Source organism: Procambarus clarkii, chromosome 46 (genome assembly GCF_040958095.1).
Source record: "Procambarus clarkii isolate CNS0578487 chromosome 46, FALCON_Pclarkii_2.0, whole genome shotgun sequence".
In the NCBI taxonomy this organism is placed as follows: Eukaryota; Metazoa; Arthropoda; class Malacostraca; order Decapoda; family Cambaridae; genus Procambarus; species Procambarus clarkii.
Genome location: NC_091195.1, coordinates 5,684,346 through 5,828,524, shown reverse-complemented (window position 1 = coordinate 5,828,524; position 144,179 = coordinate 5,684,346). Strand labels below are relative to the sequence as shown.

At 46.3% G+C, this 144,179-nt stretch overlaps 3 protein-coding genes across 3 annotated transcripts; all 3 read right to left on the bottom strand.

Annotated features, from left to right (window-relative positions):
• Window positions 1–30,887: 30,887 nt before the first annotated feature.
• LOC138350625 (uncharacterized) lies at window positions 30,888–109,006 on the bottom strand. Its single transcript, XM_069301667.1, has 4 exons — window positions 108,901–109,006; window positions 87,119–90,264; window positions 84,987–85,424; window positions 30,888–32,835 (listed from the first exon to the last, which is right to left on the bottom strand). The coding sequence occupies exons 2-4, from the start codon at window positions 89,769–89,771 to the stop codon at window positions 32,681–32,683; spliced, it is 3,246 nt and encodes a 1,081-aa protein (XP_069157768.1). The 5' UTR covers window positions 89,772–90,264; window positions 108,901–109,006; the 3' UTR covers window positions 30,888–32,680.
• On the bottom strand, window positions 105,048–105,452 carry LOC138350502 (uncharacterized). Its single transcript, XM_069301522.1, has one exon. It carries the CDS (start codon window positions 105,450–105,452, stop codon window positions 105,048–105,050), a length of 405 nt encoding a protein of 134 aa, XP_069157623.1.
• An 8,492-nt stretch (window positions 109,007–117,498) lies between the features above and the next one.
• LOC138350501 (fibrous sheath CABYR-binding protein-like) lies at window positions 117,499–118,131 on the bottom strand. The gene has a single exon (XM_069301521.1). It carries the CDS (start codon window positions 118,129–118,131, stop codon window positions 117,499–117,501), a length of 633 nt encoding a protein of 210 aa, XP_069157622.1.
• Between the last annotated feature and the right edge of the window lie 26,048 nt (window positions 118,132–144,179).

Genomic DNA, 144,179 nt, shown 5'->3' with positions numbered 1-144,179 from the left:
GGAGTATATAACAGTTGTATGGTGACCATATAAAAGTGGAGTATATAACAGTTGTATGGTGACCATATAAAAGTGGAGTATATAACAGTTGTATGGTGACCATATAAAAGTGGAGTATATAACAGTTGTATGGTGACCATATAAAAGTGGAGTATATAACAGTTGTATGGTGTCCATATAAAAGTGGTGTATATAACAGTTGTATGGTGACCATATAAAAGTGGAGTATATAACAGTTGTATGGTGACCATATAAAAGTGGAGTATATAACAGTTGTATGGTGACCATATAAAAGTGGAGTATATAACAGTTGTATGGTGTCCATGTAAAAGTGGAGTATATAACAGTTGTATGGTGACCATATAAAAGTGGAGTATATAACAGTTGTATGGTGACCATATAAAAGCACAACAACAGAAAAGATGCCAAAACACGCTACTAAATGGCTTTCAAACCTAAACAAACAAATATGAGCGGTGAGGAAAAACTTGAGGTGTTAAAAGTGCCAACGCTAATACAAAGAAAAGAGGAGATATGATCACCATTGTCAAAATCTCGATAGGAATGAACACGTTCACGAGAAGAAATTTTAAAAACTTGTAAAGTCTTGATCACGAAGCTACAAACTCCAGCTTAGAAAGCATCGTTACCGGAAAATTTCCGAAATTCTCTTTTACGAACACAGTTGTAGAATGTAAACGGAAAAAATTAGAGACGTGCGGTTGCTAAATCATCAGCAGTTTCAAAATCAAATGAGAAAGATAGTAGGTGAGACAGGACACCAGTATTGAAGCTCTTATCCTCTAACTACATATGGGTAATTACACAAATAAACATACAAACAAACATATACCAATCATGGCCTTACAGAAGACATGAAATTTCTTGATTGAAAGTGAAATCTGGCAAGTTGTGCACATGCAGCCTCCGGCAGGTACTTAACAGACAAGCGCGAGTTACAGACAGGAATCAAAGTTCTGAACACCAGCATCTGTTCCTCTTCCCTCAAGCCAACTAAATAACTCACCCTCATTCAGTGCTTTAAGTGCTATCACAACGCACATGAAACACGTGCGTTGTGTACTACATATGGACCACCACTTACCACATATGTCAGACCAGTCCTGGAGTATGCGGCTCCAGCATGGAGTCCATATCTAATAAAGCATAAGACTAAACTGGAAAAGGTTCAAAGGTTTGCCACCAGACTAGTACCCGAACTGAGGGGCATGAGCTAAGAGGAGAGACTACGGGAATTAAACCTCACGTCACTGGGAGACAGAAGAGATAGAGGGGACATGATCACCACATATAAGATTCTCAGAGGAATTGATAGGGTAGATAAAGACAGACTATTCACCACAAGGGGCACACGCACTAAGGGAAACACGCGGAAATTGAGTGCCCAAATGAGCCATAGAGACGTTAGAAAGAATATTTTCAGTGTCAGAGTAATAGACCAATGGAATGCATTAGACAGTGATGTGGTGGAGGCTGACTCTGTACACAGTTTGAAGTGTAGATATGAAAGAGCCCAATAGGTTCGGCAACCTGTACATTAGTTGATTGACAGTTGAGAAGCGGAACCAAAGAGTCAGAGCTCAACCCCCGCAAGCACAATTAGGTAAGTACAAATAGGTAAGTACGTAATGTAAAGCACTACAATAAATCTGCTCAAAATGCTCTGCTCCTAGACACTTGTGGTGAAAATGTCCCCCTGCAGATCCCTCAACTGCGCCAATTGTCAAGGCCCTCACAGTACTGTAGACAAACAATGCCCACGTAGGAAACAAGCCCTGAAAGCACTTGGATCTAACCAGCATCAACATCCATCTCCCACTAACAACACAAATGCTGCACATCAACTTCCTTTCAATCAGCACACCCATCATACCTCTGTGTCCTACTCCAGTGCAGCTCAAAATCATCCTAATATTCCTTACCTACATCCCATCACTACTTTTCCCCTCTCTTCACCACCCCATACACCAACATCCCATCACTACTTTTCCCCTCTCTTCACCACCCCATACACCAACATCCATCACTCTTTACCCTAACCCTCCACCACCCCATACACCAACATCCCATCACTGCTTACCCTCACTCTCCTCCACCCCATACACCAACATCCCATCACTGCTTACCCTCACTCTACACCACCCCATACACCAACATCCCATCACTGCTTACCCTCACTCTCCTCCACCCCATACACCAACATCCCATCACTGCTTACCCTTTCCCTCCACCACCCCATACACCAACATCCCATCACTGCTTACCCTCTCCCTCCACCACCCCATACACCAACATCCCATCACTGCTTACCCTCACTCTCCTCCACCCCATACACCAACATCCCATCACTGCTTACCCTCTCCCTCCACCACCCCATACACCAACATCCCATCACTGCTTACCCTCTCCCTCCTCCACCCCATACAACCTCCCATGAGCACCTGCATCCCTCTCACGAGCACCTGAATCCCTCTCACGAGCACCTGCATCCCTCTCATGAGCACCAGCATCACCCTCATGAGCACCTGCATCCCTCCCATGAGCACCTGCATCCCTCCCATGAGCACCTGCATCCCTCCCATGAGCACCAGCATCCCTCTCATGAGCACCTGCATCCCTCTCATGAGCACCAGCATCACCCTCATGAGCACCTGCATCCCTCTCATGAGGACCAGCATCACCCTCATGAGCACCTGCATCCCTCTCATGAGCACCAGCATCCCTCCCATGAGCACCTGCATCCCTCCCATGAGCACCAGCATCCCTCTCATGAGCACCTGCATCCCTCTCATGAGCACCTGCATCCCTCCCATGAGCACCAGCATCCCTCTCATGAGCACCAGCATCCCTCTCATGAGCACCTGCATCCCTCCCATGAGCACCTGCATCCCTCCCATGAGCACATGCATCCCTCTCATGAGCACCAGCATCCCTCTCATGAGCACCTGCATCCCTCCCATGAGCACCTGCATCCCTCTCATGAGCACCAGCATCCCTCTCATGAGCACCTGCATCCCTCCCATGAGCACCTGCATCCCTCTCATGAGCACCAGCATCCCTCTCATGAGCACCTGCATCCCTCTCATGAGCACCTGCATCCCTCACATGAGCACCTGCATCCCTCTCATGAGCACCTGCATCCCTCCCATGAGCACCTGCATCCCTCTCATGAGCACGAGCATCCCTCTCATGAGCACCAGCATCCCTCTCATGAGCACCTGCATACCTCTCATGAGCACCTGCATCACTCTCATGAGCACCTGCATCACTCTCATGAGCACCTGCATCCCTCTCATGAGCACGAGCATCCCTCCCATGAGCACCTGCATCCCTCTCATGAGCACCTACATCACTCTCATGAGCACCTGCATCACTCTCATGAGCACCTGCATCCCTCCCATGAGCACCTGCATCCCTCTCATGAGCACGAGCATCCCTCCCATGAGCACCTGCATCCCTCTCATGAGCACCTATATCACTCTCACGAGCACCTGCTTCCCTCTCATGAGCACCTGCATCCCTCTCATGAGCACCTGCATCCGTTTCATGAGCACCTGCATCCCTCTCATGAGCATCTGCATCCCTCTCATGAGCACCTGCATCCCTCTCATGAGCACCTCATCCCTCTCATGAGCACCTGCATCACTCTCATGTGCATCTGCATCCCTTTCGTGAGCACCTGCATCCCTCTAATGAGCACCTGCATCCTTCTCATGAGCACCTGCATCCCTCTCATGAGCACCTGCATCACCCTCTTGAGCACTCTCATCCCTCTCAGGTGTACCTGCATTCATCTCATGAGCACCTGCATCCCTCTCATGAGCATCTGCATCCCTCTCATGAGCACCTGCATCCCTCTCATGAGCACCTGCATCCCTCAAATGAGCACCTGCATCACTCTCATGAGCACCTGCATCCATCTCGTGAGCACCTGCATCCCTCTCATGAGCACCTGCATCCCTCTCATGTGCATCTGCATACCTCTCGTGAGCACCTGCATCCCTCTCATGAACACCTGCATCCCTCTCATGAGCACTTGCATCACTCTCATGAGCACCAGCATCTCTCTCGTGAGGACCTGCATCCCTCACATGAGCACTGGCATCCCTCTCATGAACACCAGCATCCCTCATATGAGCACCTGCATCCGTCACATGAGCACCTGCATCCCTCTCATGAGCACCTGCATCCCTCACATGAGCACCTGCACTCCTCACATGAGCACCAGCATCCCTCACATGAGCACCTGCATCCCTCTCATGAGCACCTGCATCCCTCTCATGAGCACCTGCATCCCTCTCATGAGCACTTGCATCACTCTCATGGGCACCTGCATCCCTCTCATGAGCACCTGCATCCCTCTCATGAGCACCTGCATCCCTCACATGAGCACCTGCATCCCTCTCATGAGCACCAGCATCCCTCACATGAGCACCTGCATCCCTCACATGAGCACCTGCATCCCTCTCATGAGCACCTGCATCCCTCACATGAGCACCTGCATCCCTCACATGAGCACCAGCATCCCTCACATGAGCACCTGCATCCCTCTCATGAGCACCTGCATCCCTTACGTGAGCACCTGCATCTCTCTCATGAGCACCTGCATCCCTGTCATGAGCACCTGCATCCCTCTCATGAGCACTTGCATCACTCTCATGAGCACCTGCATCCCTCTCATAAGCACTAGCATTCCTCCCATGAGCACCTGCATCCCTCTCATGAGCACCTGCATCCCTCTCATGAGCACCAGCATCCCTCACATGAGCACCTGCATCACTCTCATGAGCACCTGCATCCCTCACATGGGCACCTGCATCCCTCTCGTGAGCACCTGCATCCCTCTCATGAGCACCTGCATCCCTCGCATGAGCACCTGCATCACTCTCATGAGCACCTGCATCCCTCACATGAGCACCTGCATCACTCTCATGAGCACCTGCATCACTCTCATGAGCACCTGTATCACTTTCATGAGCACCTGCATCCCTCTCATGAGCACCTGCATCACTCTCATGAGCACCTGCATCCCTCACATGAGCACCTGCATCCCTCTCATGAGCACCTGCATCCCTCTCATGAGCACCTGCATCCCTCACGTGAGCACCTGCATCTCTCTCATGAGCACCTGCATCCCTCTCATGAGCACCTGCATCCCTCTCATGAGCACCTGTCGGAAAATCCGACACCATTTAATAATCATACAGATAATAGCTGTGTTGTATAAACAAGTTACCCATAGAAAACGTAACTTGTAGTGGAATTACCATTTAAAGAAAACGGGATATCATCACCACATACTATTATAATTCACCACCTATTATTGTGGGAATTATTCTTAAATACATTAGTCTTTGGACTTTACCATCATTAAAACATCTTATATAAATTAACTTAATTATCAATATTAAAGTAGAGTAAATGTGACCCTTCTATCACTTTCTGACAAGTGGACAATGTAAGCCAGGCGTCAGAGGGAGGAAGGAGGGCAGCCATTGTGTTTATACGAGACCAGAGGCTCACACGGGAGCAAATTCAGCTCCTGTTAAATTTACTTGGACGTAGTGTTATGGAAACCAAAGGTGTACCATTGTCAACACGCTGTCTACAAATTCAAGTTAAGTGTCTATCCGAAACCCGTTTATCATTCATTTATGGCCATTAATGTCAGGATATAGGGTGACCCGGTTAGATCACGTGGAAGCCTCAAACTAAAGGTAATTAAGCCAGGTCTTCAATGTTCCATGTACTGTATAGTGTTTTCTCTGATATACTTGTCATATATAGGATTCTGGCTTCACAGTTAGCGCCCTTTTGACAGGTCAAGACGAGGAAGGATTTGTGCACCAGTTACTGGGTGATATGGAAGCTACCTCAAAGAGGATAATTTGGTGTCTACACCCTAGTTATACCTGGTGGACTAGCCTGCTGTACTATAAGATAAGGAACCTCTTCAATGTATGTAGTTAATTCTGTAGTTTGATTGGCTGCATATATATTAATTTAATAAACCCCCCTAATGTGTAGAGGATCGATTTGTGAGATTATGAGATTGCAGAAATACAGTCCACTTAACATTATACAAATTGCTATCGAAGTATATAAATTAACGTAAATATAAATTCATATAAATTAAATAAATATAAATCTCACAGGTCGGTTCCCACAGCACCTGCATCCCTCCCATGAGCACCTGCATCCCTCACATGAGCACCTGTATCCCTCTCATGAGCACCTGCATCCCTCTCATGAGCACCTGCATCCCTCACATGAGCACCTGAATCACTCTCATGAGCACCTGCATCCCTCACATGAGCACCTGCATCACTCTCATGAGCACCTGCATCCCTCACATGAGCACCTGCATCCCTCTCATGAGCACCTGCATCCCTCTCATGAGCACCTGCATCCCTCTCATGAGCACCTGCATGAGCACCTGCGGGGAGCCTGTACGTGTATTTTATAATGTTTGTTTAAGATTTACAAATTGCTATATCAAAACCTTCTGTTCCTCCTGCAACTCTTCCTATGCCTTGTGGCCGTCAGTCTGTACCTTAATTATTGCGTCACTATTCACACTGAGTATTTCCTCAACAATCTCTTCAATAGATTCTTCTTTATTCACAGAACTTGCCGCCTCATTATTTTCATCAGCTGTTTCATTATCTTTCTTATCAATCGCTTCAGCATTATTATGGAAGTTACTTCTAAGTATCGGGAGTTTATCGTTGTCAGTGTTGCAGTAAAAGTGAAGGAGGCACTTTCCCTCGGTGTCCTCGTTGGTGTATGTCTCACACAAGGTGACCGTTGGTGTATGTCTCACACAAGGTGACCGTTGGTGTATGTCTCACACAAGGTGACTGTTGGTGTATGTCTCACACAAGATGACCGTTGGTGTATGTCTCACACAAGGTGACCGTTGGTGTATGCCTCACACAAGGTGACCGTTGGTGTATGTCTCACACAAGGTGACCGTTGGTGTATGTCTTACACAAGGTGACCGTTGGTGTATGTCTCACACAAGGGGACCGTTGGTGTATGTCTCACACAAGGTGACCGTTGGTGTATGTCTCACACAAGGTGACTGTTGGTGTATGTCTCACACAAGATGACCGTTGGTGTATGTCTCACACAAGGTGACCGTTGGTGTATGTCTTACACAAGGTGACCGTTGGTGTATGTCTCACACAAGGGGACCGTTGGTGTATGTCTCACACAAGGTGACCGTTGGTGTATGTCTCACACCAGGTGACCGTTGGTGTATGTCTCACACAAGGTGACCGTTGGTGTATGTCTCACACAAGGTGACCGTTGGTGTATGTCTCACACAAGGTGACCGTTGGTGTATGTCTCACACAAGGTGACCGTTGGTGTATGTCTCACACAAGGTGACCGTTGGTGTATGTCTCACACCAGGTGACCGTTGGTGTATGTCTCACACAAGGTGACCGTTGGTGTATGTCTCACACAAGGTGACCGTTGGTGTATGTCTCACACAAGGTGACCGTTGGGGTATGTCTCACACAAGGTGACCGTTGGTGTATGTCTCACACAAGGCGAGTAGTAGGGAGTACGACTCACAGACGATATTTTGTTTCTGGGAAATATCGTGTCTGTGAGCCAGGTTTTTGAGGTCCAATATCCCGCGTGAGAGTGAGGGTTTTCAGGTAAATTTTGTGTCACAGATTTTAGAAGTTGTTAAAGTTCTTATGATGAAAATAATTTCCGAGTCTTAGAAGTTTGTTAAAGGTCTTATGGGAGAAATTCAAATTCGTGTTTATGAGCCAGGGTTTTCAGATAATTTTGTCAGTCACAGATTTTAGAAGTTGTAAAAGTTCTTATAATGAAAAATAATGTCATACGAGTTTGTTAAAGATCTTATGATGAAAAATAATTTCCGAGACTTAGAAGTTTTGTTAAAGGTCTTATCATGAAATAATGTCATACGAGTTTTGTTAAAAGTTCTTATTTGTTTCTTACTTAGAAACTTGTATATTACTATATATATCTAATTCATTTCCCTCCCCCTGCATCTCCCACTCATATACCTCAAACCCCCCTCCCTCCCCCCTTACCTCGCAATCTCTCGCGTCACCTGTGTTTGCCTTATGCCAGCCAGCCAGACGCCTCGTGTAGGTCACCTCTTATCATATCTTATCTTATCTTCTCCATAATATCTGGACCGTCCCTCTCTCTCTCTCTCTCTCTCTCTTCCTATTTCCTTACAGTTATTTTCAGAGTTTCAAATATTCATAGAAGTTTATTTATATGTTTATGACCGAATTTGTAAAAAAGACCATTTTCAGAGAATATTGTCTTAGATGTTTTGTTAAGGAAAACAGACAACTTAGCCATAACATTTAGTTTTATATCCATTTACGGCTATTTCGCCTGTAAAGACCAAAATTGAACAGAGCCCAGTTATAGACAGAATTTCGTTGGAGACCATTTTATACCTAAAAATGAACAGTGTCCACTTTGTGAGCAAAAATAGTCAGAGACAGTTTTAAGCTCATATTTCATCGGAGTCTAATTATCAACAGAAATTCGCCAGAGTCTACTTTGAGAGCAAAATTAGTCAGAGACAGTTTTAAGCTCAAATTTCATTACAAATTAGCCAAGCTCCATTTCCTCTGTCTTAGATCATCGAACATAAATATATCCGATCAAGTCCCTCTCCAGCCTATCTGTTTATCAGAGTAACCACCTTACAATTCTCATCCCCAATGTATCCAAACCTTCAATAATCATACTGTATTTGCATATTTTCTCTATATTCGGCTGTGTTCTTCACATTGTTTTCCATGTTCATTCCATGTTGTACAAATGTTCACAGCATACTCAGTTCAATTTTTTTCACCTGTTTTTCTCATTTTTCTGTTTTCTACCATTTTCCCCGTATGTTCTCTATGTTCTTTGTCATGTTTTTCATGTACATCATATGTTCTCTGTATAACTTTTATACTCAATATTCATGTTCTCAATGTTCTTAGCTTGTTCTTCACATGTTCAGTGTTCATTCTTTGTATTCATTATGTTCCTTATCATGTCTTCTTATTCTCTGTAAGTTCATATTCCCTGCATGTTCACTCTATTCATCAACTTTTTCTTACATGTTTTCTGTGTTCACCGTATGTTCACTGTGTTCATTCCCCTACATAACCGCAATTTTTTTATGTTCTTTCGTTTCTTTAAACCAATTTGTTTCTTCCATTCACTAACTAGTTCTTTGTCAAATAATATTATACTGCAATGCAGTTCCCTCAACAATTTTAGTCTCCCAGTTTTTATTTGTAAAACTATGTCAAAGTAATTCTAGTAGTCAACTTAATAGTTCTACCAACCCCGTTCTTAAACAAATCTACACTTTATTCAGTTCCAAATTTACAAAGACAAACTTTTCTTGTAACTTCTTAACTAAAAATCTTTCGCCAATCAACTAAAACATAGTCACTTTCGTCATTTTTCAACTAAACTTATTATCAAATCAACTAAAAATAATAACTTTCATCATTTCTTAACTAAAAGTGCTCATCAGTCAACTAAAAATAGTTACTTCATCATGTTTCCCTGTCGTTTCTTAACTGAAATATCACATCTCTCATCTGAAAAATAGTCATGCTTAGCCTCTTTCCAACACTGTTCTTAACTAAAGTAACCTTTCACTTCGCTAAAATAGTCATATTCATCATTGTTCCTAACTAAATTATATGTCGTTAAGTAAGAAAAATAGTCAAAGGTGCTCTCCGTGACACCAAAGTTACTCTTCGAGAAATCAAAGACACTCTTCAATACATCAAGGACTTACTCAAAGACACCAAAGTTACACTCTAAGACATCCTTCGAGACATCAAAGACATCCTTTAAGACTTCAAGGGCACTCTTCGAGATATCAAAAGACACTCTCAAACACTTAAAAATTTACTCGCATCCTCAAAGTTATTCTCAGAGTCATCAAAAAGTTAATCTCAGTCATCAAAATGTTATTCTCTAAGTAACCTTTCGTTCATCAGAGAAACTTTCTAAGACATCTTCATTCATTAAAGTTAATCACAGAGGCATAAAAGTTATTCTCGGAGCTATCAAAATTAATCTCTAAAACAACAAAAGTTAATCTCCGTCATCAAAGTTGATCTGCAAGATATCTTCGAGACATCAAAGTTACTCTTCATTACATCAAAGACGCATTCAAATACTACTCGTGTTCTCAAAAGACATTCTCAAAGTCATCAAAGTTATTCAAATAGCTAACAAAAGTTATTCTCAGAGTCACCTTCGTTCTACAGAGAAACTTTCCAAAACATCTTTGTTCATGAAAGTTATTCTCGGAGTCAACAAAAAGGTATTCTCTAACTCACTTTTGGTCATTAAAGTTAATTTCTATGTTATAAAAGTTTGTCTCAGAGACATCTAAAGTTAATCTTAGAGTTATCAAATGTAATCTCTAACTCACTTTTGTTCATCAAAGTTGATCTCAGAGTTAACAAAGGTAATCTCTAACTCACTCTCGTTCATCAAAGTTGTTTCAAAGACATCAAAGTTAATCTCAGAGTTATCCAAAGATATTCTCATGTCCACAAAAGTTATTCCAAGAGACGTCAAAGTTAATCTCAGACATCTTCGTTCATAAAAGTTATTCTCAGAGACATCTAAAGTTATTCTCTAAGACATCAAAGTTATTCTAAGAGCTATCAAAAGTTATTCTCAGTCATGATATGTTATTCTCTAAGTAACCTTCCGTTCATCAAAGACATTCTCTCTAAGCCCTCAAAGTTATTCTCTAAGACAACAAAGTCATTCCCAGAGTCATCAAAAAGTTATTCTCAGAGTCACCTTCGTTATTCAAAGAAGCCTTCTGAGACATCCTCGTTCAACAAAACTGTCCTCAGAGCCATCAAAAAAGTTAAATACAGTCATCAAAGTTATTCTCTAAGTATCTTTTTCGTTCATCAGAGAAGCTTTCTAAGACATCTTTGTTCATCAAAGTTGTTCTCTAAGACATCAATGTTGTTTCTCTAAGGCATCAAAGATGTTCTCTAAATCATAAAAGTTAATCTCTAAGTCTCCTTCGTTCATTAGAGAAACTTTCCAATCCATCTTCGTTGATCAAAGTTATTCTCAGAGTCATCAAAGTGATCTCTAATTCACCTTCGTTCTCTAAAAGTTGTTCTCTAAGACACCTTCGTTCATCAAAGAAACTCTCCTTCTTCCATCATGTTATTCTTTAAGACATCTTCAGTCACAAAATTTCTCTCCAAAATGTAACTAGTTCAGCTTTTCATGTGAAACTTACACTTCTGTTAAAACATATTTTCTTAGTTGCTTTACCCTAAAACTGTTCTCTGAACTACACTGTTCAAACCTACGTAACCTATCCTCTCCACCCAATGTTACTTAGTTAACGTAACGTTCCTAAACCTAACTTTACCTATCCTAACATAACTTACCTTACCTTACCTATCTTACATAACTTTACCTCTCCTAACATAACTTACCTTACCTTACCTATCTTACCTAACTTTACCTATCTTACCTAACTTAACCTGCATAACCTATCTTTACCTATCCTAACATAACTTACCTTACCTTACCTATCTTACCTAACTTTACCTATCCTAACATAACTTACCTTACCTTACCTATCATACCTAACTTACCTAACCTTGCCTAACTTATCCTGCTTAACCTAACTTACATAACATAACCTAACCTAACCTGCATAACCTAACTTTACCTATCCTAACTTAACTTACCTTACCTTACCTAACTTACCTAACTTAATCTGCATAACCTAACCTGCTTAACTTAACTTACCTTACCTTACCTATCTTACCTAACTTACCTAACTTAATCTGCATAACCTAACCTGCTTAACTTAACTTACCTTACCTTACCTATCTTACCTACATTACCTAACTTAACCTGCATAACCTAACTTTACCTATCCTAACATAACTTACCTTACCTTACCTATCTTACCTAACTTTACCTATCCTAACATAACTTACCTTACCTTACCTATCATACCTAACTTACCTAACCTTAACTAACTTATCCTGCTTAACCTAACTTACCTACATTTACGTAACTTATCCTGCTTAACCTAACTTACATAACTTAACCTAACCTAACCTGCATAACCTAACTTTACCTATCCTAACTTAACTTACCTTACCTTACCTAACTTACCTAACTTATCCTGCATAACCTAACCTGTTTAACTTAACTTACCTTACCTTACCTATCTTACCTACATTACCTAACTTAACCTGCTTAACCTAACTTTACCTATCCTAACTTAACCTGCATAACCTAACCTGCGTAACTTAACTTACCTTACCTATCTTACCTACATTACCTAACTTAACCAGCTTAACCTAACTTTACCTATCCTAACTTAACTTACCTTACCTATCTTACCTAACTTAACCTAACTTATCCTGCTTAACCTAACTTACCTACCTTACCTAACTTAATCTATCCTAACTTACCTACCCTACCTAATTTAACCTGCTTAACCTAACTTACCTTACCTAACTTATCCTGCTTAACCTAACTTACCTACATTACCTAACTTAACCTGCTTAACCTAACTTACATAACTTATCTTACCTATCCTAACCTAACCTAATTTGCTCTACCTAACTTAATCTTACATTCCCAAACTGATGTATCCTAACTTATCTAGTCCAACCAGACATGATCTAACTTACATAATTATTCCTGCTTGTCTTTTGTGTTTCGTCAATCATTGTCTCATATTCATTTACTCATTTCAAGGGTTAATTTCTCAAATGGACATTTTTGTATTTTAAGTGTTATTTGTTTAAGATTGGGTGTTTAACCATTTCAAAGGATTTTTGTTATATATGGGAATTTACTCATTTTCAAGGGTTAATTTCTCAAATGGTCATTTTTTGCAGATCAAGGGTTATTTGTTAAAGTTCATCAAGTTGCTCATAAGTTGTATTTAGTAGGTTCTATAATTTATTCTTATTCCCCAACCCATTAACCTAACCTCTTGTAATCTTAGTGTATTTAGTAGGTTCTATCATATGTTCTTATTCCCCAACCCTTTAACCTAACCTTTCAGATGTAGTTTATTGTGTTTTTTGACGTATTTGTTGAATATATTATTCTTTTCCTAACCTTTCAGATGTAGTTTTGTTTCTCCTTTTTGTATATTTTTACCCAAACCCACCATCCCACTTAACCTTCTTTCCTTCTTTTACTTTGTAAAAGAATGAAATATATATATTTCACATATAAGTTCTTTCTTTATCATAGTAATAATAAAAATTACAATAGTAAAGAATCAGATCTACTAAGACTTGAAATTGAAAAAAAGAAAAACTAAGTGAATGAGAGTGAGGGTGAGAGAATGGGAGCATTAAGACTTGAATTTGAGAAACAAGAGAGCATTTGAGCAAATGAGTGAGAGAGAGGGGGAGGAAGAGAGAGAATAAGGAAGAGAGATGGAAAGGAGGGTTAGAAGGAGTAGGAGAAACAAAGGTTAAGTGGGATGGTGGGTTTGGGTAAAAATATACAAAAAGGAGAAACAAAACTACATCTGAAAGGTTAGGAAAAGGATAATATATTCAACAAATACGTCAAAAAACACAATAAACTACATCTGAAAGGTTAGGTTAAAGGGTTGGGGAATAAGAACATATGATAGAACCTACTAAATACACTAAGATTACAAGAGGTTAGGTTAATGGGTTGGGGAATAAGAATAAATGATAGAACCTACTAAATACAACTTATGAGCAACTTGATGAACTTTAACAAATAACCCTTGATCTGCAAAAAATGACCATTTGAGAAATTAACCCTTGAAAATGAGTAAATTCCCATATATAACAAAAATCCTTTGAAATGGTTAAACACCCAATCTTAAACAAATAACACTTAAAATGCAAAAATGTCCATTTGAGAAATTAACCCTTGAAATGAGTAAATGAATATGAGACAATGATTGACGAAACACAAAAGACAATCAGGAATAATTATGTAAGTTAGATCATGTCTGGTTGGACTAGATAAGTTAGGATACATCAGTTTGGGAATGTAAGATTAAGTTAGGTAGAGCAAGTTAGGTTAGGTTAGGATAGGTAAGATAAGTTATGTAAGTTAGGTTAAGCAGGTTAAGTTAGGTAATGTAGGTAAGTTAGGTTAAGCAGGATAAGTTAGGTAAGGTAAGTTAGGTTAAGCAGGTTAAATTAGGTAGGGTAGGTAAGTTAGGATAGATTAAGTTAGGTAAGGTAGGTAAGTTAGGTTAAGCAGGATAAGTTAGGTAAGTTAGGTAAGATAGGTAAGGTAAGTTAAGTTAGGATAGGTAAAGTTAGGTTAAGCTGGTTAAGTTAGGTAATGTAGGTAAGATAGGTAAGGTAAGTTAAGTTAAGCAGGTTAGGTTATGCAGGTTAAGTTAGGATAGGTAAAGTTAGGTTAAGCAGGTTAAGTTAGGTAATGTAGGTAAGATAGGTAAGGTAAGGTAAGTTAAGTTAAACAGGTTAGGTTATGCAGGATAAGTTAGGTAAGTTAGGTAAGGTAAGGTAAGTTAAGTTAGGATAGGTAAAGTTAGGTTATGCAGGTTAGGTTAGGTTAAGTTATGTAAGTTAGGTTAAGCAGGATAAGTTACGTAAATGTAGGTAAGTTAGGTTAAGCAGGATAAGTTAGGTAAGGTTAGGTAAGTTAGGTATGATAGGTAAGGTAAGGTAAGTTATGTTAGGATAGGTAAAGTTAGGTAAGATAGGTAAGGTAAGGTAAGTTATGTTAGGATAGGTAAAGTTAGGTTATGCAGGTTAAGTTAGGTAATGTAGGTAAGATAGGTAAGGTAAGGTAAGTTAAGTTAAGCAGGTTAGGTTATGCAGATTAAGTTAGGTAAGTTAGGTAAGATAGGTAAGGTAAGGTAAGTTAAGTTAAGCAGGTTAGGTTATGCAGATTAAGTTAGGTAAGTTAGGTAAGGTAAGGTAAGTTAAGTTAGGATAGGTAAAGTTAGGTTATGCAGGTTAGGTTAGGTTATGTTATGTAAGTTAGGTTAAGCAGGATAAGTTAGGCAAGGTTAGGTAAGTTAGGTATGATAGGTAAGGTAAGGTAAGTTATGTTAGGATGGGTAAAGTTAGGTAAGATAGGTAAGGTAAGGTAAGTTATGTTAGGATAGGTAAAGATAGGTTATGCAGGTTAAGTTAGGTAAGATAGGTAAAGTTAGGTAAGATAGGTAAGGTAAGGTAAGTTATGTTAGGAGAGGTAAAGTTAGGTAAGGTAAGGTAAGTTATGTTAGGATAGGTAAAGTTAGGTTTAGGAACGTTACGTTAACTAAGTAACATTGGGTGGAGAGGATAGGTTACGTAGGTTTGAACAGTGTAGTTCAGAGAACAGTTTTAGGGTAAAGCAACTAAGAAAATATGTTTTAACAGAAGTGTAAGTTTCACATGAAAAGCTGAACTAGTTACATTTTGGAGAGAAATTTTGTGACTGAAGATGTCTTAAAGAATAACATGATGGAAGAAGGAGAGTTTCTTTGATGAACGAAGGTGTCTTAGAGAACAACTTTTGGAGAACGAAGGTGAATTAGAGATCACTTTGATGACTCTGAGAATAACTTTGATCAACGAAGATGGATTGGAAAGTTTCTCTAATGAACGAAGGAGACTTAGAGATTAACTTTTATGATTTAGAGAACATCTTTGATGCCTTAGAGAAACAACATTGATGTCTTAGAGAACAACTTTGATGAACAAAGATGTCTTAGAAAGCTTCTCTGATGAACGAAAAAGATACTTAGAGAATAACTTTGATGACTGTATTTAACTTTTTTGATGGCTCTGAGGACAGTTTTGTTGAACGAGGATGTCTCAGAAGGCTTCTTTGAATAACGAAGGTGACTCTGAGAATAACTTTTTGATGACTCTGGGAATGACTTTGTTGTCTTAGAGAATAACTTTGAGGGCTTAGAGAGAATGTCTTTGATGAACGGAAGGTTACTTAGAGAATAACATATCATGACTGAGAATAACTTTTGATAGCTCTTAGAATAACTTTGATGTCTTAGAGAATAACTTTAGATGTCTCTGAGAATAACTTTTATGAACGAAGATGTCTGAGATTAACTTTGACGTCTCTTGGAATAACTTTTGTGGACATGAGAATATCTTTGGATAACTCTGAGATTAACTTTGATGTCTTTGAAACAACTTTGATGAACGAGAGTGAGTTAGAGATTACCTTCGTTAACTCTGAGATCAACTTTGATGAACAAAAGTGAGTTAGAGATTACATTTGATAACTCTAAGATTAACTTTAGATGTCTCTGAGACAAACTTTAATAACATAGAAATTAACTTTAATGACCAAAAGTGAGTTAGAGAATACCTTTTTGTTGACTCCGAGAATAACTTTGATGAACAAAGATGTTTTGGAAAGTTTCTCTGAAGAACGAAGGTGACTCTGAGAATAACTTTTGTTAGCTATTTGAATAACTTTGATGACTTTGAGAATGTCTTTTGAGAACACGAGTAGTATTTGAATGCGTCTTTGATGTAATGAAGAGTAACTTTGATGTCTCGAAGATATCTTGCAGATCAACTTTGATGACCGAGATTAACTTTTGTTGTTTTAGAGATTAATTTTGATAGCTCCGAGAATAACTTTTATGCCTCTGTGATTAACTTTAATGAACGAAGATGTCTTAGAAAGTTTCTCTGATGAACGAAAGGTTACTTAGAGAATAACATTTTGATGACTGAGATTAACTTTTTGATGACTCTGAGAATAACTTTGAGGATGCGAGTAAATTTTTAAGTGTTTGAGAGTGTCTTTTGATATCTCGAAGAGTGCCCTTGAAGTCTTAAAGGATGTCTTTGATGTCTCGAAGGATGTCTTAGAGTGTAACTTTGGTGTCTTTGAGTAAGTCCTTGATGTATTGAAGAGTGTCTTTGATTTCTCGAAGAGTAACTTTGGTGTCACGGAGAGTACCTTTGACTATTTTTCTTACTTAACGACATATAATTTAGTTAGGAACAATGATGAATATGACTATTTTAGCGAAGTGAAAGGTTACTTTAGTTAAGAACAGTGTTGGAAAGAGGCTAAACATGACTATTTTTCAGATGAGAGATGTGATATTTCAGTTAAGAAACGACAGGGAAACATGATGAAGTAACTATTTTTAGTTGACTGATGAGCACTTTTAGTTAAGAAATGATGAAAGTTATTATTTTTAGTTGATTGGATAATAAGTTTAGTTGAAAAATGACGAAAGTGACTATGTTTTAGTTGATTGGCGAAAGATTTTTAGTTAAGAAGTTACAAGAAAAGTTTGTCTTTGTAAATTTGGAATTGAATAAAGTGTAGATTTGTTTAAGAACGGGGTTAGTAGAACTATTAAGTTGACTACTAGAATTACTTTGACATAGTTTTACAAATAAAACCTGGGAGACTAAAATTGTTGAGGGAACTGCATTGCAGTATAATATTATTTGACAAAGAACTAGTTAGTGAATGGAAGAAACAAATTGGTTTAAAGAAACAAAAGAACATAAAAAAATTGAGGTTATGTAGGGGAATGAACACAGTGAACATACGGTGAACACAGAAAACATGTAAGAAAAAGTTGATGAATAGAGTGAACATGCAGGGAATATGAACTTACAGAGAATAAGAAGACATGATAAGGAACATAATGAATACAAAGAATGAACACTGAACATGTGAAGAACAAGCTAAGAACATTGAGAACATGAATATTGATTATAAAAGTTATACAGAGAACATATGATGTACATGAAAAACATGACAAAGAACATAGAGAACATACGGGGAAAATGGTAGAAAACAGAAAAATGAGAAAAACAGGTGAAAAAAATTGAACTGAGTATGCTGTGAACATTTGTAGAACATGGAATGAACATGGAAAAAAATGTGAAGAACACAGCCGAATATAGAGAAAATATGCAAATACAGTATGATTATTGAAGGTTTGGATACGTTGGGGATGAGAATTGTAAGGTGGTTACTCTGATAAACAGATAGGCTGGAGAGGGACTTGATCGGATATATTTATGTTCGATGATCTAAGACAGAGGAAATGGAGCTTGGCTAATGCCCTGATTAATTTTACTACGTTAGAAATAAGACGATCTTAAATCTCAGGTGATTTAGTTGGAAATAAAGAACTTGTACAAAATGAACTAAGCTGGGGGACAAGAGTTGAAACTTGATAACTGAACTGGTTTTTATTTACTAAGTCTGAAAATGTAGTTGGGTGTTTAAATCTCAGGGGGATTTGGACTGATAGTAATGAATTTACAGGAGTGAACTTGGACAGAGGACAAGAGCTAGAGTTTTATAATTGTTTACATCATATTTACTATGTCTGAAATACAGAGGGTAAAAATTTCAGGGGGATTGGACTGCTAGTAGCGAAAATGTGGTCTCTGTCAAATATGGGTCTTCAATTGGACTCTGATTAATTTCGATCAAGAACTGGACTCTGATGAAATTTGAGCTTAAAACTGTCTCTGACTAATTTTGCTCTCAAAGTAGACTCTGGCAAATTTCTGTTGATAATTGGACTGATGAAATTTGAGCTTAAAACTGGACTCTGATGAATTTTGCTCTCAAAGTAGACTCTGGCGAATTTCTGCTGATAATTGGACTCTGATGAAATTTGAGCTTAAAACTGGACTCTGATGAATTTTGCTCTCAAAGTAGACTCTGGCGAATTTGAGCATAAACTGGACTCTGACGAAAATTGGGTATAAAATGGACTCTGTCAAATTTTCAGAGATTACAGGACTCTGATGAAATTTGAGCTTAAAACTGTCTCTGACTAATTTTGCTCTCAAAGTAGACTCTGGCTAATTTCTGTTGATAATTGGACTCTGATGAAATATGAGCTTAAAACTGTCTCTGACTAATTTTTCTCACAAAGTGGACACTGGCGAATTTGAGCATAAACTGGACTCTGACGAAAATTGGGTATAAAATGGACTCTGTCAAATTTTCACAGATTACAGGACTCTGATGAAATTTGAGCTTAAAACTGTCTCTGACTATTTTTGCTGACAAAGTGGACACTGTTCATTTTTAGGTATAAAATGGTCTCCAACGAAATTCTGTCTATAACTGGGCTCTGTTCAATTTTGGTCTTTACAGGCGAAATAGCCGTAAATGGATATAAAACTAAATGTTATGGCTAAGTTGTCTGTTTTCCTTAACAAAACATCTAAGACAATATTCTCTGAAAATGGTCTTTTTTACAAATTCGGTCATAAACATATAAATAAACTTCTATGAATATTTGAAACTCTGAAAATAACTGTAAGGAAATAGGAAGAGAGAGAGAGAGAGAGAAAGAGAGAGAGGGACGGTCCAGATATTATGGAGAAGATAAGATAAGATATGATAAGAGGTGACCTACACGAGGCGTCTGGCTGGCTGGCATAAGGCAAACACAGGTGACGCGAGAGATTGTGAGGTAAGGGGGGAGGGAGGGGGGTGTGAGGTATATGAGTGGGAGATGCAGGGGGAGGGAAATGAATTAGATATATATAGTAATATACAAGTTTCTAAGTAAGAAACAAATAAGAACTTTTAACAAAACTCGTATGACATTATTTCATGATAAGACCATTAACAAAACTTCTAAGTCTCGGAAATTATTTTTCATCATAAGATCTTTAACAAACTCGTATGACATTATTTTTCATTATAAGAACTTTTACAACTTCTAAAATCTTTGACTGACAAAATTACCTGAAAACCCTGGCTCATAAACACGAATTTGAATTTCTCCCATAAGACCTTTAACAAACTTCTAAGACTCGGAAATTATTTTCATCATAAGAAATCCTTACTTCCAAATCTGTGACAGAAAAAATTTACCTGAAAACCCTCACTCTCACGCGGGATATTGGACCTCAAAACCCTGGCTCACAGACACGATATTTCCCAGAAACAAAATATCGTCTGTGAGTCGTACGACTCACAGGCGATATCTGGCCGGAAAAAAATATCGTCTGTGAGTCGTACTCCCTACTACTAAGGCGACCGTTGGTGTATGTCTCACACAAGGCCACCGTTGGTGTATGTCTCACACAAGGCCACCGTTGGTGTATGTCTCACACAAGGCCACCGTTGGTGTATGTCTCACACAAGGTGACCGTTGGTGAATGTCTAACACAAAGTGACCGTTCGTGTATGTCTCACACAAGGTGACCGTTGGTGTATGTCTCACACAAGGTGACCGTTGGTGTATGTCTCACACAAGGCCACCGTTGGTGTATGTCTCACACAGGGTGACCGTTGGTGTATGTCTCACACAAGGCCACTGTTGGTGTATGTCTCACACAAGGTGACCGTTGGTGTATGTCTCACACAAGGCCACCGTTGGTGTATGTCTCACACAAGGGGACCGTTGGTGTATGTCTCACACAAGGCCACCGTTGGTGTATGTCTCACACAAGGCCACCGTTGGTGTATGTCTCACACAAGGCCACCGTTGGTGTATGTCTCACACAAGGCCACCGTTGGTGTATGTCTCACACAAGGTGACCGTTGGTGTATGTCTCACACAAGGTGACCGTTGGTGTATGTCTCACACAAGGCCACCGTTGGTGTATGTCTCACACAAGGCCACCGTTGGTGTATGTCTCACACAAGGGGACCGTTGGTGTATGTCTCACACAAGGCCACCGTTGGTGTATGTCTCACACAAGGCCACCGTTGGTGTATGTCTCACACAAGGGGACCGTTGGTGTATATCTCACACAAGGGGACCGTTGGTGTATGTCTCACACAAGGCCACCGTTGGTGTATGTCTCACACAAAGGGACCGTTGGTGTATGTCTCACACAAGGGGACCGTTGGTGTATGTCTCACACAAGGCCACCGTTGGTGTATGTCTCACACAAGGCCACCGTTGGTGTATGTCTCACACAAGGCCGCCGTTGGTGTATGTCTTCCACAAGGCCACCGTTGGTGTATGTCTCACACAAGGTGACCGTTGGTGTATGTCTCACACAAGGCCACCGTTGGTGTATGTCTCACACAAGGTGACCGTTGGTGTATGTCTCACACAAGGTGACCGTTGGTGTATGTCTCACACAAGGTGACCGTTGGTGTATGCCTCACACAAGGTGACCGTTGGTGTATGTCTCACACAAGGCCACCGTTGGTGTATGTCTCACACAAGGCCACCGTTGGTGTATGTCTTCCACAAGGCCACCGTTGGTGTATGTCTCACACAAGGTGACCGTTGGTATATGTCTCACACAAGGGGACCGTTGGTGTATGACTCATAAAAGGTGACCGTTGGTGTATGTCTCACACAAGGTGACCGTTGGTGTATGTCTCACACAAGGTGACCGAATATATGAGTTTACCTTGAAAAGCTGAATAGAAAACCACAACCTAACCTAACCTTCTTAGTATGTTAAGATATACAATTAGTAATGAATCTATACCTATACTGATATTACAGTTTTATAAAAATAATAAAACAAAACTAAAATATTTAAATAAATTGTAAAGTAACCTAGGATTTTGTCAATTTTTTTTTATAAAATCTCTATTGTTTAATAAAACTGAGAAAAAGTTAGTGCCTTGAAAAAAAAAAAAATATGGCTTGGAATATATCACATATGTATAAATTTACAAATAAATAGTGACTATAAGCAATAAGTCATATATGTGCTGTCTTGTGCGAGAGCAGGTTGATTTCGGATGATATTTTATTGCAGTGTCGCAGGTTCGTTAGTTGTGCTTTAGTCTGCCACTTAACACTTGTGTCGTGCCCTTAACACCCGGGAAATCGGACCTCTAACTAGGAGCTCTAGCACCCACCACCTAACATCATCTCATCAGTATGATGCTAACATCAGTAGCATCATAATATGCTACTTAAGATGCACACTCACGTAAACCAAACTGCTACACTAAGGTGTGGAGGCAACCAGACTGGGACATGCCGACCAACTGATGTCCTTAGTTACTCTGTTGATGTACCATCGGCTTCCATTGGATCGCCGTGCAGTCTGACGTGCAGGACAGAACTACCTTCTGTCACTTGCTCCAGCCAAATGTTAACTCCCAAATCCACATCTGTCACATATGTCCTCTGGCCCTCCACACAACCAGCCCTTGTGTGTTTCCAGCCACACTGTGTCCTTGAAGTACCGCCTTCCTTATTGCAGCCATAACTGGCGGATGATTCTTAGATGGTACCGACATTCTGGCGTCCCAGATGTCTCCAATAGCTTGCTTCCACACACACACACACCTATTCATACACACTTCCCTTGCCCCATACTCTGAGAGAGATTTTCGAATTTATTCACTCCTTCACTTTGGGACACAACAATGGCCTTCTCAAAAATAAATCATGCCTTACAAACTGCTCCAGGTTTTGGAAATGGCAACCAACTATTTAGACAAGGACTTCCAGTACATGAAGTATACTTAAACGTTGCAAAAGCTTTTGATAATGTACCACATGAAAGACTGACATGGAAAGTACAAACACATGGAATATATGGTAGAATACTAGAATGGATCAAACAATGATTAAAAAAAGAAAGCAAAGTGTCGTCCTAAACGGAAATATCTCTGACTGGAGAAATGTGGTGAGTGGAGTACTGCAAGGTTCCATTTTGGGGCTAACCCTTTTTGTCATATACATCAATGCCATAGAATAGAAAATCACAAACCATATCATCAAAATTGAAGATGACGCTAAGATTTATGGTAAAGTATGGAGTGAACATAATATTGAGGCCTTACAAAGCGATCTACATGAACTCCACAAGTGTCGGACGTTTTGCAGATGCTCTTTAACTTCGAAAAATACAAAGACCTTGCATGTGGGGCATAACATTGCACATCACAACTATCAAATAAAAAATATTACCTTGCAGGAGGTTGATGAAGAAGGACCTTGGAGTCAGGATCCACAAATCAAATCAAAAGTTGCTCAACAAGTGGAAGCTGCAGTAAAAGAAGCCAACCATATCCGAGGAATAGTCAGACGTAACTTTGATTTAATTGAAAATAGAGTAGCTATTTTTTTTTCAGCAGTATAAATCTCTTGTCCTTGTATTATTGTATCGAAGCATGGAGACCTCAGCTTCAGAAAGGTACATCTGCTTAAGGAAAAGTTCAACACCGGGCAAGAAAAATCATTCCTGAACTAAGTGGGCTCTTTTCTTTCTTTTCTTTGATGTCCAAAAGGTTTGGAAAGGTTGGGGAAGGTAGAGGGTATGGGCAGGTGAAATTCCGGAAGAGGATGCGGGTGTTGAGAGAGAGGAGGTTAGAAAGTTCGGTCGCCTGTCCACCATGGGTTGACATGTGAGTGTCGTTTGTTTGAGTTTGTGGTATGTTGGGTTGCCAGGACTTTGGCTGGGTGGCTAGTGTTTGTGTCCTAGCTGGTGTCTGGAAGTCCTAGGTGGAGTTGGCTGCAAGAGTTTAATCTTAGCAACATCAGGGTAGTTACTCTTCTGGTAGCACAAAAAAGTTTTTTTTTTTTTAATTTTATTTATTTCATTTTTTTTAATTCTTTATTAAGTATAGATCGGGTCCGGGATGGGCTACTCATCGGGGTCGTCTGGTAGGGCACTTAGTATTTGAGGTCTTGGGAAGGCCTGATCATGGACGTGTCTGATCACTTTTTGTTAGAAAGTTATTCTTCTGGTCCTGTGTGGTGGTTCATGGATCTCGTAGTCACTGGTGGTGTTTACTGCTTCGTAGGGATCTTCGGGGTCTGGGACGTACATGTGCTTCATGCGGTACAGCTGCCTTCTGGCCAGGTAGCTGAGTCTGATGTTCATTGGCATCATGTTGAGTGTCTCATGGAGTTGGTCAGTTCTTACCATATTCATCAGTGACAGGCCCTCTGCAAACCGAAGTGCTTTATTTTGTACCCGTTGGATCTTCAGCATGTTGGATTTGTTGGTAAGGTTCAGGTGGACGTAAGGGTACTCCAGGCTAGGCCTTATTATCATTCAGTACAGGTGGAGCTAGATGTGGGATGGAGCTTGCCCAAAGCAGAAGAGCCTCAACAGGGAACCCCTAGCCATCGCTGTCTTCTGGGAGACGTACTGGGTGGAGTTGAGTAGCCTGTTGAAGTTGTATCCGAGCACTGTGTTGAAGTTTGAGATGGCTATAGGTTCACCCCTGATCCTTATTTCCCCCCTCGTTTTCAATTGAGAAGGCCATACATCCGACAGTGCTTATTTGGATCTTTTCTGGGTTAGTAGTGATCCTCCATTTTCTTTCCCAGTTAGCAGTCCTGGCTAGTTCTACATTCGCCTTACGGGTTACAGTTGCATGTTTGGCTGCTTGGCTACTTGGGTTAGATGTTATTACTTGTGTTTCGTCGTCCGCAAATTGGACGATAATGGTGTCCCTGTACTCCGGTTGGGGCAGGTCATTTACAAAAATGTTGAAGAGGACAGGGCTCAGGCACGACCCATGGGGACTCCAGCTGTTGGGGTGAAAACTGATGCAGCTTTCACCTTGAAGCTGGGAGTAACTTGTCTGTTTTTTTGGAAGTTTCTGATCCTAATTTGTACACCAGACCATCGTGCCATAGGCTGTCGAAGGCCTTGTGGACGTCCCTCGTCGCAATCAGGGCTACCTGTTTTTGCTGGCGAATTGATCTCACAGCATCGTAGATGATGTTTATTGCGTGCTGGATTGACCTTTGTGCTCGAAAGCCAAACTGTTTTTCTGTGAAGAGGTTGTTGTACTCCATATAGAAGTTGAGACGGTTGGACATGATTTTTTCAAAGCACTTTCCTATTGTGTCTAAGAGGGAGATTGCACGGTAGTTGCCAGGCTGGTGGGGGTCTTTCTTGGGTTTGGGAATGACTATCATCTTGGCCGATTTGAAAGCTAAGGGAATGTGACCAGAAGCCAGCATGGCATTGACATAGGTTGACTAGGGATTGCAGAAAATTGCCTGGTAGGAATTTGATCTGCTTTGCTTTGATCCCCCGATGGTCCTGGGGCCTTATCTTGGATGTTTTTAATGACTCCTCTCATCTCTACCATAGTTATGGGTCTTGTTAGTGGGTGGTCGTCTTGGAGGGTTGTCAGGTCTATCAAGGGGATACTGAGAAGGAAGGCGGCGTTTTCTGTTGTCCATTGGTTGACACGGATGAAGTGAATGTTGTTGAAGGCTCTGCTGTTTGAAGCCGTGAGTGTCTTTTTTTCCATACTGCAGTGATGAGGTCAGCCTGTTCTTGTGCGTCTTCTAATTTTTCCTGTTGTTCCCCGTAATCTTCATCCAGGAATGTGTGTATGAGGCAGGTGAGGCTGGGGTTAGCCGATCCCAGGAGCTGTCTGATCTTACGCCAAAAGGCTTCTGGCTCCTTTTTGTACTGGTTGGCCTGTCTCACAAGGGTTCCCCATATGTGGCTCTTAGGAGTTAGCATTAGGTATATGGTTTCCCTTCTGAGTGTTTGTAGGGACAACACTGGTGGCTGGCCAGTTTGGTAGTGGCTTTGACAGGCTCGTTGGTACTCCTTCATTTTACCTCTGATTTCTTGGGTCGGTTTATATTGGTGGTGGATCTTTCACAGGTGGCCTCAGTTGCAAGCTAGATGTGGTTGTGGATGGTGATTACTGCTTGGTCTATTGTTTGGGTGGGTAGATTGTCAAACTCAATTATAGGGTCGTCAGTGAGGAAGGTGTCATAGTCCCAGGCTCGCATGGTTTCCAGTCTGGGCCTGGGAGGTGTCACAAACTGGAAGGGAGTAGCTTAGAGGATGGTGACCACAGGGATGTGATCAGACACCACGTTCTTGCCTCGGGTCACTCTGCAGTGGAACAGGTCACAGTCTCTGTTGGTCAGTAATATGTCAGGGGTGCCACTCACATTGCCAGCAAAGAATGTCTTGAAGTGGGGGCCTTCGATGGAGAGGTCTCTGTTTTGCATTAAACTGAGGAGCTGTCTGCCATTTAGGTCTGCTCTGGTAGGAGCGTTGAATAGGGCCTGGTGGTGGTGGGCATTCAGGTCTCCTGCAATTATAGTTGGGAGTGTCCTGTCGAGCAGCCTGTTGAGTGGGATAGAGGAGAAGTAAGTGAGTCCTGGGGGTAGGTATGCGGTGCAGACGATTAGGGGGCCGTGTGAGGTGGTGAATTCTATTGCAAGGAAGTGGTCATCTTCTATGAGGATGGGCGGTAGGAAAGCCTTCTCTTTATTAGGATTGCCACCCCGCTGTGCATCCCCCTGTTGACCTCCATAGTAGAATATCCCCAAAGAGAGATGTGCTGGTCCTGTCTAGCCGCTGTTTCATTGAGTAAGATAATATCTGGGCTAAGTCTGGCTACCTCCAGGTTGAGGAAGTATCTGTTGTTGAAGTAGAGTCTGATATTCACTTGAAGAATGGTGATCCCCATTGTTGGTTGTGAGTCGTATGTGTTTGTTCGGCTCGAGTGTCAGTGTTGTTAACTTCGGTTTGGCTTCTGATGTGTGTGTAGGTGGAGGATAGGTCTTTTGGACCAGGGATCATGTTCCTGGTTCCGGCAGGGGGATGGATGAGGTTTTCCACACGTTGCTGTACAATTGAGGGGTCTTTGTTGACGCTACTGTTCTCGATGTCCACGTTTGTAGTGCTAGAGTCACTCACAGATGGAGTATTAGGGGGGTTGCTTGCCCTTATCCTGTCCTCAGAGGATGAGCTTCGGCTGCTAGAGTTGGCCCTGAGCCTTTTAGAACAGTGGTGTGTGGAACTGCGGTGTGTGAAACTGTGGTGTGTGAGACGCTGATTGCGTCTAGGGTTTCTTTTCGCAAGGGTGCTTGTGAAGGATTTGAGTACAATCCTGTCTGGGACTACTGTAGGAAGGGTGGACCTGGGTGTTTGCTACTTTGTCGGGGTGGAGGGGCCGGGTTGATTCTGGGAGTTTGGTGTCTCTTGAGCGTTGGATGAGGCCTGGGGGTGGAGAGTACTTGGGTTGGGGTTGTTGGGTTGTGCTTGGGCCTGGCCGGTAGCTGTTGTGTTGTTAGGAGATAGGTAGGCCTGCGAGTCCTTGGACATGTGGACAGGGGACAGGCCATTGTGCCTCTTGTTGGTTGGGGTTACCCCAGGCGTTTACTGGTGGAGGAGGGGCAGGAATGGTGATTGCTGCTTGTTGACGGGCTGTTGTCACCGTTTCTTGTGCTTGATTGATTGCATCCTGTTTATGGGGACACAAATGAGAGATTGCAATGTGTGCACCATTGCATAGTGCACACTTGGGTGTTGGGCTTGTGCATTCCCTGTAGTTGTGTTCCCCTGCACACCTGCTGCACTTGGGGATTTCAATGTTGCATGCACTGGAATAGTGGTCATACTGGAAGTATTTGAAGCATTGTTTGAGATTGTGAAACCTCTGTAGGGTGATTTGGTCAGGGCCAGACTTGATGCCAAATGCAGAAAAGCCAAGGTTGCAGACTTGTGCTGCTTGCTTCGGTGAAGCCAGAGTTAGCTTCAGTACTTGGTTGTCGTGGGACTGAGTTGTGAACCAGTGGGCCTGAATTATTTTAATATCCCTGTTTTTTCTCCAGATTTCTGCAGATATCTCATAAACTGAGTGATCCATGATGATGTCATGGATCCTATGTACAAAGATAGTGCGTTTGGCTTGGAATTCGGCCGGGGGATAGACTGTGATCCACCTTCTCCAATAGTTTGTTCAGACTGTCGGTCGAAAGGAGTTCTGGAAGGTCTGCATTGTGTACCAACAAGATGGCTCCAGTTGTTATTTTGAACACATTTTTTGTAGGTAATCTGGGTGATCTCATGAATTACTTCAAGTAGTTGGGCTGGAGAACGAATCTGGCCAGATTCGTCAGTGAAGCTGACTTTGGTCGCCATGACCTTGTTGGGCCAGGAAGCCTAGTCTAATCTATACTAAGGTGGATGTTTGTGTTGTGTCTTGGTAGACTAAGTGGCTGATGGGTGTTAGTTCGGCCGAGGCTGCTAACTTCTGGTTGTTAGGCAACTAGAGCTACTTGAACAGTTGGTAATTGAACCTATCGACAGCCTAAGCCTGCTACAAGGTTTTTAATTGCCCGATCAAACCATCGCGAGAATTTCAAGATCCCAGTTTTGGCTACCGCTCGGGAATGATCGTTTGGAATGGCGAAAAACAAGAGGGAGAAAGAGTTTAGACAGACAGCCTTATTCACATCTTAATTCTATGATCAGTAGGTTGGGCATTGTATATTGTGTGAGTGTGTGTGTAGAGTGTCGTTGTACAGGCAGGGAGAGAATGAGGAGGAGGTGGAGGGGGGAAGGATGAGGATGGGTTTATTTGGACATCATTTTGCTGTAAGGTCAGGTTAAGTCTCGTGTCCTGTATACAGCGCTGCTGTATAGTGTAGAATACTTATCTCTGAAAGTATTACATGTAATACAGGCCCAGAGGAATCTTCAACGACGTTCCTTACTCACATAATTTTATAATTTCATCACGAAATTCATAAACCGTTTTGTCTTTTAACGCAATCAGAAATCCTTTGATTGTAAAACATTTGCTTTGTCTTAAATCCTGTTGATAATATGATGGTTAGAGCACTAGTTCTTGGTCTGGTCTGGGACAGGCAGCCATCTCTGGGACACCCAGCATCTTGCCACAGTGTATACCAGCCATCTCTGGGGCACCCAGCATCTTGCCACAGGGTATCCCAGCCATCTCTGGGACACCCAGCATCTTGCCACAGAGTATCCAAGCCATTTCTGGGGCACCCAGCATCTTGCCACAGAGTATCCCAGCCATTTCTGGGGCACCAGCATCTTGCCACAGAGTAACCCAGCCATCTCTGGGGCACCCAGGATCTTGTCACAGAGTATCCAAGCCATTTCTGGGGCACCCAGCATCTTGCCACAGAGTATCCCAGCCATCTCTGGGACACCCAGCATCTTGCCACAGAGTATCCAAGCCATTTCTGGGACACCCAGCATCTTGCCACAGAGTACCCCAGCCATCTCTGGGACACCCAGCATCTTGCCACAGAGTATCCCAGCCATTTCTGGGGCACCAGCATCTTGCCACAGAGTATCCCAGCCATCTCTGGGGCACCCAGCATCTTGCCACAGGGTATCCCAGCCATCTCTGGGGCACCCAGCATCTTGCCACAGGGTATCCCAGCCATCTCTGGGGCACCCAGCATCTTGCCACAGAGTATCCCAGCCATCTCTGGGACACCCAGCATCTTGCCATAGGGTATCCCAGCCATCTCTGTGACACCCAGCATCTTGCCACAGAGTATCCCAGCCATCTCTGGGACACCCAGCATCTTGCCATAGGGTATCCCAGCCATCTCTGGGACACCCAGCATCTTGCCATAGGGTATTCCAGCCATCTCTGGGACACCCAGCATCTTGCCACAGAGTATCCCAGCCATCTTTGGGGCACCCAGCATCTTGCGACAGAGTATCCCAGCCATCTCTGGGACCTACCTTGAGGTTACCTTGAGGTGCTTCCGGGGCTTAGTGTCCCCGTGGCCCGGTCGTCGACCAGGCCTCCTGGTTGCTGGACTAATCAACCAGGCTGTTAGACGCGGCTGCTCGCAGCATCTTGCCACAGAGTATCCCAGCCATCTCTGGGGCACCCAGCCTCTTGCCACAGAGTATCCCAGCCATCTCTGGGACACCCAGCATCTTGCCACAGAGTATCCCAGCCATCTCTGGGGCACCCAGCCTCTTGCCACAGAGTATCCCAGCCATCTCTGGGACACCCAGCATCTTGCCACAGAGTATCCCAATAATAGATGTAATTTGGAATTATTTAACGTGACAATTCCCACCTGGCATACTTTTTTTTATATTTTTTTTAGAAGGATTCTCTCTCCCCTTCCTTAACCAGCACTGAGATGATAAATGCAAAACAGAGTAATTGAAACTGTTTTAATAGACATTACACTGAAGATTTTTGTTGACAGTTGCAATAATTGATATATGAATATTATCAAGTTTTCTGTTAAACAGACACTCAAAGTTTCTCCAGGTCAGCAATAGTGACTTTCTCCCAGTTTAAATGTTTTAAGGTTGGTTACGGTTCTCACTGTCAGTAGCAACAGTTGCCAACACTGTCAACAACAACACTATACCTCACAGTACAGTGAGGTATAGTGAAAGTGACTATGATAGGAAAATGTCAGGATAGGTGTCACAATCACTGAGTCTTATACCCTCAGATGTAACCGGTTAGATCATCATCAATGAGAAAATTATCAAAATGAGACTTTGGTCTCCAGTCATTCAAAGGAAAGTCAAAATAATATTAAACTTAGCATAGACAGTATTGACCAGCATATGCAAATCTTTTGTTAAATTTTAAAATCCTAAGTCTTCTTGTAAAGATTTTAAGTTTTCTTAATTTATTAGGAAATTTAATTATTTTTTATGTGCATGATTTATATACGGTAAACAAGACAGGTCTCAGGCCAGAGTCCTGAGGACCATTGACAACTATGGTAATGTTGCACTTGAGTGTTGTATCTACATGGTTTATATATACGGTAAACAAGACAGGTCTCAGGCCAGAGTCCTGAGGACCATTGACAACTATGGTAATGTTGCACTTGAGTGTTGTATCAACATGGTTTATATATACGGTAAACAAGACAGGTCTCAGGCCAGAGTCCTGAGGACCATTTACAACTATGGTAATGTTGCACTTGAGTGTTGTATCTACATGGTTTATATATACGGTAAACAAGACAGGTCTCAGGCCAGAGTCCTAAGGACCATTGGCAACGTTTACCACTCGGATTTGGCTTACTCTGTTTCTGTTGAAAAAGTCATATCATAGCCACTAGCAAGTTAATACCTCCAAACAATAGGCCTCAGAGAATGAGTGAAAATAAAAGTGTTTAAATTGTTTAAACTAATATGTAGCTTTATTTCAGATAATGCATGTATTTAATTTAAGTACTTTAAGTACTTGCAGTACTCTACTATAAAAAATATACAATAAGCTACTTAAAATTAAGAAAAAGTGTACAATAGGTTACTTACTGTATTACAGGGAACGGATATAGGCTATGTACAGTATCAAAGGAGGTGTATATATGGTAGTCTCTTTACTAAAGAAATTGTACATATAAGTGTACAGACGGGTATTTACTGTATTGAACTATTTGAACAGTAAACTGCTTACTGTATTAAAGTACTTGTAGAGGAAGGTACTTACTGTAATAAAGTAAGCGCACAGAAGGCTAGCAACTGTATTAGAGGAAGTATACGATAGGATACAGATAATATTAACGTTCATATACAGTAAGCTGCTTAATGCATTATAGTAAGTTACAGTAGGAAACTTATTGTATTTAGTTGTACATTAAGCAACTTACAATAACAAAGGTGTATATATGCTTCTGCTTGATCTTGAGGATAATAAGGTTAAGACAGACTAAAAGTCAGACAACAATTCTTATTAATGCCTAAAATACTAATATTGTTACAATAGCAAAGATTCCTAAAGAAATAAGCAGCCAAAAATAATAATAGTAATGCAATAAACAATTAAGAGAAAGTCAGATTGATAATAAATTGCAGAAAATGCTAATATATAAATTATATACCAAAAGTTACTCATGCAATGTGCATTCCAAAATTCATTCATACCACCAAAATACTAAAACTCATTCATACCACCAGGATATCAAAACTTATTCATACCTTCAGCATACAATAAAACCTCCATACCGTCAGCATGCGTATGATAACTTCAAAACAAAAACAAAATAAACAAATAAAACAAGGCCGCCCGTGGTAACAGTTCCTGCGAGGTACTCCTAGATGTGTCCTTGTACATTATTGGTCTCGTGAGGCAGGTCTCAACAACCAGCTCCTCGTAGATGTGTCCTTGTACATTATTGGTCTCGTGAGGCAGGTCTCAACAACCAGCTCCTCCTAGATGTGTCCTTGTACATTATTGGTCTCGTGAGGCAGGTCTCAACAACCAGCTCCTCGTAGATGTGTCCTTGTACATTATTGGTCTCGTGAGGCAGGTCTCAACAACCAGCTCCTCGTAGATGTGTCCTTGTACATTATTGGTCTCGTGAGGCAGGTCTCAACAACCAGCTCCTCGTAGATGTGTCCTTGTACATTATTGGTCTCGTGAGGCAGGTCTCAACAACCAGCTCCTCGTAGATGTGTCCTTGTACATTATTGGTCTCGTGAGGCAGGTCTCAACAACCATCTCCTCGTAGATGTGTCCTTGTACATTATTGGTCTCGTGAGGCTGGTCTCAACAATCAGCTCCTCGTAGATGTGTCCTTGTACATTATGGGTCTCGTGAGGCAGGTCTCAACAACCAGCTCCTCGTAGATGTGTCCTTGTACATTATTGGTCTCGTGAGGCAGGTCTCAACAACCATCTCCTCGTAGATGTGTCCTTGTACATTATTGGTCTCGTGAGGCAGGTCTCAACAACCAGCTCCTCGTAGATGTGTCCTTGTACATTATTGGTCTCGTGAGGTTGGTCTGAACAACCAGCTCCTCGTAGATGTGTCCTTGTACATTATTGGTCTCGTGAGGCAGGTCTCAACAACCAGCTCCTCGTAGATGTGTCCTTGTACATTATTGGTCTCGTGAGGCTGGTCTCAACAACCAGTTCCTCGTAGATGTGTCCTTGTACATCATTGGTCTCGTGAGGCAGGTCTCAACAATCTACGATATATAAACATTATTAAAATTGTTAAGCGACGCACTGAGCTCTTGGAGGTACTTCTTGTTCTCCTCACTGTCCCGGATCCCAATCGCAAGGTCACGGCCAGTGACGTCCCTCCGGTGAAGTCCTCGCAGGAGTCTCTCCCCTCCCACACCTGTAGATGAGAGGGAACATTGAAGCCCACACCTGGCTATTCTCCCCACCTACACCTGCAAATGATATGGAACATTGAAGCCCACACCTGGCAACTCTCCACACCAACACCTGCAGATCAGAGGGAACACTGAAGCCCACACCTGGCAACTCTCCCCTCCCACATCTGTAGATGAGAGAGAACACTGAAGCCCACACCTGGCAACTCTCCACACCAACACCTGCAGATGAAAGGGAACACTGAAGCTCACACCTGACAACTCTCCCCACCTACAGCTGCAGATGAAAGGGAACACTGAAGCCCACACCTGGCTACTACTCACACCCATCTCTTAAGGAGGAGGAGGAGGAGGGTAGTGCTGCAGAGGAGGAGGAAGGTAGTTGTCCAGAGGAGGGGGAGGAGGAGGGTAGTGTTGCAGAGGAGGAGAAGGGTAGTGGTGCAGAGGAGGAGGAGGGTAGTGATGCAGAGGAGGAGGAGGGTAGTGCTGCAGAGGAGGAGGGTAGTGATGCAGAGGAGGAGGGTAGTGATGCAGAGGAGGAGGGTAGTGATGCAGAGGAGGAAGGTAGTGTTGCAGAGGAGGAAGGTAGTGGTGCAGAGGAGGAGGAAAGTAGTGGTGCAGAGGAGGATAAGGGTAGTGGGGCAGAGGAGGAGGAAGAGGGTAGTGGTGCAGAGGAGGAGGGTAGAGGTGCAGAGAAGGATGAGGGTAGTGGTGCAGAAGAAGAGGGTAGTGGTGCAGAGGAGGAGGGTAGTGATGCAGAGGAGGAGGGTAGTGGTGCAGAGGAGGAGGAGAGTAGTGGTGCTTAGGAAGAGGAGGGTAGTGGTGCAGAGGAGGTGGGTAGTGATGCAGAGGAGGAGGGTAGTGGTGTAGAGGAGGAGAGTAGTGATGCAGAGGAGGAGGGTAGTGGTGCAGAGGAGGAGGAGAGTAGTGGTGCAGAGGAGGAGGAGGGTAGTGGTGCAGAGGAGGAGGAGGGTAGTGGTGCAAAGGAAGAGGAGGAGGGTAGTAGTGCAAAGGAGGTGGGTAGTGATGCAGAGAAGGAGGGTAGTGGTACAGAGGAGGATGGTAGTGGTGCAGAGGAGGAGGAGGGTAGTGGCGCAGAGGAGGAGGAGGGTAGTGGTGCAGAGGAGGTGGAGGGTAGTGCTGCAGAGGAGGAGGGTAGTGATGCAGAGGAGAAGGGTAGTGTTGCAGAGGAGGAGGGTAGTGGTACAGAGGAGGAGGAGGGTAGTGGTGTGGAGGAGGAGGAGGGTAGTGATGCAGAAGAGGAGGGTAGTGGTACAGAGGAGGAGGGTAGTGGTGCAGAAGAGGAGGAGGGTAGGAGTGCGGAGGAGGAGGGTAGTGGTGTAAGTAATGCTGTTGGAAATTTCCAACACTAATAAACTACTATTGTATTATAATAAATCATTATCAATATATACTAACTGCAGTAGTTACTAATTTTACTTACGGTAGTGTCAACATAAACTAACCATTGCATCAGCGTATTAATGCTAGAATTCTCATGAAATCGAGTAGCAACATTGCGTCAGATAATGTCTAGTTAGACACATTTATTATCAGTGGGTTAGAGAATTGAATGTGGTTCTCTAAAATCATCAGTATTCCGTGTAATAATTACTTACGGATAATATCACTCCCAATAATCTTAAAGCGAGAGTTATTAACTAAATTGTTCTGTAGTAACAGTTCTTTCTGTTACCTACGAAGGTCATGGAGAAAAATAAAATCTTCTCCATTTCTCGTTTAACACCATAAAACGAGAATATGATAATATTTAAATCCCTATAATTGCAACCCTGTTCTCATTAACGTATTACATCCATAATAGCGCGGAAAAGAATTATTCGTGATTAATAATTTCTATGGTGAATGTGAGAGACGGGTTGGGGGAGGCGGCGACGCCATTGTGCGAGAGAAGGGATCCCTGGCGTGAAGAGTGGCGAGACACGTGGTAGTGACTGGGGAGTTTATTGGCAAGAATTACGCTGATACTCGGTCAACAGTTAATAATTACTCATCCACGTGTTCTATAGTGCCCAGCCAGTTAATAACGTGTCAACAATTGAAGCCAAGACCCGTAATTACACGTACACAGCAGTGAGCGTCAGGGACTGGCTGATGCGATACCGGCAGACCTCAGTATTCAATACGCTCATGATAAGTATAGGTTTCTCGTTTGATGCATCATCCAAGATTGTATATTTGTGAGTAGGCTGTCGTTATATAGTGAGGAGACCCAATATACCACGTTAGTACAAGTTCGGCAATTTCCTCCGTTTTCATGAATATTGAAATTAAAACGTAGCCTATTCAAATGCTACTTAATTTTCTCTGATTTCAGCGTGTATGCGAGGAGTCATCAAGTTGTTTCTCTTCATTCGTGTTATTCACCTCTAGTTCTTTCCTTGTAGAGATCCTGTGAACACGAGGACGAATGATGAAACGATGTTATAGAAATCGTCTTAAAGCTAAGACCTTTTTCGTACAAATTTAATTTACATGATTTGATTCTTATATAATTCTTGTAGAATCTTTGCCTTGAATAGATTATTACCAGAAATGATGATTGGTAATTCATGTGTTTGCTCTGACTGTTGCTCAGTAATTTATAATCATTATTATTTACAATTTGAGTTCTCATAGTTGAATCTATAGTAGTTTAGATTTATAATATAATTTACTCAGCAATGAACTGGTGGCGAACCACACTGGTTCCTAGATGTATATGAATTTCTAGAAATACCCCCCCTCCCAATGTAGGTCTTTGAGGCTCTGACTTTAATTAATTAATCATACAGTCCATTCATTATTTCAAGTGATTATCCTTTTAATAATTATCCATAGACACTGGTTCTCTAGTGTTATTTTAATGATCACTTGTATTAGTTTTCCCTCTTTTCTCAAAAGTGGGTGGTCCTTCGATTTATTAAATCAAATAAGTAAATAATTGAATATATGAATCAAGCCCCAGATATCCCACAGGTGCAAAGGAGGAGGAGGGTATTGGTGCAGAGGAGGAGGAGGGTAGTGGTGCAAGTGGTGCAGAGGAGGAGGAGGGTAGTGGTGCAGAGGAGGAGGAGGGTAGTGATGCAGAGGAGGAGGGTAGTGATGCAGAGGAGGAGGAGGGTAGTGATGCAGAGGAGGAGGGTAGTGATGCAGAGGAGGAGGAGGGTATTGGTGCAGAGGAGGAAGGTAGTGATGCAGAGGAGGAGGAGGGTAGTGGTGCAGAGGTGGAGGAGGAGGGTATTGGTGCAGAGGAGGAGGGTAGTGGTGCAGAGAAGGAGGAGGTAGTGATGCAGAGGAGAAGGGTAGTGGTGCAGAGGAGGAGGAGGGTAGTGGTGCAGAGGAGGAGGAGGGTAGTGATGCAGAGGAGGAGGGTAGTGATGCAGAGGAGAAGGGTAGTGGTGCAGAGGAGGAGAGTAGTGGGGAAGAGGAAAAGGATGGTATTGGTGCAGAGGAGGAGGAAAGTGATGCAGAGGAGGAGGAGAGTAGTGGTGCAGAGGAAGAGGGTAGTGGTGCACAGGAGGAGGATAGTGGTGCGCAGGAGGAGGAGGGTAGTTATGCAGAGGAGGAGGGTAGTGATGCAGAGGAGGAGGGTAGTGGTGCAGAGGAGGAGGAGGAGGGTAGTGGTGCAGAGGAGGAACAACAAAGTACAGTTCATAAATGGTATCCTCACGGAGTCAAAAGCAGTATTTGGAGCTTTCACAAAAACCCATGCAGGGGAATTGTTGGACAGTGAGATCTGGAGTCCAGGATATTACCTATACAGGTGTGATAGGAAAATTAGGTCACATGGAGGAGTGGGTCTGTATATTAGAGAAGACCTTGTATGCTCGGAGCTCCTAAACGTTACAAATGAGGTGGTAGAGGTACTGGGATTAAAAATAGAGAAAATAAATTTAGTAATTATTCTAATATACAAACCGCCAGATGCAACGGCTGAGGAATTCACAGAAAAGATAAACAAAATAGAGAATAGCCTTCATAATTTGGAGAACCCGATACCTGATATTTTCTTCCTAGGTGACTTCAACTTGCCTAGTCGCAGGTGGAAAATAGCAAACAATAATATTATACCAGGAAATCTATCGGGACCTAACTAACCACAGATTAGAGATCTACTTAGATTCTGTGACAAATTTTCACTCGATCAGCAGATATCAGAGCCAACGAGAAATGAAAATATTCTAGATCTGGTCTTTACGAACAATGAAGACATTATCAGAGACATTACGATATCAGATACCACATACTCAGATCACAAGCTCATTGAAGTGCAAACGACCATCAATATTCAGAATAGACCTAAAACGTTGATAAAGCGAGAGGGGCTATTCAGTAAATTCAATTTTAATAATAAAAGGATAGACTGGGAGATAATAAACAGGGAACTTACAAACATTCCATGGGAAACTGTTCTAAGTAATACAAGTCCTACAAAAGGAATAGAAAAACTAACTTCGGAAGCGTATCAAGTCTGTCTAAAACATGTTCCTTTGAGGAAAGCCAGAAAGAGATCCAACGTAGAAAGAGAACGCAGACGACACTATAAACGCAGGAAAAAAATAACGGAACTGCTTATGCACACGAATTTCCCGTCAAAGAAGGAATAATTTAAATAGGGAGATTGAAGAAATTGAGCGGAAATTGAAACACTCATATGAAACTGAAGAAAGACAGTTAGAACAGAAAGAAATTCAGGAAATAAAGAAAAATCCAAAATATTTCTTCTCATATGCGAAATCAAAAGCAAAAACCACTGCCAGTATTGGACCTATTCGTGCAAGTGAAGGTTCATACACGGAGGATGACAAAGAAATTAGTGAAATCCTAAAAAAGCAGTATGAGGACATGTTTAGCACTCCAATAAACAACATGAAAGTGGAAGATCCAGACAATTTCTTTATGCGGGATATTCAAACCCCTGTAAATATAACTGATATTAACACGAGCGCACTAAATTTTGAAAGAGAAATTGAAAACATGCCCATGCACTCGGCCCCAGGTCCAGACTCATGGAATTCAATATGTATTAAGAAATGCAAAGTGCCGGTAGCACAGGCACTCAGTATAGTGTGGAGGAAGAGCTTGGACACGGGGGAGATACAAAATGCACTTAAAGTAGCAGACATAGATCCTCTACACAAGGGAGGGAGCAAAGCATTATAGACCAGTTGCACTAACATCGCACATCATAAAAGTATTTGAGAGAGAGATTAGGAGTCAGGTCACCAATTTCATGGAGACCAATGACCTTCACAACCCAGGCCAACATGGATTTCGAGCGGGAAGATTGTGCCTCTCACAGCTACTTGAGCACTACGACAAAGTTACTGAGGCATTAGAAGAAAAACAGAATGCTGATGTGATATACACGAACTTCGCAAAGGCTTTCGATAAATGTGACCATGGCGTGTTAGCACACAAAATGAAGTCAATGGGAATAACCGGTAAAGTAGGGCGCTGGATACTCAGTTTTCTGTCAAACAGGACTCAGCGAGTAACGGTCAACCATATAAAATCTAGTCCATGTGCAGTTAAAAGCTGTGTACCTCAGGGTACAGTCCTTGCACCGCTGCTTTTCCTTATTCTCATATCAGATATAGAAAAAGTCACAGCTTCATCATCCTTTGCAGACGACACAAAAATCAGTATGAAAATTACCTCGTCTGAAGACATTGAAAAACTTCAAGCTGATATTAATAAAGTTTTCGAGTGGACATCAGAAAATAACATGATGTTTAACAGTGATAAATTCCAGGTACTCAAGTACGGTAAAAATGAGGACCTTAAACATAATACAGAGTACAAAACACAATCAAATGTACCCATAGTAGGAAAACAGCATGTAAAGGATTTGGGAATAATAATGACTAACGACCTAACGTTTAAGGAGCATAACCAAGCAAATATTGCGACAGCCAGAAAAATGATAGGATGGATTACGAGAACTTTCAAATCCAGGGATCCTATCACAATGGTTATACTCTTCAAGTCACTTGTGTTGTCCCGTCTTGAGTACTGCTCAGTACTCACTTCCCCCTTCAGAGCAGGAGAGATTGCTGAAATAGAGGGAATACAGAGAACATATACGGCACGCATAGACGCAATAAAGCACCTAAATTATTGGGATCGTCTCAAAGCCCTCCAAATGTACTCACTAGAAAGAAGACGAGAGAGATATCAAATAATATTCACCTGGAAGATACTGGAGGGCCAAGTACCAAATCTACACAGTAAAATAACATCGTACTGGAGTGAACGATATGGAAGAAAATGCAGAATAGAACCAGTGAAGAGCAGAGGTGCCATAGGCACAATCAGAGAACACTGTATAAACATCAGGGGTACGCGGTTGTTCAACGTCCTCCCAACAAGCATAAGAAATATTGCCGGAACAACCGTGGACTTCTTCAAGAGGAAACTAGATTTATTCCTCCAAGGAGTGCCGGACCAACCGGGCTGTGGTGGGTATGTGGGCCTGAGGGCCGCTCCAAGCAACAGCCTAGTGGACCAAACTCTCAAAAGTCAAGCCTGGCCTCGAGCCGGGCTTGGGGAGTAGAAGAACTCCCAGAACCCCATCAACCAGGAATCAACCAGGAGGAGGGTAGTGGTGCAGAGGAGAAGGAGGGTAGTGGTGCAGAGGAGGAGGAGGGTAGTGGTGCAGAGGAGGAGGAGGAGGAGGGTAGTGGTGCAGAGGAGGTGGGAAGTGATGCAGAGGAGGAGGGAAGTGGTGCAGAGGAGGAGGGTAGTGATGCAGAGGAGGAGGGTAGTGGTGCAGAGAAGGAGGAGGTGGAGGGTAGTGATGCAGAGGAGGAGGAGGGTAGTGGTGCAAAGGAGGAGGAGGGTAGTGGTGCAGAAGAAGAGGAGGGTAGTGGTGCAGAGGAGGAGGTGGAGGGTAGTGGTGGAAAGGAGGAGGGTAGTGATGCGGAGGAGGAAGAGGGTTGTGGTGCAGAGGGTGAGGAGAGTAGTAGGGTAGAGGAGGAGGGTTGTGGTGCTAAAGAGGAGGAGGGTAGTGCTGCAGAGGAGGAGGGTAGTGGTGCAGAGAAGAAGGAGGGTAGTGGTGCAGAGGAGGAGGAGGGTAGTGATGCAGATGAGGAGGGTTGTGGTGCAGAGGAGGAGGAGGGTAGTGGGGCAGAGGAGGAGGAGGGTAGTGGAGCAGAGGAGAAGAAGGAGAGTAGTGGTGCAGAGGAGGAGGAGGGTAGTGGTGCAGAGGAGGAGGGTAGTGGTGCAGAGGAGGAGGAGGGTAGTGATGCAGAGGAGGAGGTAGTGATACAGAGGAGGGTATTGGTGCAGTGGAGGAGGGTAGTGATGCAGAGGAGGAGGAGGGTAGTGGTGCAGAGGTGGAGGAGGGTAGTGATGCAGTGGAGGAGGAGGGTAGTGGTGCAGAGAAGGAGGAGGGTAGTGATGCAGAGGAGAAGGGTAGTGGTGCAGAGGAGGAGGAGGGTAGTGGTGCAGAGGAGGAGGGTAGTGATGCAGAGGAGGAGGGTAGTGGTGCTGAGGAGGAGGGTAGTGATGCAGAGGAGGAGGGTAATGGTGCAGAGGAGGAGGGTAGTGATGCAGAGGAGGAGAGTAGTGGTGCAGAGGAGGAGGGTAGTGATGCAGAGGAGGAGGGTAGTGGTGCAGAGGAGGAAGAGAGTAGTGGGGAAGAGGAAGAGGAGGGTAGTGGTGCAGAGGAGGAGGAGGGAAGTGAAGCAGAGGAGGAGGAGGGTAGTGATGCACAGGAGGAGGGTAGTTGTGCAGAGGTGAAGGAGGGTAGTGGTGCAGAGGAGGAGGAGGGTAGTGGTGCAGATGAGGAGGAGGGCAGTGATGCAGAGGAGGAGAGTAGTGGTGCAGAGGAGGAGGGTAGTGGTGCAGAGGAGGAGGAGGATAGTGGTGCAGAGGAGGAGGAGGGTAGTGGTGCAGAGGAGGAGGGTAGTGGTGCAGAGGAGGAGGAGGGTAGTGGTGCAGAGGAGGTGGGTAGTGACGCAGAGTAGGAGGTAGTGGTGCAGAGGAGGAGGGTAGTGATGCAGAGTAAGAGGGTAGTGGTGCACAGGAGGAGGGTAGTTGTGCAGAGGTGAAGGAGGGTAGTGGTGCAGAGGAGGAGGAGGGTAGTGGTGCAGATGAGGAGGAGGGCAGTGATGCAGAGGAGGAGAGTAGTTAGTGCAGAGGAGGAGGGTAGTGGTGCAGAGGAGGAGGAGGATAGTGGTGCAAAGGAGGAGGAGGGGTAGAGGTGCAGAGGAGGAGGGTAGTGATGCAGAGGAGGAGGGTAGTGGTGCAGAGGAGGAGGGGTAGTGGTGCAGAGGAGGAGAGGGTAGTGGTGCAGAGGAGGAGGGTAGTGGTGCAGAGGAGGAGGAGGGTAGTGTTGCAGAGGAGGTGGGTAGTGACGCAGAGGAGGAGGTAGTGGTGCAGAGGAGGAGGGTAGTGATGCAGAGTAAGAGGGTAGTGGTGCACAGGAGGAGGGTAGTTGTGCAGAGGTGAAGGAGGGTAGTGGTGCAGAGGAGGAGGAGGGTAGTGGTGCAGATGAGGAGGAGGGCAGTGATGCAGAGGAGGAGAGTAGTGGTGCAGAGGAGGAGGGTAGTGGTGCAGAGAAGGAGGAGGATAGTGGTGCAGAGGAGGAGGAGGGTAGTGATGCAGAGGAGGAGGGTAGTGATGCAGAGGAGGAGGACGTTAGTGGTGCAGAAGAGGAGGAGGGTAGTGATGCAGAGGAGGGTTGTGGTGCAGAGGAGGAGGAGGAGGAGGGTAGTGGTGCTGAGGAGGAGGAGGGTAGTGGTGCAGATGAGGAGGAGGGCAGTGATGCAGAGGAGGAGAGTAGTGGTGCAGAGGAGGAGGGTAGTGGTGTAGAGGAGGAGGACGTTAGTGGTGCAGAAGAGGAGGAGGGTAGTGATGCAGAGGAGGAGGGTTGTGGTGCAGAGGAGGAGGAGGAGGAGGGTAGTGGTGCTGAGGAGGAGGGTAGTGGTGCAGAGGAGGAGGAGGGTAGTGAGGCAGAGAAGGAGGAGGGTAGTGATGCAGAGGAGGAGGAGGGTAGTGATGCAGAGGAGGAGGACGGTGGTGGTGCAGAGGAGGAGGATAGTGGTGCAGAGTGGGAGAAAGAGAGTAGTGGTGCAGAGGAGGAGGGTAGTGATGTAGAGGAGGAGGAGAGTAGTGGTGCAGAGGAGGAGGGTAGTGATGCAGAGGAGGAGCGTAGTGGTGCAGAGGAGGAGGTGGAGGGTAGTGGTGCAGAGGAGGAGGAGGGTAGTGCTGCAGAGGAGGAGGAGGGTAGTGATGCAGAGGAGGAGGGTAGTGGTGCAAAGGAGGAGAAGGAGGGAAGTGGTGCAGAGGAGGAGGGAAGTGATGCGTAGGAGGAGGGTAGTGGTGCAGAGGGGGAGGAGAGTAGTGGTGCAGAGGAGAATAACGGTAGTTGTGCAGAGGAGGAGGAGTGTAGTGGAGCAGAGGAGGAGGAGGGTAGTGGTGCAGAGGAGTCGGAGGGAAGTGATGCAGAGGAGGAGGAGGGTAGTGATGCAGAGCAGGAGGGTAGTGATGCAGAGGAGGAGGGTAGTGGTGCAGAGGAGGAGGAGGGTAGTGATGCAGAGGAGGAGGAGAGTAGTGGTGCAGAGGAGGAGGAGGAGGGTAGTGGTGCAGAGGAGGAGGGAAGAGGTGCAGAGTGTAATAACCGCTTTATCCTCGTCGTAATAACCGCGGCCTCTATTGTAATAACCCAATGTTCCCCAGTGTTAATCCTGTTATCTTGTGATCTCTCATAATCGTACTATACGCTCTCTGTTGTAATTCTCTGTCTCTTTTCACTCAATACCCCAGCTTAACACTGTTACAGTCCAGTATGACCCCTCACTGGACTGCCACGTATATAAGAGGAATATTAAATGAGGAAGATACACCAAGGACAAGGGTTATTAGTAAACAAATCAATAACAACACTCATTAACTGCCACCACCTTCCCGACTTCCAGGGGAGTGGTTCAGAGGAGGAGGGTAGTGATGCAGAAGAGGAGGAGGGTAGTGATGCAGAGGAGGAGGGTAGTGCTCCAGAGGAGGAGGGTCGTGATGCAGAATAGGAGGGTAGTGGTGCAGAGGAGGAGGGTAGTGATGCAGAGAAGGAGGGTAGTGATGCAAAGGAGGAGGGTAGTGGTGCAGAGGAGGAGGAGAGTAGTGGTGCAGAGGAGGAGGAGGGTAGTGGTGCAGAGGAGGAGGGTAGTAGTGCAAAGGAGGTGGGTAGTGAGGCAGAGGTGGAGGGTAGTAGTGCAGAGGAGGAGAGTAGTGGTGCAGAGGAGGAGGAGGAGGGTAGTGGCGCAGAGGAGGAGGGAAGTGGTGCAGAGGAGGAGGAGGCTAGTGCTGCAGAGGAGGAGGAGGGTAGTGATGCAGAGGAGAAGGGTAGTGGTGCAGAGGAGGAGGGTAGTGGTGCAGAGGAGGAAGAGGGTAGAGATGCAGAGGAAGAGGGTAGTTGTGCAGAGGAGGAGGAGGGTAGTGATGCAGAGGAGGAGGAGGGTAGTGATGCAGAGGAGGAGGGTAGTGATGCAGAGGAGTAGGGTAGTGATGCAGGGGAGGAGGGTAATGGTGCATAAAAGGAGGGTAGTGATGCAGAGGAGGAGGGAAGGGTAGTGATGCAGGGGAGGAGGGTAATGGTGCAGAGGAGGAGGGTAGTGATGCAGAGGAGGAGGGTAGTGATGCAGAGGAGGAGGGTAATGGTGCAGAGGAGGAGGGTAGTGATGCAGAGGAGTAGGGTAGTGGTGCAGAAGAGGAGGGTAGTGATGCACAGGAGGAAGGTAGTGGTGCAGAGGAGGAGAGTAGTGGGGCAGAGGAATAGGAGGGTAGGGGTGCAGAAGAGGAGGAGGGTAGTGGTGCAGAGGAGGTGGAGGGAAGTGATGCAGAGGAGGAGGAGGGTAGTGATGCAGAGGAAGAGGGTTGTGGTGCAGAGGAGGAGGAGGGAAGTGGTGCAGAGGAGGAGGAGGGTGGTGGTGCAGATGAGGAGAAGGAGGGGAGTGGTGCAGACGAGGAGGAGGGTAGTGGTGCAGAGGAGGAGGAGGGTAGTGGTGCAGAGGAGGAGGTTAGTGGTGCAGAGGAGGAGGAGGATAGTGATAGGGAGGAGGAGGACGTTAGTGGTGTAGAGGAGGAGGGTAGTGGTGCAGAGGAGGAGGGTAAGGGTGCAGAGAAGGAGGGTAGTGATGCAGAGGAGTTGGGTAGTGGTGCAGAGGAGGAGGGTAGTGATGCAGAAGAGGAGGACGGTGGTGGTGCAGAGGAGGAGGATAGTGGTGCAGAGTAGGAGGAAGAGAGTATTGGTGCAGAGGAGGAGGAGGGTAGTGATGCAGAGGAGGAGGGTTGTGGTGCAGAGGAGGAGGGTAGTGATGCAGAGGAGGAGGGTAGTGGTGCAGAGGAGGAGGTGGAGGGTAGTGGTACAGAGGAGGAGAGGGTAGTGGTGCAGAGGAGGAGGGTAGTGGTGCAGAGGATGAGGAGGGTAGTGGTGCAGAGGAGGTGGGTAGTGATGCAGAGGAGGAAGGAAGTGGTGCAGAGGAGGAGGAGGGTAGTGGTGCAGAGGAGGAGGGTAATGATGCAGAGAAAGAGGGTAGTAGTGCAAAGGAGGAGGTGGAGGGTAGTGATGCAGAGGAGGAGGAGGGTTGTGGTGCAGAGGTGGAGAAGGGTAGTGATGCAGAGGAGGAGGACGGTAGTAATGCAGAGGAGGAGGATGAGGGTAGTGGTGCAAAGGAGGAGGAGGAGGAGGAGGGTAGTTGTGCAGAATAAGAGGAGGGTAGTGGTGCAGAGGAGGATGAGGAGGGTAGTGGTGGAAAAGAGGAGGAGGGTAGTGGTGCACAGGAGGAGGAGGGTAGTGATGCAGAGGACTAGGACGTTAGTGGTGCAGAGGAGGAGAGTAGTGGTGCAGAGGAGGAGGAGGGTAGTGATGCAGAGGAGGAGGGTTGTGGTGCAGAGGAGGAGGAGGAGGAGGAGGGTAGTGTTGCTGAGGAGGAGGATGGTAGTGGTGCAGAGTAGGAGGAAGAGAGTATTGGTGCAGAGAAGGATGATGAGGGTAGTGGTGCAGAGGAGGAGGAGGGTAGTGGTGCAGAGGAGGAGGAGGGTAGTGGTGCAGAGGAGGAGGAGGGTAGTGGTGCAGAGGAGGAGGAGGAGGGTAATAGAGCAAAGGAGGTGGGTAGTGAGGCAGAGGAGGAGGGAAATGGTGCAGAGGAGGAGAGTAGTGGTGCAGAGGAGGAGGAGGAGGGTAGTTGCGCAGAGGAGGAGGGTAGTGGTGCAGAGGAAGAGGAGGCTAGTGCTGCAGAGGAGGAGGAGGGTAGTGATGCAGAGGAGGAGGGTTGTGGTGCAGAGGAGGAGGAGGGTAGTGGTACAGTGGAGGAGGAGGGTAGTGGTGCGGAGGAGGAGGAGGGTAGTGGTACAGAAGAGGAGGGTAGTGGTGCAGAGGAGGAGGAGGGTAGTGGTGCAAGTGGTGCAGAGGAGGAGGAGGGTAGTGGTGTAAGTGGTGCAAAGGAGGAGGATGGTATATGTGCAGAGGAGGAGGAGGGTAGTGGTGCAAGTGGTGCAAAGGAGGAGGAGGGTAGTGGTGCAGAGAAGGAGGAGGGTTGTGATGCAGAGGAGAAGGGTAGTGGTGCAGAGGAGGAGGGTAGTGTTGCAGAGGAGGAGGGAAGTGGCGTAAGTGGTGCAAAGGAGGAGGAGGGTATTGGTGCAGAGGAGGAGGAGGGTAGTGGTGCAAGTGGTGCAAAGGAGGAGGAGGGTAGTGGTGCAGAGAAGGAGGATGGTTGTGATGCAGAGGAGAAGGGGTAGTGGTGCAGAGGAGGAGGGTAGTGGTGCACAGGAGGAGGAGGATAGTGGTGCAGAGGAGAAGGAGGGTAGTGGTGCTGAGGAGGAGGGTAGTGATGCAGAGGAGGGTAGTGGTGCAGAGGAAGAGGAGGAGGATAGTGGTGCAGAGGAGGAGAGGGTAGTGGTGCAGAGGAGGAGGGTAGTGGTGCAGAGGTGGAGGAGGGTAGTGGTGCAGAGGAGGTGGGTAGCGATGCAGAGGAGGAGGGTAGTGGTGAAGAGGAGGAGGGTAGTGATGCAGAGGAAGAGGGTAGTGGTGCAGAGGAGGAGGTGGAAGGTAGGGATGCAGAGGAGGAGGAGGGTAGTGGTGCAGAGGTGGAGGAGGGTAGTGATGCAGAGGAGGAGGACGGTAGTGATGCAGAGGAGGAGGATGAGGGTAGTGGTGCAAAGGAGGAGGAGGAGGAGGGTAGTGGTGCAGAAGAAGAGGAGGGTAGTGGTGCAGAGGAGGAGGAGGGTAGTGATGCAGAGGAGGAGGGTTGTGGTGCAGAGGAGGAGGAGGAGGAGGGTAGTGGTGCAGAGGAGGAGGAGGGTAGTGGTGCAGAGGAGGAGGAGGGTAGTGGTGCAGAGGAGGAGGAGGAGGAGGGTAGTGGTTCAGAGGAGGAGGAGGGTAGTGGTGCAGAGGAGGAGGAGGGTAGTGATGCAGAGGAGGAGGACGTTAGTGGTGCAGAGGAGGAGGAGGGTAGTGGTGCAGAGGAGGAGGGTAGTGGTGCAGAGGAGGAGAGTAGTGGTGCAGAGGAGGAGGGTAGTGATGCAGAGGAGGAGGGTAGTGGTGCAGAGGTGGAGGGTAGTGGTGCAGAGGAGGAGGAGGGTAGTGGTGCAGAGGAGGAGGAGGGTAGTGGAGCGGAGGAAGAGAAGGAGGGAAGTGGTGCAGAAGAGGAGGGAAGTGATGCAGAGGAGGAGGGTAGTGTTGCAGAAGAGGAGGAGAGTAGTGGTGCAGAGGAGGGTAAGGGTAGTTGTGCAGAGGAGGAGGAGGGTAGTGGAGCAGAGGAGGAGGAGGGTAGTGGTGCAGAGGAGGAGGAGAGAAGTGGTGCAGAGGAGGAGGAGGGTAGTGATGCAGAGGAGGAGTGTAGTGATGCAGAAGAGGAGTGTAGTGATGCAGATGAGGAGGGTAGTGGTGCAGAGGAGGAGGATGGTAGTGGTGAAGAGGAGGAGGAGGGTAGTGGTGCAGAGGAGGAGGAGAATAGTGATGCAGAGGAGGAGGTTTGTGGGGCAGAGGAGGAGGAGGGTAGTGGTGCAGAGGAGGAGGAGGGTAGTGGAGCAGAGGAGGAGAAGGAGGGTAGTGGTGCAGAGGAGGAGGAGGATAGTGGTGCAGAGGAGGTGGAGAAGGGTAGTGGTGCAGAGGAGGAGTAGGGTAGTGGAGGAGAGGAGGAGGAGGGTAGTGGTGCAGAGGAGGAGGTGGGAAGTGATGCAGAGGAGGAGGAGGGTAGTGATGCAGAGGAGGAGGACGGTGGTGGTGCAGATGAGGAGGAGGATAGTGGTGCAGAGTAGGAGGAAGAGAGTAGTGGTACAGAGGAGGAGGGTAGTGATGCAGAGGAGAGTAGTGGTGCAGAGGTGGAGGGTAGTGGTGCAGTGGACGAGGAGGGTAGTGCTGCAGAGGAGGAAGAGAGTAGTGATGCAGAGGAGGAGGGTAGTGGTGCAGAGGAGGAGGAGGGTAGTGGAGCAGAGGAGGAGGAGGGTAGTGGTGCAGAGGAGGAGGAGAGAAGTGGTGCAGAGGAGGAGGAGGGTAGTGATGCAGAGGTTGAGTGTAGTGATGCAGAGAAGGAGGGTAGTGGTGTAGAGGAGGAGGATGGTAGTGGTGAAGAGGAGGAGGAGGGAAGTGGTGCAGAGGAGGAGGAGGGAAGTGATGCAGAGGAGGAGGAGGGTAGTGATGCAGAGGAGGAGGGTAGTGATGAAGAGGAGGAGGGTAGTGGTGCAGATGAGGAGGATGGTAGTGGTGAAGAGGAGGAGGATGGTAGTAGTGCAGAGGAGGAGGAGGGTAATGATGCAGAGGAGGAGGAGAGTAGTGGTGCAGAGGAGGAGGAGGAGGGTAGTGGTGCAGAGGAGGAGGGAATAGGTGCAGAGGAGGAGGAGGGTAGTGGTGCAGACGAGGAGGGTTGTGGTGTAGAGGAGGAAGAGGGGAGTGGTTCAGAGGAGGAGGGTAGTGATGCAGAAGAGGAGGAGGGTAGTGATGCAGAGGAGGAGGGTAGTGGTTCAGAGGAGGAGGGTCGTGATGCAGAATAGGAGGGTAGGGGTGCAGAGGAGGAGGGTAGTGATGCAGAGGAGGAGGGTAGTGGTGCAGAGGAGGAGGAGAGTAGTGGTGCTTAGGAAGAGGAGGGTAGTGGTGCACAGGAGTTGGGAAGTGATGCAGAGGAGGAGGGTAGTGGTTCAGAGGAGGAGAGTAGTGGTGCAGAGGAGGAGTAGGGTAGTGGTGCAGAGGAAGAGGAGGGTAATGTGAGGGAATCTAGATTCCCTCAGCTAGTTTTCCTAGTTTCTAGATTAGGCTAGTCGCTCTAGAAACTGAAGCTTTTAAACTAACATATACTTGTTGGGTGTTGAATGAAAGCTTATGTTATGGTCTATCATTTGTGAGTAGTCAGAAGTCTGTGATTGCTCTGTAGAGAGAATTACAGAGAATTTTACTGTTTCTGTGAAATAGGATGAGGAGGATACTTGACTAAAACCGTTAGAGGTGGGGGGGAGAGTGGGGTGAACGTTGCCCCCCCCCCGACATGTGAGACATCACGTTATTGTCTTTAGGCCTCCCCCTCCTTGTGACGTCACGGGACGCTCGAGGGGTGAGTGAGGTTGTGATTGGAGTAGGCATGTGTGCTCCAAGCCGAGTTTTGGCGCGAAGAGCTGTGATTGGGAGCGGCACGAGGGAGCCGTGCCTGCTTTGGGCTGATTGGTCAAGACAAAGTAAGGGGGGAGATATGGGCATTTGAGCTTCCCTGCCCGCCATAGAGCAGTTTGAATTGGGCGGCAAGCAGAAGAAGAAGTGACTGGTGGAGGTGGCAGGCCCGCCACCTCCAACCCCCCGTTAATCGCTTCTGTCGTCCAAATTACTCATTGAGCATGGCACTCCTGCCATTAGGGGTTGTGTCAAGGCCCAATTGGCGTGAATTGTGGCCATAAACATAATACAGAGTTCAAAACACAATCAAATGTACCCATAGTAGGAACACAGCATGTAAAGGATTTGGGAATAATAATGACTAACGACCTAACGTTTAAGGAGCATAACCAAGCAAATATTGCGACAGCCAGAAAAAATATAGGATGGATTACGAGAACTTTCAAATCCAGGGATCCTATCACAATGGTTATACTCTTCAAGTCACTTGTGTTGTCCCGTCTTGAGTACTGCTCAGTCCTCACTTCCCCCTTCAGAGCAGGAGAGATTGCTGAAATAGAGGGAATACAGAGAACATATACGTCATGCATAGACGCAATAAAGCACCTAAATTATTGGGATCGTCTCAAAGCCCTCCAAATGTACTCACTTGAAAGAAGACGAGAGAGATATCAAATAATATACACCTGGAAGATACTGGAGGGCCAAGTACCAAATCTACACAGTAAAATAACAACGTACTGGAGTGAACGATATGGAAGAAAATGCAGAATAGAACCAGTGAAGAGCAGAGGTGCCATAGGCACAATCAGAGAACACTGTATAAACATCAGGGGTACGCGGTTGTTCAACGTCCTCCCAACAAGCATAAGAAATATTGCCGGAACAACCGTGGACATCTTCAAGAGGAAACTAGATTTATTCCTCCAACGAGTGCCGGACCAACCGGGCTGTGGTGGGTATGAGGGCCTGCGGGCCGCTCCAAGCAACAGCCTAGTGGACCAAACTCTCACAAGTCAAGCCTGGCCTCGGGCCGGGCTTGGGGAGTAGCAGAACTCCCAGAACCCCATCAACCAGGAATCAACCAGGAGGAGGGTAGTGGTGCAGAGGAGGAGGGTAGTGGTGCAGAGAAGGAGGAGGTGGAGGGTAGTGATGCAGAGGAGGAGGAGGGTAGTGGTGCAAAGGAGGAGGAGGAGGAGGAGGGTAGTGGTGCAGAGGAGGAGGTGGAGGGTAGTGATACGGAGGAGGAGGAGGGTTGTGGTGCAGAGGGTGAGGAGAGTAGTGGGGTAGAGGAGGAGGGTTGTAGTGCTAAAGAGGAGGAGGGTAGTGCTGCAGAGGAGGAGGGTAGTGGTGCAGAGAAGAAGGAGGGTAGTGGTGCAGAGGAGGAGGAGGGTAGTGATGCAGAGGAGGAGGGTTGTGGTGCAGAGGAGGAAGAGGTTAGTGGTGCAGAGGAGGAGGAGGGTAGTGGAGCAGAGGAGGAGAAGGAGAGTAGTGGTGCAGAGGAGGAGGAGGGTAGTGGTGCAGAGGAGGAGGGTAGTGGTGCAGAGGAGGAGGAGGGTAGTGATGCAGAGGAGGAGGGTAGTGATGCAGAGGAGGGTATTGGTGCAGTGGAGGAGGGTAGTGATGCAGAGGAGGAGGAGGGTAGTGATGCAGAGGAGGAGGGTAGTGGTGCAGAGAAGAAGGAGGGTAGTGGTGCAGAGGAGGAGGAGGGTAGTGATGCAGAGGAGGAGGGTTGTGGTGCAGAGGAGGAAGAGGTTAGTGGTGCAGAGGAGGAGGAGGGTAGTGGAGCAGAGGAGGAGAAGGAGAGTAGTGGTGCAGAGGAGGAGGAGGGTAGTGGTGCAGAGGAGGAGGGTAGTGGTGCAGAGGAGGAGGAGGGTAGTGATGCAGAGGAGGAGGGTAGTGATGCAGAGGAGGGTATTGGTGCAGTGGAGGAGGGTAGTGATGCAGAGGAGGAGGAGGGTAGTGGTGCAGAGGTGGAGGAGGGTAGTGATGCAGTGGAGGAGGAGGGTAGTGGTGCAGAGAAGGAGGAGGGTAGTGATGCAGAGGAGAAGGGTAGTGGTGCAGAGGAGGAGGAGGGTAGTGGTGCAGAGGAGGAGGATAGTGGTGCAGAGGAGGAGGGTAGTGATGCAGAGGAGGAGGGTAATGGTGCAGAGGAGGAGGGTAGTGATGCAGAGGAGGAGAGTAGTGGTGCAGAGGAGGAGGGTAGTGATGCAGAGGAGGAGGGTAGTGGTGCAGAGGAAGAGAGTAGTGGGGAAGAGGAAGAGGAGGGTAGAGGTGCAGAGGAGGAGGAGGGAAGTGAAGCAGAGGAGGAGGTGGGTAGTGATGCACAGGAGGAGGGTAGTTGTGCAGAGGTGAAGGAGGGTAGTGGTGCAGAGGAGGAGGAGGGTAGTGGTGCAGATGAGGAGGAGGGTAGTGATGCAGAGGAGGAGAGTAGTGGTGCAGAGGAGGAGGGTAGTGGTGCAGAGGAGGAGGAGGATAGTGGTGCAGAGGAGGAGGAGGGTAGTGGTGCAGAGGAGGAGGGTAGTGATGCAGAGGAGGAGGGTAGTGGTGCAGAGGAGGAGGGGTAGTGTTGCAGAGGAGGAGAGGGTAGTGGTGCAGAGGAGGAGGAGGGTAGTGGTGCAGAGGAGGTGGGTAGTGACGCAGAGGAGGAGGTAGTGGTGCAGAGGAGGAGGGTAGTGATGCAGAGTAAGAGGGTAGTGGTGTAGAGGTGGAGGAGGGTAGTGGTGTAGAGGTGGAGGAGGGTAGTGATGCAGAGGAGGAGGACGGTAGTGATGCAGAGGAGGAGAAAGAGGGTAGTGGTGCAAAGGAGGAGGAGGAGGAGGGTAGTGGTGCAGAAGAAGAGGAGGGTAGTGGTGCAGAGGAGGATGAGGAGGGTAGTGGTGGAAAGGAGGAGGAGGGAAGTGGTGCTGAGGAGGAGGAGGGTAGAGATGCAGAGGAGGAGGACGTTAGTGGTGCAGAGGAGGAGGAGGAGGAGGGTAGTGGTGCAGAGGAGGAGGAGGGTAGTGGTGCAGAGGAGGAGGGTTGGGGTGCAGAGGAGGAGGAGGAGGAGGGTAGTGGTGCTGAGGAGGAGGAGGGTAGTGGTGCAGAGGAGGATGAGGAGGGTAGTGGTGCAGAGAAGGAGGAGGGTAGTGGTGCAGAGGAGGAGGAGGGTAGTGGTGCAGAGGAGGAGGAGGAGGGTAGTGATGCAGAGGAGGAGGAGGGTAGTGATGCAGAGGAGGAGGACGGTAGTGGTGCAGAGGAGGAGGAGGAGGGTAGTGGTGCAGAGGAGGAGGAGGGTTGTGGTGCAGAGGAGGAGGAGGAGGAGGAGGGTAGTGGTGCAGAGGAGGAGGAGGGTAGTTGTGCAGAGGAGGAGGAGGGTAGTGATGCAGAGGAGGAGGGTAGTGGTGCAGAGGAGGAGGAGGGTAGTGGTGCAGAGGAGGAGGGTAGTGATGCAGAGGAGGAGGAGGATGGTAGTGGGGCAGAGGAGGAGGACGTTAGTGGTGCAGAAGAGGAGGAGGGTAGTGATGCAGAGGAGGAGGGTTGTGGTGCAGAGGATGAGGACGAGGAGGGTAGTGGTGCTGAGGAGGAGGAGGGTAGTGGTGCAGAGGAGGAGGAGGGTAGTGAGGCAGAGGAGGAGGACGTTGGTGGTGCAGAGGAGGAGGATAGTGGTGCAGAGTGGGAGGAAGAGAGTAGTGGTGCAGAGGAGGAGGGTAGTGATGCAGAGGAGGAGGGTAGTGGTGCAGAGGAGGAGGTGGAGGGTAGTGGTGCAGAGGAGGAGGAAGGTAGTGCTGCAGAGGAGGAGGAGGGTAGTGATGCAGAGGAGGAGGGTAGTGGTGCAAAGGAGGAGAAGGAGGGAAGTGGTGCAGAGGAGGAGGGAAGTGATGCGTAGGAGGAGGGTAGTGGTGCAGAGGAGGAGGAGAGTAGTGGTGCAGAGAAGGATAAGGGTAGTTGTGCAGAGGAGGAGGAGTGTAGTGGAGCAGAGGAGGAGGAGGGTAGTGGTGCAGAGGAGTCGGAGGGAAGTGATGCAGAGGAGGAGGAGCGAAGTGATGCAGAGCAGGAGTGTAGTGATGCAGAGGAGGAGGGTAGTGGTGCAGAGATGGAGGATGGTAGTGGTGAAGAGGAGGAGGATGGTAGTAGTGCAGATGAGGAGGAGGGTAGTGATGCAGAGGAGGAGGAGAGTAGTGGTGCAGAGGAGGAGGAGGAGTGTAGTGGTGCAGAGGAGGAGGGAAGAGGTGCAGAGTGTAATAACCGCTTTACCCTCGTCGTAATAACCGCGGCCTCTATTGTAATAACCCAATGTTCCCCAGTATTAATCCTGTTATCTTGTGATCTCTCATAATCGTACTATACGCTCTCTGTTGTAATTCTCTGTCTCTTTTCACTCAATACCCCAGCTTAACACTGTTCCAGTCCAGTATGACCCCTCACTGGAGTGCCACGTATATAAGAGGAATATTAAATGAGGAAGATACACCAAGGACAAAGGTTATTAGTAAACAAATCAATAACAACACTCATTAACTGCCACCACCTTCCCGACTTCCAGGGGAGTGGTTCAGAGGAGGAGGGTAGTGATGCAGAGGAGGAGAAGGGTAGTGATGCAGAGGAGGTGGGTAGTGCTCCAGAGGAGGAGGGTCGTGATGCAGAATAGGAGGGTACTGGTGCAGAGGAGGAGGGTAGTGATGCAGAGAAGGAGGGTAGTGATGCAAAGGAGGAGGGTAGTGGTGCAGAGGAGGAGGAGAGTAGTGGTGCAGAGGAGGAGGAGGAGGGTAGTGGTGCAGAGGAGAAGGAGGGTAGTGGTGCAGAGGAGGAGGAGGGTAGTAGTGCAAAGGAGGTGGGTAGTGAGGCAGAGGAGGAGGGTAGTAGTGCAGAGGAGGAGAGTAGTGGTGCAGAGGAGGAGGAGGAGGGTAGTGGCGCAGAGGAGGAGGGTAGTGGTGCAGATGAGGAGGAGGCTAGTGCTGGAGAGGAGGAGGAGGGTAGTGATGCAGAGGAGGGTTGTGGGGCAGAGGAGGAGGAGGGTAGTGGTACAGAGGAGGAGGAGGATAGTGGTGCGGAGGAGGAGGAGGGTAGTGATGCAGAGGAGGAGGGTAGTGGTGCAGAGAAGGACGAGGGTAGTGGTGCAGAGGAGGTGGAGGGTAGTGGTGTAAGTGGTGCAAAGGAGGAGGAGGGTAGTTGTGCAAGTGGTGCAGAGGAGGAGGAGGGTAGTGGTGCAGAGGAGGAGGAGGGTAGTGGTGCAAGTGGTGCAGAGGGTGAGGAGTCTAGTGGTGCAGAGGATGAGGAGGGTAGTAGTGCGGAGGAGGAAGGTAGTAGTGTAAATGGTGCAAAGGAGGAGGAGGGTATTGGTGCAGAGGAGGAGGAGGGTAGTGGTGCAAGTGGTGCAGAGGAGGAGGAGGGTAGTGGTGCAAGTGGTGCAGAGGAGGAGGAGGGTAGTGGTGCAGAGGAGGAGGGTAGTGGTGTTAGTGGTGCAAAGGAGGAGGAGGGTAGTGGTGCAGAGGAGGAGGAGGGTAGTGGTGCAGAGGAGGAGGAGGGTAGTGGTGCAGAGGAGGAGGAGGGCAGTAGTGCAGAAGAGGAGGGTAGTGATGCAGAGGAGGGGGAGGAGGGTATTGGGGCAGAGGAGGAGGGTAGTGATGCAGAGAAGGAGTGTAGTGGTGCAGAGGTGGAGGAGGGTAGTGATGCAGTGGAGGAGGAAGGTAGTGATGCAAAGGAGGAGGAGGGTAGTGGTGCAGAGGTGGTGGAGGGTAGTGGTGCAGAGGTGGAGGAGGGTAGTGATGCAGTGGAGGAGGAGGGTATTGGTGCAGAGGAGGGTAGTGGTGCAGGGAAGGAGGAGGGTAGTGATGCAGAGGAGAAGGGTAGTGGTGCAGAGGAGGAGGGTAGTGGTGCAGAGGAGGAGGGTAGTGATGCAGAGGAGGAGGGTAGTTGTGCAGAGGAGGAAGAGGGTAGAGATGCAGAGGAAGAGGGTAGTGGTGCAGAGGAGGAGGAGGGTAGTGATGCAGAGGAGGAGGAGGGTAGTGATGCAGAGGAGTAGTGTAGTGATGCAGAGGAGGAGGGTAGTGGTGCAGAGGGGGAGGGTAGTGATGCAGAGGAGTAGGGAAGTGATGCAGGGGAGGAGGGTAATGGTGCAGAGTAGGAGGGTAGTGATGCAGAGGAGGAGGGTAGTGATGCAGAGGAGGAGGGTAATGGTGCAGAGGAGGAGGGTAGTGATGCAGAGGAGTAGGGTAGTGGTGCAGAAGAGAGGAGGGTAGTGATGCAGAGGAGGAAGGTAGTGGTGCAGAGGAGGAGAGTAGTGGGGCAGAGAAATAGGAGGGTAGGGGTGCAGAAGAGGAGGAGGGTAGTGGTGCAGAGGAGGCGGAGGGAAGTGATGCAGAGGAGGAGGAGGGTAGTGATGCAGAGGAAGAGGGTTGTGGTGCAGAGGAGGAGGAGGGTAGTGGTGCAGAGGAGGAGGAGGGTGGTGGTGCAGATGAGGAGAAGGAGGGGAGTGGTGCAGACGAGGAGGAGGGTAGTGGTGCAGAGGAAGAGGTTAGTGGTGCAGAAGAGGAGAAGGATAGTGATGGGGAGGAGGAGGACGTTAATGGTGTAGAGGAGGAGGGTAGTTGTGCAGAGGAGGAGGGTAATGGTGCAGAGGAGGAGGGTAGTGATGCAGAGGAGTAGGGTAGTGGTGCAGAGGAGGGTAGTGATGCAGAAGAGGAGGACGGTGGTGGTGCAGAGGAGGAGGAGGATAGTGGTGCAGAGTAGGAGGAAGAGAGTATTGGTGCAGAGGAGGAGGAGGGTAGTGATGGAGAGGAGGAGGGTTGTGGTGCAGAGGAGGAGGGTAGTGATGCAGAGGAGGAGGGTAGTGGTGCAGAGGAGGAGGTGGAGGGTAGTGGTACAGAGGAGGAGAGGGTAGTGGTGCAGAGGAGGAGAGTAGTGGTGCAGAGGATGAGGAGAGTAGTGGTGCAGAGGAGGTGGGTAGTAATGCAGAGGAGGAAGGAAGTGGTGCAGAGGAGGAGGAGGGTAGTGGTGCAGAGGAGGAGGGTAATGATGCAGAGAAAGAGGGTAGTAGTGCAAAGGAGGAGGTGGAGGGTAGTGATGCAGAGGAGGAGGAGGGTTGTGGTGCAGAGGTGGAGAAGGGTAGTGATGCAGAGGAGGAGGACGGTAGTGATGCAGAGGAGGAGGATGAGGGTAGTGGTGCAAAGGAGGAGGAGGAGGAGGAGGGTAGTGGTGCAGAATAAGAGGAGGGTAGTGGTGCAGAGGAGGATGAGGAGGGTAGTGGTGGAAAAGAGGAGGAGGGTAGTGGTGCACAGGAGGAGGAGGGTAGTGATGCAGAGGAGGAGGACGTTAGTGGTGCAGAGGAGGAGAGTAGTGGTGCAGAGGAGGAGGAGGGTAGTGATGCAGAGGAGGAGGGTTGTGGTGCAGAGGAGGAGGAGGATGAGGAGGGTAGTGTTGCTGAGGAGGAGGATGGTAGTGGTGCAGAGAAGGATGATGAGGGTAGTGGTGCAGAGGAGGAGGGTAGTGATGCAGAGTGGGAGGGTAGTGGTGCAGAGGAGGAGGAGGGTAGTGGTGCCGAGGAGGAGGAGGGTAGTGGTGCAAAGGAGGAGGAGGAGGGTAGTAGAGCAAAGGAGGTGGGTAGTGAGGCAGAGGAGGAGGGAAGTGGTGCAGAGGAGGAGAGTAGTGGTGCAGAGGAGGAAGAGGAGGGTAGTTGCGCAGAGGAGGAGGGTAGTGGTGCAGAGGAAGAGGAGGCTAGTGCTGCAGAGGAGGAGGAGGGTAGTGATGCAGAGGAGGAGGGTTGTGGTGCACAGGAGGAGGAGGGTAGTGGTACAGTGGAGGAGGAGGGTAGTGGTGTGGAGGAGGAGGAGGGTAGTGGTACAGAAGAGGAGGGTAGTGGTGCAGAGGAGGAGGAAGGTAGTGGTGCAAGTGGTGCAGAGGAGGAGGAGGGTAGTGGTGTAAGTGGTGAAAAGGAGGAGGATGGTATATGTGCAGAGGAGGAGGAGGGTAGTGGTGCAAGTGGTGCAGAGGAGGAGGGTAGTGGTGCAGAGGAGGAGGGTAGTGGCGTAAGTGGTGCAAAGGAGTAGGAGGGTATTGCTGCAGAGGAGGAGGAGGGTAGTGGTGCATGTGGTGCAAAGGAGGAGGAGGGTAGTGGTGCAGAGAAGGAGGAGGGTTGTGATGCAGAGGAGGAGGGTAGTGGTGCAGAGGAAGAGGAGGAGGGTAGTGGTGCAGAGGAGGAGAGGGTAGTGGTGCAGAGGAGGAGGGTAGTGGTGCAGAGGTGGAGGAGGGTAGTGGTGCAGAGGAGGTGGGTAGTGATGCAGAGGAGGAGGGTAGTGGTGAAGAGGAGGAGGGTAGTGATGCAGAGGAAGAGGGTAGTGGTGCAGAGGAGGAGGTGGAAGGTAGTGATGAAGAGGAGGAGGAGGGTATTGATGCAGAGGAGAAGTGTAGTGATGCAGAGGAGGAGGGTAGTGGTGCAGAGGGGGAGGGTAGTGATGCAGAGGAGTAGGGAAGTGATGCAGGGGAGGAGGGTAATGGTGCAGAGGAGGAGGGTAGTGATGCAGAGGAGGAGGGTAGTGATGCAGAGGAGGAGGTAAATGGTGCAGAGGAGGAGGGTAGTGATGCAGAGGAGTAGGGTAGTGGTGCAGAAGAGGAGGGTAGTGATGCAGAGGAGGAAGGTAGTGGTGCAGAGGAGGAGAATAGTGGGGCAGAGGAATAGGAGGGTAGGGGTGCAGAAGAGGAGGAGGGTAGTGGTGCAGAGGAGGCGGAGGGAAGTGATGCAGAGGAGGAGGAGGGTAGTGATGCAGAGGAAGAGGGTTGTGGTGCAGAGGAGGAGGAGGGTAGTGGTGCAGAGGAGAAGGAGGGTGGTGGTGCAGATGAGGAGGAGGGGAGTGGTGCAGACGAGGAGGAGGGTAGTGGTGCAGAGGAAGAGGTTAGTGGTGCAGAAGAGAAGAAGGATAGTGATGGGGAGGAGGAGGACGTTAATGGTGTAGAGGAGGAGGGTAGTTGTGCAGAGGAAGAGGGTAATGGTGCAGAGGAGGGTAGTGATGCAGAAGAGGAGGACGGTGGTGGTGCAGAGGAGGAGGAGGATAGTGGTGCAGAGTAGGAGGAAGAGAGTATTGGTGCAGAGGAGGAGGAGGGTAGTGATGGAGAGGAGGAGGGTTGTGGTGCAGAGGAGGAGGGTAGTGATGCAGAGGAGGAGGGTAGTGGTGCAGAGGAGGAGGTGGAGGGTAGTAGTACAGAGGAGGAGAGGGTAGTGGTGCAGAGGAGGAGAGTAGTGGTGCAGAGGATGAGGAGGGTAGTGGTGCAGAGGAGGTGGGTAGTGATGCAGAGGAGGAAGGAAGTGGTGCAGAGGAGGAGGAGGGTAGTGGTGCAGAGGAGGAGGGTAATGATGCAGAGAAAGAGGGTAGTAGTGCAAAGGAGGAGGTGGAGGGTAGTGATGCAGAGGAGGAGCAGGGTTGTGGTGCAGAGGTGGAGAAGGGTAGTGATGCAGAGGAGGAAGACGGTAGTGATGCAGAGGAGGAGGATGAGGGTAGTGGTGCAAAGGAGGAGGAGGAGGAGGAGGGTAGTGGTGCAGAATAAGAGGAGGGTAGTGGTGCAGAGGAGGATGAGGAGGGTAGTGGTGGAAAAGAGGAGGAGGGTAGTGGTGCACAGGAGGAGGAGGGTAGTGATGCAGAGGAGGAGGACGTTAGTGGTGCAGAGGAGGAGAGTAGTGGTGCAGAGGAGGAGGAGGGTAGTGATGCAGAGGAGGAGGGTTGTGGTGCAGAGGAGGAGGAGGATGAGGAGGGTAGTGTTGCTGAGGAGGAGGATGGTAGTGGTGCAGAGGAGGAGGGTAGTGATGCAGAGGGGGAGGGTAGTGGTGCAGAGGAGGAGGAGGGTAGTGGTGCAAAGGAGGAGGAGGAGGGTAGTAGAGCAAAGGAGGTGGGTAGTGAGGCAGAGGCGGAGGGAAGTGGTGCAGAGGAGGAGAGTAGTGGTGCAGAGGAGGAGGAGGAGGGTAGTTGCGCAGAGGAGGAGGGTAGTGGTGCAGAGGAAGAGGAGGCTAGTGCTGCAGAGGAGGAGGAGGGTAGTGATGCAGAGGAGGAGGGTTGTGGTGCACAGGAGGAGGAGGGTAGTGGTACAGTGGAGGAGGAGGGTAGTGGTGCGGAGGAGGAGGAGGGTAGTGGTACAGAAGAGGAGGGTAGTGGTGCAGAGGAGGAGGAAGGTAGTGGTGCAAGTGGTGCAGAGGAGGAGGAGGGTAGTGGTGTAAGTGGTGAAAAGGAGGAGGATGGTATATGTGCAGAGGAGGAGGAGGGTAGTGGTGCAAGTGGTGCAGAGGAGGAGGGTAGTGGCGTAAGTGGTGCAAAGGAGGAGGAGGGTATTGCTGCAGAGGAGGAGGAGGGTAGTGGTGCATGTGGTGCAAAGGAGGAGGAGGGTAGTGGTGCAGAGAAGGAGGAGGGTTGTGATGCAGAGGAGAAGGGTAGTGGTGCAGAGGAGGAGGGTAGTGGTGCACAGGAGGAGGATGATAGTGGTGCAGAGGAGAAGGAGGGTTGTGGTGCAGAGGAGGAGGGTAGTGATGCAGAGGAGGAGGGTAGTGGTGCAGAGGAAGAGGAGGAGGGTAGTGGTGCAGAGGAGGCGAGGGTAGTGGTGCAGAGGAGGAGGGTAGTGGTGCAGAGGTGGAGGAGGGTAGTGGTGCAGAGGAGGTGGGTAGTGATGCAGAGGAGGAGGGTAGTGGTGAAGAGGAGGAGGGTAGTGATGCAGAGGAAGAGGGTAGTGGTGCAGAGTAGGAGGTGGAAGGTAGTGATGCAGAGGAGGAGGAGGGTAGTGGTGCAGAGGTGGAGGATTGTAGTGATGCAGAGGAGGAGGAGGACGGTAGTGATGCAGAGGAGGAGGATGAGGGTAGTGGTGCAAAGGAGGAGGAGGAGGGGGGTAGTGGTGCATAAGAAGAGGAGGGTAGTGGTGCAGAGGAGGATGAGGAGGAGGGTAGTGGTGCAGAGGAGGAGGAGGGTAGTGATGCAGAGGAGGAGGGTTGTGGTGCAGAGGAGGAGGAGGAGGAGGGTAGTGGTGCTGAGGAGGAGGAGGGTAGTGGTGCAGAGGAGGATGAGGAGGGTAGTGGTGCAGAGGTGGAGGAGGGTAGTGGTGCAGAGGAGGAGGAGGGTAGTGGTGCAGAGGAGGAGGAGGGTAGTGATGCAGCGGAGGAGGACGTTAGTGGTGCAGAGGAGGAGGAGGGTAGTGGTGCAGAGGAGGAGGGTAGTGGTGCAGAGGAGGAGAGTAGTGGTGCAGAGGAGGAGGGTAGTGATGCAGAGGAGGAGGGTAGTGGTGCAGAGGTGGAGGGTAGTGGTGCAGAGGAGGAGGAGGGTAGTGGTGCAGAGGAGGAGGAGGGTAGTGGTGCGGAGGAAGAGAAGGAGGGAAGTGGTGCAGAAGAGGAGGGAAGTGATGCAGAGGAGGAGGGTAGTGGTGCAGAAGAGGAGGAGAGTAGTGGTGCAGAGGAGGGTAAGGGTAGTTGTGCAGAGGAGGAGGAGGGTAGTGGAGCAGGGGAGGAGGAGGGTAGTGGTGCAGAGCAGGAGGAGAGAAGTGGTGCAGAGGAGGAGGAGGGTAGTGATGCAGAGGAGGAGTGTAGTGATGCAGAGGAGGAGGGTAGAGGTGCAGAGGAGGAGGATGGTAGTGGTGAAGAGGAGGAGGAGGGTAGTGGTGCAGAGGAGGAGGAGGATAGTGATGCAGAGGAGGAGGAGGATAGTGATGCAGAGGAGGAGGGTTGTGGGTCAGAGGAGAAGGAGGGTAGTGGTGCAGAGGAGGAGGGTAGTGGTGCAGAGGAGGAGAAGGAGGGTAGTGGTGCAGAGGAGGAGGGTAGTGGTGCAGAGGAGGAGGAGAAGGGTAGTGGTGCAGAGGAGGAGTAGGGTAGTGGAGCAGAGGAGGAGGAGGGTAGTGGTGCAGAGGAGGAGGTGGGAAGTGATGCAGAGGAGGAGGAGGGTAGTGATGCAGAGGAGGAGGACGGTGGTGGTGCAGATGAGGAGGAGGATAGTGGTGCAGAGTAGGAGGAAGAGAGTAGTGGTACAGAGGAGGAGGGTAGTGATGCAGAGGAGGAGAGTAGTGGTGCAGAGGAGGAGGGTAGTGATGCAGAGGAGGAGGGTAGTGGTGCAGAGGAGGAGGTGGAGGGTAGTGGTGCCGAGGAGGAGGAGGGTAGTGCTGCAGAGGAGGAAGAGAGTAGTGATGCAGAGGAGGAGGGTAGTGGTGCAAAGGAAGAGAAGGAGGGAAGTGGTGCAGAAGAGGAGGGAAGTGATGCAGAGGAGGAGGGTAGTGGTGCAGAAGAAGAGGAGAGTAGTGGTGCAGAGGAGGATAAGGGTAGTTGTGCAGAGGAGAAGGAGGGTAGTGGAGCAGAGGAGGAGGAGGGTAGTGGTGCAGAGGAGGAGGAGGGAAGTGATGCAGAGGAGGAGGAGGGTAGTGATGCAGAGGAGGAGGGTAGTGATGAAGAGGAGGAGGGTAGTGGTGCAGAGGAGGAGGATGGTAGTGGTGAAGAGGACGAGGATGGTAGTAGTGCAGAGGAGGAGGAGGGTAATGATGCAGAGGAGGAGGAGAGTAGTGGTGCAGAGGAGGAGGGTAGTGGTGTAGAGGAGGAAGAGGGGAGTGGTTCAGAGGAGGAGGGTAGTGATGCAGAAGAGGAGGAGGGTAGTGATGCAGAGGAGGAGGGTAGTGGTTCAGAGGAGGAGGGTCGTGATGCAGAATAGGAGGGTAGGGGTGCAGAGGAGGAGGGTAGTGATGCAGAGGAGGAGGGTAGTGGTGCAGAGGAGGAGGAGAGTAGTGGTGCTTAGGAAGAGGAGGGTAGTGGTGCACAGGAGTTGGGAAGTGATGCAGAGGAGGAGGGTAGTGGTTCAGAGGAGGAGAGTAGTGGTGCAGAGGAGGAGTAGGGTAGTGGTGCAGAGGAAGAGGAGGGTAATGTGAGGGAATCTAGATTCCCTCAGCTAGTTTTCCTAGTTTCTAGATTAGGCTAGTCGCTCTAGAAACTGAAGCTTTTAAACTAACATATACTTGTTGGGTGTTGAATGAAAGCTTATGTTATGGTCTATCATTTGTGAGTAGTCAGAAGTCTGTGATTGCTCTGTAGAGAGAATTACAGAGAATTTTACTGTTTCTGTGAAATAGGATGAGGAGGATACTTGACTAAAACCGTTAGAGGTGGGGGGGAGAGTGGGGTGAACGTTGCCCCCCCCCCCCCCCCCCCCCCCGACATGTGAGACATCACGCCATTGTCTTTAGGCCTCCCCCTCCTTGTGACGTCACGGGACGCTCGAGGGGTGAGTGAGGTTGTGATTGGAGTAGGCATGTGTGCTCCAAGCCGAGTTTTGGCGCGAAGAGCTGTGATTGGGAGCGGCACGAGGGAGCCGTGCCTGCTTTGGGCTGATTGGTCAAGACAAAGTAAGGGGGGAGATATGGGCATTTGAGCTTCCCTGCCCGCCATAGAGCAGTTTGAATTGGGCGGCAAGCAGAAGAAGAAGTGACTGGTGGAGGTGGCAGGCCCGCCACCTCCAACCCCCCGTTAATCGCTTCTGTCGTCCAAATTACTCATTGAGCATGGCACTCCTGCCATTAGGGGTTGTGTCAAGGCCCAATTGGCGTGAATTGTGGCCAAGGATTTACGGAAGGAACAGTAAAAAGCTAAAGATACAGTGTTCACCCATGAGGCAGCTGGCAGAGCCTCATGGTGTAACAGGTGGTTTGAATAACCTGTCTAGTGTTGTTGGGCAATTAGTGGAATCGAGCAGGGCCTCCTAGTGTAATTGTGGTGTGATTACAGGCCCATGTTGGACTTTGAATTCCGCCAGGCTGCGTCAGTGTGGGGACGCCGCTGGCCATTGTCACCCCAGTGTAGAGTAAGGCAGGCTCTCGTTTGTTGGGGTTGTTAGTGATTCCCCATCCGCGTGTGTACGCCTATGGGCGGCAGCCTGCCAGCCTGAGGCACCCATGTGCGCGGCCAATCCAGGCCGCCCGCGTCAACCCGTGGCCACCCCCAGGCCACCTCAGGCTGCCCGCGCGGCCAAACCCCCACCCCACCCCGCGCACCAGCTCAGCCGAGTGGGGGTGCTATGACGTCATGCGCTACCCGTGGCCACCCTCAGGCCACCCAGCCGCATGGCCAGGCTCGGCTCGGCCCGCGCGCCGGCTACCCACCCGCGCGCCGGCTACCACCCCCTCAGCTCGGGAGGGGCGTTGTGGGCCATGCTGTGGCCACATGCCTTGGCCACCTCCTTGGGCCACTTGGCCACTTTCCCGGGACAGCCTAGGGCCACATCTTGTCGACGCATGAGGAGCAAGCTAAGTGTTGACAGCCAGTGAGGTAGTGACCTGGGAAATGAGTAAAAGATAAGGAGAGAAAGACGTGAGCACTATTATCATTGTGTACAGTTTGATGAGTACTGGTGGAAATTCCCGGTAAGAGTTGTCTCAGAGCCTCGTTAGGCTAGAGAAGTAGCTGAGAGACTGTTGTTTGTAGCACGTCCAGGTGACTGGCAGGGCGGTATCCGGAGATAGATGTTATACACGGGACCACACTGTAGTATCATGATGTATATATGTGTAGACTGACTCGAGTATGTAACCGGTCAGTGTAGAGATTTCCCATATAAGTGATCGAGCCTGTCGATTCTATATAATCGTTCAGGCTGGATTAATGCCATAGAGTACCGTATATAAATTATAATCATTAGAGGTAGGCAGGCCAGGTTGCAGGGATGTCAGTGGGGACCCCTGAGGTCTGTGTAGTTAGTTACATTTACCTGATGATATAATTTGCATTGATTATGTGAATGCCATTTCTATGTGTTCATTTGCATGCTTTATGTACTGTGTTGTGTGGTAAGTCAGTAGATGTGATTGCTGACTGATTGCCTAATGATGTCATTAGCATGTGGGGTATGCTGACGGCATCATTATGTTGCAGGTTTGTGCAGTGTTGTTACCAGTTTATACGATATTATTGTTGCCCTAGGAACTGTGTTGAGGGTTTAAGGGACCTCTAGGATTATTCAGGGGAATTCACAGTACTTAATGAGAGCAGGCAATTGATGGGTTAATTGCCTTGCTGAGGTAAATGTGTGTTCACAGTAGTCCTTTGCAACGGGTGCAAGATAAGGGGGGCAGTAATATTGGTATACTCTTGTGTGTTGCACAACCGTGTGTCATTATTGTGTGGGCACAGTAATTAACGAGTTGCAGTAGCCGCAACCATATGTGGGCAGTGCATTTGTGTTGTTGCATGCCATTGTAGTGTGACCTATGTAACACTGGGGTTACTTTGTTTCTTTAAGTTGTGTTGAGGACTTAAGGATTCAGTGAGTTAATTAAGTAAGGGGTAATGAACTGGATAGGGGGTGCACACTTATTGTGGAGTGAGTGAGAGCTGTTATGAGAGAGAACAGCGTTGAGCTTGAGTGAGATATCTCGGGAGCAATTAATTGTCCGTGTGACAACCAATTGACCACTCTAGCTAATTATGTAATTAGCCTTCTCATCATGAATTCACATAGTGGGAGAGGATCTGTCAGGGTCTGTCAGTATTTGTGTTAACGTAATTTGCTCGAGACTAATTACCTTTCTGGGGTATAGCAATTAGTGGCTCAGGTTAATTAGTGGAGTAATTGTGATGACCGCTTTACCCTGTCGTAATTACCGCGGCCTCTATTGTAATAACCCAATGTTCCCCAGTATTAATCCTGTTATCTTGTTATCTCTCATAATCGTACTATACGCTCTCTGTTGTAATTCTCTGTCTCTCTTCACTCAATACCCCAGCTTAACACTGTTACAGTCCAGTATGACCCCTCACTGGACTGCCCCGTATATAAGAGGAATATTAAATGAGGAAGATACACCAAAGACAAGGGTTATTAGTTAAAAAAATAACAAAACACATTTACACTGCCACCACCTTCCCGACCAACCACACCTGAATGTGTCTTATCACCGATCCCCCAGGAAGGCAAGGAATCAGTAACCATGGGACTCCGGGTAATATGAATTTCAGTAATAAATTTTGGAAAATTAGTTTGTTTAATTTACGTTACTTATTTGAATCCAAGGGCAACTTTACTATCGATTAATTGTAGGAGAACCTGAGGGCTTCCAATACAACATCTAAAAATGACAAAGTACCAAAATATATCAAAGGGGAGTTAAGTGAATACCACTGGACAAGCTATACAATTTATTTTATGAAACATGTAAATTAAGACAATTTGAACACATAACCTATTCTATTCCCTAGAGGCACAATGGATATTTATTGAGGGCACGAAACTCAAGTGCTACTATACCTTAAATACCCGCACTATGGCCACGATGTTGATGGCTGCCCTCAGCCCCGAGGATACGGGCTTGCGGCCCTGTTCCTAATAAACTCCCAAGACACACTGATGAAATTTTGTTTTCCCAGCTTATTGCTGGGAAGGATTACTCCTCCCACCATCTAATACAGCCCCAGGGCTCCACCCATTATTTTGGCAATGGCCAACCATTTAACACGTAGGCCTGAGTTCTGGCACTCTAGGGCCAATAAGGACTTGGCCCTTATCTCAGGCCAATCACCTTCACTGATCTGCCGTGGAAAGCTACATGAATTCCTGAAGATTGAGTCAGCTCTCCCCAGCTAAGAGAAGGGAGACAAGGCGCCTCTATGGAGCCCCAGGCACCTGCGAGCAATGTTTACAAAACTGATAAATTATGTTCAAGCCTGTCTCCTCTAAGATACGAGTAGGGACATTTGACTTTGCCTCGTATGGGGACGGGACCGCTTCTGAGAGGGAAAGAGAGGGAATGAGAGGGGGATGGAGAGGTATCCAAGACCACCCTCAGGTCAACCTCTTGACCCTGACAAATGGGCGACAGGGGGGTGGGGGAAGAGGAGGAGACGAATGACGGCTAAGGGGAGGGGAGAAGGAAGGAGGGGAGAGGGAGAAGGAAAGGAGGGGAGAAGGAGAAGGAAAGGAGGGGAGAAGGAGAGGGAAAGGAGGGGAGAACTAATGATCTGAGCCCCAGATCATTACAATTGGGATGACCGCTTTACCCTGTCGTAATTACCGCGGCCTCTATTGTAATAACCCAATGTTCCCCAGTATTAATCTTGTTATCTTGTTATCTCTCATAATCGTACTATACGCTCTCTGTTGTAATTCTCTGTCTCTCTTCACTCAATACCCCAGCTTAACACTGTTCCAGTTCAGCATGACCCCTCACTGGACTGCCACGTATATAAGAGGAATATTAAATGAGGAAGATACACCAACTACAAGGGTTATTAGTTAAAAAAATAACAAAACACATTTACACTGCCACCACCTTCCCGACCAACGATACCTGAATGTGTCGATCACCGATCCCCCAGGAAGGCAAGGAATCAGTAACCATGGGACTCCGGGTAATATGAATTTCAGTAATAAATTTTGGAAAATTAGTTTGTTTAATTTACGTTACTTATTTGAATCCAAGGGCAACTTTACTATCGATTAATTGTAGGAGAACCTGGGGGCTTCCAATACAACACCTAAAGATGACAAAGTACCAAAATATATCAAAGGGGAGTTAAGTGAATACCACTGGACAAGCTATACAATTTATTTTATGAAACATGTAAATTAAGACAATTTGAACACATAACCTATTCTATTCCCTAGAGGCACAATGGATATTTATTGAGGGCACGAAACTCAAGTGCTACTATACCTTAAATACCCGCACTACGGCCACGACGTTGATGGCTGCCCTCAGCCCCTAGGATACGGGCTTGCGGCCCTGTTCCTAATAAACTCCCAAGACACACTGATGAAATTTTGTTTTCCCAGCTTATTGCTGGGAAGGATTACTCCTCCCACCATCTAATACAGCCCCAGGGCTCCACCCATTATTTTGGCAATGGCCAACCATTTAACACGTAGGCCTGAGGTCTGGCACTCTAGGGCCAATAAGGACTTGGCCCTTATCTCAGGCCAATCACCTTCACTGATCTGCCGTGGAAAGCTACATGAATTCCTGAAGATTGAGTGAGCTCTCCCCAGCTAAGAGAAGGGAGACAAGGCGCCTCTATGGAGCCCCAGGCACCTGCGCGCAATGTTTACAAAACTGATAAATTATGTTCAAGCCTGTCTCCTCTAAGATACGAGTAGGGACATTTGACTCTGCCTCGTATGGGGGACGGGAACGCTTCTGAGAGGGAAAGAGAGGGAATGAGAGGGGGATGGAGAGGTATCCAAGACCACCCTCAGGTCAACCTCTTGACCCTGACAAATGGGCGACAGGGGGGGGGGGAAGAGGAGGAGACGAATGACGGCCAAGGGGAGGGAAGAAGGAAGGAGGGGAGAGGGAGAAGGAAAGGAGGGGAGAAGGAAAGGAGGGGAGAAGGAAAGGAGGGGAGAAGGAGAGGGAAAGGAGGGGAGAAGGGAGAACTAATGATCTGAGCCCCAGATCATTACATAATTAACATTTGAGAGCTCCGATGACTCGGTAAAGCGAGGTCATGGAGCTAGCATAAATCGTTGTATTAATCATATCCTGTCTGAGGACAGTGGATTAGTGGCACATCTTGTTAATTAGGGGTAATTAACTCCTTCCCCGTGAATTCACAGTGTTTGATGAGACCTGCTTAGGCAGTGCGGAGTGAGACGTATTTATGGATGATTAATTATCGTTCCTGGTGACAGTTAATTAATTGCTCAGAATTAATTAGGGAATTAATTAGGGTAATTAACACTCACTAGTAAATTTTTGACACAGACTGTTGAGAAGCTACCAAGTTAGGGTAGGCTTAGTTAACGTAACTCAATGGGGATGTAATTAATGGTCCGTTTGACCTTAATTGAGAATTACTCACTGAATACTTGCAAGAAGTTAAGTGTGATGTAATATAAGTTTGAGTTATTGTTAACAAGAGAGACAAGTGTTAAAGATTAACGTAGAGTATCATCATGTTGTTGTCAAGTGTGAGACAATTGTTTATGATTACCGTAGTACTTTGTTGCTGACTGCTGCGATCAGTCAATTAACGTAATTAATCATTTAAGGCAATTTCTTTTGGTTGTCATCTGGTGACGAGAGTAGAGTAATCTAGGGATTTGTGGAGCTGTGTCCCAGAATCCCGCCTTGCCTGTCTTTGTTACTGTTTACAACAGGGCAACTTCTTGTAGGGAGTTGCAAAGAGTGTTCACACTGGGTTGTGATAGGGGGGGTCACTGTTGAACTACCCGCCTAGTTACGTGGGTCTCTCCTGGGGGGCGGGAGGACCCCTAAGCTTGTGATTATAGTAGCTGTCAGGGAAACCGAGACACTATTGATTGCATGCTTGTGTCTTCAGTGGATATCCTTCATTTGTTCAGTTAGTTCATGTTGTCAGCCCGAAGTGTCAGCAAGATGGAGCCTGCTGTCACTTCTCAAGGGGCTGTTGAATAGCTGTGTTGCAAATGCCACTTGTTGGACAATAACGTAACCATTCGCTGTGGTGTAACTTAGTCTGTGATATTTTTCTTTGATTTGCAATATTGCGTCATCAGTGGGCACACCTGTGTTCAGGTTAGTTCAGTATGCAGCCTCACAGCAAGGGTTGCTATTTAGCTGTTTGTTATCGTGCCACTGGATGGACATTAACGTATCGTAATCTTGGTAATGTAGTACTTAGTCTCTTGTTATTAATAAATTGTTATGTTATAGAAAACGGTCTTTGATGTCAACCCTTCTACCATATTATTCCACCATATTTCTGCATATTACGATTAAATGTTGATGTGATAATGGATGCAACGGCTGCTCTTGGGAATTCGAATTCCAATTCATAGCGCCACATCAAATATAAAAATTTGATTGTGAGAACCCGTCGGTTACCCTTTATTAGTTTTAACGTCCTGTTTAACTAGAAGAAGCCAGCGGCCTATTGTGGACAGGTTTTCACCCCTAGTGGTGGAGGCCTGGCGGTTTGCTCCCGCTTTTCCTTTTTCTATTGGACTCATGCTTAACTGCAGTGAGCAGACTTTAAACTTGTAGTCCACCTCCTAAGGGAGGTAGGCGTAGAGAAAAATCTCACAGGTAGTGGTGCAGAGGAGGAGGAAGAGGGTAGTAGTGCAAAGGAGGTGGGTAGTGAGGCAGAGGAAGAGGGTAGTGGTGCAGAGGAGGAGAGTAGTGGTGCAGAGGAGGAGGAGGAGGGTAGTGTCGCAGAGGAGGAGGGTAGTGGTGCAGAGGAGGAGGAGGCTAGTGCTGCAGAGGAGGAGGAGGGTAGTGATGCAGAGGAGGAGGGTTGTGGTGCATAGGAGGAGGAGGGTAGTGGTACAGAAGAGGAGGAGGATAGTGGTGCGGAGGAGGAGGAGGGTAGTGATGCAGAGGAGGAGGGTAGTGGTGCAGAGAAGGAGAAGGGTAGTGGTACAGAGGAGGAGGGTAGTGGTGCAGAGGAGGAGGAGGGTAGTGGTGCAAGTGGGGCAGAGGAGGAGGAGGGTAGTGGTGCAAGTGGGGCAGAGGAGGAGGAGGGTAGTGGTGCAGAGGAGGAGGAGAGTAGTGGTGCAGAGGAGGAGGAGGGTAGTGGTGCAGAGGAGAAGGGTAGTTGCGTAAGTGGTGCAAAGGAGGAGAAGGGTATTGGTGCAGAGGAGGAGGAGGGTAGTGGTGCAGAGGAGGAGGGTAGTGGTGCACAGGAGAAGGAGGGTAGTGGTGCAGAGGAGTAGGAGGGTAGTGGTGCAGAGGAGGAGGAGGGTAGTGGTGCAGAGGAGGAGGAGGGTAGTGGTGCAAGTAGTGCAGAGGAGGAGGAGGGTAGTAGTGCGGAGGAGGAAGGTAGTGGTGCAGAGGAGGAGGGTAGTAGTGTAAGTGGTGCAAAGGAGGAGGAGGGTATTGGTGCAGAGGAGGAGGAGGGCAGTGGTGCAGAAGAGGAGGGTAGTGATGCAGAGGAGGGGGAGGAGGGCATTGGTGCAGTGGAGGAGGGTAGTGATGCAGAGGAGGAGGGTTGTGGTGCATAGGAGGAGGAGGGTAGTGGTACAGAAGAGGAGGAGGATAGTGGTGCGGAGGAGGAGGAGGGTAGTGATGCAGAGGAGGAGGGTAGTGGTGCAGAGAAGGAGAAGGGTAGTGGTACAGAGGAGGAGGGTAGTGGTGCAGAGGAGGAGGAGGGTAGTGGTGCAAGTGGGGCAGAGGAGGAGGAGGGTAGTGGTGCAGAGGAGGAGGAGAGTAGTGGTGCAGAGGAGGAGGAGGGTAGTGGTGCAGAGGAGGGGGAGGAGGGTATTGGTGCAGAGGAGGAGGGTAGTGATGCAGAAGAGGAGGGTAGTGGTGCAGAGAAGGAGGAGGGTAGTGGTACAGTAGAAGGGTAGTGTGCAGAGGAGGAGGAGGAGGTTAGTGGTGCAAGTGGTGCAGAGGAGGAGGGTAGTGGTGCAGAGGAGGAGGGTAGTTGTGCAAGTGGTGCAGAGGAGAAGGAGGGTAGTGGTGCAAGTGGTGCAAAGGAGGAGGAGGGTAGTGGTGCAAGTGGTGCAAAGGAGGAGGAGGGTAGTGGTGCAAGTGGTGCAAAGGAGGAGGAGGGTAGTGGTGCAGAGGAGGAGGAGGGTAGTGGTGCAAGTGGTGCAAAGGAGGAGAAGGGTAGTGGTGCAGAGAAGGAGGAGGGTAGTGATGCAGAGGAGATGGGTAATTGTGCAGAGGAGGAGGAGGGTAGTGATGCAGAGGAGGAGGGTAATGGTGCAGGGGAGGAGGGTAGTGATGCAGAGGAGTAGGGTAGTGGTGCAGACGAGGAGGGTAGTGATGCAGAGGAGGAAGGTAGTGCTGCAGAGGAGGAGGAGAGTAGTGGGGCAGAGGAATAGGAGGGTAGTGGTGCAGAGGAGGAGGGTAGTGGTGCAGAGGAGGAGGAGGGAAGTGATGCAGAGGAGGAGGAGGGTAGTGATGCACAGGAGGAGGAGGGTAGTGATGCAGAGGAGGAGGAGGGTAGTGGTGCAAAGGAGGAGGAGGGTAGTGATGCAGAGGAGGAGGGAAGTGGTGCAGACGAGAAGGGTAGTGATGCAGAGGAAGAGGGTAGTGGTGCAGAGGAGGAGGTAGAGGGTAGTGATGCAAAGGAGGAGGAGGGTAGTGGTGCAGAGGTGGAGGAAGGTAGTGATGCAGAGGAGGAGGACGGTAGTGATGCAGAAGAGGAGGATGAGGGTAGTGGTCCAAAGAAGGAGGAGGAGGAGGAGGAGGGTAGTGGTGAAGAAGAAGAGGAGGGTAGAGGTGCAGAGGAGGATGAGGAGGGTAGTGGTGGAAAGGAGGAGAAGGAGGGTAGTGGTGCAGAGGAGGAGGACGTTAGTGGTGCAGAGGAGGAGGAGGGTAGTGATGAAGAGGAGGAGAGAAGTGGTGCAGAGGAGGAGGTGGAGGGTAGTGGTGCAGAGGAGGAGGAGAGTACTGGTGAAGAGGAGGAGGAGGGTAGTGATGCAGAGGGGGAGGGAAGTGGTGCAGAGGAGGAGAAGGAGGGAAGTGATGCAGAGAAGGAGGGAAGTGATGCAGAGGAGGAGGGTAGTAATGCAGAGGAGGAGGAGAGTAGTGGTGCAGAGGAGGATAAGGGTAGTTGTGCAGAGGAGGAGGGTAGTGATGCAGTTTAGGAGAGTAGTGGTTCAGAGGAGGAGGAGGAGGAGGGTAGTGGTGCAGAGGAGGAGGGTAGAGGTGCAGAGGAGGAGGAGGGTAGTGGTGCAGACGAGGACGGTAGTGGTGTAGAGGAGGAGGGGAGTGGATCAGAGGAGGAGGGTTGTGGGGAACAGGATGAGGAGGGTAGTGATGCAGAGGAGGGGGAGAGTAGTGCTGCAGAGGAGGAAGAGGGTAGTGATGCAGAGGAGGAGGAGGGTAGGGATGCAGAGGAGGAGGGTAGTGGTTCAGAGGAGGAGGGTCGTGATGCAGAATAGGAGGGTAGTGGTGCAAGTGGTGCAGAGGAGGAGGAGGGTAGTGGTGCAGAGGAGGAGGGTAGTGGTGTAAGTGATGCAAAGGAGGAAGAGGGTATTGGTGCAGAGGAGGAGTAGGGTAGTGGTGCAAGTGGTGCAGAGGAGGAGGAGGAGGGTAGTGGTGCAGATAAGGAGGAGGGTAGTGATGCAGAGGAGGAGGTTAGTGGTGCAGAGGAGGAGGGTAGTGATGCAGAGGAGGAAGGTAGTGGTGCAGAGGAGGAGGAGAGTAGTGGGGCAGAGTAAGAGGAGGGTAGTGGTGCAGAGGAGGAGGAGGGAAGTGATGCAGAGGAGGAGGAGGGTAGTGGTGCAGAGGAGGAGGAGGGAAGTGATGCAGAGGAGGAGGAGGGTAGTGATGCAGAGGAGCAGGGTAGTGGTGCAGAGGAGGAGGAGGGTAGTGATGCAGAGGAGGAGGAGGGTAGTGATGCAGAGGAGGAGGAGAGTAGTAGTGCAGTAGAGGAGGGTAGTTGTGCAGAGGTGGAGGAGGGTAGTGGTGCAAAGGTGGAGGAGGGTAGTGGTGCAGAGGTGGAGGAGGGTAGTAGAGCAGAGGAGGAGGGTAGTGGTGCAGAGGAGTAGGGTAGTGATGCATAGGAGGAGGGCAGTGGTGCAGAGGAGGAGGGTAGTGATGCAGAGGAGGAGGACGGTAGTGATGCAGAGGAGGAGGATGAGGGTAGTGGTGCAGAGGAGGAGGAGGAGGAGGAGGGTAGTGGTGCAGAAGAAGAGCAGGGTAGTGGTGCAGAGGAGGAGGAGGAGGGTAGTGGTGGTAAGGAGGAGGGTAGTGATGCGGAGGAGGAGGAGGGTTGTGTTATAGAGGGTGAGGAGAGTAGTGGGGCAGAGGAGGAGGGTTGTGGTGCTGAAGAGGAGGAGGGTAGTGATGCAGAGGAGGAGGAGGAGGAGGGTAGTGGTGCTGAGGAGGAGGAGGGTAGTGGTGCAGAGGAGGAGGAGGAGGGTAGTGGTGCAGAGGAGGAGGGTAGAGGTGCAGTGGAGGAGGAGGGTAGTGGTGCAGACGAGGAGGGTAGTGGTGTAGAAGAGGAGGGGAGTGGTTCAGAGGAGGAGGCTAGTGGGGAACAGGAGGAGGAGGGTAGTGATGCAGAGGAGGAGGAGAGTAGTGCTGCAGAGGAGGAGGGTAGTGATGCAGAGGAGGAGGAGGGGTAGTGATGCAGAGGAGGAGGGTAGTGGTGCAGAGGAGGAGGGTAGTGATGCAGAGGAGGAGGGTAGTGGTTCAGAGGAGGAGGAGAGTAGTGGTGCTTAGGAAGAGGAGGGTAGTGTTGCAGAGCAGGTGGGAAGTGATGCAGAGGAGGAGGGTAGTGGTGCAGAGGAGGAGGGTAGTGATGCAGAGGAGGAGGGTAGTGGTGCAGAGAAGGAGGAGGGTAGTGGTGCAGAGGAAGAGGAAGAAGGTAGTAGTGTAAAGGAGGTGGGTAGTGTTGCAGAGAAGGAGGGTAGTGGTGCAGAGGAGGAGAGTAGTGGTGCAGAGGAGGAGGAGGGTAGTGGTGCAGAGGAGGAGAAGGAAGGTAGTGGTGCAGAGGAGGAGGAGGGTAGTGGTGCAGAGGAGGAGGAGGAGGGTAGTGGTGCAGAGGAGGAGGAGGGTAGTGGTGCAGAGGAGGAGGAGGGTAGTGATGCAGAGGAGGAGGGTAATGATGCAGAGGAGGAGGTGGAGGGTAGAGGTGCAGAGGAGGAGGAGGGTAGTGTTGCAGAGGAGGAGGAGGGTAGTGGTGCAGAGGAGGAGGAGAGTTGTGGGGCAGAGTAAGAGGAGGGTGGTGGTGCAGAGGAGGAGGAGGGTAGTATGCAGAGGAGGAGGAGGGAAGTGATGCAGAGGAGGAGGAGGGTAGTGATGCAGAGGAGGAGGAGGGTAGTGGAGCAGAGGAGGAGAGTAATAGTGCAGAGGAGTAGGGTAGTGATGCAAAGGAGGAGGGCAGTGGTGCAGAGGAGGGTAGTGATGTAGAGGAGGAGGACGGTAGTGATGCAGAGGAGGAGGATGAGGGTAGTGGTGCAGAGGAGGAGGATGAGGGTAGTGGTGCAGAGGAGGAGGATGAGGGTAGTGGTGCAGAGGAGGAGGAGGAGGAGGAGGAGGAGGGTAGTGGTGCAGAAGATGAGGAGGGTAGTGGTGCAGAGGAGGAGGAGGAGGGTAGCGGTGGTAAGGAGGAGGGTAGTGATGCGGAGGAGGAGGAGGGTTGTGGTGCAGAGTGTGAGGAGAGTAGTGGGGCAGAGGAGGAGGAGGAGGAGGGTAGTGGTGCAGAGGAGAAGGGTAGAGGTGCAGAGGGGGAGGGGGGTAGTGGTGCAGACAAGGAGGGTAGTGGTGCAGACGAGGAGGGTAGTGGTGTAGAGAAGGAGGGGAGTGGTTCAAAGGAGGAGGCTAGTGGGGAACAGGGGGAGGAAGGTAGTGATGCAGAGGAGGAGGAGAGTAGTGCTGCAGAGGAGGAGGAGGGTAGTGATGCAGAGGACGAGGAGGGTAGTGATGCAGAGGAGAAGGGTAGTGGTTCAGAGGGGGAGGAGGGTAGTGATGCAGAATAAAAAGGTAGTGGTGCAGAGGAGGAGGGTAGTGGTTCAGAGGAGGAGAAGAGTAGTGGTGCTTAGGAAGATTAGGGTAGTGGTGCAGAGGAGGTGGGAAGTGATGCAGAGGAGGAGGGTAGTGGTGCAGAGGAGGAGGGTAGTGATGCAGAGAAGGAGGGTAGTGGTGCAGAGGAGGAGGAGAGTAGTGGTGCAGAGGAGGAGGAGGGTAGTGGTGCAGAGAAGGAAGAGGGTAGTGGTGCAGAGGAAGAGGAGGAAGGTAGTAGTGCAAAAGAGGTGGGTAGTGTTGCAGAGGAGGAGGGTAGTGGTGCAGAGGCGGAGAGTAGTGGTGCAGAGGAGGAGGAGGGTAGTGGCGCAGAGGAGGAGGGTAGTGGTGCAGAGGAGGAGGAGGCTAGTGCTGCAGAGGAGGAGGAGGGTAGTGATGCAGAGGAGGAGGGTTGTGCTGCAGAGGAGGAGGAGGGTAGTGGTACAGAGGAGGAGGAGGATAGTGGTGCGGAGGAGGAGGAGGGTAGTGATGCATAGGAGGAGGGTAGTGGTGCAGAGAAGGAGGAGGGCAGTGGTACAGAGAAGGAGGTTAGTGGTGCAAGTGGTGAAGAGGAGGAGGAGGGTAGTGGTGCAGAGGAGGAGGGTAGTGGTACAGAGGAGGAGGTTAGTGGTGCAGAGGAGGAGGGTAGTGGTGTAAGTGGTGCAAAGGAAGAGGAGGGTATTGGTGCAGAGGAGTAGGAGGGTAGTGGTGCAAATGGTGCAGAGGAGGAGGAGGAGGGTATTGGTGCAGAGGAGGAGGAGGGAAGTGGTGTAAGTGGTGCAGAGGAGGAGGGTAGTGGTGTAAGTGGTGCAGAGGAGTAGGAGGGTAGTGGTGCAAGTGGTGCATAGGAGGAGGAGGAGGGTATTGGTGTTGAGGAAGAGTTTAGTGATGCAGAGGAGGAGGGTAGAGGTGCAGAGGTGGAGGAGGGTAGTGATTCAGAGGAAGAGGGTAGTGGTGTAGAGAAGGAGGGTAGTGGTGCAGAGGAGGAGGAGGGTAGTGGTGCAGAGGAGGAGAAGGGTAGTGCTACAGAGGAGGAGGAGAGTAGTGGGGCAGAGGAAGAGGAGGGTTGTGGTGCAGAGGAGGAGAAGGGTAGTGCTGCAGAGGAGGAGGGTAGTGATGCAGAGGAGGAGGGTAATGGTGCAGAGGAGGAGGGTAGTGATGCAGAGGAGGAGGGTAGATGTGCAGAGGAGGAGGGTAGTGATGCAGAGGAGGAAGGTAGTGGAGGAGAGAAGGAGGAGAGTAGTGGGGCAGATGAAGAGGAGGGTAGTGGTGCAGAGGAGGAGGAGGGTAGTGGTGCAGAGGAGGAGGAGGGAAGTGATGCAGAGGAGGAGGAGGGTAGTGATGCACAGGAGGACGGTAGTGGTGCAGAGGAGGAGGAGGGTAGTGGTGCAGAGGAGGAGGAGGGAAGTGATGCAGAGGAGGAGGAGGGTAGTGATGCAGAGGAGGAGAGTATTGATGCAGAGGAGGAGGAGAGTAGTGGTGCAGTGGAGGAGGGTAGTTGTGCAGAGGTGGAGGAGGGTAGTGGTGCAGAGGAGGAGGAGGGTAGTGGAGCAGAGGAGGAGGAGGGTAGTGATGCAGAGGAGGAGGAGAGTAGTGGTGCAGAAGAGGAGGGTAGTGGTGCGCAGGAGGAGGAGTATAGGGGTGCTGAGGAGTAGGAGGGGAGTGGTGCAGAGGAGGAGGTAGTGATGCAGAGGAGGAGGGTAGTGGTGCAGAGGAGGAGGGTAGGGGTGCAGAGGAGGAGGGTAGTGATGCAGAGGAGGAGGACAGTGGTGCAGAGGAGGAGGTGGAGGGTAGCGATGCAGAGGAGGAAGAGGGTAGTGATGATGAGGAGGAGGAGCGTAGTGGTGCAGAGGAGGAGGAGGGTAGTGATGCAGAGGAGGAGGACGGTAGTGATGCAGAGGAGGAGGATGAGGGTAGTGGTGGTAAGGAAGAGGGTCGTGATGCGGAGAAGGAGGAGGGGTGTGGTGCAGAGGGTGAGGAGAGTAGTTGGGCAGAGGAGGAGGAGGGTTGTGGTGCTGAAGAGGAGGAGGGTAGTGGTGCAGAGGAGGAGGAGGGTAGTGGTGCAGAGGAGGATGAGGGTAGTGGTGCAGAGGAGGATAGTTCTGCAGAGGAGGAGGGTAGTGGTGCACAGGAGGAGGAGGGTAGTGGTGCAGAGGAGGAGGAGGGTAGTGATGCAGAGGAGGAGGGTTGTGGTGCAGAGGAGGAGGAGGGTAGTGGTGCAGAGGAGGATGAGGGTAGTGGTGCAGAGGAGGAGGAGGGTAGTGATGCAGAGGAGGAGGGTAGTGATGCAGAGGAGGAGGGTTGTGGTTCAGAGGAGGAGGAGGGTAGTGGTGCAGAGGAGGAGGAGGGCAGTGATGCAGAGGACGAGGGTTGTGGTGCAGAGGAGGAGGAGGGTAGTGGTGCAGAGGAGGAGGAGGGTAGTGGTGCAGAGGAGGAGGAGGAGGGTAGTGGTGCAGAGGAGGAGGGTAATGGTGCAGAGGAGGAGGAGGAGGGTAGTGGTGCAGAGGAGGAGGAGGGTAGTGGTGCAGAGGAGGAGGGTAGTGGTGCAGAGGAGGTGGGTAGTGGTGCAGAAGAGGAGAGTAGTGGTGCAGAGGAGGAGGTGGGTAGTGGTGCAGAGGAGGAGGAGGGTAGTGGTGCAGAGGAGGAGGAGGAGGGTTGTGATGCAGAGGAGGAGGAGGGTAGTGGTGCAGAGGAGGAGGAGGGTAGTGGTGCAGAGGAGTAGGAGGAGGGTAGTGATGCAGAGGAGTAGGATGGTAATGGTGCAGAGGAGGAGGTGGGTAGTGGTGCAGAGGAGGAGGAGGGTAGTGGTGCAGAGGAGTAGGAGGAGGGTAGTGATGCAGAGGAGTAGGATGGTAATGGTGCAGAGGAGGAGGGTAGTGATGCAGAGTAGGAGGACGGTAGTGGTGCAGAGGAGGAGGAGGATAGTGGTGCAGAGTAGGAGGAATAAAGAAGTGGTGCAGAGGAGGAGGAGGGTAGTGATGCAGAAGAGGAGGGTTGTGGTGCAGAGGAGGAGGGTAGTGGTACATTGGATGAGAGTAGTAGGGTTGACAGCGTAAACGTTTGTGTCAGGTCAAATATCACGCATATGATCCAGCGTATTCAGGTCCAATATCACTCATATGAGCCAGGATTTTTAGGTCCAATATCACGCATATGAGCCAGGGTTTTCAGGTCAAATATCACGCATATGAGCCAGGGTTTTTCAGGTAAATTTGGGCAGTCACAGATTTTGGAGTAAGGAATTCTTATGAGAAAAATAATTTCCGAGTCTTTAGAAGTTTGTTAAAAGTTTTTATGATGAAAATAATGTCATACGAGTTTTGTTCAGTTCTTATGGGCTAAATTTTTTCAGAGTTCCTACTAATAATAAACAGATATTTAGGCCTTATACATTTAAGTAGATAATTTTTACTTAGAAACTAGTATATTGCTATATAACTGAATCATTTCCCTACCATGCCCTCCCCCTGCATATTCTGCTCATACATCACACCCCCTCCCTCCCCCTTACCTCTTAATCTCTCGCGTCACCTGTGTTTACTTTACGCTGCCAGCCAGACGTTGCCTTCAGGTCACCTCTATAATCTTATCTTCTCCATAATATCTGGACCATCCCTCCACCCTCTCTCTCTCTCTCCTTTCATATTGTTCTCTCTTCGTATTTCCTTACAGCTATTTTCTGACATCGTAATGTTTGTTCCTTTTTCATTAACCCTTAAACTGCTCAGGGCGTATATATACGCCCTGAGTAACATGTCCCATGGTGCGCATGGCGTATATATACGCCATAGGGTGCCAGGCCTGATTCAAATGGCCCACGGCTACACGGGGTTCACAGTAGCTTCCTCAGGGCTCTTGTAAACAGATGTCATTTAAAAAAAAAATCGTGGGCAATATTCTGAGGTGTGAGAGGCACAGTACTGTTGGAGCAACCAAGGCCGGCGCACGCAGCATGAGCGAACAGCATTGATGTTCAGCTTGTGACCACAGCATCGCCGAAAAATGTCAAAATAAATATATAATTGTTATTATTTAGCGATGACAATATTACAGATGACCAATGACTGTGATATAAATAACCAGGGTTGTGATAATAGCAGGATTGTTGTAATAATTAGCGCTGTGTGAGGAGTGATGCTGAGAGACGGAGGGAGACAGCATCGTTTACTGACTGTGTGGCCACCTGTTATTGTTTGCGTTCACCATACCAGGTCAGTGGTTCTCTATGGTGAACACAAATGTAGATACTTATATATAATGTGTGTATTAGTGTAATAACAGCAAAAGGATTATGCTGGGAGGAGCCATATGGGTGACGGAGGTGACGTCGTCTGCACGATTTCTCTAGCTGTTTAGAGGGTGGCCACTATGCTCTTTGGGCGCACTACAAGCTTAGGTGTACAGTTACGGTGCATAAAACATGTAGATATTTATATATAATATGTGTATATAGGGTAATAACACTGCAAAAGGTATTGTGGGGGGAGAAAGTTTAGTGCGTGTGACTTTGAAAGAGTGAGGGAGCCGCCAGCCGCCATCTGTGTATAGCGACGACTCTTAGTGCCTGAACTAACTATATCAGCTTAGCTGTACAGTTGTGGTGAACAAAATATACACATACTTATATATAACGTCTGTATATAGTGTAATAACACCACAACTGGTATTGTTGGGGGAGAAAGTTTAGTGCGTGTGTTGAGGGAGTGGCAGCGAGTGGCTGGCTGGTGTGTGGCGGTAACTCCTCGTTGCTTTTCGACTCTCAATACCAACTTAATGGTTCGGTATGGTGACCAAAACATGCCAATACTTATATATAACCTGTGTATAGAGTGTAATAGCAGCAAAACTATTTGTTTATTGTTTTATAAACATAATAATTGAATCACTAATATGCACATCATACTTTTGAGTATAGCGATTATTAACCACTTTTATTATATAAATATATTACAATACACACTATTGAATAATATTACTGCAAAAAAACTAAGAAAAAATCAATCGGAGACATTGAAACAATTAGGTAATAATATCTTTGTGGCAACTCCCATCTGTCAACGCGGGTGACGCTGACCGGGTCTGACGACCGCTCTGTCAACGCTCACTTTTTGCCAGACTTCCTCGTTCAATTGCGCCCAAAATATGTCACCTACGATTTTTTTTTTCCGTGCTCAGGGGACACAAATTAACATGTTTAGAAGACGAAAAAAAATTTTTGAATTTTTTTTTTTCTTGCGCACAGGGGTGTAAATGTCCATATGACCCCTGAGCAGTGTAAGGGTTAACCAGTCAGTTTTACACAAATCAACCGAGGCATCTCAATGTAACCTTTAATACTGAAGCTGCCTCCGAGACTAATGCCTGAAATAATCAGAGACAAGTTTTTCCCCGAAATTAACAGAGTTCACTTTGTGAGCAAAATTCTTCAGAGTCCAGTTTTTACCAAAAAAATGATCAGAGTCCAATTATCAACAGAAATTTGTCAGGGTCAAGTTTTACCCAGAAAAATCACAAGAGTCCAATTAACAACAGAAATTCGTCAGAGTTCAGTTTAAGCTCAAAATTCGTCAGAGTCCAGTTTTCTAGCAAAATTCATCAGAGTCCAGTTTTTACCCAAAAATGATCAGGGTCCACTTTGTGAGCAAAATTCGTCAGAGTCCACTTTGTTAGCAAAATTCTTCGGAGTCCATTTATACCAAAATTTCATCAGAGTCCAGTAAAGGCCAAAAATGATCAGAGTCCAATTAACAACAGAAATTCGTCAGAGTTCAGTTTAAGCTCAAACTTCATCAGAGTCCAGTTTTTACCCAAAAATGATCAGAGTCCAATTAACGACAGAAATTTGAGAGTCCATTTTCTACCCAATTTTCATCAGAGTCCAGTTTATACCAAAAATTCGCCAGAGTCCACTTTGTGCCAAAATATTCAGAGTCCAGTTCATGATCGAAATTAATCAGAGTCCAATTGAAGACCCAAATTTGACAGAGACCACATTTTCGCTACTAGCAGTCCAATCCCCCCTGAAATTTTAAAGTCATATTTCAGACGTAGTAAATAAGATCAAGTCAGTTACTGAGCTCCAGCTCTCGTCCCCCACCCTACTTCCTCCTCAAGTCTTTGTTAATATCCTTTCAATTCCCCTGAAATTTTTACCCTCTGTATTTCAGACACCGTAAATAAGATAAAAAACAGTTAACGAGCTCCAGCTCTTGTCCCCACCTTAGTTCTCTCTCGTAACTTTGTAAATAACCCATCAATTTCCCTGAAATTTTTACCCTCTGTATTTCAGACACCGTAAATAAGATAAAAAGCAGTTAACGAGCTCCAGCTCTCGTCCCCACGTTAGTTCTCTCTCGTATCTTTGTAAATAACCCATCAATTTCCCTGAAATTTTTACCCTCTGTATTTCAGACACAGTAAATAAGATCGGGGCAGTTACCAAACTCTAGCTCTTGTCCTCTGTCCAAGTTCACTCCTGTAAATTCACTACTATCAGTCCAAATCCCCCGGAGATTTAAACACCCAACTACATTTTCAGACATAGTAAATAAAAGGCCAGTTCAGTTACGGAGCTTCAACTCTTATTCCCCGCTTAGCTCATTTTGTACAAGTTCTTTATTATCCAACTAAATCACCTGAGATTTAAGATCACCTTACTTCTAACGTAGTAAAACCGTTTCCTCTGACTTAGATCATCGAACATAAATATATCCGATCAAGTCCCTCTCCAGCCTAACTCTTTATCAGAGTAATTACCTTACCCTTTCCCCCCCCCTTACCTTCTTATCCCCAACGTATCCAAACCTTCAATAATCATACTGTATTTGCATATTTTCTCTATATTCTGCTGCGTTTTTCACATTTTTTTCATGTTTTCTGTGTTCACTCCATGTTCTACAAATGTTCACCATTCAGGCTTGTTCGCATGTGTATGTATATGTATGTGTATAAAGTACATATGGAAGCTGATCAGAATTTGCACTTCACCTTTGTAAATGCACATTAATGACACTTCGTACACTTTATGTAGGGCTTATGTAAATCTGTGTATTTATGTATTTACGTACGTAGGCACTTTTCATATTCTTCATCCTTCTTCTATATTTGTCCTCGTCCTTCATTATTCTTCCTCCTTCTTCCTTTTTTCCTACTCCTTCCTTATTTTTCCTACTCCTTCCTTAGTTATCATGAGGTTTTCTTGAGATGATTTCGGGGCTTTAGTGTCCCCGCCGCCCTGTCCTCAACCAGGCCTCCACCCCCAGGAAGCAGCCCGTTACAGCAGACTAACACCCAGGTACCTATTTTATTGCTAGGTAACAGGGGCATAGGGTGAAAGAAACTCTGCCCATTGTTTCTCGCCGGCACCCGGGATCGAACCCGGGACCACAGGATCACAAGTCCAGTGTGCTGTCCGCTCGGCTCCCTCTTCCTTCCTTATTCTTCCTCCTCCTTCCTTCTTTTTCCTTTTTCCCTATTCTTCTTCCTCCTTCTTTACTATTCCTACTCATTACTTATTCTTCCTCCTTCCTTATTTTTCCCCTTCCTTCCTTATTCCTCCTCCTCCTACCTTATTCTTCTTCCTTCTTCTTAATTCTCCCTCCATCCTTATTCTTCCTCCTTCCTTATTTTTCCTCCTTCCTTATTTTTCCTCCTTCCATATTTTTCTTCCTCCTTCCGTAATCTTCCTACTCCTACCTTAAACTTCCTTCTCGTTCCTGCCTTCCTTATTTTTCCTAATCCTTCTATGTTCTTCAACCATCAATATCCACTAACAACAACCAACAGCCACCACCAACACCTTCTCCTCCTCGATCTTCTCATTCTTCCTCCTCGACCTTCTCCTCTTTCTTCCTTGACCTTCTCCTTCCTCCTCGACCTTCTCCTCTTTCTTCCTTGACCTTCTCCTTCCTCCTCGACCTTCTCCTTCCTCCTCGACCTTCTCCTTCCTCCTCTTTCTCCTCCTTACTCCTCCTCCTTCCTCCTCGACCTCCTCCTCTAACTACAACAACCAACCACCATTACTATCAGTGCTCAACTGCAGGCCATTCTGGCGTGTTTGGAGGAAGTACGTCATGCCGACAAAGATGTTTTTGTATTTGTCGATAGCCGAGGAGCACTGGAGTCCTTAAACAGTCGAAATCCAGTCTTCATGTCCATAGTTGAGGATTGTAAGAAAAGGATAACTGAGATACAGCTGAAAGGTCACAATGTGAAATTCATGTGGGTTCCATCTCATGTTGGAATAGTGCTCAACGAGGTGGCGGATGACTTGGCCAAACGTGCCACATTAAAACCTCAAGTTGACATCGAATGTGAATTCACAATGAGACAAATAAGAAGCAAAATCAGAAATATTCAGGCACAGGCAGAAGTGGCGAGGAGAGGTATAATGTATGAGGGAAGCCAAACCATGCAACACTATATGTGTGTGAGTCAAAACATCCATTTCAGTTATGGTAAAAGGAGAAATGCTTGGAGTGACTGTGCACATGCGGCTCAGGCTTGGGTACAAATATTACTGGGAATATGGGATAGGTGTTCATGATAATGACACGAAGTGTAAACTATGTGGTATGTTAAGGTCTCACACCCTTGCCCATTATGTTCTTGATTGTCCGTTGATTAATGTATAGAGAAACACTGAGATAAGGACTGTTCCTGAACAAAAAGCCTAGATGTGTCACAACGGAAAGGTTGATGATATTCTGGAGAGATATAAGAATTTTGCACCACGACTGTAATCTTTTGTTGAATTATCTGCATGTTTCTTGCAAATTGTCTATACAGTATACATAAGTCATAGAAGTATTTGTGTGTACGTCAGATACCGTACTACTTGTGTAAAGGAGGAAATGTATATGTTTATCGCTCAAAATGTTCGGTAATATGTTTATTGTTTGTGATGTGTGTCTATATATGTATGAACACTTTGTACTGATCGGGGTGAGAATAGCTTGAGCTACCTCATCCCTTTGTGTGTATTTTACTTCAATAAACTTATTTCAATATCAATTTCAATTTCAACTACTATCAATAACCATAACCATCAATAACCACTGCCATCAACCAAAACAATCATCAAACACCTCAATCATCAACAAACACAACAATCAACCACCACTACCACAAACAATCAACGACCACAACCACCATCTACCACTGCCCTCAACCACTACTATCAACAACCACTACCACCAACCACAACTATCAACAACCAACAACCATAAACCACCAACAACAACCTCAACAATCAACCACCACTACCACCAACAATCAACCACCACTACCACCAAACACCACAATTAATAAACCAACACCCACGCGAACTATAACCAACAACCGGCACTACATAAAGTACAACAATCAACCACTACTATCACGAACCACAACAACCACCACCGCAATTAACCCCCCAACCAGACCCATCAACCACCACCACCGCAATTAACCCCCCAACCAGACCCATCAACCACCACACCCATCAACCTCCACAATCATCAACCACCACAACAATCAACCACCACAACCATCAACCACCACAACCATCAACCACCACAACAATCAACCTCCACAACCATCAACCATCACAACAATCAACCACCACAACAATTAACCACCACAACCATCAACCACAACAACCATCAACCACCACAACAATCAACCACCACAACCATCAACCACCACAACCATCAACCACCACAACAATCAACCACCACAACAATCATCCACCACAACAATTAACCACCATTACCACCAACAAACACTACCATCAACCACCACAACTATCAACAAACACTACCATCAACCATCAACAAACACTACCATCAACCACCACAACCATTAACAAACACTACCATCGACAACCACAACCATCAACAAACACTACCATCAACCATCAACAAACACTACCATCAACCACCACAACCATCAACAAACACTACCATCAACCACCACAACCATCAACAAACACTACCATCATCCACCGCAACCATCAACCACTACAACCATCAACAACGACTACCATCAATAAACACTACCATCAACCACCACAACCATCAACAAATACTACCATCAACTACCACAACCATCAACAAACACTATTATCAACCACCACAACCATCACCAAACACTACCATCAACCACCACAACCATTAACTACCACCACCATCAACCACCTTAGCCATCAACCATCACAGACATCAACCACCAGAGCTATCAACCACCAATACCATAAACCACCACAACCTCAACCACCATTAGCATTAACCACCACTACCACTAATCACAACCATCAGCCACCACAATTACCAACCACAGCGGTCAACCACCACTACCACCAACCACAACTATTAACCACCACTAGAACCAACCACTACCACCAACAATAAACATCACCCACCACTGCCACCAATCACAACCTACCACCACTGCCACCAACCACAACCCAGCAACAATTCCACCACCACTACCATGGATTCTCCATTAAGTGAAAGTAATGAATAAAATATTTTTAACCTACCTTTTATTATGCTTCAATTTTATTTCTAGTTTATGTAAAAATATATTTTTAATATATTTCTGCATTTATATATATATATTCCATCAATCAGGAAAACTATTTTTATGCAACATTTAAGGTTGCGACACGGTCTCAAAATTGTTTAGCCAAAGTTGTGCAGTAAGTTGTGGCAACTTATTTACAACCACACAATAACGTAGCTAATACATGAAAACAAACGTTGCCACAGATTTCAAACACCTTCCAGGTACCTTGTGGCAACCTAAAATTGTTTCCTGGGCCCCACCTGCACATAAGAGGGAACACTGATGCCCACACCTGGCTACTCTCCCGACCCACACCTGCACATGAGAGGGAACACTAAAGCCCACACCTGGCTACTCTCCACACCACCACCTGTCTATGTCACACACTCATGCCAAAGAAAACTTATATCAAGTAAGTCTAGCTTGTATTAAGCAAGACATTGTTGGGCTTAATATTGATTAGTGTTATCTTATAAGCAGTGAAGCTTGTTTAATGAATATTCTTGGTCGCTAAACGGTGCTCAAAGTTACTCAAGAAGCCTTATAAGTTCTCTAATTCATGACTTTTAATGTAAAAATATTTTTGAAACCACTGGAAGCACTGTGAATTAAACATCTGAGGTACAGATATTCACGTGTTAAAATGTCGTCAATACGTACTGGTGAGACGCGTGTTAGAGAAGTCCAGGCCACTATACCGTCCTCTTGAGGGAGGACACAGCTGAGCCGCCAGGTGGCAGCACCAGTCTATGGCGGGGTCGTCATCAGTAATGTCCCGCCTGATGGTCAGTACGAGCGTCCTTCCCTGGCACGGCAGAGTGTCCAGGGTGTCCGAGTCCACGTAGCCCGTGGCGTCCAGGGTGTCCGGGTCCACGAAGCCTGTGGCGTCCAGGGTGTCCGGGTCCACGCAGCCCGTGGCGTCTAGGGTGTCCGGGTCCACGTAGACCGTGGCGTCCAGGGTGTCCGGGTCCACGTAGCCCGTGGCGTCCAGGGTGTCCGGGTCCACGTAACCCGTGTCGTCCAGGGTGTCCGGGTCCACGTAGCCCGTGTCGTCCAGGGTGTCCGGGTCCACGTAGCCCGTGGCGTCCAGGTCAATGTCTGAAGACATACACTGAGATACAGTCACTGTCGTTACTGGTATGTTCTAAGATATAACAAGAAGACATACTGAGCCATCCACTCACCTTACTGCTGGGTTTATTACCTGATGACAAGTCCGTATTTTGAACAGTATTAATAGCATCTAAACTATGTATTAATAGCTTTTAAAAGCCACGGTCAAGGTCATTTGTATAAATGGTCAAGGTCACAGTCAAGGTCATCTGTATCAATTGTCAAGGTCACAGTCAAGGTCATCTGTATCAATTGTCAAGGTCACAGTCAAGGTTATCTGTATCAATGGTCAAGGTCATCTGTATCGATGGTCAAGGTCATCTGTATCATGGTCATGGTCATCTTTATCAATGGTCAAGGTCTCATTAGAAGGTCATATAAACTAAGTCAAGGTCTCATTAGAAGGTCATGTAAACTAAGTCAAGGTCACAGTGAAAGGTCATGTAAACTAAGTCAAGGTCACAGTGAAAGGTCATCTGGAGCAAGTATCAAGGTCACAGGGATAGATGGGTCACCTGAATTATGGATCAAAGTTACGGAAGGTCTTATTAACCAAGGATCAAGGTCACGGTGAAAGGTCATCTTAAACAGGAATTAGGTCACAGTAAAAGGTAATCTTAAACAGGAATTAGGTCACAGTAAAATGTAATCTTGGACAGGAATTAGGTCACAGTGAAAGATCAACTTAAACAGGTATTAGGTCAGTGTGAAGGTCATCTTGAACAGGAATTAGTTCAGTGTGAAAGGTCATCTTGAACAGGAATTAGGTCACAGTAAAAGGTCATCTTGAACAGGAATTAGGTCAGTGTGAAAGGTCATCTTGAACAGGAATTAAGTCACAGTGAAAGGTCATCCTGAACAGGAATTAGGTCACAGTGAAAGGTCATCCTTAACAGGAATTAGGTCACAGTGAAAGGTCATCCTGAACAGGAATTAGGTCACAGTGAAAGGTAATCTTGAACAGGAAATAGGTCAGTGTGAAGGTCATCTTGAACAGGAATTAGGTCAGTGTGAAAGGTCATCTTGAACAGGAATTAGGTCAGTGTGAAAGGTCATCTTGAACAGGAATTAGGTCACAGTAAAAGGTCATCTTGAACAGGAATTAGGTCAGTGTGAAAGGTCATCTAGAACAGGAATTAGGTCACAGTGAAAGGTCATCCTGAACAGGAATTAGGTCACAGTGAAAGGAGATCTGTAACACGAGTCAAAGTCAAAGTGGTAAGTCATCTGAACCAAAAGTATGGCGTCGCTAAATACTTCATGAAATTATTTATGCACAAGAATTTATACAGCAGCGGAATGTTTCGAACATTTATTATTTATGGAGTAGTCGCCCTTAATAAGTCTATATTTGTAATCAAAGTAGAAGGTTTGTCACCCTTAAGGTGACTATATTTGTAAACAATATAAGGTGTTTGTCGCTCTTAAGGTAACTATATATGTAAACAATGTCTCGCCCTAAGGTAACTATATTTGTAAACAATATAAGGTGTTTGTCTCCCATAAGGTGATTATGTTTGTAAACAATATAAGGAGTCTTTCGTCCATAAGGTTGTAAACATATATGTAAACAATGTAAATCTGAATTACTATATTAAACATGACGAATGAAGCCCTTTGCGTAATTTTGGTATTAATAAATAACCCTAAAAATTATGGTGGAAAATATGAATATTTACCAAGAGTCTGCAGGTGAGGAAGGTGAGACAGGTGACGGATGAGGACGGGCAGTTGGTGTAGTGTGAGGTACAGGGTGAGGCTCCCGAGGGTGTGAGGCAGGAGGGGTATGGCTGCCTCAGGCAAGTGGCCATCAAACCCCTCTAAGGTACACTTACTGCCGGGGGCTGTCAGCCTCTCCAAACATAGTTTTGATTTATCAATATTTCCGTCTTTGCTGTATAATCTATCGCCAAGAACTAAGGATATGGTTACCTTCATTTTTGCCAGCACTGACAGTGTAGACAGACACTGCTTTAGTTGGGGTGTATCGTTCATGATTAGGTAAATGTTCTTAGGTGTCACCTTCTGAAGAACAAGCGGCAGGACAACACACGAGTCAACACTCCATATTGTCCACACGTGTTCTAAACGCAGCTTCTCACACACGGCTTGGATGACGTGCTCACTCCCGCGGGACTCTGCTACATGCTTCAACAGCTCGTCAGGCTCATGTGTAACCATCTCGCACAGATCAGTTATGTGAGTAATGAACTTGTGCTCTACTCCCCGGGCACACAGCACCCCGGTAGTGCTGAGTAAAATACTTTGCCATCTGGGGCGCTCCCAAAGCTCATGTTGCACGTCGCTAATATCAAACTTTGACCCTCTCAGATGATCTCTCAAGGAACCCTTTTTCTTACGTACAACATCCACCAAGAGGTCAATGATTATAGACCTGTCCCCTGACACACGGAGTGATGCTGGATCACCTCGTTCTTGTTCAGCCTTCAACAAGAGATCGACCAGCCTCCTGCTGGCACAATACTCCTGGTACCTGGCGTGAAAATAGCCAAATACCCACACCACATTGAGGCCCCGACGGTAGCTGGTTCTTGTGAAATAGTTGGACAAGACCTCCTCCTGCGGCAGTCCCAGAGACTCACACTTCTCCCTAATCTGCGCTTCCGTCTCCGGCCAAAGGTCGTACTCCTGCCTCTGGATCCCTCTTAAACTAATCTCTTCTAAGAACCTCAAAAACTTTTTCACATTTTCGTCACATTTTCCTTTGGGTTCAGTCACGTGTTTGGCTGTGAGTCTGGATACTAATTTGTTGGTTATGAAGTCATGAATCTTCTCGTAGACTTGAGTGTTTGTGGTGAGGTTGTTAAATTCTTCTGGAGCCTCGACACACAGCAGCGCCAACAAGGTCAAGGTGAGTGGAGTGTTGAGGTACTCACCCAGGAACTCACTCATCTGCTCCAGCCGCTGGGTAAACCTTCCTGTGATGACACTCCGTTGGCTCTCTTCCTCCTCCAGCACCTTGATGGTTCTCTCGGCGAACTCCACGCGACGTTCTGGAGTAATGCCCAAGACGAGGATGTTGCAGCGAGGTCTGGTGTGTGGGACGAGCTGTGACAGGTGTTGGTCCCACCCCGGCCGTGTGGTTATCACCAACCTCACATCCTTGCCAGGCAGGTGCAACAGCTCCTCCACCAGCCTTCCTGAATGGTCGTTGACCTCGTCGTAGCCGTCAATCAGGACTAATATATTTAAGCTCAATATTATCTCCTTAAACAGCTGGAAGTCAGCGTCAGAATCACTAAGTGTTTGAGGCAGCAACTGGTGCAGGAGATCATCGAAGGTATTAAGATGTTTGTCCCTGCACTGTACATAGAAAACGAGGTCCACAGTGCCCAGGTGACGTATGGCAGCAGGGTCCTCTACCCACTTCTCGAGGATGAGCTTGAGTAAAGTTGTCTTGCCCATACCACCTTCCCCCGTCAGGAGGACACACTGAGAGACTCTTCCGTCCTCTCGTCTCATACTCAAGATGTCTTCATAGTTTATATCCTGACCCTTGGCAGCGTGGGAGGGTCTTGCCCCTATGACGGGATCTTCAAGGAGTCGCAGTCGTGTAAAAGCAAGACTTGGGTTGTAGTTAATGTTGAGGAGGAGCCAGGGTGCGGGAACAATCTGGTACAGCAGTTTATACCCGTCAGTTAGCTCCTGCTTGCTCATCTGCTTAACCTCTTCTGTGATGTGGCTTTTGAACATCTTAATCTCCTGGCGGAGCTGAGGCAAGTACGCCACATCTGAGGGATCCAGCGGCTCTCTGACCTTCGCTAGCAGACCACTAATATACTCGGTGACATCTCTGGTCACGTGGTCCTTAACCTGGCTGTTTGTCCTACACCAGACGCCGGCCTTTGCCAGCATCGTGGCCAATAAGTCACTGAGCTCCGTAAGTGTTGATGTAAGATCTTGCCCTGACATTCTCACATTATCATGGGCCAACGTGTTTCGGTGTTGCTTCAGGCTGTAAATGAGGTGTTCAAGTGATGGTCCCTGAGGCCCTGGAGCGGTCCACGTGGGGTCATTCATCTCAGCCAGACCACACACACGTTGCAGGAGTTTATACAACAGGGTGATGTCAAAAGTAGCCGCGTCAGAGGAAGCTTCTAGTTTATCCCTCTGGTGATCATCAAAGACACGCCTGTACTGAGCATTGGTGTACCCCAAGTCCTGAGTGAGGTAAGTCCCTACTGGGAAGGTGCCCCGGTACGACCACATAAACACACTTGCTAGCGCGTCTCGTCCTGCCTTAGTCACAGCCAGTCCATACCGCAGTCTGTTCACATCTTCCGGATGGATAACAGGACTCGAGGCCGCCATATTGGGCCGTATGATTCTCACCTCACACAACTGTTGTCAAGTTTCACACAAGCAGTAAATGTCCCACGCTGGTTTTCTTATTATATTATGTTTAAAAACATAACATTGTTTCCCACTGTCGGAGACGGGCAGCTTGTTAGGCTTGTGTAGGCCTTCCTAAGCCAACGACAGACCTTCCTCAGGATGCATCCCTCAACAGTTGACTAATTTCCAGGTTAATGTTTACTGCTAGGTGAACAGAGGTATCAGGAAGCTGAGCATCTCACACTGCCAGGAAATCAAACTCGGATCTAATCGTTGATGATCCGACTGCATTAACCACAATACAGTCACTTAATTGACCAAAAATATAAGTGATTTTTAAATAAACCAAATTTTACAAAATGTGTTCATATGTTAATGCAATATTCGGTTCCAGCTTTATTTGCTATTTTCAATTTGTTCTTTAACTAGTTAATTTCTTCTGTCTTTATATTCTTCAGATTTCTGTCATCTGGAAGAACAATTTAACGTTATTAAAACAAGATGTTAGTGTTAAACATTGGGCCAGAAATACATTTTTGAGATCACTAAAACAAATAAAATTCCAAAGTCTGCCTCCTGCATTTTGTTATATTTTATAACTTAAAACTTGTCAATATTTTGACCTAACTCCTGTGATCATTGTGGTGTTGGCTTCTGGTTTAGGTAGAGTAATGGTGCTCATTTTCTCACACAGAAATATATGGTGTAGCATTTAGTAATGTTATTCTCTGCCTTTATCTTGCTCTTGTAAGGACCTATTTAGATTATGCAGTTCAGTTTGGTCAACATACAATATACTGGACATAATTTAACTTGATCCCGTAAAGTGAAGAATGACAAAGTTGATCTCAGGAATTAGAAATCTCCCTTATTAAAAGAGATTAAGGAAGCTATGTTTACACATTCTTTGAAAAGTATAGTTGACATTATTGATGTTGTCAAAAGGATGAAAAGTTATATCAAAGGTAATAATAATAAGTTGTTAACTATATCAACACAAAATAGAACAAGAAACGATAAATCTGTATAAATAACAATTAATGTTTGTCTCTGTGTTTATTCGATGTTGAGGACCAGACCCAGGGAGCTAGAACTAATTCCAAACAGTAATTCCTGCTGGGTATGTGCCCAACAGGGCACATACCCAGGGCTACATATATACCCAGGGCACATATGTAGCGACTGCAACTTTACGCGGTGCCAAAGCTACCCCTACTGCGAACTTTGCAATATCATATTAATTGGGCTTTGAATTATTTATTTATTTTATAGCTAAAGTTCCCAGCTGAGATTCTGTGTCGATCACCCTCTCCCCCTCCGGTCTCTTGTGGACAATATTCACAGTACAATGTAAACAACTTACATGGAGTTTACTACAAGTAAATTTCCATCCCCTGAGCGTCTCTCATAGGAGCAAAAATAGAGGGCCGCCTAGAGGCGCATAAAGGGGCCGCCTAGAGGCGCATAAAGAAGCCGCCTAGAGGCGCATAAAGGGGCCGCCTAGATGCGCATAAAGGGGCCGCTTAGAGGCACATAAATGGGACTCCTGGAGGCACATAAATGGGACTCCTGGAGGCACATAAAAAGGCTGCCTAGAGGTACATAAAAGGGCCGCCTAGAAGCAAATAAAGATGCCGCTTTGATAAATGGGCCACGTTGAGGCACATAAAGAGACCGCTTAGATGCGCATAAAGAGACCTCTTATAAGCATATAGGGGCCGCCTAGAGGCGCATAAAGGGGCCGCCTGGATGCATATAAGGGGGCCGCCTAGAGGCACAGAAAAGGTCCGCCTAGAGGCACAAAAAAAGGCTGCCTAAAGGTGCATAAAGATCTTTCTAGAGGCACATAAAGTGGCCGCCAAGAGGTACATAAAGGGGCCGCCTAGAGGTACATAAAAGGGGCCCCCCTAGAGGCACATAAATGGGCCGCCAAGAGATACATAAAGGGGCCGCCTAGAGGTGCATAAAGGGGCCGCCTAGAGGCACATAAAGGGCCGCCTAGAGGCACATAAAGTGGCCCCCTAGAGGCACATAAAGGGGCCGCCTAAAGGCACATACAGGGTCCGCCTAGAGGCACATAAAGAGACCGCCTAGAGGCACATAAAGGGGCTACCAAGAGGTGCATAAAGAGTCCGCCTATAGGCACATAAATGAGCCGCCGAAAGGCGCATAAAGGGTCCGCCTAGAGGCACATAAATGGGCCGCCTAGAGGTACGTAAAGGGGCCGCCAAGAGGTGCATAAAGGGACCGCCTAGAAGCACATAAAGGGGCCGCCTAGAGGCACATAAAGGGGCCACCTAGAGGTACATAAAGGAGCCGCCTAAAGGTACATAAAGGGGTCGCCTATGGGCACATAAGTGGACCGCCAAGAGATGCGTAAAGAGGCCGCATAGAGGCACATAAAGGGTTCGCCTGGAGGCACATACAGGGGCTGCCTAGAGTCACATATGTTAGTATTCATTTTGTACGACGGTTGGGGATAGCCAATCACAATCAAGTAAGCCTCTGACGTCATTCTCTGCAGAGGGCTGGGACTAGTCGTTCCGGTGACCGGTCAGTATCTCACAGACCTCAGAGTTAGGTAGGACCTCGGAAGGCCAGATATACAACTTGTTACCTTCCTCAATAAACTGCTGAAGTCATCAATCGTGTATTATCTACTATCCAGCAACAACAATACATATCGAAGAAGGAAACTAATACTGGTAGCAGCTGTTGGATCCAGAATTAATTTTCTGGCATCGAAAATTCATGTACCCACATCACCACGTGTTCCAGCCTCCACCGCCGCCATAAGCCGCCATCCTGCCACCCCACGCATCAATTATTGTGCCAGTCCGGGGTCCTACCATTAGCCACTACTCTAGGTCGACGTTCTCAGAAGTAAGGCGAAATATTTAGAAGTGAGAACGAAATTTCATCAGTGAAGGGAGAGGAATTTGCGCCGCCAGCGATTTTTTAATTTCCTGCACCATCTTGGAACCTGCTCCACCTCCACAATCATCACCCAAGCTGACAGCATCAAGCCTTGTGAGTGATCAAGCTACTGCAATCGCCGTCAGTCATTGTCGCAAGTATCAACTCATCATCGTATGTGTTGTACAGATATTTGAGAATAATTGGTGGACTGCAATTGTCTGACTAAGTTTCGCCACCAGCTTACATACTCCTCGCCTCCTCTCACCATCGCCACAGCCCCGTGCTACATCATTTTTCTGTGAACTCCTGCCTAGCAAATCGTGCTTCCTCCACCACCATCGACGCAATATCATCGTCTCAGCGTTTATCGTCGCGCTTGTAACATCAATTCCAGTGCAGGGTCCCAGAAGATGTTCGCGCACGGCCGATAGGAGCGCTGCCTGCTACACCAAAACGAAAACAAAACCCTGCATGTGATCTTCACGCACCTTCACGACGGAGGAGTCGACTGCTAGCAGCCGTGGAGTGAGGACGTTTACCGACCCTCCGTGGCTGTTGGAGTTGTTTGCTGTTCCGACCATCGAGATGGTGATGTGTGACATGCTTCGTATCCCGGTGGAAGCTATTTACGGTGTGGAGCTAGTTAGGCCCATCGGGTTGTTATTAATTTCGTGGGGGAGGACGAGTACCGGGACTTCCTCCGTCGGTACAGGGGGCGTACGTTGCCGTTGCCAGACGATGCCGGCTCTGTGGCGATATCGGACCGCAGTGGTGCCCTGACTTATGTCAGTATCCGTGGTGCGCCCCTGGAGTTCCCTGATGACCTCCTCCGGCGTTACTTTGGGGGGTTTGGTTCTGTTGTCAGCGTGCGGGTGAACACGCTCTCCTTGGGGTGGTATGCTGGGAGGCGTACAAACATTCGCACGTTGGGGATGCGCCTGCGGTCGGATATACCTTCTTCTGTCCGGCTTATGGGATACTACGTCCGGGTGTATTATTCCCGGCAGCCTCGTACCTGTTTCCGGTGTGGCTTGTTGGGGCATCAGGCTGCCGGGTGCTCTGAGGCCCCAGTTGCTCCTGTCAACTTGTTCCGCGACGAGGATTTCCCATCGCTCCCTCTGGAGGCAGTCTCCGGTAATGTTGATGAGGAGGTGCGCGTCCCGTTTGCTGCTGCGGTTTCCCCGGCGGCGCCTGCCGTTCCTCCGGTTGTTGCCGTCCCTCCTCCGGTTCTTGAGGTCCCGTCGGTTGGTCTGCCTGATCCTGTCGCTGTCCCAGCTGCTCTCGTGGGCCTTCCTGGAGCTCCCTGTGTGACGTCGCTGTCTTCTCCCTCGTCTTCTGATGCTGTGCCTGGCCCTGTGTCCGTGACTCAGGTCCCGGATGTGCTTGGTGATGGGGTGACTGCAGAGACTCCTGCTGTGTGTTGCCCGGTTCCCCTTGTGGTAGAGGCTGCTGCCGTTCTGTGTCGGGCGTCGGTTCCTCCGGCTCGTGGTACCCGTGTTTCTGGGTCACTTACCGGCTCTGACGATATCCGGCCGGTGCCCAAACGTTCCCGGCGTTCGTCTTCTGCCTGGGCGGACGTTGGTGACTTCAGTGACTGCGGGTCTTCGGGTATTGACGGTGTGGATACGGATATGTCTCCGCAGTTCGTGGTGGTGGAGGTACATGTGCCTGCTGGTGCTGGTGCCTGTGTCTCGGACGTGCCTTCGGTTCTTTCTCCGCCGGGGGACTCTCCACAGTGGGGGGTGGTGGCTTCCGCTGCCAGGGATAGTGTGGACTCTGGTGCTGGGCGTGGCCTGGTGGTGACGTTACGGAAGGATGCGCGCCGTCCGGGTTCCCTGCTGTCGTCTGGTGGTGTGCCCAGGGCCGCAGATACCCCTGTGGTGCGAGTTGGGCCCCTGAGGGACGTGTTGCCGGCGTCTGTGATGCCACCGGGTCACTGGTCGAAGATTGCCGAGTTACTGCTGTCTGACGGCCCGGAGTGCTTTCGTGGGGGGCAAGTTCCCTTCCTGTGGGGGCGAGTGGCGACTTCTCGCCTCATGAGTACTACCATCTGGGTCCCCAGTTTGCAGGTGTTTGTTGCCCCGGTTCCAGATGTTATGGCGTACCCGGTGGATGGACGAGACCCTTGGCAATGGGTGCTCTGGGAGGCGTTCAATGTAAGGTTCCCGGGCAAATATGTGCTCTGATTTCCTGTGTATTTGCTTTATGACATGCTGTGTGCCCTTCTGGCTGTTTGTTTGCCCTGTTCTAGTCTGTGCTTCTGCCTCTCCCTTTGTGCGTTGCTTTGTCGTGTGGCGTATTAGTTTCTAGTGCTTGGCGTCACTCGTTTCGCGTTTTGGCTTGGCTTTTCGCCTTTCCTGGCTTCGCGATTCACCCTTCACGGGTACGCCGGGGCGCATCCGATCCCCCGATCGTCGTCGCCCCTAACTCAACAACAACAACAACAACAACACCTTCACGACGTTTCTCCTAATTTGGCTACTGGTGATTCTCATGAACTGCACCCCCAAGATAAATAATTGATAGATGAGCCTTCCTGTGCCATGTTCTAACAGTGATTTACATAATAATATCCACAACATCACATGTAATACCCATTCAGTGACTTGTTAAATATTGGAGCTGGTTACATACTCCACCCACAGTTTCTCTGAGTCATTTTCAACATTCCTGCTTCTCACAGTAATTTCATTGAGTTTTAATTGTGCTACTAGAGTGTTATTGGTAAATTCAAAGTCCAGAGAAGTAAGAAATCATTGTTTTAGTAGCAGTTAAGGATTTGCACAATATAAAAAATTTAATTTCTTCAGGCATAAAATAGAAATTTATTCTTTCAACATTTCATATAATAATTTTTACCATAGAAATTTATATATACTTGTATCCAGTTTCTGTGCTACACTAATATTTCCTGTATTGCCACGTGTTGTGTTGATTTTTTATCAAAATTGCAATTGCCCTTAACAGTTTTTTAATTTAATTTGCAGTGCTTAGCCTGGTATAATTAATTTATATACATCTAATTCCAACCATTTTCATACCAGATTGCTGATTTAATTCACAATTTTGCTTGTTTTGAATTATTTTGTTGCCTAGCCCAATTTAATAGTTTTATTTCTGTCATTTCCTTACATTAACCAAGTTTGATATTTTTGAGTGTTTATTTTTGTGTATTCTATTTCTGATGCCTGGTGCATTTAAGTATTATCTGCGTTCCAACATTACTTCCACGGATGTGATAAAGCCTTCCACTGTTGCAACTTCTTCTCCCTCCAATTTAGTAATTGCTTGTGCTACTGTCCAAAGGTCAGCTCAGGAAATGACTATTCCGTTTTTTGCTGGCGAATCCTGTTTGTTAGAGTCCTGGTTTAGCAAGGTTGAGGCTAAAACCAAGGCCTGTTTTTCTGAACCTAATGATGCCGAATATTTGGCAATTGCTCGGTCAGCCGTTCACACAACCAGAGGTGATGCACATTTTGTGGTAGACGAGAAAGCCATTGTTAGCCTCCAGTCATGGTCAGAATATAAGGATTTCTTTCACTGGCACTTTGTTAACAAAGGAGACCTCGACCCGTATAGGTTAGTCAAGAATATTGCCAATGCCACCATGCAGCCTTTGTGAATCGTTTAATGCATTTACTAGCCGTCTTGATCGGTATCTGTATGCCTTGGAGACTGCCATGCTTAGTTCCTCATGGGATGATAAGGACAAAACATTGATCCCCCAGGCCATGGCCAAAATGATTGCATTTGGGACTTTAATTAATTTTGCCCCAGAGCATACTAAACCGATCATCGAGCAACAAAATTTTTGAGTTAAAGTTGAAATTGGTGAAGTGTTTGAGGCTATCAATAATGCCGCCGATAAACTAGCTCCCTGAAGTGCTCAATTGTTGCCGTCCTCTGACAATGTGAATGTAGTAACAGACCCTCAGCATCCTCCCACAAACTCTCAAAACGCTTGGTCACAGAACCGCACCCATGGTCGTAGCCCGCAGTCAAATTTTCCTCCTCATAAGTTTCTGAAACGCCATAGCACACAACCATCCAATCCCTCATGTTGGCATTGTGGTAAGACTAACCACCTCGCAAGGGACTGTTGGTCCGCCCCTAGACAATTCTCTCGGTCTCCTCGTCAATCTAATAATTCTAGGCTCCCATATTGCAAGTATCATAAACAAGTTGGTCACCACACGGCAGATTGTAGAGCTAGGCAAAGGACATCCCCACCTTGTAATTCCCACGGTCAGTCTTGGCGAGGCGCACAGCGTCCTAGACATTATCAAAACTCTTGTATACAACTCCCAGCCCAACCATAATACAACGTCCAATTTTAATACTCGATCACTGACTGCTGGACCTCAAAATGTTCATTCCATGTTGTCGGGACACTCCCAAAGCCATCCGCTAACCAATTCAAGTTAGCCAGTCCTAGTGCCCTCCCTGTCTACTCAGTAGCTATCCAAAATAGATTTGGACACTGACTCTCGACCGGTTGTAGATGTTGACAGAATCGCAGTGTATTTGACCCAGACGAGACGCAGATACCCTAGACAACATAAATCAAAAGTAGTAACATGTCCAGTATCAAGTGATGGCCCCCTTGTCTCAGCCATCGTACATAGTAAAATTTTCAAAGTTTTTCTTGACTCTGGTGCAAAAATTAATATTGTCAAGGCCTCAGCTCTTAGGGATATTGCAAGTAAGTACTCTACTCCAGTAAAAAAGTCACCCATACCTTTTCTAAGTGGTGTTTTAGGAAACACAGTAAAAGTTCAGGAAGAAATTGACCTTCCACTCAAGTTAGATGACACCACACTTTCAATAACCTGTTTAGTTGTTGACTATATCCATTTTCCTGGTGACATTCTCTTAGGTCTGTACACCATTATTGATGAAAATATTGCATTGTTTCCCCATCGTTGAAACATTAATATCAAAGACCACGTCATACCCTTGTGCAGCATGTATCGACATGGCCATGAGTTCAACCTTCAATCAGACTACGTTAATTTTGTCAAACCCAACTCGCTAGTGTAGGTTTGTCAGATCCTTGTCGCAGTAGCATACCCAAGAATACCGGCACTCGATAGAAACATCTTAGTAGTGCAGTTGTTAGGGAGTGAGTATCGAGATTTTCTGGAAGGGAACGCCCTAACGGATTCTCGTTGTCTTGCTTGCCTAGCAGCTTCCATCTCTGAAGTCAGTGTTCGACTTCTACTGACACTGTGCTGCACTCTCATTCTCTCAACACATTTAAGGTTCAGGGAGTCCCTGAGTTATCGGATGTCATTGCGGAAAGTTATACGTGTAAAGTGAACGGTACATTTGTTGAACCCTCCTGGCACACAGTGAAGGATGGTACCGTTACATTGTATATTGCAAACACTAGTAATGCCGACATACATCTCCAGTCTGGCACCCATGTTGTAAATTTTGCCCATTACTCGTTACCGGTGCAAGTGGTGGATGATGTCTCCATGGAACATACTGTTTGTACTCTCACACCAAGAGAACATGGATCTCAGCTAGAAGTGCAGTGCACCTCAGTCCTACTGACTTCCCTGACTCTGGTTCAACTTTTGGAAATTCTAAACAGGAATAGAGCCGTTGTTGCTCTACCAGGAGAAAAGTTTGGTCTCATTCCTCTTATTACACATAAAATTCCCCTTGAGCAAGGAACTATGCCAATTTATGTACCAGCACATCGTTTACCCCATTCTCAGAGAGCAGAAGCCATAAGACAGTTCACAGGTCTTGTAGGATTTTATCGTTCATTTATTGCTGGATTCTCTATTATAGCTGCTCTACTTTACAAGTTACAAAGGAAAGATGAAACCTTTGTTTGGGGAGAGGCCCAGGAACATTCATTCCAAAAACTCACGACAGCCTTGATCTCGTCACCTGTCCTTAGGTACCCAGATTTCTCTAAACCTTACACGTTGGTTACAGATGCTAGTGGCATTGGGTTAATGTGCTGCAAGTTCTGCCTCAAACAGCAGGTCACAGAGATCCCGCAATAGCTTATGCAAGCTGTACATTATCTAAAGAGAAAAATTATAGTGCATCAGAACGTGAAGCGTTAGCAGTTGTATGGGCTCTTAAAAATTTCAGGGATACAATTTATAATTACCCAGTTCATGTTCTTACAGATCACCAACCATTAATTCCTTTGTTCAAGAATAAGAATCCAATTGGAAAGTTTGCCAGATATTTGCTCACAATTCAAGAGTTCAGTCCCACATTTGGTTATATTCCAGAAAAACAAAATATTGTGCTGATGCGTTTTCTCGACATGTAGCTGCGAATCAGTTAAATTACCCTACATTAGACGCTACAGTAGTAGAGACGGAACAGAGACAAGACCCTATATAGGCACCTATCATTAAGTTTTTAACTAAGCAAAATACTCGCCCAATTCACAAACCTCCAGTACCATTGAAAGAGTTAGTGATTTTGGACAATTTGCTGTGTAGAGTAGTAAAGCTAGGGACAGCCCCGAGGAAATGTTGTCAGTTAGTTGTTCCAGCTGTCTTGGTACCAACTGTGTTAAAAATTATCCATGATGCTCCTGCAAGTGCACATCCAAGAAAGGATCGTACACTCCAGCAAGGTCGATTAAAGTACTTTTGGTCAAAAATGGCTAAGGAGATTGCTCATTATGTTGACAGATGTTTAATGTGCTAACAGCACAAGGATCATGTAGCAGGACCTAATCCAATTCATGTATACCCAACGACTAAAGCTCCTTGGGAATGAGTATCGATGGATTTGTTGACAAATTTTGCAGACACAGAAAAAGGGAACAAACACTTGCTTGTAATGGTTGATAATTTTTCACGGTATTGCGAACTAGTTCCTATCCCGAACAAAACAGCAGAAACTATAGCCAGTGCATTCCATGACCAAATAATTTGTAGATATAGTATGCCTAAAGTAATCCTTTCAGATAATGGTCCAGAATTCAGTAATAGTATTTTAACTAGCTTGTGCGATTTATATAACATTAAAAAATGTAGTATTATGCAATATCACCCAGCAAGTAATGGGTTAGCAGAGCGTACTAACAGGAAAGTGTTAGATGCCTTGAGAGTCACATTTAATTTTGATAACAACAATTGGGATGTATTCATACCCTTACTTCAGTGGGCCATAAATTCTTCAATTAATGTTTCCACAGGTGACACTCCTCACGCTATTCTTTATGGTATAGATAAGATTCTCGCTAATGAATTTATTAACATACCCCCTACTCCTTTGTATAACGTAGATCATTTTGTTCAAGTAAACGCTTTACGCTTTAATTTTTCCTGGTTAAGCGTAAATCAAGTAATTTACGCTTCAAGTAAAGCGTAGACAAATGCAACTAGTTTTCAAGAAAATACGAGAACAACTGTCCAAGGCAACAGCCGAGTTCACTAGAGCAAGCACTGCACGAGCTAAGCCCAGTAAGATAACTGTTGGATTTATAGTAATGGTGCGTAACCAACACAGGTCTGACCCTATGTACAAGCTAATTTAGAAGGCGATGAGTCACAATAACGTGGCTAAAGTAAGTTGACCAGACTACACACTAGAAGGTGAAGGGACGACGACGTTTCGGTCCGTCCTGGACCATTCTCAATTCGAATGTGATGAGGAAGATTGATGAAGATTAAGCCACCCAAGAGGTGGCACGGGCATGAATAGTCCGTAAGTGATGAGGAAGTAGATGCAGGCAATAAATAGGCTTGAGAGAGGTGAGGAGCAAAGTGTAGTAGAGGAGATAGTAGTAGGAATAAGAACTGCAGAGGGCCTATTGACCCATACGAGGCAGCTCCTATTATAGCCACCGAATGAGAAGGAGATAGTAATAGGAATAAGAAGAGAATAGTAAGGGAACGTAAAGAAAACAAAGAACAGAAAAGAGAGAAGAGAGAAAGAAAAGGCACAAAAAGAGGCCGCCTAGAGGCACATAAAGGGGCCGCCTATAGGCGCATAAAGGGATCTCTTAGAGGCGCATAAAGGGCCGCCTAGAGGTGCATAAAAGTGCCGCCTAGAGGCACATAAAGGGACGGCCTAGAAGCGCATAAACGGGCCGCCTAAATGCGCATAAAGGGGCTGCCTAGAGGCGCATAAAGGGGGCTGCCTAGAGGCACATAAACGGCCGACCAATATGCACATAAAGGGATCGCCTTGACGCACTTAAAGAGGTCACCTAGAGGTACATAAAGTGGCCGCCTAGAGTCACATAAAGGGGCTGCCTAGAGTCGCATAAAGAGGCCACCTGGAGGCACATAAAGGGACTGCCTAGAGGCGCATAAAGGGGCCGTCTAGAGGCACAGAAAAGAGCTGCCTAGAGGCGCATAAAGTGCCGCCTAGAGGCGCATAAAGGGGCTGCCTTGAGGCGCATAAAAGGGCCGCTTAGAGGCACATAAAAGGGCCGCCTAGAGGCGCATAAAGAGGCCGCCTAGAGGCACATAAAGGGGCCGCCTAGGGACACATAAAGGGGCCGCCTAGAGGTGCATAAAAGGGCCGCCTAGAGGTGCATAAAAGGGCCGCCTAGAGCCACATAAGAAGGATGCCTAGAGGTGCATAAAAGGGCCGCCTAGAGCCACATAAGAAGGATGCCTAGAGGTGCATTCCCTTCGCACTCTCTTCCCTTCATCCCCACTCTCTCCACCTTCCACCTCTCCTCCTCCTCCTTCTGTGCTCCCTGCGGATCCCCCTCTTTCTCCTTCTCTTTCCATTATCTCTTCATCTTTCTCTTCCTCCCTCTCCTGCCCCCCCCCTTTCTCTCTCGCTGTCTGTCTGTCTCTGAAAATATCAGAGTTCATCAATTTCCAGTAATCTATGACAATGTGTTGGTAAACATCTGAAATAACCATCAAAACTCTACGAAAATAGATACCCCAATTTCACATCTGATATCATGAAAATTGTAGAGGGGTCAATATAGATGTCAATATTTCTTAAAATCTGCCACCGAGGCCAACCCAACCTGGCCTATGCCACTCCCATGCCCACCATGTGTCAACTTGGAAAGTTGGGTGAGGCTAGGGCCCAAGTGTCAGGCCTCCAGCCTCAGACACACATTCTCTTCTATATATAATTAATTCATTGTGTCCGGGGAATAGGAAGCCAGTATATACATACGGTACATGTTCGGCTTATATCAATGTCCCCCCCCCCCCTCCATGAGGGAGGAATTACTAACCCTCTCTGGGATGCAACCCCACAACAAGCTGACTAACTCCTGGGTAATTATTTACTGCTAGGTGGACAGAGACATTAGGTGATAGGAAACGCACCCAACAATTTCTGTCCCGCCGGGAATATATACTTGAAGGGGTACCCAGTGGTGCCTGGAATAGTCTGTCTCTCTCCCTACCCTTGTTGTCTCCTCTCCTCCCTCTTAATTCCCCTATCTTGCCCCTCCCCTTTCCCCATCCTCTCTTACTTTCCACCTGTGACGGTGTCCCACCCCTATATTTCTTCCTCCCCAGCTTAGAAGAGTCATATCTCCATAGCCTAAGTATTTTCTGATGTTCAGGGAACATTTTCATGTGTGGGAAAGCGTGGAGCGTGATTAAGCTGGCTGTAAAATGGCCAGCTAAGTTTGATAATGCAGGGGGCTTATGCCTTTTGGGGCACAAGACGGTGTCGAGCCATCCTGTTTCCCCGCCAAGACGTCGTGACGCCTCCCGGCACCTGATTGGCTAGGTGAGGTCACGTGCTAGAAGTGACCAATGACGAGAGCCCTCGGGCGGTGTGACGTCACGAGGCGGAGGGCTCTCGGGGCGGCTGGCGCCTGGGCGGGATAGTACGTCACGAGCCGCCATAGGGTGAGGACGCGCTCGATTGAGCACCGGATCTAGAGAGCCCTTACCAGTAGATTTAAGCTTCGCTTCGATTCTGCAGACAGTCTGAGAGGCCATGCAACTTCCGTGGAGTGCCCAGAAACAAGGACGGGCCGGATTAGAGAGCCAAGAGCTCTATCAAGAGTCTGCATCAGAGGGAATGTTGAGCTGGTGACGTCTGGGACGCCCAGAAGACCAGTATTCCACATCAAGCGAAAAGTTACGACTGGTCAAATCTACTGGCAGTGAGGCGAGGGGAAGCTGTGCTGGACTGCGAGGTGTCGGCAGTGCCAGTGAGAGTGGAGGACGACGACAGAGGAACCTGTCTCCAGTACCCCGGAGAATAGGAAGAGGAAGACAGTACCTGTTGGGGGTCAGCACGGAGAGGATGCGTTACCACGAGGACGACAGAGGACCCTGTGTGTGAGGGAACTGTTCATCAGGAGACCAGAAGCCAGGAACAGGAACCTCAGCATCCCTCAACAGAGGACGAGTCAGCTTCATGGTTGGAATGAATTAAGGTAGATAACTGTCCCTACCTTTACCCCTTTTGATCTAGGCGAGCTAGGGTATTTTATATGTTGTGAACATTTCTACTCATCATTTTATTGTCTAAGTGACAGAATATTAGGCTAGGAGCCTAGAGCTCATATAGGCTTGATGATATAGGCTTGATCATAAATATATTGGCGCAATGATGTTATGATCCTGGAGGTGGTAGCTGGTGTGCAAGGAGCCAGCAACGAACTCTGAAACGCCCAGCTGATCGCATTGCTAAAGGCGGTGGGGAGAGCTACGACGTTCTGACAGTTGGAGCTGTCAGCTGATCATGCTGCCAGACGCGCGAGGTGTGTACCCACGGCTCGAGATGTGGATCCAGTCAGCTGATTGTGTTGCCAGAGGCGTGTCAAGAAGAGTGTTGTCACCAGCAGATGATTCCACTTATTGTTACGAACCTGATTCCATCGTCAGAGCATGGAGCAGCGACATCAATGCCATCTGTGAGTCCGCTCCTGAAGCCCCCACAACATGGACGACGCCATCTACTGGTGGCAGAAAGATACCATCAAGAGGCGCTAGATTCCTGTCCTAGTCAGATCGAGAGGTCGCTGGTGCTGGCCTCTGGTGAGGTGGTGCCTAGAAAGGCAGCGCCATCTATTGTAGGAGTTGTATGTCTATGTCAGGGTCAGTAAGTGATGTTTCCTAGCGTCCCATGTACTGATAACGTGTCTGTATCCACAGAGTCGACGTAGGGCTGCTGTGGTACGAGGACAGTCAGTCTACCCAGGGCAGCCATTATCTCTCTATTACATTCTGTTTTACGGAAGCAGTGAGCCGCCACTGAAGAACTGTGTTGTGTTCTACTGTCTGCCCGTGAAGTGGCAGTGACGGAATTCGGCGTATCCCAGGACTGGCTAGCGGAAGAAAAGACTGACAGTAAGGTGCTAAGAAGGAGTGTAACTAGCGAGTTGCAAGAAGCTCCTGCCAAGGGTTAGCTACCCTTGTATTTGTTTTGTGAAGAGGCCCAGCAGCGCGAGGCTGATGTTCAATGCCAGCACCAGGCTGGAGAGTGATTGTGGGGGTTCACGAGGAAGCACCTAGTGAGACTGTGTATAGGCTGGCCCGTGGCTATGGTAGACCCGTTGGTGTTTCCCAGTACTGGTTGAGGACGGTACTCCGTGTTGAGGAAACACTGAAGCTGACAAGACTGCATCGATTGAGCATCGAGGAACGCTTAGTGTCCCATGAGAGAGACACTTGTGAATATATTAAGTGTAGTAATACTTTCTTTAGTATTATATGTGAGGTGATGGGAAAGTGATTATATGTGAATATATTGATGAAGTGTCGTATTCAATGCAAACCCTCCTTTGTGTTTTACTAGCATTACCGAGCTTACTCCTTGAAAGCCACTACTAACTTGAGGCCAGATACCAGAACTTTAGTTCCACCAGCAAAGAACCCAGTTGCGACCCATTGTGGCTGTAGCACTTATGACCAATTTATTTATGCAATTTATATGTGTATATATGCCTTTTCTTCAGTAAACTTTTAAACTAACTGATGAGTTTAAGTAAGCCTCCATTCTCTAGGGCTATATATATATTTATGAGACCATTAGTGACACCTTGTACTGAACGTGATACTGCATCCTTGATTAAGATAACCAATAAGACCACTGACGTGTTGCTGGGACACGAGTCTAAACACCCAGCTGGCGACCTCAGAGCAGACATGATATCAAAGAGAGATAGAGAACCTCGCAGTGTCAGGACGGGCAGGTTCAGGTGAGTTATAGGAGGCTTGAACCTCCCCACTTGCTAGGGGTGTATAGGGCCAGCCCTTGGCCGTCTGGGGGAGCCCCGGGGCGGACAGTGGCGCCAGGGACTGAGGGACTAAGACCCGTAGGAGCAACCCCAACCACAGGTTGGAAGGGGGTGAACCCTGACACACATTTTCCTCCTTATCCCACTCTCCACAACTCGCCCACATCTCATTCTCCCATCTTTTCCGTCTTCCATATCTTCCCCACTAGTACTGTTCCTCCAGATATAGCATCCACATCAGCATCCAATCCTGCAATGACAGCCACTAGTACTGTTCCTTCAGATATAGCATCTACTCCTGCAATGTCAGCCACTAGTACTGTTCCTTCAGATATAGCATCCACATCAGCATCCAATCCTGCAATGACAGCCACTAGTACTGTTCCTTCAGATATAGCATCCACTCCTGCAATGTCAGCCACTAGTACTGTTCCTTCAGATATAGCATCTACTCCTGCAATGACAGCCACTAGTACTGTTCCTTCAGATATAGCATCTACTCCTGCAATGTCAGCCACTAGTACTGTTCCTTCAGATATAACATCCACATCTACATCCACTCCTGGTACCATTCATCCAGTGTCAGCAGACATACCATCATTGCTTGTTGCTGCTGCTGGTGACATTTTACAAGAGGAAATACCCAAAGCTGTAACAGTAAAGGAGTTTGTAATCCAAGAGACAGATCCGGGACTGTGGAATATTAATGATACTAACACAATAGATTACTGGATTCGTAGTGGGCCCTCATCATGTTAGAATCATAATAGCAACCTTACAAACTCAAGCAGAATGTATAAAACAGCTGGAGCAGAGAATATGAGGGAAAGGTATTTATCAAACTATGTGTTCAAACGTGAACTGCGGAATAGCGAGTATGTAAAACGTGAATGGCTACTCTACTCACCATCCCAAGGTCGTTTGTACGGCTTTGTATGTCGCCTATTGTCCAAGAAAGAATCTCCCTTTGCTACAATGGGGTTCAGTGACTGGAAGTCCAGCAATGTTATTGTAGAACATAAAATGGAGAAGAACATCGAAAGTGCATGACAGCATATTTGATAAGGCATAAAGAAACTGGAAGTGAAGATTCTTTATTGCTTGAGCAACATCGCTCAGAGCAGGAATATTGCCATAAAGTGTTGACACGTGTGGTTTCTATAATTCGCTTTCTTGCCTCAAGAGGTTTGGCATTTTGTGAGAAAATCAGATTATTGTGCCAGCAAAAAATGGCAACTATTTAGGAATATTGGAGCTGCTGAGTGAGTTTGATCCTTTCCTGGAAGATCATCTCAATATATATATGGAAATTTTGGAAAACGGAATCCGTCATATTTATCTGCATATATTTGTGAGGAATTTATTGAATTAATTGGACAACTGGTTTTTTGCACTATTCTTGAAGAAGTGAAATAGTCAAAGTATTATTTAATAAGTGAACATTCCACTCCAGACATCTCGCACACAGATCAACTGACATTTACTGTCTGATACATTAAAGGCTGTGAGTCTGTGGAACGTTTCTTGATGTTCATCTCCATCTTTTCTCACGGAACAAAGGATCTAACAGACACTGTCGTGGATTTTCTTAACGAGGACAAAATTCCACTATCAAACTGCCGTAGTCAGTCATACGATAATGTCTCAAATATATCTGGACGATATATTGAATTGCCAACACGGATTCATCAACTCAGTGAGTTTGCCATCTATGTCCCCTGTGCTGGACACAGCCTTAACTTAACTTACTCTTGGTGGGAGTAAAAGCAACAGAGTGTTGTCTACAGACTGTCAAATTCTTTGACTTTGTTCAGCATCTGTATTCACTTTTTGTTGGTTCTACTCATCGCTGGAATGTTTTGACATCATCTTTAGAAATGATTCTGTGGTCAAGCGTTTGTCTGACACACGATGGTCAGCACATAGTGATGCTGTTCATGCTCTGTATGGGAGGTTTAGAGAATATAAAACAGGCGCTGGCTTCTCTATCAGCTGACAATGAACAGCAAGTGAATACAAGGCGAGAGGCAGAAGGATTGAGCAAAAAAATGGAAAACCTGGAAACAATCTCTCTCACAATTCTTTGGAATGACATGCTAGAAAGAATAAACAAAACTAACAAGGTCCTACAATTAAATGATGTTATCTTGAGAGGTTATCTTTTATGATTAGGGGCTTAGCGTCCCCACGGCCCGGTCCTCGACCAGGCCTCCTTTTTGTTACACATCCCTAGGAAGCATCCCGTAGCAGCTGTCTAACTCCCAGGTACCTATTTACTATTAGGTGAACAGGTACATCAAGGTGAAAGAAACTCATTTGTTTCCGCCTCCGCCGGGCATCGAACCCGGAACCTTAGGACTACCAATCCCGAGCGCTGTCTACTCAGCTGTCTGGTCCATGAACTAGGATGTGAACATCCTTGTTGCCACGAAACTTCTTGATTCTATAAAATCTATCTTCAGGAAACAAGAGACAAACTTAGTGAATATAAACTCAAGTCAGGAGTATGTGTCCAGATACAGATTACAGTGATGGGAAAAAACGGGAAGGAAAACGAGGTGTGCGTCTTAGTAGATATGACGGATCAACAGAAGAAGAACTTCTAATGAAAACCCACAAATTCAAGGTGGAAACTTTCCTCCCTATTCTGGACACTAATCTTTGAACTGACAAAACGTGCAGAGGCTTATTCACAGATTGGAAATATGTTTTCTTTCTTCAGTGAATTGAAAACCATTGCTTCTGATGCACTAAATAAATGTTGAATATTATCGACCATTTACTTAATATTCCTGTGTGTGTGGTTGTCGTAGGGGCCCCAGCACTCTGGTTGTCCCAGGGGCCCATAATGCTGTTAAGACGGCCCTGATCTCAGTAAGACTAACTGGACCGACTCCGACCAGCCTATGGCTATCCCGTACCCCAGACTATTTCCCTTGCAGTGTTGAGTGAGATTAGCCACAAGCGTCGGACCTCCAGCCTTGGCTAGACACAGATATTCTCTCTTATAGATATAAATACTAGATGGGTCTCCCCTCCTTACCTCATCTTCTACTCCATTCTCTCGCTTCCCCTCTTCCCTCTCATGTCTCTCTCCCAATCTCCTATCCCTCTCTCTTCCTTTATCTCCCTCTCCACCTTTTACCCACCTCCACTCAACATCGTTCCCACTCCCGTTCTCCTCAATCTCCACCTTTCTCCCATTCTCCCTTAAAATCTCCCCCACTCCCTTTACCCCTCTCCACCTTTCTTCCCCTCTCTCCTTCCTTCCCTTCCAAAGTCACCCCATCTCCCCCAGTCTCTTTCTGCCCCTATCTATCTATCTAGAAAGAGAGAGAGAGAGAGACAGACAGACACCCCCGGGAACCACGGGGTTTCTCATCTAGGATATTACAAAACATTACGACATAATTACTGCTATTAACTTAATCTATGACGATAGATATAATTGTTTGAGGCACTTAACACTCCCCATTCTATTTTCCTCCACAACTTCACTACGACACTGGCCACACATCTGCCAGTCTACCATACAGCACGGAAAGTTACACTTAACACTATCTCCACTGATAACTTCACTACAACACTGTCCACACACCTGCCAGTCTACCATACAGCACGGAAAGTTACACTTAACACTTTCTTCACTGATAACTTCACTACAACACTGGCCACACACCTGCCAGTCCACCATACAGCAGGGAATGAACATCCTGTACGTGTTCGTGTCTCCAAGAAAGTAGCAATAAATCACCTAGAGTTCTGCACTGACACAACCCATTGTACTTTCTCGTATATAAATAATTCTGCTGACCGTTCTCACGATTGTTCACTCGTAAAAATGTTCAATAGTTTTGTTGATACGTTTACGGCGACCAGCCAGGATATGACGGCTCAAGGCTCCACACACCAGTGATTGCATCATCACACGGCCTTGTATACTCACACTCGGCCTTGTGTACTTATCACAAGGAGTTATTATTATTATTTTGTCACCAGGGAATATTACCCCTTATTTACCATTACGTGTAATATCAAACGGTAGAGAATGTACACACAGGGCCAGAGAATATTAGTGTTAGTATGAGTACACACGCCCGCTGGCTGGGAGGTCCGGGGGAACACCACCTCTACTGACACTCCCTCCATGGGGCCCCTGCTGGGCCCCGCGCCTCCAGTGTGCATGCGTCACCTCCCGTCTCGTCTCACCTAGTTGTGCTTGTGGGGCCCTTGCCTGGCGCGCCTCCAGTGCAAATGTGTCACCTTCCGTTTTGTCTCACTTAGTTGTGCTTGCGGGGCTCCTGCCTGGCGCGCCTCCAGTGCGCATGCGTCACCTCCCGTCTCGTCTCACCTAGTTGTGCTTGCGGGGCTCCTGCCTGGCGCGCCTCAAGTGCGCATGCGTCACCTCCCGTCTCGTCTCACCTAGTTGTGCTTGTGGGGCCCTTGCCTGGCGCGCCTCCAGTGCGCATGCGTCACCTCCCGTCTCGTCTCACCTAGTTGTGCTTGCGGGGCTCCTGCCTGGCGCGCCTCCAGTGCGTATGCGTCACCTCCCGTCTCGTCTCACCTAGTTGTGCTTGCAGGGCCCCTGCCTGGCGCGCCTCAAGTGCGCATGCGTCACCTCCCGTCTCGTCTCACCTAGTTGTGCTTGTGGGGCCCTTGCCTGGCGCGCCTCCAGTGCGCATGCGTCACCTCCCGTCTCGTCTCACCTAGTTGTGCTTGCGGGGCCCCTGCCTGGCGCGCCTCCAGTGCACATGCGTCACCTCTCGTCTTGTCTCACCTAGTTGTGCTTGTTGGGCCCCTGCCTAGTGCGCATGCGTCACCTCCCGGCTCGCCTCACTAGCTTACAATTGGAATGATCACCATTGGGGGATTCATTACCTGCAGCCACCTGCCATAGATATCGATACCCAAGTCTAATTCTGACAATTACCATGTCACACTGTCTAGTGGAGAAGGCAATTTCTAGCAAAATTAATAAAATATTTACAGGTACATTGTAAGAAAGTATAGAGTATAAAACACTACATTGTATAAGAAATTTGACAAGGTTAGAAGGTACATTAAAGTAAATTTATGGGTTATCCATATTGTAGCATAATTTGAGTATTATTGCAAGGTATAATGCAGTAAACTATGCGTTCAGTAAACATGATATAAGGTAATAGCAATGATTACAATGGTAAAGTTGTATGGCTTAGGAACATATTGTAACAGCTGATTCTCTCCTTCCCTCCCCCTCTTCCCCCCCCCCTTCGCCCATTGTCAAGGGCCAAGAGGTTGACCTGAGGGTGGTCTTGCTAGCTGGTCCTCTTGGTGCCTATGCTCCCCCACTCAGATACCCTCTCCATCCACCTCCCATTCCCTCTCTCACCCCATTCACCGGTTCCTCCTCCATACCAGGGGAGTCAAATGTCCCTACCTTTTATCTTGGAGGAGACAGGGTTGAACATAATTTATCAATTTGGTAAACATTGCTAGAGGTTCAATTACTACTTAACCTATTATAGGTATAGGTTAAGTACTAATTGTAATTAAGAAGCAATAAGATGCTTAACTTAACATACTAAGAAGGTTAGGTAAGGTCGGTGTTTTCTATGAAGCTTTTCAAGGTAAACTAAAATATTCACAATAAATTAGTATGTCACATATGCACTTATTTAATAAGTCAATATTGACTGTAAGAAAGTGCGAGAACGGGTTGCTATCCTCCCTGCCTACTACCCTCAACCTCAAACCCTCCCTACCCAGGCTCCCCTCCCTGCCTACTACCCTCAACCTCAAATCCTCCCTACCTACAACCCCGTTTCCCATCCTCCCCTCCAGGTCAACCCATGTCCACCCCAAGCCCTGGCAGACTCATACCAACCCCAGCCAAATACCACCCAAACCCTTGTCAACGCGTTATTGGAATTGTTGTAAACTGCATTTCCCTCTCAACCCCCACCCTTACGACCCCCTGTTTACAACCCTCCCCCGACCTTCCCTCACCCTCTCCCCTATCCCCCAAACCCATCCAACCAACCCCTTCCCCCTGTTACCCGCCCTACGCCCTCCATTAATCCTACACCTTGCTCCTCACCTCCCCTCCACCCCTCTTTCCCCCCTACCCCCATTCCTAGTGTAGCCTCTACAGAAGTTGCTGGGGAATGTAGCCAGCAGGCTTCTGGGACGCGTAAAATTTGTGATGAAATTTGTTTGAGGTGTCATGACCGAGGCCATTACAGGTATGTGTGCACGAGCACACGAGTCAAGGGTGACCCAAAACACTTCGGTACGTTGGCTGGCAGACCTACGTTTGAGATGAAGGTGGAAGGTGTGAGATTGATGGTTTTTGTGGACACCGGAAGTCAAGCAACGCTCATTAAAAAGTCAGCCTTCAGCACTCTTAAAGAGACACGCCTTAACCGTTGTGGGAAGCATTTAACAGCAGTTAATGGTCAACATATTAATATCCTGGGCCAGGCCACTCTCAATTTTGAAGTGGATAAGGGAGAATCTTACCCATGCAATTGCACGATTGTCGAGAATCTTGCATTCCCTGGGTCAGATTTTATTGGGAATGGATTTTCTGGGACGGGTTAACGTTTCTTTGTCTGCTCACGAGGGAGCAAGGAAGTGCAGCATGAAGTTGGGCTGTCCTGCTGGTTTGCCCTGCTGGTGGTGGTTTGCCACTGACAGGGTGACGTTTGATGTAGCCATGGAGACTTCTCGCCCTCTAGTGAAGAGGACATTGTCGGCTGGTCTGGCATTTACGGTGCCGGTGTACCATCCGTTGGTTGGTGTCGCCCTGGTGGACGTGCTTCATGTGCAGCTGTCGGACCTGGTGGGCGTCCAGCTGCTTCAGGGCAACCGTGCTGTGGTCAAGTTCCACCTCCTGGCTGCCTTTCAGGCGCTTCTCGAGCAGTGTGAGGGGCGTGTTTACCCTCTCCCTGATACTGCTGGCTCTGTTAAGATGGAGAATCTTAGTGTCACCTTGACGTCTGTGACGTGCATGGTGCCCCCTTCGAATTTCAGGACGACTTTTTAACCTCCTGTTTTGAACGATTTGGGACAGTGTTAAGTGTTCATTGGAAGAAGGTCCTTGCCGGGCACTGGTTGATACCTGGTTGATGGGGTTCTGGGAGTTCTTCTACTCCCCAAGCTCAGCCCGATGCCAGACTTGAGTTGTGAGAGTTTGGTCTACCAGGCTGTTGCTTAGAGCCGCCCGCTGGCCCACATACCCACCACAGCCCGGTTGGTCCGGCACTCCTTGAAGGAAACAATCTAGTTTCCTCTTGAAGATGTCCACGGTTGTTCCTGTAATATTTCTGATACTCGCTGGTAGGATGTTGAACAACCGTGGACCTCTGATGTTCATACAGTGTTCTCTGATTGTGCCCATGGCACCTCTGCTCTTCACTGGTTCTATTCTGCATTTTCATCCATGTCGTTCACTCCAGTACGTTGTTATTTTACTGTGTAGATTTGGGACCTGTCCCTCCAGTATTTTCCATGTGTATATTATTTGGTATCTCTCTCGTCTCCTTTCTAGTGAGTACATTTGGAGAGCTTTGAGACGATCCCAATAATTTAAGTGCTTTATCTCGTCTATGCGTGCCGTATATGTTCTCTGTATTCCCTCAATTTCAGCAATCTCTCCTGCTCGGGGGCCTCGTAGCCTGGTGGATAGCGCGCAGGAATCGTAATTCTGTGGCGCGGGTTCGATTCCCACACGAGGCAGAAACAAATGGGCAAAGTTTCTTTCACCCTGAATGCCCCTGTTACCTAGCAGTAAATAGGTACCTGGGAGTTAGTCAACTGTCACGGGCTGCTTCCTGGGGGTGGAGGCCTGGTCTAGGACCGGGCCGCGGGGACACTAAAGCCCCGAAATCATCTCAAGATAACCTGCTCTGAAAGGGAAAGTGAGTACTGAGCAGTACTCAAGATGGGACAACACAAGTGATTTGAAGAGTACAACCATTGTGATGGGATCTCTGGACTTAAAGGTTCTCGTAATCCATCCCATCATTTTTCTGGCTGACGCAATACTTGCTTGGTTATGCTCCCTAAACGTTAGGTCGTCAGACATCATTATTCCCAAATCCTTGACATGCTGTTTTCCTACTATGGGCAGATTCGATGGTGTTTTGTACCCTGTATTATGTTTAAGATCCTCATTATTGCCGTATCTGAGTACCTGGAATTTATCACCGTTAAACATCATGTTATTTTCTGCTGCCCAATCGAAAACTTTGTTAATATCTGTTTGTAGTTTATCAATGTCTTCAGCAGAGGTAATTTTCATGCTGATTTTTGTATCATCTGCAAAGGATGACACGAAGCTGTGACTTGTGTTTTTGTCTATGTCTGATATGAGAATAAGGAACAGCAGTGGTGCAAGGACTGTACCTTGAGGTACAGATTTTTTAACTGCGCTCGGACTCGATTTTACTTGATTGACTGTTGCTCTTTGTGTTCTGTTCGACAGGAAATTAAGTATCCAGCGTCCTACTTTACCAGTTATACCCATTGACCTCATCTTGTGTGCAATCACTCCATGGTCACATTTGTCGAATGCCTTTGCAAAATCTTTGTATATGACATCTGCATTATGTTTTTCCTCTAATGCCTCAGTGATTTTGTCATAGTGCTCAAGTAGCTGTGAGAGGCATGATATTTCTGCTCTAAATCCATGCTGGCCTGGATTGTGGAGGTCATTGGTTTCCATGAAACTAGTGACCTGACTCCTGATCACTCTCTCAAATACTTTTATTATTTGGGACGTTAGTGCAACTGGTCTAAAATTCTTTGCTAATGCTTTGCTACCACCCTTGTGTAGAGGGGCAATGTCTGCTGCTTTAAGCGCGTCTGGTATCTCCCCAGTGTCCAAGCTCTTCCTGCACACTATACTGAGTGCCTGTGCTACTGGCACTTTGCATTTCTTTATAAATATTGAATTCCATGAGTCTGGGCCCGGGGCTGAGTGCATGGGCATATTGTCAATTTCTCTTTCAAAATCTGCCACGCTCGTGCTGATATCAGTTATATTTACAGGTGTTTGAGTATCATTCATAAAGAAATTGTCCGAATCTTCCACTTTCATGCTGAGTATTGGAGTGCTAAACATGTCCTCATACTGCTTTTTTTAGGATTTCACTAATTTCTTTGTCATCCTCAGTGTATGAACCTTCACTAATACGAATAGGTCCAATACTGGCAGTGGTTTTCGCTTTTGATTTAGCATATGTGAAGAAATATTTTGGGTTTTTCTTTATTTCTTGAATTGCTTTCTGTTCTTGTTGCCTTTCTTCAGTCTGATAGGAATGCTTCAGTCTCTGTTCGATTTCTTCAATCTCCCTGTTTAAATTATTTCTTCTTTGTATGGAGAGTCGTGTCTGCTTAAGCATTTCCGTTAATTTCTTCTCTCCTTTTGTAATGTCGTCTGCGTTCTCTTTCTACATTGGACCCCTCTCTGGCTTTCCTCAAAGGAACATGTTTCAGACAGACTTCATATGCTTCAGAAGTCAGTTTTTCTATTCCTTGTGTAGGATTTTTATTTCTTAGAACATTTTCCCATTGAATGTTTGTAAGTTCCCTGTTTATTTTCTCCCAGTCTATCCTTTTATTATTAAAATTGAATTTATTGAATAGCCCTTCTCGCTTGTTGTTTCTCTTGGGCCTACTACCGTTATTAATGTTAGTTTGCACTTCAATGAGCTTGTGGTCTGAGTACGTAGTGTCTGAGACAGTAATGTCTCTGATTAGCTCCTCATTGTTCGTGAATATCAGGTCCAGCGTGTTTTCGTTCCTAGTTGGTTCTGTAATCTGCTGACTGAGCGAGAATTTGTCACAGAATCTTAGTAGTTCTCTGACCTGTGGTTGGTTATTTCCAGGTTCACTTCCTGCTATAATGTTATTGTTTACTATTCTCCATTTTAAACTGGGTAGATTGAAGTCTCCAAGCAAGATGATGTCTGGTACTGGGTTTGCTAGGTTATCAAGGATATTCTCTATTTTGTGGATCTGTTCAATGAATTCCTCAACTATTGCATCTGGAGGTTTGTATATTAAAATAATAAGTAGATACATATTTTCTACCTTGATTCCAAGTACCTCTACCACCTCACTGGATGAGTTCAGGAGCTCTGTGCATGCCAGCTCCTCTTTAATATACAGATCTACTCCTGCACTTGACCTAATTACTCTGTCACATCTATATAGATTATAATTCGGAATCCAGATTTCACTATCCATGTGGTCTTTTGTGTGGGTTTCTGTAAATGCACCAAATATTCAGTTCGATTCTATTAGCAGGCCATTTATGAACTTAACTTTATTTCTTGATTTTGGTTTCAAGCCTTGTGTGTTTGCAAATATGAATGATTTCCCACATTGCGTGTCACTTCTGGTGGGCTTTGGTAGTTCTTCCCCCACTCTACCCAGGTAGAGGGTGTGTTGTTTTGGAAGTGATTCGTCCAATTTTGGTAGTAGGATGGGTGTTGTGTAGTGTAGTACCTGTGTGCTTGTTGATAATTTGTATTCCAGTCTTTTGGGTATCTCCTTTCCCCTCTGTAATCCTGTAGTGGTTCCATCTGACTGTTCCTCTCCCTTATATTTTCCACTCTGTTTCTGCCTTCCTCTAAAAAATTTCCAGTAGTGTCATATTGATCTTCCCGTCTATAACGCTGTGTACCTCTCACGTGGAATTCCGGACACTGAAGATTGTAGCATTTTTTGTCCCTAATTGAAAATTGGCATAATTTAGGGTGAAAGTATCTACACCCTGTTCCAAAACGGCATGTACCCCTCGCCAACATGTTCCTGCATTTTCGAGGATGCAGAAAATTGCCTTTTGCTCCTAATCTTCCATATTTGCATATTCCTTTAGCGTAGAATTTGCAAATATGTTCAGGTTTTGCGTTTTTCAAGGTATTTATACCTGTGTTTGTCTTGTCTACCTCTTTATTGAACCCATCTCCGTCTTTCGTCCCAATTCCTTCATTTATGCCCTCTGTCTCACTGTTGCTCTCATTGTTTATATTACCTGGCTTTGTAATATTGCTGTTATTTTGTGCCACAATACCTTCTTCCTCCACACTACTGCTGCGGTTCTCTAAACTATCTGTTCCTGAGTCTTGGTCGTTATCCAATGTTGTCTTTTCCCAGTCCACATATATCACTGGTAGCCTGTCTGTGAATGAAAATCGCTGTGACTCGGGAATTTTTTTCATCAGTTATGTTCTCCAACATTAATCTGTCATCTTTACAAATCCAGTAAATTCCTTGCCTTTTTGTGCATCCTGGAGATAATTCTGCACAGCCCAGGTGAAATCTTTTGTTACAGATGCAACACTTGACGCCTACATTACGTCTTCCCAATACTCCCGAACACTCGTCACACCTCTCCATTGTCTGATGTATTGTATTGTATTTGTGCTTCACTGTATGGATCACTTGTTGATGTCAGTCCTTTTAACTCTTTGTAAAATTATATATATATATTTATATATTTAATATTTATATTATTATATGTATACCGTATGTTTGTAGTATTATGTATGTTATTTTGTTCAAACTTTATGGCAGGTACTTAGCGTAGGGTAGCGAAGCTGGTCCCCGGTGCGGGTACAGTTGACCTCTTGTTGTCCCAGGTTGATGTCACCAGTTTCCAGTTACTCGATTTATAACACTGATTTATTCTTTGCTTGTATTCTTACAAGGAATATTCTGCCTAATTTCCGGCTTGCAATGGTACTCACTCACTCTATTACTAATTCCTAGATCCACATTTCCATATTACACTTTATATTTCCTGTATTTTTATCACTGTGGGACGTCCCTGGGGTAGGCCTCGTGGCTTGTGTAAACACAGCCTAGCTGATGCCGCCTCTTGCCACTATTCTATATTTCTAGTATTCTATATTTATAATCTTCTATGCACGATTTTCCTAAACTTCCAACTTATATGTGTATTGTAATACCCGTTCCACTTCACTATTCCACGAATCACTGTTCGCTATTTTTTCCTCCTATCGCCAACACCCATGAACACAAAGCCTCGTGTACTGACTCCCACGTGGTCCCCCGTTTATTCTCTATTTAACACAAAGTTCCATTGTTAATGACTGTTTTCAATTTTCCACCGGGTCACTATGCACTTTGTGATGTCTGTAATCAGTAATCCATGGCTGTAGTCCTAAAAAATCCCGGTTAATGTCACGATTTTAACGAAGCACACACGGTACGTCTTTCCCCTCCCTCGACCTCGACTGAAAACTGTGTTTTCTGTGTCTGTGTCTCTGAAGTGTTTCTGAAAACTGTGTCTCGACTGCACTGTGTTGGTATGCTTGACGGCTCCCGCACCCTGACGATATCGCTGAAGTGTAGTGTACCTTCGTCCATGTCCGTGTTGGGTTACACGCTCCACTGCCTGTATCAGGGTAAGGCACACTTGTTATTGGTGTGGTCACGAGGGTCATCTGGCTACGGCGTGCGACGTGGGAGCGACTGGTAGGGTGCATGTTTTTCGTGCGGAGGATTTTCCGCCCCTATTGCGTTCGGACAGTTCTGAGGACGGAGTGGGTGTTGTGCCTGTGGCGCCTGATTGCCTGTCTGCTGCTCCGCCTGCTGAGATGAGTTCTACGGCCTGTGCGACACCTCTGGTACCTGCTGTTGCCCCTGGGGTTGTTGAGCCGGTGTGTGTGGGTGTCGGGCCTGCGCTGCGTGTAGTGTGGGATGTCCCGGTGGAGGTTCATGTTCTACCCCCGCCTGTGGATGTGGTACCGGCTCCCGGGACCGCGACTTCTGCTGTTTTGGAGGAGGGGCTTCGGCAAGGGGAGGTGCCTGCAGTGCCTCTGTGTGTTGGCGGCTGTAGTTCTGCTCTTTCCATTTCTTTGCAGAAGAGTGCCGTCGGTGTTCTGAGGCTGTTTCCCTGGATGATGTGAACAGTGCAGGCGATGTGGCCTCTGTGGACTCTTCGGACGGTGCGGGTGTGGCCTGTTGTGGATGTGAAGGTGGTGGCTGTACCTGCAGAGGGGCCTGGTGGGCGTGGTGTGATGCGGCCTGTCTCGAAGCATTCGCGGCGGGCTCGGAGTGTGTTTCCCCTTCGTGGTGTGCCTTGGGAGGAGGTGGGGGAGTATGGTTCTTTGGCATCCCCCCGCCGTGGATGTTGGTGCTGTGAGGGGGCTCCGAAGTTGCTACCTTTGCCCTCCCCCACTCCTGCGTCTCCTGCTGTTGGATCTGTAACAGTGCAAGTATTTTGCACTCTTTCATGTATAATTGTGAGTTGTAATTGTGTGTGTGTGTGTGTAGTGAGGAGCGAGATGGTACGAGGGGAGGTGTTGACTAGCTTCAACCTGCTGACATGGTAGTACTTGTGTTGGTAATGGCTAGCTTGGCCTGTCCCAGTTCTTATTAGGGCATGAGGAAGAACACTCAGCTTCCCCACGTTTGGGGGGGGGGGGGGCTGGTAGATTCAGTGAGAGACCAGCTTGCATAGAGGGAAGGTGACCAGCCAGCTTTCCCCCGATTTTCACCCTGGTGGGTGCCAGTCACCATCAGAGTGCATCCCTCTGATTTGAGAAGGTAAGAGCCAGTGTTGCTTGATTGACCAAAGTGTCTTAATGGTGACGAGCTAGTAGAGTCTGAACAATTTAGCCATGTATGGTGTGGGCGTGTATGGAGTGGGTGATCCCCCCCCCCCCCTTTTAAATTTGGTAAATATTGTGTTAAATAATAGCATGTCAAAATGTTAAATAGTAAGAACTATGGAAATTGAAATAATTTTAAATAATTTGAGTCAATAAATGTCAATGTGTAGAATAACAAGCTTGACTTTTGTTCAGTCTTCCTTTTTTAATCAATATCCTCTCGAGTAAGAGTTAAGCCTAGAAATAACTAGATGAACAAGTGAGAGATAACTAAATTAAGCAGTGTTCCTGTCGCATTGTTTAAGTGGAATTAATATTTAGTTTCAATGACAGGTGGTGGCAGCTTACATCAGAACATCTTAGAATAAAATCAGTATAACATCTAACAAAGATAGAATAACAATCAGGCTACTGTCCCCACTCTTCTTATCCCTCCTACTTACTCTCTCTATTACTTCTACTCCTCCTTCTTTCTCTATCTCCTGTCTCCCCTCTTCCCGTTTTCTATTCCCGCTCTCCCCTCTCTACCTCAGTTCCTGCCTCAACCTCCCCCATGTTCTATCCACCCTTCCTTCATCCCTCCTTCCTCCTCCCCTCCTTTCTTCCTATACTTTCCTTTACTTTCTCACCATTACAGAATAGATAGAGAAAATTAGATTTTACAATGGTTCCCCCTCCTTCGTTGCCCCGGTCTGGGGGAAGCCTAGTCCCGACTGCTTGGGTCGTGCCCTGTGAGGGTCCGGTGATGGGCCCTTATTGAGATGCCCGGGTGCTTTCGATCCCGTGGTGCTCATCCACTGTCTGGGTGTCGGGGGTGAAGGAGTTTGTTTATAGGGTGCCGGATAAGATGTCTCAGCCGAAGGCACCGCCTGGTGGCCGGGTGTCCCCTGACACGTGGGTGATTTGGGATGCATACTGTTTGCGCTTTCCGATATACATGTTTCCGGAGAAATATTAGTTGACGTCTTGCGCACACCGCTACGCCGTGCATGGATCCGCTGCTGCCGTGCACTCGACATCCCGCCCTACGGTGCGGCTAGTCTCCCTCTAACCTCCGCCTCTGTTTTCGTCGCCACACCTCTCTCTACGGGCCGACACATCTAACACTTTTGACTTTTTCTTCTCCTCAACGTCAACGCGTCTTCCTACATCTGTCCTGGTGCAGTCATCGGGAGGGTTAACCCTTCATGCAAACTGCACCTATTCTCAAGAAGAAGAAGTTGGGCCAGGTAGTTTATCCCATTAAAATGGTAGATCATCCGCCAGTGGTTGCTTCCATTAGTAAGAAACAGAAGTACAATATTCACTACCCTACGTTGTTGTTTACGTCTCTTCCAGACACAGATAAGAAGTCATGTGGGTTACATGCCTTGATGAAACAATGTTGCCCACCACATTCAGTTAAATTTATATAAGTATCAGTGGGACGTCACATTGCACCAGGTACCACCCTTCAGGTGGCTGGGAGATGTGACAGGCTGTTAATCCCTCATCATTTAATCACAGTGCTTGATAAAGGGGCACTTATTCCAGCTGTCAATCTCTCGCACAAAACCTATCGTTTCAGGGCAGGTGATAAGTTATCTCAGGCTACGATTGTGGAAAATACGGGAATTTTTCAGCATCAAAGCCAGGAGGAGATGCCAGCCACCATAGCACAATGTAGTGCACTTAATATTACAGATAGTATTACACCGGGGAAATACAAGACCGAGACAAGTAAAAGTAGTAATACTCAGGAAGTGGATAAGTTAATCTCGGCTCTGGATTTGCAACATGTGCAACAGTCAGATAGGAAACTTTTGAGAGTGATTTTACCTAAATTCCCTAGACTGTTTTCAACAGAAGACGATCAAATCGGGCTTCTGGATAGGATTGAACATGTTTTTCCTACAGGTGATCATCCTCCTATTTACACTCGTCAATGGAGGCTTCCGGAACGGGCAAAGGAAGTAGTTAGGGATGAGTATGAGAAGATGTTGAGGCAGAATGTGATAGAGCCTAGTACGTCACCATGGTTGTCGCCAGTGGTGTTGGTACAGAAACCGGATGGTAGTTATAGGTTTTGTGTTGACTACCTGCTGGTAGTTATGTCTGTTGTTATGTCAACAGACATAACATATACAATGTTATGTCTAAACAGACATAGCATTGTATATGGGGAAGATTACCCATCAGAAGTTCTAAATAATATGAAAAATGCATGGAGAATTCCAGCTAGGGCTTCCAAGACAGCACGAGACCGCTATGGTCAGCATTATGACAAGAAGGTACGACCTCTTGAGTTGAAAATTGGGAGTCTTGTGTTGAGAGTTAAAGAGGCGGCTCCTGCTAATCAAAGTAGGAAACTTGCACCTAGATGGCGGGGTCCTTACCGAGTAATTGAAAGAAAAGGCCCGGTTAATTTTGTTATTGAAGGTATTTTTGAAGACCAAGTTGAGAGAATGATTCATATTAATAAGTTAAAACCTTATCACGCGAGGGAGGAACCAGTGCTGCCTTCAGCAAGTCTAATTCCTGACCTGTCTAATCAATTAAATTACTAAAGGCGATGTGTACCCTTTGCCACGGATACAGGAAATAATAGATCAGTTTGGGGCAGCCAAATACTTTTCCACTCTGGATGCCAAATCTGCGTATTGGTCCATTCCAGTCGTTGAGACGGATAGAGAGAAGACCGCTTTCTCTGATGGGGTTCATACTTATCAATTCAAGCGGATGCCTTTCGGGTTAAAGACAGCGCCTTCATCATTTCAGAGGGCAATTCATTATATCCTCAATCCAATCTTGGGAAGGCACTCATTAGAGTTCCTGGATGATGTGGTTATTTACTCCAGGACGTTTGATGAGCACTTACGAGATTTGACTGAGACGTTGATGTATGAACCTTACCTCCTGTGGAGGTTGGTTTCGGTTGTAAAATGTTGGTGGACACAGTGGATAGTGTTTATTAGACTAAATCCACAGCTGAGATCAGAGAGGCCGCGAGTCACTACTCCGCCCAGAAAAGTAGTGCCTTCTCAGCTGTAGGTTGTCAGAAATAATGTGAACTGGAATAGCCTAACTATGTAAGGGAAAAATGGACTCTATCAAAAAGTATGCATGGGGAATATGGTAAATAAAATCCATAAGGAGTTTGACTGCATATGTAATGAATAGAGTATTAAGGGGCGATGATGCAAGAGAGAGAGACGCCATCTTGACTGGAGGGGGAGGTGTATCGCTGCCGACCGTTCCTGCTATTTGAGGGGTTTTCTCCGGCCGTACAGTCAGATAAGCCTATCCTTTTCAATAACCAGGGTTGCAAGATTGGGTAGAGTAATATTACAGAAGTTGGAGAGGTTTTATAAGAGTCCAGGTTTCCTAGAGGCTAAAATATGTGTCATTGGATGATAGCGGTGGTAGCTGGGTGCACGGTACCAGGTATGGGACAGTGAGCCGTAGGGTGGTCAGAGCCACTTGAGGTTATAATACATAGTGATCTTATGTTGTGAGGAAAACGCCTTGTTGAATGTATTCCTGTGTGACTTATACGTATAAATTTGTGACTTGTGTACTAGGCTGTTTTCCTTACTCCTTACTCCCTAGACAACATTTTAAGGACCACCACCAGCAAATTCTCGATAGCTCTCTATGACAACAAAATCGTATCACTACTGATAAGATCAGTAAGACACAGGCCGTGATACAATTGGGTAGCCTGTCCGGGAGCACCTCACATATTGAGCAGCCTGATCGAAAGCCTAATAAATGTGGATAGCCTGTAGGTGTAACCTGACATAAAAATTGTGTAGCTTATTTTTTCACTTTAACTTGTGTAGAAATTTAGAATATTTTTAATGTTGGTATAATATGAATATGTACTTTATTACTTATTTATGTACATTTTATTAATCTTTATGAAAAGTGCTTTAAGAAATTTTCGTGTGTGTTCTCGAGTGCAAAAATTTTACCAGTTGACAGGGTAGTCAAGTAAATTAAGCAATGTCCTTATCAGTTTTCAAAACAAATTCTCAGCCTAAAAAGAGAAAGGTGGTGCAGAATTATAAATTTGTGTTGGAGTCTGCTGTATCTTAGCACACTAAAAATGGATTTGGTAGCACAACAAATTGTCGACAATCCTAGTGTTGAGGGTTTGAAAGTGGCAAAAAAGTCTATCCTAGTGGCTGTTGGCAAGCACTATGGACTATTACTGCACATGGGAATGGTGAAGACGGAACTGCTAAGAGAAATAATGATACACTGGGTAGATGAGCAAATTCTCCCACAGGAAATATTAGAGCAGTCCCCGTCCACCAGTGGTGCAAATGTTGTAACTACAGGAAAGGTAGAGACTCAGTTGCAGTGGCAGGCAGAATTGGAACTAAAGAAGTTGCAGTTTGAGGCAGAGCAAGCTCAGAAGAGGCTAGAGGCAGAGCAAGCTCAGAAGAGGCTAGAGGTAGAGCAAGTTCAGAAGAGGCTAGAGGCAGAGCAAGCTCAGAAGAGGCTAGAGGCAGAGCAAGCTCAGAAGAGGATAGAGGCAGAGCAAGCTCAGAAGAGGCTAGAGGCAGAGCAAGCTCAGAAGAGGATAGAGGCAGAGCAAGCTCAGAAGAGGATAGAGGCAGAGCAAGCTCAGAAGAGGCTAGAGGCAGAGCAAGCTCAGAAGAGGATAGAGGCAGAGCAAGCTCAGAAGAGGATAGAGGCAGAGCAAGCTCAGAAGAGGATAGAGGCAGAGCAAGCCCAAGAACTCGCTATGATGAGGTTAGAAGTGGAGCAAGCTCAGAAAAAAATTAGAGTTACAGATTAGGCTAGCAGAATTGGGAATTAGATCAGAAAATACCGGTGTTCACGATTTAGGAACACCTGGGCAGTTAGAGATTAACAAAAATGTCAAGTTTCCTCTATTCTGTGAGACTGACCCAGACCAGTTCTTCATTCATTTTGAAAAGTTAGCACGGAGTATGGAATGGCCTGAAACACAATGAGTATCTCTTCTTCAAGGTCAGTTGGTGGGAAAGGCACAGAAGATATTTGCAGCTATGCCTTTGAGTAACAGCTTTGACTATGATAAGGTAAAAGCAGCCATCCTTACTGCTTATCAACTTGTTCCTGAGGCTTATTGGCAAAAGTTTAGACAACTGAGACGAGACCCAAGTCAAACCTTGGTAGAATTTGCACAAGAGAAATATCACATGTTTAATAAATGGTTAGATGCAGAAAAAATTAGGGATCTGGACTCTCTTAAAAATTTACTCCTAGTAGAAGAATTTTTATCTTGCATACCTTCTAATGTGGCTTTGTATTTGGCAGAAAAATTACCCAGAGATATCTATGAGTTGGCTAAATTAGCAGATGAATATGAGTTGATGCATAAAGTAACTTTTAAAAATAAAATTCTATCAAATAGACAAGGATCTGGTCGAGCAGTAAACTCCTCAGTCAGATCTGGGTCCCACATGTACCCAACAGCAGGTCAAGAAAACACTTTTTCAAAGGTGCCAGGTGGTAAAGAGAGTAATGTGAAACCCAAAGAGGATCACACCAGTAATAAGCCTCACCCAGAGTTGAAACAGTGTTCCTACTGCCATAGGAAGGGTCATGTTGTTAAGAGTTGTTGGTTTCTCCACCCAGAAAAGAGGCCTAAGGCACTCACAATGTGTGATGGGAGGAAAACCAAATGTGTAACATAAATAATGGGGAAAAAAGCACTTGCTATAAATCATTTTGGAGAGTTTATATCAAATGGAAAATTACAGTGTGCAAATGGTTTGTGGCATGATGTTAAAATTTTGAGGGATACAGGAGCATCCCAATCTTTATTATTAGAGAGTGTGTTACAATATATATAGTCTACAGAGACTGGGGAGGTAATGATTATACAGGGAATCACAGGAGATTTCCAGACTGTACACTTGAGAGAAGTAAACCTAGACTGTGATTTTACTAAGGGCAAAAGTTTAGTAGGTGTTAGTCCTAAATTATCAGTTGCTGGCATTGATCTAATTGTGGGGAATGATCTTGCTGGTAATCGAGTTAAAAGAGATGACCACCCAATAATGCTAACTAAGCCAGAGGTGATTAGGGCATGGACAGATCCTGAGGACAAGGTAATGTACCCAGCATGTGCCGTCACAGAGTCAAAATCAGAGTCTCAAATATCACAAACTCCCAATAATGTAAGTCAGGAGACAAAATTAGAGGTTAACAAATCAAATAGTGAAGTGGATCTTTGTGACACTTTTATGGCCAAGTTGGAAGAAGCAGATGGGAACAGGATGGGGAGCAGCTCCACCAAACCACCTAGGAAAAGGGGTAGGGGAGAGTGTAGTCCAGTTACCACATCTGGCTCTTCAGACTTGAGATCAAAATCAAATTTTTTTCATCAGCAAAGAACTGATCCTACATTGACTGACTTGCATAATAAGGCAGTAACTGAACTAGAAGCAGAATCGGAGGCAATGACTTATTACTACACTAAAGAGGTGTTGATGCGGAAGTGGAGACCTAGGAGCTCACCTGTGTCACACACTTGGGAGGTAGTTAATCAAGTAGTCCTACCGAGGGGTTATAGAGAGAAAAAGTGCTAAGTGTAGCCCATGATTCACCAATAGGAGGTCATCAGGGTATTGCAAAAACATACAATAAAATAAGCAAGTACTTTACCTGGCCTAGATTAAAGAAAGATGTCATCCAGTAGTGTAATGAATGTCCAGTATGTGTAAAAACTAGCAAACCAAACCAGGTAATACCAAAAGCCCCTTTACAGCCAATTGTGGTAGCCGAGGAACCCTTTACCCATATTATTGTTGATGTAGTAGGCCCATTGCCTAGAACCAAGAGTGGTAATATGTATATCATCACCATGATGTGTCAGACTACACGCTTTCCTGAGGCATTCCCTGTGAGAAATGCTACAACTCAAAGTGGTAGTAAGGCACATAATGAAATTTTGTACTATTTTTGGTTTACCAAAAGTAATACAGACAGATAATGGGCCAAATTTCACTTCCAACGTTTTTCAGCAGTTTTGTGAGGAGTTTGGCATCCTCCATAAGACATCCACTACTTACCATCCTGAGAGCCAAGGTGCTTTGGAAAGGATGCACCAAACCCTTAAGCAAATGCTGAGAACCAGTTGCATGGAAACTGGCAGAGACTGGGATGATGATCTTCCACTGATGCTCATGGCACTGAGGGATACTTATCAGGAGTCCCTGGGGTGTTCACCCAACTCATTAGTTTTTGGCCATGAGGTGAGAAGTCTACTAACCATCTTAAGAGATAAGTTGGTTGGAAATCCAAAGAGTGTTGTGCAGGTAAACTATACTCATGACTTACAAGATAAGTTAAATAAAAAACAGGGCAAAAGCCTTAATTCATCTTAAAGAAGCTCAAGGAAAAATGAAGGCACAGTACGATAAAAAGACAAAGCAACGACATTTTGAGGCAGATGATAAAGTGGTGGTACTAATGGCACGACAGGGACCAACATTGTTGCATAGGTTCCAAGGTCCTTATACAGTAATAAAGAAACTCAGTCCCACCAACTATGTAATCCAAACACCTGATCTCAAGAGAAAGGAAATAGTAGTGCATGTTAATAGGATGAAACTAACACAAAAGGGAACTACCAATACCAACCAGGTGCTTAGTGTAGTCCATGTAGATGAGAATAATGGGGAATGTGATTTTAATAGTATACCTAATGCTCATGTACCTTATTTTAGCAATGGGGAGTGGTTGGCTAATGTCCAGAAAATGGTGGAACATTTGTCATCAGAGCAGAAGCAGGACTTGGAGCAGTTGCTGACTTCTCATGCAGACATCTTTGGCGATATTCCCACCCAGACTTCAGTTATTCACCACGACATCGAGGTGACAGACAACCAACCAGTCAAGTCACACCCATATAGAGTCAACCCTACCAAGTTGAATCTCATCCAGAAAGAAGTCGACTACATGCTTCAACATGGATTGGTGAGACCTAGCAGCAGAAGTTGGAGTAGTCCTTATATTTTGGTTCCAAAGAAGGATGAAACTCACAGGTTGGTCATTGACTACCGTAAGCTAAATGTAATGACTGTTGATGATAACTTTCCAATACCTAGATTAGATGATTGTATTGACAGTGTTGGTAAAGCCAAGTTTGTAACCAAAATAGATTTGTCAAAAGGTTACTGGCAAATTCCCTTAACACCAAGAGCTCGGGAGATGAGTGCATTTATAACTGCAGATGGGTTGTATGAATTCACTGTAACGCCTTTTTGGCTGAAAAATGCCCCAGCAACTTTCCAGCGTCTTATGAACTTAGTGTTAAAAGACATACCACAATGTAGAGCTTACTTGGATGATCTTGTAATTTTTCACAATAATTGGGAGGATCATATGAAAGATTTGGCTAAACTATTAAAATGCTTAAAGGAGGTTAATTTAACTGTAAACTTACATAAATGTACTTTTGCTAGAGCTAGTATTTGTTACTTAGGATATGAAGTGGGAAATGGTAAGGTGTTACCACTCAAAAATAAAATAAATGATATACTAGAGTATCCAGTGTTGACTAGCAAGAAGGAGGTACAAAGATATCTGGGAATGTGTGCTTATTATAGGAAGTTCTGTAAAAATTTTGCAGCAATTGCAGCTCCTTTGACAAACTTGCTATGTAAAAATATAAAGTTTAGATGGTCTCAGGAATGTCAGGATGCATTTACTAAACTAAAAGGAATGTTGTCATCTGGTCCAGTGTTAGCTACTCCTGACTACTCTAAGCCATTCAAACTACATATAGATGCTTCGGACTGGGGTGCTGGTTCTGTGCTAATGCAAGAAGATGATGAGGGTATTAATCATCCAATACAATAGTATTCTAGAAAATGTACTAAATGTCAACATAATTACTCCACAGTGGAGAAGGAGGCTTTATCATTATTACTAGCTGTTAAAAAAATTGACATTTATTTATCAGCCAATACTGTTGAAGTGTTTACTGACCACAACCCCTTAACATTAATTGCTAGCATGAAGAATTCCAACCAGAGAATATTACGGTGATCTTTATTGCTGCAAGAGTACAATCTGGTCATCAAACATATTCCAGAAAAATTAAATGTAGTAGCAGATGCACTTCCTAGATTGCCAAAGGTTGGCCATTACATTGGGGTGACTTAGGGTTGTACTATTGCTCAGAGATGTATATATTATTGTGTATCTCGTGTTTATTATATATCATTTACTGTTTCTTTACAATTACTATGAAATCAGTTTGAGGTGTTAATTTTATGTGAAAAAAAAGTGAAATTCCTTTAAGAATTTTTTTTTTTTTTTTCTGCGTGGCTTAGGAGGGGTGTTACGAACCTTACCTCCTGTGGAGGTTGGTTTCGGTTGTAAAATGTTGGTGGACACAGTGGAGAGTGTTTATTAGACTAAATCCACAGCTGAGATCAGAGAGGCCGCGAGTCACTACTCCGCCCAGTAAAGTAGTGCCTTCTCAGCTATAGGTTGTCAGAAATAATGTGAACTGGAATAGCCTAACTATGTAAGAGAAAAATGGACTCTATCAAAAAGTATGCATGGGGAATATGGTAAATAAAATCCATAATGAGTTTGATTGCATATGTAAAGAATAGAGTATTAAGGGGCGATGATGCAAGAGAGAAAGACGCCATCTTGACTGGAGGGGGAGGTGTATCGCTGCCGACCGATCCTGCTATTTGAGGGGTTTTCTCCGGCCGTATAGTCAGATAAGCCTATCCTTTTCAATAACCAGGGTTGCAAGATATGGAAGAGTAATATTACAGAAGTTGGAGAGGTTTTATAAGAGTCCAGGTTTCCTACAGGCTAAAATATACGTGTCATTGGATGATAGCGGTGGTGGCTAGGTACACGGTACCAGTTATGGGACGGTGAGGCGTGGGGTGGTCAGAGCCACTTGAGGTTATAATACATAGTGATCTTATGTTGTGAGGAAAACGCCTTGTTGAATGTATTCCTGTATGACTTATACCCATAAATTTGTGACTTGTGTACTAGGCTGTTTTCCTTACTCCTTACTCCCTAGACAACATTTTAAGGACCACCACCACCAAATTCTCGATAGCTCTCTATGACAACAAAATCGTATCACTACTGATAACATCAGTAAGACACAGGCCGTGATAGTTGACATTGTTAGATAAGGCGGGTTTCAAACTCAATGTGGGTAAATGCACTCTAGCATCTCAGATATTCAAGTTTCTGGGATTCCAGGTGAGCACAGATGGTATCCGACCTGACCCCGACTTCTGTCACGCCATTGCTGACATGCCTACACCTAAGACAGCAAAGGATGTTTGCAGATTTCTGGGGGCAGCTGGATATTTCCGTCGCCACATTGAGGGTTTTGCAAGTACATCAGCACCTTTAACTGAGCTCACTAAGAAAAACGTTAAATTCATTTGGAAACCAGAGCATGATAACGCTTATGGAAAATTAAAAAGTCAACTCATTACCACCCCAGTACTGGCAGTACCTGATTTTGATAAGGAGTGGGAAGTACACACTGACGCCAGTGGCATAGCAATTGGTGGGTGCTTAATGCAACGTGATAATGACAATCTTCCTCACCCAGTTGCATATTTCAGCGGGAAGGTTAAGGGTCCGGAGGTCCGCTATTCTGCAACGGATAGGGAGGCTTTGGCTGTGGTAGAAAGTGTCAGATACTTTGATTCGTATCTTTTCCAACGTCACTTTATCATTTATACAGATTACCGGGCTTTAACTCATATTTTTAAGAAAAGAATTAAGTGTCCTCGCATGTCACGTTGGTCTCATGAACTAGCTGCTCACTCATTCCAAATACTTTAGAAGCCTGGTCCATCACATGTTGTACCAGATACTTTGAGTAGAAACATTGCTACGATTAACGTAAACCTTAATATTGAAAATATTTCCAGTGAAAAGATGCGAGAATTCCAGATGAACGAACTGAGGTGGAAGGAAATTATTGAACATTTGGAGGGAGGAAAATATCCGTCGAAGATACGTAATTTAGCAATTCATGATTTTGAAATGAGGAATGGAGCCTTATTTTATGTAAAGGGACAGAAGGATCGTGCAGTTTTTCAGCTGGTTATCCCAGATGTTTTGAAAAAGTTGGCGTTGAGACTCGCACATGCATCTAAGATTGCAGGTCATCCAGGAATTTTTAAAACTCACATGAAAGCCAAGTCACTCTTTTTCTCCCCAGGTATGTGAACAGAGGTCATTAACTTCTTTAAGTCCTGTGGTCACTGCCAAAGGAGGAAAGGTACCCTTAAGGTACAAGGTCCATTGGAAGAATTCCCAGAAATGTTTGAACCCTTAGATCAGGTGGGGGCTGATCTGATTGATCTATATCACAGTCATTCAGGAAATCGTTACGTATTGGTGTTGGTAGACTACCTTTCCAGGTACACCATACTGATTGCATTGCCTCAGAAAGATTCTCGAACTGTTGCAAAGGCGTTCTTAGATAGGTTCGTCACTGTATTCGGACCCGCTAAAGTGTTAGTTTCTGACCGAGGTCAGGAATTTAATGGAATATTTTTAGAGAAGTATGTAAAATTGTAGAAACCACTTCAGCATTCACTACGACTTATCACCCTCAGGCTAACGGTATGACAGAACGGACGAACCGGTCAGTTAAAGATATGCTTGCAATTTTTGCAGAGCATGATGCAAAATCGTGGGACGAACACCTGCCCTATGTCCAGCTGGCTCTGAATACTGCCATCCATCAGTCAATTTACACCAAACCCCTTTTGCTTTTCACAGGTCATTCTTGTAATTTCCCATCAGGGCTGCTTAACAGACATAACATTGTATCTGCATTCTGATGGGAAGATTACATCAGAAGTTCTAAATAAGATGAAAAAAGCATGGAGAATTGCAGCTAAGGTTTCCAAGACAGCACGAGACCGCTATGCTCAGCATTATGACAAAAAGGTACGACCTCTTGAGTTGAAAGTCGGGAGTCTTGTGTTGAGAGTTAAAGAGGCGGCTCCTGCTAATCAAAGTAGGAAATTTACACCTAGATGGCGGGGTCCTTACCGAGCAATTGAAAGAAAAGGCCCGGTTAATTTTGTTATTAAGGGTATTTTTGAAGACCAAGTTGAGAGAACGATTCATATTAATAAGTTAAAACCTTATCACGCGAGGGAGGAACTAGAGCTGCCTTTAGCAAGTCGAATTCCTGACTTGTCTAATGATCCAAGTGCTGAGTCAGATGATGAGGATGACCTTCTGTCAGACCTCATCAGTAGTCAAGTTCATTCTTGTCACCCTATGGTAACAAGGTCGCGAGCTGTACAGTAAATTGTTAGTGAACTCCCTTAGTCAGGTTTAGTAAAATTCTTAATATTTATGCTGTAGAGGCAATGGTGTGTATTTACTAATGTGCATTCCTAAACATAGGAATGTGCCTGAATGCCAACAGTGACTGCCCGGACAGGTACAAGAGGAGTGTTGTTAACGCTTATGTCGACCGTGCCCTCAGCCACAGCTAAGAATGGAAGCAAGTCGACGAAGAACTCTGTAGGATAAGGCAGGTCCTAGTCAACAACGGCTTCTCCAATGGTTTCGTGGAAGACATCATAAGAAGGAAAGTGAAACGCCATGCAACCTCTGAAGAGACAACTAACACAACACCTATACCCCATATTAGACTATTTTACAGGAATTTGCACAGCCCATAAAACGGAGGAAAGGGTCCTGAAAGATATTGTCAGTAGAAACGTTATCCCTACAGACAAAAATCAGAAGATACAACTGACGATTTACTATGAAACCAGAAAAACGGCCAGCCTACTCATGAGAAACTCTCCAGACACAAAGCAGAACGCTTTAAAAGAGACCAACGTCGTCTATGCCTTCAAATGCCCTCTTGGGGTCTGTAAGCCTAAAAAAACCCAGTATATAGGCAAGACAACAACATCTCTTTCCAGGCGTTTAACGATGCATAAGCAACAGTGCTCCATTAAGGAACATATAATCTCTTCCCACAAACAAACCATCACCAGAGAAATCTTAGCAAACAACACAGAAATCATCGATAGATACAGCGATAGCAGGTGGCTTGACGTCTGCGAGGCACTACACATCAAGAAGTCAATACCAGCAATCGACAGCCAATTAATGCACAACTATATTCTACCCACTACAAGACTCCGCTCCAATATAGAAGCATCAAGAAATATGGACCAATAGGCTTTCTACAATTACTTCCATTCAATACCCATTGTTTCGTGTTCTGTCTTGTGTTTGAATTTAATACCCATTCAATACCCATTGTTGAAAGTTTGTTTTCACCTCATCCACCTCACCGAAATGTAGATATAAAATCGAAGATGTGTAACCTCTATTCAGTTTCAGTTATGTGTTTGTAAACTAAAGTCTTTGAAAATGTAACAAGTTTTACGAAACGCGCTCAAGTGTCGCGTCAGACTAAAAATAAAAATGAATTTTGGAGAATTGAATTTTGAATTACCATCAACAGTGAAAAGAAACGTAAGATAGATCGAGAAAATTCGTGTTAGAATTATTAATCTTACTTTTTCGGTCATATTTAATAATATATGTCTACAGGAAAGACTGCTACCAAAATATACTAAAATATATATATATATATATATATATATATATATATATATATATATATATATATATATATATATATATATATATATATATATATATATATATATATATGTATATATATATATATATATATATATATATATATATATATATATATATATATATATATATATATATATGTATTATATATATATATTATATATATATATATTTTTTTTTGTGGATTACTAAACAATAGCGTGTGATACACAGTCTGAAAAATGTGTTCACCCGCTGTTGTTGTGGACTTGAGTATGAACTCTGGGATATTAGGAGTTTTAGAAACTCATATCTAGTCTATTTTTATTGCTTAAGAGTTGTTTGTTAGTTGTATTTTGTATGGGTTGTTGGTTACATTGATTTTTTTTTAATAAAAATATTGTTGGGTATCTTCTTTAGAGTTTAAGGATCCAGATACGCTGTGGTGGGCAGTTGCCACAGGTGTGGAGTGGAATACTAGGTCCCTGAGAGGTAGTGTTCCTCTATTTTGAAATATTTTTTTTTTCTTTGAACTTTTAATGACATTGTTTTATTTTTAATGTTTCTGTTTTATGCGATGTGCTGTGATGTGTTTGATCGTTATTCCAGGAGGAATACTGGGATAGCTGAGGGCTAACGGAGGATTTTAGCTAGTTGTAAGTTGTTGGGTATGGATTGTTTTTTTTACAGTTATTTGTTACTATATCAGGACATGTATAGGATGTTTTGTCTTCCAGGTAGTTGGATGGGTACGGGGCTGCATCCAGGATGGACAACCAGGATTATGGGGACGATCTCTGTCCCTCATTTATTTTGTTTATGTATTATTGCTGTTTTTTTTCTTTCATGTTATGTATTCATACATGCTGGGGCGCACCTTTTGGGGTGCCATTAATGTTTTTGAGGATTGTATGGAATTAGTTAGGATTAGATAATTTCTTTTGTTCTTGAGGCATAGGGTTAATATATTGTTGGATTAAAAATGTTGTTTTTAGAGTTAATGGTTATGGTAGAGCAGGATTTTCAGGATAAGACATTTGTGCTTTAAAATACTTTACACACAAATTTCTTAATTCCGGAGAGAGGGGAGTTATAACGGCTGATTCTCTCCATCCCTCCCCCCTCTTCCCCCCACCCTCCCCTTCGCCCATTGTCAAGGGCCAAGAGGTTGACCTGAGGGTGGTCTTGCTCTTGATGCCTATGCTCCCTCACTCAATTCTCCCCACTCAGATTCTCTCTCCATCCACCTCTCATTCCCTTTCCCCCCTCTCACTGATTCCTCCTCCATACCAGGCAAGTCAAATGTCCCTACCTTTTATCTTCGAGGAGACAGGGTTGAACATAATTTATCAGTTTGGTAAACATTGCTCGGATATGCTCTAGGCTTGGGTGGTCCACTATAGAGGCGCCCTGTCCCCTTCGAATAACTGGAGAGAGCTGACTCAATCTTCAAGAATTTCATGTATCCTTTCACCGCAGATCATGGAAGGTGATTGGCGGTAGATAAGTGCCAAGTCCTTATTGGCTCTGAAGAGCCAGACCTCAGGCCTAGTTTTAAATGGTTGGCCATAGCCAAAAATAATGGGTGGAGCCCTGGGGCTGTATTAGATTGTGGGAGGAGCAATCCTTTCCACTGGTAAGCTGGTGAAACAAAATTTCAGTAGTGTGTTCTGGGAGTGCTTGGGGGAGAACTCGGTCCGGCATCAAAGGGACTGAGGGCAGCCATCGACATCTTGGCCTAAGTGCGGTTTTAAGGTATTTTACACTTGAGTATTCATGTCCTTGGTGGATATCCACTTTGCCTCTTAGGGATAATAGAGTAGGGTATATGTTCATAGTATTAACTGGTTTTTGATTGCTTAGTTATCTCTGTCTCTTTTGTTATTAAATGAAAGCAGTTCTATATTCATGTTACGGCCCTCTCGGGACGCAACGGGGTTCTTACTCTGATGTTGTTAGAGGAAGATATATGTATCCGTTCCCAAGCCAGTAGTGGCTATCAAGGGATGAGATCCGTGACGCAAGTAACTTAAAGGGAGTAGGGAAAGAAAGCTAAGAACTTAATATTATAATTATTACCATCACCGTTTAAATATATGAAATAAATGAGTACACAAAGGGGAGGGGTATTAACACTTGACAAGGGGATTAATCCTCAATCGATGTCTTCTGCTGAAGACGCTGGTGCCATAACTCTCGGTGCCGAGTCCTTGGTGCTTTCTTCGTGGCCACCCAACGAATTATCCAAAGAAGTTGAGGCTACCCTGGCCACAGGTCAGCCAAAACACAGGTCCACTGGGGGCACCGTTGTGGAGGCCGTCAACCACGCGTCCAGCTGGTCTGCTGGCAGGTACTGAGCCACCAAGGCTGGTACGGCCACTCCACGAACGATATAAGGGGTACGCCCTAGACAGGAGTCTCGTGTGATATCACAAATCACCCTCCTGTCCTCAATACCCCAGTGGATGATCGTCTCCAACAGTCGGTCCCGGGTAAATCCTTTTACTGCCACTCCACTGGCAGGCTAACACACCACAGTGTTCTTCCGGGGGGGACGACTTCGCAACTGTTGCAGCAAAGCTCAAGGTTCGGAAACGGCTGCCTCGGGTAGACTGACTCAACCTTCCATCCCAGCAGTCCCAGGTCGGCTCTGTAAACAGCAACCCGTTCTCGCAAATTTAATAAGTCAATATTGACTTATTAACTACGTGCATAGGTGATATACTAAACATAATAGATACCCTTAAAAAGATTCATAGAAAACACCGACCTTACCTAACCTTGTTAGTATCTTAAGATAAGCATCTTATTGCTTCGTAATTACAATTATTACTTAACCTATACCTATTATAGGTTAGGTAATAATTGCAATTACGAAGCAATAAGATGCTTATCTTAACATACTAAGTAGGTTAGGTAAGGTCGGTGTTTTCTATGAATCTTTTTAAGGGTATCTACTATGTTAAGTATGTCACCTATGCACATATTTAATAAGTCAATATTGACTTATTAAATTTGCGAGAACGGGTTGGTAAACAGACACGTCATCAATGACTGGGACACACTAAAACACCTCACTTACGGGCTCGGGCACCAACACCTGACGTATCTAGTCCATAGATGGCGCTGTAGTCTGAGCACCACCTCACCAGAGGTCAGTGGCGGCGGTGTAGAGTGCTGAACGGGACTGGAAACTGGTCCTTGTGGCTGGTACACCTTGTCCTCACCAGGTGTCGTCGTCCGTTTGGCGGGGGTTTCGGGAGCTGACCCACAGATGACGTGGTCGTTACTACTCCGTGCTCAGACGCTGGATCCGGGTTCGTAACAATTCAGTATATATATGTGTGGTATTTGGAAATCCTCCTGTTCACCTCCCTTTAATAGATATTAAAGTTGCCCTTGGACTTAAATAAGCAAAGTAAATTAAACAAACTAATTCCCAAGATTTTTTACTGAAGTTCCTATTGCCCGGGAGTTCCATGATTACTGATTCCTTGCCTTCCTGGGGGATCGGTGATAGACACATTCAGGTATGGTAGATCTGGAAGGTGGTGGCAGTGTCTAATGAGTTGTTAATTATTAGTTATAAATTAATACCCCTATTCTTGTTGTGTCCTGCTCATTTAATATTCAGCTTGTATTCGTGGCAGTTCAGTGAGGGGTCATACTGGACTGTAACAGTGTTAAGCTGAGGTATTGAGTGAAGAAGAGAGAGGGTAGGAAAGATTTATTACAATGGTAGATTTCGGCACATTACAATATACTGAGGGACCGAGTAGCACTAGATACAGTGCGAGTTTCAATCACTAGGCAGGAAACTATGATAAGAAAATTTGGTACTTTTTGGATTTATTTTTGAATAAGGGAAACGTTTGACAGCTTTTCAATTCGTTAGTGAGTTCCATAGACCAGGTTCCTTTATTTGCGCAGAGTGTTTACACAGATTCAGTTTGAATCTGGGGATATCAAAGAGATATTTATTTCTGGTTTGGTGATTTTGTGTTCTATTACTTCTGTCCAAGAAGAGTTTCAGAACAGGGTTTACACTTAAGAAAAGGATTTTGTAAATGTAATTGGCACAAGAGAATGTGTGGAGTTAGTTTATGTTCAATATGTTTTGGGATTTAAACAGGGGAGGCGGTGGAGGGGGGGGTGGGTTCTATCTGAAGCTGAATTGCATTTGTTGATTTGCCTCCAAATAAGATGTAGTAGGTCTTTCCTATGTTTAGTGTTAGTTTGTTGATTGACATTCATAAGTGAACCTTTTTTAGTTCATTGTTTACAACTTTATTTAATGTGTGTGTGGATTGGGATCTGAGTAGATGAGGGTAGTATCATCAGCAAATAATATAGTTGTAAGAATGTTAGAGACATTAGGCAGATCATTGATGTATATAAGAAATAGGAGAGGTCCTAGGATGCTGCCCTGTGACACCCCTATGGTTAATGGTTGTGTGGGAGTGGTTATATCATTGACCGTTACATATTGGTGCCTGTCACTAAGATAGGATCGATATAGTTCAGGGCAAGGCCTAGGATTCCATGATAGTGGAGTTTAAGTAAGAGGTTAATAGTATCAAAGGCTTTTCGCAGGTCAATGAAGAGTCCAATCGGAAACTCATTTTTGTCAAGTGGCTGAGTAGATTAAGTCAAGCAGCGTAATAATTGCATCATTGGTACTCTTTTGGGTGTGAAAGCGAAACTGACATGGACTTAGTAATATGAATTTTACGAGATAGGAGTAGAGCTGTTCGTAAATCATTTTATCAAATATTTTTGATAATATAGGTAGATTTGATATTGGTCTGTAATTATTTGTGTCTGCCGGAATGCCTCCATTATGAACTGGCGTTACTCTTGCTTTTTTAACGATATCAGGGAATGTATGAAACTCATGAGATTTGTTGAACAGAAATGCAATGGGTTGCGCAAGGGCATGGGAGACACTCTTGTATACCATAGATGGTATTTCACTAATGTTCCCAGATTTTGTTTTTAGTGAGTGAATGATGGACACAACATCTGTAGGGCTGACCAGTGAAAGGAGAAGAGAGTTTGGGTAGCTGCCTCAAAGATATGTGTTAACATGTGTCTGAGCCTGTGGAATTTTTTGGGCAAGGTTAACATCAATCGATGAAATGAAGGTATTAAATTCAGTTGCCGTTTCAAGATCTTTTGCAGGTGTACAACCATCCTTGGAGAGTTTTATCTGGTTATGTGAATGTTATTTAGATCCTAGGAAAGTAATGAATGATGGCTCTCCATTTGTTTTTCATGTTGACTTTTGCTTCTTTGAATATACTCTCATATTAGGAAAGTTTTGCTTTTCTTATTATACTGGTAAGCACTGACGGGAACCCCTTAACTACTTCCTTTGCAACTAGGCCAACCCAAAAATTTTCTCATATTCATGTTTCATGTCGATTGCTAGGAGTATGCCATTTGTAAGCCAGGGATTGTTTAACCTTTTGTCAGTTACTTGCTTGGTGAGGAGAGGACAATGAATGTTATAAAGGTTTAGAATTTTGGAAAGGAAGAGGTTAGTTAATGAATTTATATCCTGAGTATTATTAAATTCAGATTCCCAGTTTATATTGTGGAGTGTAGTTGTAAGATTGTCTATTGATGCTTCACTGTGTAACCTAAAAGTAAGTTCCTTGTTAGCTGGTGGTGTTATGTCCATGTTCGCTACTAGGAAGGTAGGATAGTGGCTAGTTGATCTGTCAGTAATAATACCAAATGCAAGGGGAGCTGTTATGCTAGTCCATAAATTATCCAAGGTAGTAGCGGATGTTTGAGTGGGCCTGGAGGTTGTGGGGATTAGCATACAGGAGTTCATGCTGTTTAGGAAATAGCCGACTTGTAGGCTATATTGCTGACCTAGGTCAGTATTGAAGTCTCCTCCTGGATTATGTGATTTTTGTTGAGATTGTTGTTTTGACAAGATTCCTTAGGTTATGTAAGAATGATGCTATGCTAGTACTGGGTATCTGGGTTAATAACTTGAACCATGGGTTATCAGCAAAGCGCTCCAAGTCGGAACAATTCGGCAGCTCGTTTAAGGTGTTTCATGTGGTTATCTAATTGTTGCATGGGCCGTGACGGACACGCCGATGACGTCGCTCAACCCAGTTGAGACGATTTTTTTTTTTTTTTTTGCAGGGATATTCATGCGCGGGCCCTAAGCCTCTAGCTGGTCCACTAAGTGTTGCTTGTTTCTGTTTTACTTGGGCGGAGTATGAGTATTTATGACTTGTATGGTCGCTTCAGTAAGATTTTGCCATATGTGTTTAACAACTTCTTCTGCTCTGTTGTTACTGTTGTTGAGGGGAGAGACCGTACCCCCTCCTCCCCTGGCCTCCCCCGTGGGGGAGACAGCCACACTATTCCTATTGCTAGCCTGACTAGTTGGGTTATTCCCGGTAGGTGTGCTGTCATAGTGGCCTTACCAGGATTCGTTTTGGTATGCATGGTAGTTGGATAAATGGGGAAAACTCGTCGGTGTGGCAGCAATGAATGTTGGGTGCACACCCACTTCCTCCTGGGAGCAACACTTGTGAGGTTGAAAGGGTATATTATGGGTTGGGCTCGTCGTTAGCTTCAATCACATTTGGGGCACTGTGTACATAGCTGTCTTCTGGGGATGCTACATCGTCTGTGGGTAGCTGTAGGCTCAAGAAGCAATTGGTAAAATTGGAGGAGCAGCAGCGTAATTATAAATTAAGATTTATAATTCACCTGTGGTGTGCATAACTACCACCTATGGCTCCTTTTTAGTATTTTGGATGATTTTAAGGCTTAATAATTAAGATTTTGTTGAAGCCTTCAGCGAAAATGATGGCTGTTGTCAGCTGAATGCTCTCTACTATAATGAAACTACTAGTCAAGAAAACGTTATAGTGAGTCTCCATTCTGTGTCAATGTTTCAACCCATGATTTAAACTGATCCTACAGTGAATCCTGTTAAAGGTTAGCACTGAGGAAAAATCTTAGTGCTTCTCTGAAAATTATAATAAGCACTCTAAAAGTTATTAAATATAATAAAGATGCTTTTGCCCATAGAATGGGTATGTGGTCTACTACCGCCCACAGGATGAACATGGGGTTCACTACCGCCCACAAGATGGGTATGGGGTCCATTATCGCCCACAGGATAGGTATGGGGTCCTCAACCACCCAACAGATGGGTATTGGGTCCACTACCACCCACTAGATGGGTATATGGTCCAATAACGCACACTGGATGGGTATGGGGTCCACTACCACGATTAGGATGGGAATTGGGTTCACTACCACCAGTAGGATGGGTATGGGGTCTACTACCATCCCCAGGATGGGTATGGTGGTTCCCTACCGCCCTCTGGATGGGTATGGGATCCACTTCCACCTGTTGAATGAGTATGGAGTCCACTACTACCTACAGTATGTGTATGGTGTCCACTGGCATCCACAGGATGGTTATGGTGTCTACTACCGCTCACTGGATTGATATATTGTTTACACTTACACGATGTGAATTGGGTCACTACCACCCATAGGATTGGTATAGGGTCCACTACCATCCACTGGATGGGTTTGGGGTCAATTACAATCCACAGGATGGGTATGGGGTCCACTACTACCCACAGGATGGGTATGGGGTCCACTACCGCAATGTTAACAGTACACACGTAAGCTGTCATGGGTGATTGGTCCATTTAGGAGCCATCACCCATGACCTAAATGGATGACATGGTGAAAGCATCCATTTAGGAGCCATCACCCATGACCTAAATGGATGACATGGTGAAGGCATCCATTTAGGAGCATGGTTGAGACCTGGTCAGTCGTCACGGGTGGTTGTGAGTTCGTTGTGTGAGTCGAGGTTTGATAAGTCAATATGGGCGTTGCGAGTGATGTGTTGAAGGTAACTGTGGATCCCTGTATTTACCCTGTGATTGTTATGGAGTGGTGAGGGTTGCGGAGGCTGAAGATGTGTTGCCAGTGTAGTGTGAACAGTGCGCCTCTCTTCATTTTATTTTATTAATTTATTATGCACCCATTCCGTGGGCGGTGGAGGAAAGGGTTACAGAGGCATATAATGGACTCAGGAACTGAACCCCAAAGTTCGTTTAGCTAAGCAAGTGACAATCTTGTGAAGCTAGTTACACAGTTATTAATATTACATACACATGTACATATAAATTCATACATTAACACAAAATACATATACACATCAATAATTTTTTTGTATCACAAGTGATTCAAGAAGAGACTCACAATAGTCACTTTACATCTATGGTGAGGCATGCAGTTTCTAATCCTGCTCCCCACCCACCCAACTGGGCGGCAGCTTTACAGTTATGTGCTCTCCACCCACCCAACTGGGCGGCAGCTTTACAGTTATGTGCTCTCCACCCACCCAACTGGGCGGCAGCTTCACAGTTATGTGCTCCCCACCCACCCAACTGGGCGGCAGCTTCACAGTTATGTGCTCCCCACCCACCCAACTGGGCGGCAGCTTTACAGTTATGTGCTCTCCACCCACCCAACTGGGCGGCAGCTTCACAGTCATGTGCTCCCCACCCACCCAACTGGGCGGCAACTTTACAGTTATGTGTTAGCTGCACCTACAGTAAGCAAACTTTGAGAACTTGTCAAAGATTCCTGGCAGTACATCATTTTGAATGAAGTACAGTACTTACTCATTTCTTGGACTACATTGATAGTGCTATTCTCTGATTTCGGAGAGTTTTTCACGTTCCAATATATAATGACGAAAAGTATGCGAATAGTTCTGCTGACAGAGTTTACATTTACTTCAAATCTACATCAGCAGATGTTACAAATTCCCAGAGGTACTTATAGCCGTGCCAAAGCTTAGCAGTGGTAACATCTAGATGTCTGCTAACCTTATGGAATGACCTATGTCGTGCGGTTCTTCCTGCATAATAGAATAATAGAATGATGATAGATGGAGTAATTGGTGTGAATTTCACTTTGCCTCAAGCCTACGCGATATTATTGATGTTCCCAGAATATTACTGCCCTCAGGCTGCTCAAAGGTAGTCCAAGATGGTAATCAATTCCCTCTTTATGAGCAAAAGTATGTCTTTAAGATTTATTGTTTAAATCTTGTTTAGGTAGTGGATGAGGCTAACTCGACTCATCAGTAGTTCAATGACAGGACTGATGAGTGCGCCTCTCTCCCTTGTCACCATGCACTTCATGTTCAATTGTACGTTTACAGTGAAGGCTATTTACAGAATTACTGCATTGCATATTCCATGTATTTATTGTATACTAGCAGTACCCGGTCACGCGTTGGTGAGCCACAGCAACCTTCCCTGTCCCCCAGTCCTCCCCACCATTACCCCCTCACCCGTCTCCTCGGCCTCCCAACCATTCTCCTCGTCCTCCCTACTCCACCATCCCCTCTTCCTTCCCACTCCCCTGTTCTTTTGTCCTCCCCACCATTCTCCATTCCCCCATCCCCTCGTCCCCACCATCCCAAACTCCCGTGGCCACTCGTCCTTCCCCACCATTATCCCCCACCCTTGTCCCCTCGTCCTCCCCACCATCTCTCACTTCCATCCCCTCGTCATCCCCACCATTCCCCACTCCCTCGTTCGATGCCTTCCCAAATGGTCTGATTGTGGGAACCGACCTGTAAGATTTATATTTATTTAATTTATATGAATTTATATAAAATTTATATTTACGTTAATTTATATAATTCGATAGCAATTGGTATGATGTTAAGTGGACTGTATTTCTGCAATATTTCTCACAAATCGATCCTTACACATTAGGGGGGTTTATATTAAATTTATATATATGCAGCCAATCAAACTACAGTATTAAACTACATATATTAGTATATAAAATTGGGGGTGCCTTATCTTATTGTACAGCAGGCTTAGTCCACCAGGTATAACTAGGATGTAGAGACCAAATTATCCTCGTGAGAGGCTAGCTTCCATCACCCAAGTAACTGATGCACCAAGATTAATTCTTGCTTCCTCTTCCTGGTCCTGTCAAAGGGCACTAGCTGTAAAGCCGGAATCCGAATATATGACAGCTTTATCAAAGAAAACACTGTATATTATTAGATAAGGACCAAGGCTTAATTACCTGTATTTAGAGGCTCTTTCTCGTGCTAACTGGTTCGCCCTTTATCTACCTAACATTAACTGGCCAGAAATGATTGGATAAATGGGTTTCGGTAAGACACTACCCTTGTATATGTTGACAGCGTGTTGATGATGGTTGAACACTAATTTGATCTCCATAACACTTCGTCCAAGAGAATTATAGGAGCTGAATTTGCTCCCCAGCGCCTCTTGTCTTAATAAACAATGGCAGACCTCCCTCCACTGACGCTCCTGGCTCACTTTGTCCAGATGTCAATATGTGGTAGAAGGGTCACATTTACTCTATTTTGATACTGATAATTAGGTTAATTCAAATGAGATGTTTTTATGATATTAAAAGTCCAAAGACTAATGTATTTAAGAATAATTCCCAACAGAATAGCTGGTGAATTGATAGTACTATGTGGCAATGATATCACGTTTTCTATTGACGGAAAATTCCACTACAAGCTACATTTTCTATGGGTAACTTGTGTATACAACACAACAGCAATATTATCTGCCTATTGTATGTTGTTACGGACCCGAGTCCAGCGTCCGAGCACGGAGCACTGACGACAATGCCATCTGCCAGTCTGCTCCCGAAACTCCCTCCAAATGGACGGCGCCATCTAGTGAGGACAGGATATACCGGCCGCAGGGGCTGGTTTCCCCATCTTGATCAGCTCGTGACATAGCCGCTGCTGACCTCTGGTGAAGTGACGCTTAGACAGCAACGCCAACTATGGAGTGGATAGGTGGGCGTTTGTGTCTAAGCCTGTAGTGAGGTGCCCTAGGGTGTCCCTAGTACTGATGACATATCTGATTACAGAGTCGACCTGGGACTGCTGTAATGGACAGTAGGGCAGTCTACCCAAGGCAGCCAAAGTCTCTCCACGTGTTTGCTGCAGAAGCTGTGAGCCACCCCCAGACATATACTGTTGAGTGTGTCAGCCTGCCTGTGACGTGGCAGTACCAGGAATCGTCGTATCTGGGGGGCTGGCTGGTGGAGGAGACTAGCCACTGTGGTGCGGAGAGGGGAGAGTAATCTGTGGAATCACACGAGGCTCCTGCCTAGGGCTCGCAACCCTAGTATTGGTCGTGGAGTGGCCTACGCAGCGGAGCTGATTGGAACCTGCCAGCTACAGGCTGGATTTGTGGTTGAAGGCCTCCACGACGGTGCACCCAGTGGGACTGTGATTTGGCTGGCCTGTGGCCAGGGTAGATTCGCCTAGAGAATCAAAGGATTCATCGTGAGGCCATGAGAAGAGAACCAGGGCTACTCATCTTGAGCACCGTGGAACATCCTGAGTCTTCGGAGGAAGACAAGTTATTGTATATAAGTGTAGTTATAGCCCCAGCGAGTGGCTGTGAGATATTTATTTATGGTGGTGGATAATATATATACATAAACCAGTGTAATTGTATCCCTTCCCCTTTAATTTACTTGCGTTACGGAAAACACCCCTTGAAAGCCACTACTAACTTGGGGCCGGATACCCTAACTCTAATAACATCAGAGAAGAACCCCAGTTGCGACCCAATAGGGCCGTAACATATGTAATATTATTAAATGGTGTCGGGTTTTCCGACACTGATGTTCCCATCAGAAAATTGGGAACATCAAGTGATCTGATGTTCCCATCACTGAAATATAAGAAAAACAGGTAAAATTGAAATGAAAATATGAAAAAATAAAAAAATAAACTACACTCATGAAATGAACGGTATGTTAAACAACACAGCTCAATTCCAACGCAATTCACACAAAATAATTATATCAAAATGAAAATAAATCAAAATCTTTGAAAATTCAATTTATCAATGTGATTAGAAACATTGAAATGGAATTGTAACATATTTACTATAGCATGTGTGTGTTGCTCCTACATGCAATAGATGGAACTTTTTTTTCAAGAAAAGCATGTGTTTACCTGTCACAGGTGTGGCA

Excerpts from the sequence above, each read along its gene's own strand:
- LOC138350625 (XM_069301667.1), bottom strand. The coding sequence starts at position 89,771 with ATGGCGGCCTCGAGTCCTGTTATCCATCCGGAAGATGTGAACAGACTG. Across the intron at positions 85,425-87,118 it reads TCCTCACCTGCAGACTCTTG|ACATTGACCTGGACGCCACG; the intron begins GTAAATATTCAT and ends GTATGTCTTCAG. Across the intron at positions 32,836-84,986 it reads CTCTAACACGCGTCTCACCA|GTGTGGGAGGGGAGAGACTC; the intron begins GTACGTATTGAC and ends TCTCATCTACAG.
- LOC138350502 (XM_069301522.1), bottom strand. The coding sequence starts at position 105,452 with ATGGTACCAGGAGTGGATGTAGATGTGGATGTTATATCTGAAGGAACA.
- LOC138350501 (XM_069301521.1), bottom strand. The coding sequence starts at position 118,131 with ATGAAAGAGTGCAAAATACTTGCACTGTTACAGATCCAACAGCAGGAG.